We start from the raw sequence: 142,197 nt of genomic DNA on the forward strand, positions 1-142,197 counted from the left end.
AAGGCTCTGCAATTTTTTTTCTTGTGGTACCTTTATTAGCTTCAGAATCACAATTAGGCTGACCTTGTCAAGGTAGCACATGCTTATAATCTTAACCCTTAGGTGGTGGAGGCAGGAGGATGATGAATTTAAAGCCAGTCTGGGCTATATTGTGAGACTGTCTCAGAAACAAAGAAGCCAAAAATGTGTGATATAATCATTCAAAGGTCTTATGATGAAGGAATTAAAAAAAAATCTTTGATTACTATTTTAACTCTGTTTGCTTTCTTCTTTCCTTCCTTTCTCCTCTTTCTTTCTTTCTTTCTTTCTTTCTTTCTTTCTTTCTTTCTTTCTTTCTTTCTTTCTTTCTTTCTTCCTCACACCAGTGTGCTCCAGCGGGAATGCACTGTGTCACCCTCTTGTAATGGAGATTAAGACACTAACAATGCAATGCTTCAGCCTATAGAGAGAAACCAGAAAGGGAGGGCTGGGAATAGTCCTGGCATCTACCATAGTCTAGACCACAGCACGTTGCTTGTGCTTGGTTTTAATTTCACTTGGTTTGGGAGCCAACCAATGAACTTGACTCATTTGCATTTAATATAATTCTTTATTGAATCTTTGGGAAATTCACATCATGCACCCCAATCCCACTCTTCTTCCAGTTCTTCCACCCTCCATCCTTGAAGCCTTCCTTCCCCCAAAAAGGTAAATTTGAAAAGTGAAAGCTAGAAAAGAAAGAAAAAGAAAACACCGTCAACAAAAACCATCTCGTCAACCCCTCTGGGCAAGGAATGACCTGCTCCTCTTCTCTGTTTTCCCTTGTGTGCATCCATGGTTTTCCTCTGCCACCCTAAAAGTTGTGGGTTCTGTGTTTATGCTTCTAGTTGTTTTTCCTAACTTTTTATGAAGGACACTTAGCGATTTCATTGTTAATTGCTTCCCTTAGTACTCACTAGCATCTCTCCATCCCTCCCTTATTGCTCCTGACCCCCTAGCATCATACCCTCCCCGCTTCAGAGGTATGATGTAGAATAGACTCAGGGTAGTTACATACAAACCATTTTTCTTAGTTTATTCAGAATTTTTTATTAAAGAATAGCAAATCTTACTAAATGATTTACAAGTCTTCACTTCCTATGCATCATTGCTTCCTGTTGCTACGATCTGATGTTAATGCAGCCCTTGTGTGTACATGACCTGCTTTTCCTTTTTGAAATTCAGAATTTACTCCGCTGTTTAGCGTTCTGAGGCTTCTCTGTTATGTCTGACTCGAGTGTTTGTTTTGAGTCATTTTGTCCCCTGAACTTATACCCCATAAACTTTTAAAATACAAGATTTGTCCCCCCTTTCTTTGATGCTATGTATGAAATTCTGAGTAATGATTTCCTCTTTCACATATGCTTTTTTTCTACCTGGAGTTCTTATTTATTGAGCTCTCCTAAATGGTAACAGGGATTACCTCACCAGGCAAAGCCACCGTGGAGCTTGTATGAGTGCAAGAAGATCAGCAATACACGGTAATCATATGTCAAGGAGAGAAGTGCCATGGAGGGAAAACAGAGCAGGTGAGGAGGACAGGCTCCCAGGTGAGGCTGAAAGCTAACCAGAAGACGTACCTGAGCAATGGTGCCAAAGAGTCCAGGGGTGAGCTATGGACATCTGCAGGAAAGAGAAGCCAGGTCAAAGGTGGAGACCCCAGAGCATGCCTGGCCTAAGACCAGGGAGGGTAGGGTTTGGGTGCAGGGGACCAGCAGAGGCATAGTTTCAAAGAGGCCAGGTGAGTCCTCATGGTTACAATAAAAATATGGAAAAAGGGAAAACCAGAAAAAGGTTGTGACCAGGGACCCAGCAGATGGCTCATTGGTAAAGTCACCTGCCTTCTAGCCTGCAGACCTGGGTTTGATCACCAAGTTCCATACAATGAAAGGAGATTCTCGAGAGTTGTCCTTTGACTCCACCACCATGCACCATAGCATGTGTGCACACACTGCCTACACGCAAACAACCATTTAATATACAACACACAGAGAGATGCATACATAATGACTTGTGAGGTTCTGAACAGAAGAATGACATAGAGAGCTTTCTTTTCTTTTTAAGAAATCAATTAGTCAGGCTGGAGAGATGGCTCAGCGGTTAAGAGCACTGACTGCTCTTCCAGAGGTCCTGAGTTCAATTCCCAGCAACCACATGGTGGCTTACAACCATCTGTAATGGAATCCAATGCCCTCTTCTGGTGTGTCTGACATGTACTCATATAAACACATCTTTTTTTTTTTTAAGAAATCAATTAATCAAATTCTTATTTATTTATTTATTTATTTATTTATGGTGGGGGGCTGGGGGAGGCAGGTGGAAGATTGGGTTCTAGGGACTGAACTCAGGTCATTGGGCTGGACAGCAATCATCCTTACCTTCAGAACTATCTTTCCAGCCCTGGTTTTCTTTTTAATTTGAAAGCATTAATCTTAGCTATCCCGTGGGTCCTTCAGGGATCAAGAGTAACAACAAAATTAGGAAAACTTTTCAGTAAACAACAGGAAATGGTAGCGGCTAGGCCTGGATGGGGGTGTGGAGGAGGCGGGAGACAGCTAGGACTGAGTCAGGGCTAACTGTGTCCCATGCAACAGAATATTTTGCACTCACGTTTTTCTGTGTTTTGTTTGTGGTGTTGGAGGAAGAAATGGAGGCTTTGTGCAATTTTGACAACACTCTACTACAAACAGCATCATCAGCACTTAAAAGGGAATCTCTGAGGAGCTTCATGGTGGTCAGCAGCAGTCCTCAGGGAGATAAGTTGCTCTCAGTTGTCATTTTTGACAGGATCTAGAATCACCTAGGAGACACACCACTATCCATGCCTGTAAGGGATTATCTAGATTAGATTACTTAAAGTAAGAAGACACACACCCTCAACCTTGGGCAGCATCATTCGCTGGAATGGGGTCTGGGCTGACATAAGAAGGAGAAAACCATAAAAAGGAGTACCTGTCGTTCTCTGCTTTGAGACTGCAGACTCAATGTGTCTCCTGCTCCTGCTACCAGGACTTCACCGACGACACAATGGACTGTACCCTCAGACCAAGAGCCAAAATCAATCATCCTCCCTTAAGTTGCTTTTGTCAGGATATTTTATCACAGCAGCAGGAACAGAGACTAAGACACAGAGCAAGGCCATACAATGTGAAATTGAAGGCAGTGTCAGGCTCCGCTGGAGCAAAGACGTGAACGTTATCATCTTTCTATAAATCTTACTCCCCAGGTGCCTCCTTGTTGCAGCCTTGCCTCAGCCCTTAATGCGGCCATTTAAGTTGAGGTATCATCTTAGAGAGTTTAAAGGGAATGGAACTAAGTATTTAAGTCTAGATGCTATAAGCTCTTAAATTAAAAAAAAAGTTCCTTATAGCCTTTAATGCTAGCAATAAAAACCCATGGAAGCATTTTACAGAGCACATAGTCAAACTTCCTTAGCCGTGAGAGTAATAAAGCCTCATGCTGTTGACTCTGCTGAATGCCTGCTGAGTCAAAGCTCAATGAAAGAAACACTATGCCTGCCACTTCCCGGTTTCAAAGCACCTCATCCTCCCACAGAGCGGGCTGTAAACAAGATTGAGCTCATCTCTCCTTGGCAGAACCACACGCTCACCTTGGTGATGGGTGGAGGTGCAGTTGAAGCTACATTTGTTGTTTTGCTTTGCTTTGTTCTTCCGTTAGTCAGCTTTCCATGACTATAACAAAACGCTCCAGGAAATTGACTTATAAGGAAACGTGTATTTAGGCTCCCTGCTTTAGAGTTTCCAATCTAATGCCAGGCTTTAGTCCCATTGCCTTTAGGTCTCTAGTAGACTAGAAGTGCATCATGGGAGGCACAGGTTGGGGAGCAAAGCTGAGCATCCCAGTTTGGGATGTGAGAGAGAAAAAGGAAGTGCAAAGAGCTAGGACCTCAACATCCTCTGCAGTTACACCACCAATGACCCAGAGACCTCTCGCTCAAGCCCCACTTCTTAAAGGCTAAGCCATCTCTCAGAGTGCCATCAGATGGGGACTGAGCCTTTGAGATATAGGCCTTTGGAGATGTTTAGATCCAAATGATCCAGTCCTGCTCAGCACTAACAAAACATTGAACACACTCTTAATGTGTGTGAATTTGGCAATAAGTAAAATTACGCTGAAGTCTGCAGTACTGCAGATCACTGTGAATCTTACAGCTCATCTTAGATCAGTGGTATTGATGTGCACAAAGAGAAGGATGTGGCAGTCTCAGCATCTAGGCAATGTCAAACTGTGGTCACAGCCACCATCTGAGGGGTGGGAACCTCTATTGAGAAAATAGGCAAGCCTGTTGGGCATTTTCTTAGTGATTGATGGGGAAATGGTTTATCCACTTTAGGTAGAGACACCACTCAGCTGGTGGTCCTGGGTTCTATAAGAAAAGTAAGCTAAGCAAGTCATGAGGAGCAAGCTAGTAAGCAGCACCCCTCCATGGCCTCTGTTTCAGCTCTGCCTCCAGGTTCCTATCCTGTTTGAGATCCTACCCCCAATAGCCTTTGATGATGAACAGTGATGTGGAAGTGTAAGCAAAATCAACCTTTTTCTCCCCAACTTGCTTTTGGTCATATGTTTCATCACAACCATAGCAACCTTATTAAGACATGGCTCGGTGGTAGTATCCTTAGCCTGTATTGAATTTCTGGGTTCCATCCATAGAAACACACACACAGTCAATGGTTAACCAAAGAAAAAGCATTTGAATTTCTGTCTGGGTTTCCAGCTAAAATATCTACTCTTTTCAGAGAACATCACTTTTTACATGAAAAAACAGTGAACTATAGGAAGGAACCAAACTGAAGCCATTTTGAGTAAAGCTTCCATTTTGAATAGGGGTCAAATGAGTTCCTAAGACCTCCCTGGGTAACCAACATTGTCAGGTTGAGACATGGATGCTAGGCACGACACCCAGTAACAGCTGAATAAACCAACCAATGAGAACAGGATATGTGCACCACATAGGAAAATGTTCCTAGGAAAGGCCCCTATCCCTGAACCTGACTGGTGAGAAAATGTAACTTGGCACAGACGCTTGTGGTTTCAAGCTTACAGGCTCTGGAACATTCTAGCTCGGGGTTGCAGCTCAGCATCTCAGTCTGTTCTGTGTCCCTGACTGATCAGTACAGGCTTGATTACAATAAAATTTTGCTTTCAGTTTTGACCTGGTGTCTGAGTTGTGTTGGATATAATTGGAGCCCACAATAGAACCAAAAACTGTTATTACAACTTAGGTATTTAGTAGAAATTTTCTTGAAAATAAAGTGAGCCACCCAGTTTGGGGCTGATCACACCATTAAATCTTTCAAACAAAATCTTGAATTTTAAAACTTATTTCTGGCGTTATGAGCTGTCCTGTTATCTTCCCCATGAAGATTTTTGATGGTGACAGTAACAGATGCTTTCTTTAATGGTTTGTAAAAGATGAGTCAAAACCTAGAAGATGTGTATGCTTACTGAGTGAGTTTTCCAATGGTTCTAAAGAATAGAAGACCCTGGGGCTGGAGAGATGACTCAGCGGTTAAGAGCACTGACTGCTCTTCCAGAGGTCCTGAGTTCAATTCCCAGCAAACACAGGGTGGCTCACAACCATCTGTAATGAGATCTGATTCCCTCTTCTGGTGTGTCTGAAGACAGCTACACTGTACTCATATAAATAAAAATTAATAAAAAAATTAAAAAGAATAGAAGACCCATCCAAAGAATAATGAATATAGATAAATTTTACTGTAGCTCTGAATTACCCGGGATTTAGGAAATTGGGTGGCTATAAATGAATTAAATAAGTTGCTTGTGACTTCAACCAAGACCCTTGGGGCCAGGAGTAAGAAAATGCAGAGTCAATGACACAGACTCCAGGAGGCAGGCAAGTGGCCGACTTGTTTATTGTAGGAACTTGGCAAACCTTTATACCCTCCTCCCAGCAACCCATTGGGTCTCAAGTAGCCAGATGTGGCGCTGTCTCTTTCTCGTTGGCTTGCTCCATCACCTGATCCCGCATCAGGGGTCTCCAGTCACACCGACAGATCAATGTCTGGGTTAGCTCAGGGAGGAAGTATCAGTGGCACATATGCCAGCACTGTGGCTGGGCCTGCGTGGCTAAGTTCCTTTGACAGAAACCAACTATTTTGTATGTTAACTAAAAACATCAATAAGAAGAAAATTTCGTTGCTCTCGTGTTAGGTATCAGATTACAGTTAACCTTTGAGAAACTACTTCTTGGGGCCAGAGAGGTGGTTCCACAGGTTGGGGGCATTAACTCCTCTTCTAGAGGACCCAGGTGCAATTCCCAGTGCCCACATGGCAGCTCACAACTGTGCATAACTCCAAGATCTGACACCCTCACACAGACATGCACAGACATACATGTAGGCAAAACACCAATGCGTATAAAAATAAAAATAAATTATTAAAAAATTAACTACTTCTTGATTTTTTAATGTTATCAAAGAAAAAATATCTGCAGTTATCTAAAATAGCCATTAAAAGGGTTGTCCTCTCCTTTATAATTACATAGCATTACAAATATTTTTGTTAGAAAGCATAGTGATTACTTTGATCTGTGAGATGGCTCATCAGATAAAGGTGCTTGCCAACGTAAGTTGGATCCTCAGAACCCTCGTGGTGGAAGGAGAGAATTGATCCCAGCAAGTTGTCTCCTAACCTCCATTGCCTTACAAAAATAAATACATACATGTCATTTTTTTTAAAAAGTATTCATTGATAAAATGTATTATTTACATTAAAAGGTAAAGTATCTAATGAATAAAAATTTATTCTCAGATTTAGTTTCAGATGTGGTAATTTCAGCCGTAAATTGTTAGCCACTCTGAGCTCCAGGCAGACACTTGCCTCTGCATCCACCCAGGAGCTCTGCATTCACAAATGAAAGACATGCACACGCAACCTTTATACTTAATATGCCTTACTAGCTCAATGGCTGGGCCATTCCTGAACCTCTCCATGGCTAGCACACGCTGCCTTCTGGTATTCTCGAGTTAACACTTTCTAAATCTGTATTTTTTTCTCTGCTATCCAAGACCCAATTGGGGAAGTGGACCCTGAGGCCATTTTCTCTAATTCTTATACATTGGTGAGCTCTTAAGTCTGATCTCTTTGCTTCCCCAAATGGCCCTCTCATGGCAGAGAGGCCTTCTTCTCTCCTCTGTGTTCCTTGCCTGGGAATCCTAAAAGACCTGCCCAGCCATTGGCCACTGGCCCTTTACTGATAAATCAAAAACCAATTGGGGACAGAGACCCTCATCGTCTGGACACTTAGATTCCTGTGTGACGTTTGGGGCCGAATTAAGACAAAGCATTAGAACCAATCCCCAACAGGTAATATCAGTTGATACAGCACATATAGACGACAGCTTTCAGGGAGACTTCAACTTCATTCCAGATAGTCATATTCTTACATCCTAACCAAGCCTGAAGGAGATACATCTCACACAGTGGCATGAAACCGAAATCGTCATGTTTACACAGCACATAAAGGTCCAAGGCCTTTCATTGCATCCATTTATTTTTCCATGATGGGGACCGAGCTGAAGGTGTTGTTTATGCTGAGTAAGTGCTGTGCCACGGAGCTGCCTGCTCAGCCTGGGATATCAAATTTAAGAGCGCCAGATTATCTCACTGCACAGCTTCTGGGTCTGTACCCAAAGGACACTGAACGAACAACAGTGGGTTCACATTTGTATTATCTGTTACCTCATTCACAATAACAAAGGTACAGACAATTCAAGATATATGTCAACAGAGAAATAGCTCGAGAAAATGTGCCATGTGTGCGAGATGGAATTTTATACAGCTATACGGGAGACTTGAAGTCATGGCATTGGCTGGGAAATAGATGAAATGTGAACAGGAAATCACTGTTAGGTGAGACAGGCCACACTGAGACAGGTGCCACCCTGTTTCCCCAGGTGGATCCTACATATAAAATAAAGACCCCAGAACTGAACCTTCAAAGATGATCACGTGCTTTTAAATGTTAATATCTAGCCAGGTGTGGTAGTGCCCACCTTTAATCCTATCACTTGAGAGGCAGAGGCAGGTGGATCTCTGTAAGCCCAAGACCAGCCTTGTCTACAAAATGAGTCGAGGACAGTCAAGGCTATGAAACAGAGAAACCCTGGCTCGAAAAACAAAAAAAAAATATTATCAGCACACAAAAGTATGGTACACACCAAAATTAGCTCAAAAATTAGCTCAAAATAGATGTGAGACATGAAAGTATAAAACTACAGAGGAAATTTTATGGTCCTGAAATGGCAAGGTCCCCTAGATGTGACACCAAAGTGCTGCACCTGTTGCACGTGTGTTCCTAAGGGAGACTACTTACCCCGGTTAGAAACGATTCTCTCCAGGTCTGTCTTGATGAACTAGTGAGTTCACTGTGTGCTTATTTTATTTTGTTTTGCTTTGTTTTACAAAAACAGAGACAATTCAAGGGCAGTCACCACTGGGAAGTCTGGCGCACAATTTATAGGCACATATACTACAAAGAGTCTCTCCCCAACAACTCTGCCACTTATACAACCTCAGGGTATAGAGGGGGCTTCATGAGCCCTGCAAGTCTCTAGCATCCCCCTTCATGAGGTCATGTTAACAGGCAGGTGTCACAGTTGCCCTGATCCAAGATAGTCATGGTCATGTCCAGCCTGGAGAAACAGCTGCAGAGCAACATCAGAAACGAAACAGACGAATTAGACGCTGAACATTTCCATACACCAAAGGTCACAGCCAACCAAGGGAAAGCGCCGTCTCCAGGATGAGAGAAAGCATTTAGCAACCCACGTATCTAATAGTTAAGGGATTAGTATTTAGGGAATATAAAAAGCTCCTGCAACTCAAAGGTAGCCGTGAAAAGAGAAGACCTGAGACTTCTTAAAAAAAAAAAAAAAAAAAAGCAAACCACCCACTAATCCACCAATCACAAGGGAAATAGGGAAATACAAATTCAAACTTTGATGATATTGCCTCACACCCAATTAGGAGAGTCAGTACAGAAATAGCTAGTGTTGGTTGGCCGTGAAGAATCTGGCATCCTTGGGCACTGTTGGTGGGAATGCAGAACGCTGTGGCTGCTCTGAAAAGTGGGGTGACGGCATCTACAGGGCCTTTCCTCTGCTTCCAGACAGACACGTGAAACAACTGCAAACAATACCATAGGATCAGAGAGATGCTTGCAGGCCCACACCTGCCATGACACAGCTCAGAGCAGCCCAACAGTGGAAGCAACTCGTGTCTATTGGTGGATTGATAGAGAAATGAAATATGAAGTATCATACAGTAAAATACAGTTTAGCTTTAATGAGGAAGGGAGTTCTGACAAATGCTACTACATGGATGGAATCTGATTACAGTCTCCACGACAAAAAGAGTCACGAGAGACAAATGCTATAGATTTCTTCTTTCATGAGGTACCTAGAGGAGTTAAATTCCTATTGAGAGACAGTACAGGATGATTTCCAGGGGTTGGAGAAAGAGTAAATAAAGAGCTGCCGTTGTGGGGAGGGGTTGTTTGTTGGTTTTGGTTTTTAAGACAAAATGTCATATATCCCAGGCTAGCCCTGCTGTGTAGTGGAGCATGACCTTGAACTTCTGATCCCCCTGTTCATACCTTCTGCTTGCCATCTGGAAGCCTCCAGGGTTATGCTGGAGAAAGACTGGCAGAGCCTCAGAATCCTTTCAGAACTTCCAAGAAGTAAAGTATACAACTTCCCCCAGACTCATTCACACCTCCCTTGGGCCCCAGGTCCTGGTTTGTAAACTGGGTTGCAGCTTCTGGGGAATCAGGAAGACAATGTTTCCAGAAGCACTGGTCAGGTAGAGGAGCACAGAGAAGAAGGAGCAAACGTTTCTGGTGTGGTGCGAAGGGAGGAGGGACAGGCAATACCTCTAGAAGAAACCCAGACTATAAACAAACAAGGCAAGGTGGACCGAGACCAAGTAATGTCGTCGGTTCGGTGGCCATAAAACATGCTCAAGGAACAGGGCCCTTTCTCTCTATGTCCAGAGACAAAAACTTTCCACTAGGGACAGAGCGTTTGGAGACAGTGTGACATAGCCCCTACCAAGACAACGCCAGAAAATGCAGGACTATGGGGACCATAATCCTCAGGAAGGAATTTCATACTTGGAGAGTTGTAACCGGGCCTTGTGGGGAGGCTGCCCGGACACCCAAACCATAACAACCTCAGGGTCACCCAGGACCACAAAATCTACCCACCCTGCCCACAAGGCTCTGTCAGCCCCCATTTATACCCCACAAAAGAATGCAGTGTCTTCTTGATTCTCTAGCACCATTTCCGGTCTTTGTTCACTCATGGAACCTCAGACTTGAGTGCACTGATGTTGGAGCACATGAATTTAGAGGAGTATCCTCTGTTTGAAAGCAAAGACTCCACTGTTTTTAATCTGGGGCCATCTTCCCCGCAAAGTGTGCCAGTCTGGGAACTTTATTCAGACCCCAAAGTGGGACCTTGGTATTGGAGACATTCTTCACATTCCTCAGTTAGAATCATGGACCCTGAGGCTGGAAAGCTAGCTCCCCCATTAAAAGTAATTGCCACTCTTGCAAAAGATTCGGATGTGATTCCCAGCACCCACCTTGCAGCTCATGACCTAGCCACTGTAACAGTTTCAGAGGATCTGATGCCTTCTTCCCATCTCCCAGGCATGTACATGGTATACATAGATACATGCAGGCAAAACACTCATACACATAAAATAAACATATCTTTAAAAAAATTGCTGTCCTGCAAATCAGAGGTTCTCATATAATAGAGATAAGAGTTAACAGAGGTGTTGAGTTTTTAAAGGGTAGAGCTGAGCAAATAAAACATTTGGGAAAAGAAATATGGAAAGTGTCCTGTCCCTTACAGGCCCACAGCCAGTGGTGCAGGCAGTGATGTGAGCACAAGAGGGGCCCTGCCCCTCTCTGGCCTAGCCAAGGCTCTCAGTTGATGGTTTCCGGCTTCTGATATGGATGTAGGTGGAGAACGACTCATCCTCCCTTGGGGGATTGGCCACTAGGAATTTGACCATGCTCTAGTGAATATATGGATAACACAAAATGAACTTGTTTTTTTTCCTTTTCTTTTTCTTTCCTTTATTCTATTTTGGGGGTTGAGGGGATTCCTGGGGTAGAAGGACAGACATGGGAAAACTAAGAAATGAGCGCAGTCAGGGTGCATGATGTAAGAGATTCCCAAATAATCCATTAAAAAGAGAAAAAAATATAATGACCAATGCCTTAGATTGAGGACATAGTATGTATTTTGCCTAGTATAACCAAGTCTCTGTGTTCAATTCTGTCACACACACACACACACACACACACACACACACACACTCCAATCCAAAGGGATCTAAAATGATCCATTAACAGATGAGTCAATAAACAAACTGTGGTAAATGTATACAATGAAATATTATTTGATCTGTGACAGGTTGAATAAAAAATGGCCCCCATAGGTTCATAGGGAGTGGCACTACTAGAAGGTGTGACCTTGTTGGAGTACATGTATCTTTGTTGGAGAAGATGTGTGTCTATGGGGAAGGCTTTGAGGCCTCAGAGGCTGAAGCCAGGCCAGTGGCTCCGTTTCTTCCAGCTGCCTGCAGATCCAGATGTAGAACTCCCAGTTCCTTCAGCACCAGCTCTGCCTGCGTGCAGCCATGCTTCCCGCCATGATGACAACGGACTGAACCTCTGTAACTGTAAGCCAGCCCCAATGAAATGCTTTCCTTTATAAGAGCTGCGATGGTCATGGTGTCTCTTCACAGCAATAAAACCCTAACTGAGACAGCATCTTAAGAATGAAGGAAAGTGGTATGAGCTACAACATGGGTGACTCTTAATGATAAAAAGTGTGAAAAACACCAATCACAAGAAAAATAGTGCCCGTTTTCACTACCCGAGCCACACAGATCCGTCAGATTCATAGAGACCGGAAGCAGAGCATCAGTTCCCGAAGGCTATAGGAAGGAGAGTTACAGTCTAATTAACATAGGGCTTCACTTTTACAAGTTGAAAAAAAATTCTAGGGATGGATGAAAGGGTCATGTCCACAACAAGTTCAAGTGCTTTTTGCAAACAAGGTACAGTCTTAAAAAGGGTTAAAATGCTATGATGCGTATGAAGTGTATCTTACCGCAAGTTTTAAAATATTTATTTATTTATTTATTTTTTAGAAATATACTTAAGGAAAGCTGAACAAGGCCTATGTGCTGATCACTTCCTGTTTACTCTGTTGGTGAAGGAAGAATCCCCCACCCTTCGTGTCCCCCAAAGAACATGAAACAGTTACCATGACACCCAACCCTGGAGAGATGTGATGAAGTACTTCCTGGGTCTCACAGCTTGGGGGTAAGGGGATACCATGCTACTCAGGGCCAGCCAGGCCCTGACATAACCAGCCAAGTTATGGACAACAGCCACTACATCATAGTAACAAGAGAGTGAGGGGCCTATCGAGGGGACGTCAGTTTGCTTGAATTATGCTGTAGTCTGGCTGCAAATTGGTATTTGATAGAGTGAGGACCTAGTAGATTGAAGGTAACATGAAGCCAGACGAGTGGAGTTTCTCTTTTTGTTTTTATTTGATGAGAAAAAGGGAGCTTGTGCTTAGGACAGCGGGGCCTCATGAAGCTCAGAAATGTCAGGGTGAAATCTGGAGTTGAATTTAAGGTTCTACAGTACAACCGAAGCTCTAGAAACCACAGAACACTAACACTACGAAGACGATGTTACAGAAAACCTAAACAGATGAGAAGCTGTTCCTGATCCACAGGCAGGGATAGTTGGATATTACTCAAATGCCAATCTATCAAATGTTTTCAGCTCAATCGTCATACAAGCAAAGACATTTTTTAAACTGTTGATTCATTTTTCAGATTTATGTGGGGAAATGGACTTGAGTAATACTTTTTAAATGCACTTGGGGTTGAAAAGTTAGCACAGTGGTAAAGCCAAGCCTTTGGGTCACTCCTTGGAGGGAGTAGGAGGGGAGAGAGAGGGGAAGAAGGCCCTTTAATTTCAAATCAAACTGCAAAACTAAGACTTAGGAGCAGACGTTAGTACAGCAGAGCAGAGAGGACAGAAACAGACCCTGCGCTGACGTCAGTCAAAAGTGCTGATTCAGCACAAGGGTAGCAATCCAACCAACGGTACTGAAGATCTGTGGTAGCCGGGGACATAACTCATACTACACACCAGAAGTAGCCCAAAAGGACCCATTATACACATAAAACTGTTTCTTTTAAAACTACAACACATCTCAAAAACAAGCACGCAAGCAAAACAGAAGGTGGACTGTTAAGATGTGTCTGTGGCAATGGTGACGGGAACGAAACAGAGTGATGGTAAAATCAACTTTAGCAAGAGAAGTCGGCTTAAAACAACAGTAAATTATTCTTTTGCAGTTTTGGAGGCCTAGAAACCCAAAACCCAGGTGTCACTAAGGCCATACTGCCCTGACACTGGAGAAAGCTTTTCCCATCTTTTGCCCAAGGCCATGTGAGATTTGGCCTCCAGTAAGGCACGGTGAGGAGGATGGTTACAGTGCTGGCTGTGTAAGCCTGGCAACCCAAGTTCGATTCCTGAGGCTCACTTAAAGTGGAGGTGGAAAGAAAGAACCAACTCCACAAACCAATAAATAAACTTTTAAAAAGAGAGGGTTGTGGTTGCTGTGGTGGTGGTGGTGGTGGTGGTGGTGGTGGTGGTGGTGGTGGTGGTGGTGGTGGTGTTTTGTTTTGTTTTGTTTTGTTTTGTTTTGTTTTGTTTTGTTTTGTCTTGTCTTGTTTTAGACACACTAGGACAGCTCTGCTGTAGAGAGCCAGCATGAGAGGGGATTCCTTTCTTCTGACCACTAGCCTCAGGTTCCATGTACAGCTCTAGTCAGACCTTTGTGATCCCAGGCCTTACATCTTTAACATGACTCCGTAGTCCTCGGCTGGTTTTCTTCTGACTCAGGCTTGTTATGAACTTATACTTTCCATGTAGGCCCTGCCTGCCTTATACTGGTGTCTGAGGTGGGAGGATTTTCTTCTATACCTGGACCCTGACCTCATCTCCATTTGTCACCTCTGGCTCTAGACTCAGTTCTTGAATTTGCAGGAATGGACCCAGGTCAAGACCTCAGGAACTTTCTGGAGCGAGAATGAAGCCATTTCAAGCTTCTCGGACTCTGGTTCCACCTGCACCAAGACCATATATGTGTCTTACAGAAGAGAGAACTCTTGGACTCTTTAGCCTTGGTTTTCTCTATCATCCAGTTAGCTGTCTAGTTTCTCTTCATCACTCCTCATTTGTCAAGTGAGAAAGAGTAGACTCACTGGCCCCAGCACAAGGCACAACCAGAACCTGTGAGCTCTAACTCTACTCACTACCTGCACTTCTGTGTCTGTCTCCATCCCGGGGCAAAGCAGAGCGTTCCATTGGCCAACGTTGCTTCAAAGGGCCTTAACATGCTGTCCTAGTTTCTTTTCTCACTGTCCTGACATCTTAAATAAAAGCCAACAGTTTGAGGAGATACCACCATATCTGCTCCTCGTGGCCTGGGGGGCGTGGCAGTAGGAGCGTGAGGTAGCTGGTCACATGTGTGTGCAGTCAGGAAGCAGAGATGGGTGGATACTGATGCTCTATTCACTTCTTTTTATTTAGTCTGGGACTCCAGCTCATGGAATGGTATCACACATATTCAGATAGGTCTTCTCTCTTCAGTTAAATATCAGGCTGAGAAGACTAACCATGGCACATGGAAGGGACAAGATAGGTCACACCAACCAGCCTTCAGTGATATCTCCAACCTTTGGAGATCCCCCTCTGTGGAGTCCAATTTTGTCTCGGGATCTAATAAAGGAATAAATGCATGGACCAAAGCCAGCTTCCCAGTGCTAAGAGGTGATGTGGAAAGCATGCTGATTCTATCTTATTATCCCAAAGACTTAAACCCAGAACGTAACTTGAATGTAACCACCAGGTTCTGACGGCCTTTCAACCAGGGAGAGGTTGTGCTCTCCTCTGTTCCCTGAAGAATAGGTCCGGATTACAAGACACAACCTAGCAGTGTCAGTATGATATCCCTCATCCACTCTGAGTGACTCCGGTTCGGGTGAGGGTTGGGCCGCTACAGCCAGGAAAGCCCAGGACTGAAACTGAATAGTGGTGAAGAGCTGTGAGGTGTGACTTCAGGCTTGGGGGCGCTAGCTCTTCTGCAAAGATTAACAGAAGACTGACTTCACCTTTTATGGTTTCTCATTGGCCATGGAGAATTTCTGTCTCCGAGGCTTCACAGCTCAGTGAATTCTAGGGGGAATTCAGTTCTCTGACAACATTCTACTTCGTTCCCATTGAGAACACATGACTTCATGGTGTTGTCCTTGCTTAACTCCAACCCCACTCTCTCTACCTTCAGGTTCCAGATCCTCCCCGTCCAGCCATCTTCTTGGCCACCATTTAAGCCACATCTCTGTTTGCCATCCCCAAATGGTGACAGATGCTGGCCAAGGGTACCAACCGTTCCCCATCTACCCTGAGAGTCTCTACAAGTTCCCACTCCTGACCTCACACTTTACAGCATTTTACAATGCCCGAACCTGATCATTTCCATCAAATGGGCAGGAGGGCAAGGGGGAACAAGCACACATTCGTAAACACCTGTGAGCAACTCAGTGCTCTCCTCACTCTGCAGGGTGGGGAGGGGTCAAATACACAGAGAGCCATATTGTCTGCTCCCAAATCTCAGCTCAGCCACTCACTCATTAACTGTGTGATCTTGGGCAAAGTATTTGACCTCTCGATTTCTAAAAGCAAAAACAAAACAAAACAAAACAACAAAACAGAAAACCGGGAATAATTTGTGATATTTACAAGTCATGAAGTTACCATGGTTACTGGATGGGTTTCTAAACATACGGTGTTCAGCACAACCCCTAACACACAGTACTCAATACGTGTGGGCAATTATGATTCACCGTGAGCACTGCCCTTTACCAGACACAAGGGACACAAAACAGACACATCCATCCATTTGCTATTTACTGGAAGATTGCATTTGTCTTACACTCGGACGGGATCCAGACTATGTATTCCTGTTGCCGTGAAGCCCACAGTCTAGTAAGATGGGAGGCAGACGTCGGTGGTAAACTGTGGTTCAAGCAAGGGAAGGAACGAAGAAGATGCCAAGACAGAACAGGGTAGAAGCAGAGGAGAGGAGGTCACAGAAGGCTGCTATTATTTACTGTACAATGACATAGCATGCTCGGCCACATTAAAGCAAGCATTACAGGAGGCCCCTGAGAGGCTGAGTGAGCATGGGAAGAGATGAGGAGAAGGAGAGCTTTGAGTGCGTGTAAACAGAACAGCAACAAGATCACATAAAATAATTTCCAATGGGAGATACTGCTGCTCCCCTTTAATGAGGAGGAAAGTGAGGGTGGAGAGCCAGTCATTGATAGATGATTTTACTGGCTCCCCAGAACAGCTCTTATTAGCCCTCACTCAAATACTTACAGCTCACTGTTTCTCCTTGCCCTCCCCCCACAATGAGATACAACAGCCTGAGCTGCACCTGGCAACCCCTTTGAAGCCCTTCAACTGCCCACAGGGGCACAGAGCCCACGTGACATCACCCTCATCCCTGGCTATCACCATATGCAACCTTGTGCCCGTCGACAGTTTCTTTTCACTGACTGTACAAAGGAGCCCCCGTGCTCCCTGCCCCACTCATTCCGTCCTCCACAACCACTGGGGTGACACCCAAACCAACAGCCACAGGTAAACGGTGTCTCTCCCTGGCATGCAAAGTTAATTACACAATCCCAGAGAAGTGACCCGGGTCCAGAATGGAAGGGACCAAGGTGCCAGGGATGACCAAGCCCTCAAGAATCCCCCTAGAAGCTCCTCCCTGGAGACACCCTTCCCCAGAATAGGCAGAGAGGGCTAGAAACACCCATATAAACAGCGCATCCACAAAACCCCACTGTCCCAAGGCTTTCGTCCCTCAGCCTTTGCTATTTTTATCTGGAGATCGAGAAGGGGGTTGCCAGGCAGGGCCACGCCGCTGTTTATGTCTGAAATTTGAAAAGATGCACAGTGTACTTGGGAGAAGGCGTTGCAGGGAAAGGAATTTCAGAGAATTTCAAACCTGGCAGGGTGAATAGGTGCCTTGTGTTCAGGCTTACGACTCTGGAAAAGCTCTTCAACCCATGGCACGAAGAGGGGCCACGGACGGGTGCAAACGCCCACGTGGGAGATTTGGGATGGATGGAGACTCAGTTCACCTGGCTGAGGGGAATCAACTGATCTCAGACTGGGGGTGCTTTACGAGGAAGTCCTTCTGCCCCCCCCCAATAACACTTCTCTTCATGGCTCCCACTTTGACACTTGAGTATTTTTCCTTTGTTTCTTACCTCACCAGCCCCAGTCAGTTCTTAGCGTTCTCCGCTCTGCTCTGTCACCCGTCTCGCTCCAGTCAGTGGGATGCTTACTTTGTATTGGCTTCCTCGTAGACACACCTTCGGGGGTCTCTCAGTCACTCTATCCATTTTCTGCTTCTTAATTGCACTGTAAGGGTCCCTTACATAATCGTAAAACCTTATAACACACACAAAACTTAGGTGCAGGCTGGGGGCTTCATTCCATAAGTGCTATGCCATGACCATCTGTAGCCTGGGCTGGCCTCAAACTTGTCATGTAAAGGCTGGCCTTGAACTCTTGATCACTGTCTTTAATATCACAGTGCTGGGGCAACAAGTGTGGGCCTGGTTAATGCTCTTCATTCAATCATGGGTAATAGGAAGTGGGGATGGTTGTCAGTAATGGGATCAAACACAGCCCCGCCGAATGAATGCCATGTCTGTTTTCTTCTTTCACTCTTCAGAGGTTAAAGGGGTTTTGGCATGGCTCTGTAGGTCCTAGGTCAGACTGCATGTGTCTTTTGCTAGGTAGAGAGGTTCTCAGGAGTGTAGAGAAGAGTGCTGAGGGAGGCTTTTACCTTGCTGTGACATTTAAAGCACATCGGAGCACAGTCGTATCTTGTTTCCTTGGGTCGGGGCATGGGTTAATGTCGGGGATCTTTAGCTCTATCAGCATCTGTGGCTGCAAACTTCAGCAGCTCAGAAAACACCCCAGCAACAAAAGAAGTCGTCATGGACAGAACACCAGGTCTAACCCAGGTTTGCCCCTTTGTGGGACCTGTATTTCCTTTTGTCCTAGCTAGTTTTACGTCAACTTGAAACAAGCCAGAGTCATCAGAGAGGAAGGAGCCTCAACTGAGAACATGTTTCCATAAGGTTGTGCTGTAGGCACGCTTGTAGAGCATTTTCCTAATCAGTGATTGGTGGGGGAGGGTCTGGCCCATGGTAGGTGGTGCCATCTGTGGGCTGGTGGTCCTGGGTTCTATAAAAAAGCAGGCTGAGTTGGCCATGAGAAGCAAGCCAGTGAGCAGCAACCATCCATGGCCTCTGCATCAGCTCCTGCCTCCAGGTTCCTGCTCTGTTTGAGTCCCTATTCCAACAGTGAAGAGTGATGTGGAAGAGTAAGCCAAATAAACCCCTCCCTCTCCACGTTGCCTTTAGTCATGGTGTTTCATCACGACAACAGATCTAAGATATAGATTAATTTCCTTCAATATCAGAGGGCCCGTGAAGTTTGCTCTTCACATGTTCAAGATTCATATTCTCTCTGTCCCTTCCTCTCTCCCTCTCTCCATCCCTACATTCTGGTCAACCATTTCTCTTTATCTGTCTTTTCTGCCTCTTCCATAGTCTCCCTTCATTACTGTGTTCTATCAGAATGCCTCTCCATATTTGCTGAGTAGAAGAGAAAATAATGTCCTCTGGTCATGTTTCAGGCTGACTGTCTCTCAGGTTCCAAACTCCCACATCTCTGTCCGCTCAAGGTCTTCTACTCACCCTCTGCTTCTGAAACCCACCTAGTCTGCAGTGGAACTCCCTGCCTCTAAGTCACAGTCAGTCACCCCTCCTGGCCACCCTTGTTGCTATTCTGATCCCCCAGCCACCCAGGTTCAGAAGCTCGAAGCTACCCTCCACTCCTGTCTGTTCTGGTCTATTGTCTCTGCCATCACCCCAGTGGTACCTAGATACATGCTGTCATCTTTCAGTGCGCTGACAACACAGTTAAACTTTTGTCTAGTCATCATCTGAGCTTATCTAAAAGGTCCAACCTTTGCCTTCTCACAGAAAGAGAGCCCAGGTAGCTTCTGTTCCTGCAGAAACTGTGTAGTGTGGTGACTGAGCCTGAGGTCCTGAATGGTGGTGGGTTTAGTGAGAGCTGCTTTGTGGTGTCCCCTTTGGGTGGCAGGTTTCACTCTTCTGTTTGCCTCCAGTCTGAGTTAAAGGACTATGGTGATCTCTATACACAGAGCACACAATATTCATCTCAGTATTGGAAAAGAAAAGGAAAGGGGCTGGTACAGTGCCTAGCTTGTTACTTGGCATATAGTAAGTGTTCAGTAAATAGCTACTACTAAAAATGGTACAGCACGAGCTGGGATTTATTCTCAGGATACTGACTAGTTAGTGTCAGTTTGCTTGCGCCTTGCCTTCTCACCGCCCCCTCCTCTCTCTCACACACACATACACACACACACACACACACACACACACACACACACACACACACACACTGGGTTTTGCTATGTAGCCCAGGCTAGCTTTGAACTCATGATCCTCCTGGTTTAGCTTTAAACGAATAAAGGATATTCCTGTTTAACACTGCCATTTTTCCTGTTTTCTCCCTTTATAGGAATACACAGGGAAAAATCCAAACCCAGTTGCAACAATGACTAAAATGTTGAGAAACTGTAAGAGAGATAAATGCCAAGTTCTGTGAGGACAAGAAGTATTCACAGGTCTGCGTGTTAGTGGGTCGTTGGATTTGTTGTTGCTTTTGCTATTAAGACATGGTCTCATGTAGCCTACCCTGGCCTTGAACTCCTGCTCCTCCTGCTCTGGCCTCAAGTGCTGAGATTACAGAGGTGTGCCAACATGCACAATCAGCAGTTTTTAAACTACTGAGCTCCCTATACTTCCCATAGGTGGAAGTGCAGATTTATACCACTTCGTGTTTTTCAGTGTGAATTCCTCATTATAGGTGAAAATCTGTAACAAGCTTTCAGAATAATTTGATGCTCATTGCTGAAAGAAAATAAAAGTGCCCTGCCTGATATGACAAGGACTGGGTGATCAGACCCAAGAGACTGCGAGTACATTCAGGAAATACTGGTGCAGAGCCAGCTTAGGCCTCAGCTGTGGGAGGTAGCCCCTTAGGTTCCAGGGCACAGGGAGCAGGCTCCCAGGAGCCGTGGGGGCTGCCTATGAAGTAACAACTCAAGATTACTGAACCCTAGTCAGCCTCCCATAGACCTGTTTAGGAAATAATGATGATGATGATGGTGGTGGTGGTGATGGTGGTGGTGGTGATGGTGATGGTGGTAATGGTGGTGGTGGTGGTGATGGTGGTGGTGGTGATGGTGGTGGTGGTGGTGATGGTGATGGTGGTGATGGTGGTAATGGTGGTGGTGGTGGTGATGGTGGTGGTGGTGATGGTGGTGGTGAGTGGGGGAAGGTTGATGGTGATGCTACATAAATCAAATCAGCTGCACGACACTCAGCCCCTCCCTCTGTGTGGCTTCTCAATGGAAAATCGAGGACTACAGAACTTCAATCCTCCTGGGAAGTGCTGCTGATGATGTTGGGGGTGGTGGTGGTGATCATAAACCAAGACAGCAGCATCCCACTCAGCCCCTCCCTGTGTGCGGAGTCTCAGTAGTAAATACACGGAGGAGGCATGAGTAAAACGCTGGCTGTGGTTTCCATTTATAAACGCAGGCAGGGTTTTGCTGAGGTACCAACCTAATATAAATTCGGGGAGAAATGCAAACTAGAGCTTCCAAAAACATCAGCCCCCTAACCGTGTCCTTGTAGGTCTGTGTCTTAAGTGACACAACGCTTTCCTGTCCCCATGTGTCATCATGCCACACAGACATATGTGGACCTGTTTCACTAAGTTATCCTGCTTCTTTATTGTTAGACCATTTCCCTCTTCGGCCGTCCCTTGTACAGTGTTAAAACAATAAAATGGCACTTTCCAAACATGCCACCAGGGACCAAGAGGCTCCGTTTTCTGGCACTATTCTGGGTTTTCTTTATTGTCTTTCTATGACCCTTCCCCTCCAGAAAGATGGCAAACCCATCCCCTATTCCTTACCCTACTTCTCATTGCCCAAGGTTTATCATTACTGTTCTCTTATATTTAGCTTCTTTTGCAAATGTGCGCGTGCGCATGCGCGCACGCACGCACACACACACACACACACACACACACACACACACACACGCGCGCGCACGCGCGCCAAAGGCAAAGCACTACTGAGAGAGGTCCATAAGGGGCTAGGAGAGAGAAGGAAATGGACCACTGTGCACCCAGCCCCTTCTCCAGGCCCAGGTGCCCACATTACTTTAATTCTCACAATTCTCTGGGGTGCCTTCTCTTCCAGGGTGAAGACAAAGAGCCAGCATGTTAAGCTTGCTTAACTGAAGTTGAAATTTGCATCCCAGACAGTCAGACACGGGAGGAATTACCCTATCCTTAACTATTTTATAGCTGGAGATGCACAGGCATCAACCTGCCATTCCTGTGAGCCAGCCACCTTGGCTATGGGACCCCAAGCCTCTGGAAAGCTGTCTGCTCACTGCACTTGTACTGACATCCAAGTGTGACCTCATGAGACAAGCCATCCAAGCCAGAAGGACCCAGCTGAGCTTCTCCCAAATTCCTGCCTGTAGAAACCACAAGTGAAGGGGGATGATTACTGCCGTTTTAAGCCACTAAATATGGGGCAGGTTTGATACACCACCATAACAACTAAACTATGGAGCTGTGCCGTCCTGGGAGGGCTGCCTCCGGGGTCCCGATCTAGGTTTTGGCCCTCAGCGCTATCTTGGGTAGAGATGAACCTTGCTGTGGTCTGCTACTGAGAGCAATAGCATCAAGGTTCTCTGGAGAGGTGAGCTGGATGTATGAAGTCTCACCCATTCATCATACCGAGACAAGCTAGAGGAGGCACAGGGTCACAGAGGGATGGTGAAAAGGTGGCACTCAGCCTCGATGAGACTATCAGAAAGATCTAAAGATGTAGCTTACATGAACTAAAGACACAGATTCAGACAAAGGGGATGAGCGCCCCCCCCCCTCCCTGTAGGTGACTTAAACCAGACTGAGTTCAACAGGACTGAATTCCATTTTAAATCACTCTTTCATAGTCAGGGCAGACTTGCTTAGTGAAGATTTCTATGGACCAGTCAAGAGCTGTTGGTTGGAGAAAGAATGGAAAAAAAGCAAGGTTGACCAGATCAAAAGAAGGAACTGGTGAGGGAGAAAACAATAGACTGATTTAAATATGGGGGGTGGAAATGGGCCAATAGAGAGACACGCCATGTACAAGAGGTCCAAAGAATACTGACAGAGGGTGGAAAAGGACCCGCTTTGCTCCTGATTTCACTCTGAGACAGGAGCACAGGCTGCCACACAGCCCGAGGTCTTCCTTAGTACTGGAAATCGTGAGAAAAGGGGGCCTGACCTCTGAAGGTCAAACCCATGGTCAAGTCTGAGCAAAGTGTACTGCCAGCCTGTGGGGGGTGTCATGGAAACAGCGTGCTATCAGAGGGGATGTCTTCTCAGCACTCTGTCAGAGCCCTTCACCACACAGAGCACCTCTTTCTATGGTTCTGTGATTGCACGGAGGTTGAGTGACATCATCACAATACCGCTGCTCCAGCTAGTGCGCGAAATGGCCTGGGGAGCCTTACAAAAGTGAAGATTCTGAGTCAACAGTTCTGGGATGGGCCAGGAAAAGTCTGTGGACCACACATTTCAGAGGGAAGTCAGAACTTATCAGTGACAGCAGGTGGAATCAAGTGACTTGTCAAAGACACCAGGTGACTACAAAGTAGCTTAGAGAACTAGAAAGTATTCCAGCAAAAAACAGATGAGCAGAATCAGAAAGACTGCCAGAGGAATGGCTCTCCGGAACAGTATGAGACAAGTGTCTATGTGTCGGTCACTCAGGGCTCTCTGAAGTTTTGACTTTAGTTCTCAGAATCCAGTCTTCAAAGTGTATGAACTGGGCTGTGTGCATCCTCCAGAAGGCAGTGTGGTGTCATACCAGTCTGTCCCCACAGCCCTTCACTGCCTGGGTGACTTAGAATCTCAAAGTCTTAGTATGTACCTGGGAGTCCATAGTGTCCCAAAGCATCAGGCATACAAAACGGCTGCTGTCTGCTCGTTAAAGCTATTAGATGATCAGTAAACATCCTTCTTTTTTTTTTTTTTTTTTTTTGTTGTTGTTGTTGTTCTTTTTTTCGGAGCTGGGGACCGAACCCAGGGCCTTGCGCTTCCTAGGTAAGCGCTCTACCACTGAGCTAAATCCCCAGCCCCCTGAGCTAAATCCCCAGCCCCAACATCCTTCTTTACAAAGATGAATTGCCTAATGAATATGTCCTTGACCTGAAGTGCTCTTCCTCAACTCGAGAGCCTCCAGAACATATGTCAAATACGATCCCACTTTGTGGAAAAAGACTGTCTGTTGTCACCCAGACTGAGACCTGAGAAATGCTTTGGAATTTAAGAGACTATTGTTTCCTAAGAAAATGTCTTTAAATTTAAATTTTTAAGAAAGAGATTGATGTTTCTAGAAAGTAACTCATCAGATCCCACTCTATTCTAAAAGCAAACACACTAACCTCCTAGCAGTGTTGACTACCATTGAAACTTGCTGTGACCCAGAACAGCCAATGTACAGGTGGGAAAGAAGGCAGGCCACCCAACAGAACACCTGAACCACAGCTCAGCTCTCAGACACTGAGGGAGGGCTGAGTACCACAGCCCACCCTGGACTTCACCCCCTGTACAAGAAAGAAACAGTCGGAGAATACCCTGGGCTAGGGCGGGTCCCAAATACCACTAGCCAGTGAGGAACGCACCTGGGGAAACTGAGACACAACGCTTCTGACCTTTTCATCAAGGAAAAACCTGGTCAGTTCTCTCTGTAGTCTGCCCAGTGAGAGATTCGGGAGATTTCCACTACACTGCCTGAGGCCACTGTGTTTTAATGAGAAGAACACCCGCTTCCTCTCAAGGCCGTTCAGCGCTCTGAATCCCCAGCCCCCAAACATACTGCAGCTTGACCAGCTGCTACTGTGGGCACAGAAGGGTGACCTTGACTTGAAGTTAGCCCCCAACTTGCTAGATAACTCCACCACTTTCTGAGCCCCATGGTATGAATGAGCATCGTTGGGAGGTGAGAGGTAGTGTTGTAATAATTAACTTATTGGACTCGTTAGAGGAATTAAAATCACTGTATGTCGCGACTAACTTATAGAAGGTATCCAAAGACTCTTAGATTTTCTTTTTCTGGAAAACAAATTTATTAAAGAGTGCTGTAGAGGCTGTAGCGAATTCCTGCTTGAGATGCCCTTGGTCTATGTTGCGTTTTGAAGACCACCCCCTTCCCAGTCTTGCGCCTTTGTGGCTGCCTCATCTCCTCTCTCCACCCTTGCGTCTCGGGGTACCCCACCCCCAAAACTTTCCAACACTGTTCTGTAAGGGTTCTTTCAAGTAGCATTCCCAGGGTAGGGGGTCGTCCTGCGCGATCGCATCTTTCTGGGTCTCAGCTGCAAATCGCCTCCAGGTATGGGGGGGGGGGGGAACCACCCCTCCCCGCGGCCAGGGCCTGTCATTCTGACAGCAGGAGTCGGGTGCTTTCGGCACTCTGCGGGCACAGCCCTCCGGGGCCTCCTGGACTGCGGAGCTTACGACCGCAATGCAGACCCGGGTCCTCCAGCGCTACCAGCACAGCTTTCCTCCGCGGCCCCAGGAGCTGCGGGGTCCGCGCTCCTCTCGTGCCCTGCGCGCCCGGCGCCTTCCCCAGTGAGCGCGGGTCCCCAGCCCTGGTCCAGAGCGCTCCGGACGTCTCTGCCTTCCCCTCCCCCTGCGAACTGGCCCCGGGGGTGGGGTTTCCCTGTGCGCTCGCCCCCACCCCTAGTTTGTGCCCTCCCCTCCCCCGCCCGCCCCTATGTATGTGTCACCGCGCACCATTCCCGCCCACCTACCTCCCCGCGGTGCCAGAGGGGCTCACAGAGCTGAGGACGCGTGCAGTACCGCCCAAGGTCCCTCATTCTCCGCGGCTAGCATCTGACGCAGGTGCCGAGGGAACTCGGGGCACCTTTCTGTGTCCCTTCCCTCCATCGACCCTGCTCCGAAACCCAGCCAGCCAGCTACCACTGCGGCCACCGCCCGAGGGGACTTGCGGAGGAGACGCCGGCGGGAGGAGGGCTTCGCAGCCCCCACCCCCACCCCCACTCCCAGCCCAGAGCATCCCTGCTGCAGCGCAGCAAGACCCGGGGCTGCCAGCCCCCAGGAATCCCTAGCTGCTTAGCAGGGATAACGGACTGAAGTTCTTGGAGGAGCGAGTTCAACTCTTCAAGGTAAAGAAAGGGCTCCTTCTCTCCAGAGGAGCTCTGTCCCAGGGCATCTGGGAATGCTGCTGAGGACGCGCGCCTAAGTGCTGGGGGTGGCGTGCCTTGGTGCCCACATTGAGTATGTGTGTTGGGGACTCAGGACATTAGCTGCATGCCCATGGAAGTTGAGCAAACTCAACTGCTGCCCCGACTCAAAGTGAATGGGAACACGTGGAGGGGCTCCTGCTCAGAGTACACAGAATTAAGAAAGACCAGAGCTTTTTCAAGTTTAAAGTACCGGGGCGCTAAACTGAAGTGTAGAGCGAGAAACAGTTTTAAAGCCAAGGAAATGTGTGTTCAAACCCCACTCCCCCCCGCAACCCCTCGTTCCTCTGGGCGCTCCATAAGGCTTTCATATTCTCTTGGGAAGGCCAACTGATCAGAGAATCAGCAAAATTATGTCGACAACTGGTCAGATAGGCAGTGAACACCTGAAAAAGGATGAGAAAACTCGTAGGTCCCATTTGGCAGGGATCTCAGGGCACTCAAGGGGGTGGGAAAGACGAGGGAAGAGATTCGCTGAACCTAGGACAGGGTTACTGCTCCCAGAAGAGATCAGGCGATTGTCAAGGTGCAAAGAGGCGAGGTGGCGGGTGCATGACTGTCCCTAAGTTTTTCCACTTCTGGGCTTCTCTGCAACCCTTCCAATACCAGGGCTGGGTGGGAGGATGACAGCGTGTCAGTAAGCTGTGGGTGTGGAGGGTTGTCTGCTTCAGGAAGAAGGATCCCGCCCAAATTTTTCGAACATGCTGCTGCCCGCAATCCGGAGCTGGACTCTGGAGAGGGCATTCACTAGTTATGGGTTGGGGAAAGATGAGGAGAGGGTAGTATGAGAAAAAATATGGTCAACATGCAGAACGGAGCATGTCAGGTCTCAGAGGTCTGGTGGGCATGTTAATTCCAGCTCTGTGGGGTGGAGAGTGGTAGCATGAGGCAATGCATCCGGAAGATCTTATGTGAGGTAGCTTACCTTGGTGCTTCTGCCTCTGGGTGTTGCAGTGGGCTGGTATCTGCAACCTAGACCCTGAAAAGCACCTAAGGCATTCCCTTTAGGGAAGGGAACCTAAAACATGCAATGGGGTTTTATAGGTCATTGATTTGGGGACAGAGACAGGATTAGGGTCTAGATCTTTGACGCTGAAGTCAGTGCCTCTGCCCATTTAAGGGAAGAGAATTCTCCACTCTAGTCCTCTCTCTTCCTTACTTCTGGTTACCATGACAAGGAGTCATCTAGTTGACTGTTTATCCTGACCAGGCTAGTTGGGGGACTCTGAAGATAGTTGGCCAGCCAGTCACCAAGCCCAAGGAGATTCTACTCACCTAAAGAAAACATTACAAAATGAGCGACTCCTCCCTCCAGCCCCATTTAAAACATTTTAGATGAAGGAGTTACCGAAGGGGATGAAAAAAATCTCTCTTGGAAATGCTGGGATTCCTGAAGTCCTGTTGAATTTAAATATAATTATGTGGTATTTCTAGAGCCAGGACTGGTTTCTTCATTTGTTGTGTACTTTCTCCAGAGTACCACTAAGAGGAGGCCAGACTCTGGGCTCTGTGGTGGCTCAAGAGGCACCCGGTAAATGACTGAGAAGACCCCAGCAAAGGGCCAGTACCCACCCACCACCACCACAAGTACTTGGGGAATAGTTTTAAGTCTTCGTTTTAGGATTAAGTAATTGTGCTTTTTCTTAAATTGTTCCATGAAGAGCATACTTAATCATGTTCACACTGAGCCTCATGTCTGAAAGCTACCATTACCCCTGGATGCTCAGGATACCCTGAATGCCACCCCTTGCATCCCAGCACTACTCTACCCTAGCACATAAAGGTGACCCAGGTCCCAAGCAGCTAAAGGGGTTCCAAGAGGTAACTCCTCACATCCCGAGTTGGTGGGGCAGCAGAGTAGCATCTGAACTCAGACACTTAATGTCACATGAGTTGTTGAGGTCCTGAGCTGCCCTGGGGCTCACTTTCATGTCTCTAAAAAGGATCAGAAGGGGAGACCTGCAGGAGAAGATTTCGTCAAAGAATAAAGGACACACTGTGGGTGCCTTTTCAAATCCTCTACAGACCTTACTTAGTTCTTCTCCTTTACTGGGACTCAAATCATAAATTCTTGATAGTGCCAGCTTTGACCATTCTTAGAGACTGTGTGTCTCGGGTTTTGGTGTGGATTTTTTAATGATACCTTTTAGAACTGGATCCTTCCCAGGCCCTGCTGGTTGGGCATCAGGGGCGCCTTGGCTGAGCCTAGAGAAGCCCACAGACTTTGGCTTGGAGTGTCACTGTGAATCCATGACAGACTGCAAGATTTATCCATCCTCAGACTGTGACAGCAGGTCAGGGAAGCCTTGAATGGAATAGTAGATAATATCACAGAGCCTCCCATGGAGTAAGGACAAGTATTGTTTTTGGAGACTTTTGTTTCTATTGGGCACTTTGCAATGCTCTGTGTGTGTGGGGGTGTTTATTCATAATTATGCATATATGCAAATAGACATACATTTTATATTTGTTTCTAATTGCAAGTTACAGTCCATAAAAACTTGGAAGCTATAAGTTGCAGGCCACTGTGATGGCACACACACATCATTTGGAAATCTAAAGCCTGCCTGGGATACATAGTATGTTCAAGGCAAGCCTGAGCTACATTATGAGAGCCTTTCTCAAAAGTTAAGGGCTACAAATGTAACTCAAAAACAGAAAGAAAAGGGGAGAGCAAAAAGACCCAGGTGGCAGGCACTGGAGTGTCCTTGCTGCAACTGCACCAACACCTGGCCAGACTGGGGGCAGCTGGAGGCAGAACCTGGGGGGGTGGGAGGAGAGGCAAGAACAAGTTCAATGAAGAGAAGACTCTATTCCCTTTACTCCCTTGGTTCCTCTCAAACCAAGACTGGAAGACAGCCTTGTATATGTGAATACAGATAAGTGCTGTCTCGAGAAGTGGGATGCCCTGTAGATGCACATCTTAGATACAGGGCTGTTTCTTTCCTGCTGTCAGGGAGTCACAGAACTAGGGTCCTGTGTCCCAGGAATAAAAAAGGATGGTTGATGTAGAGGTTCCTTTAAGGATGGCGCTCTCCTTCCTGGAGAGCCTGTTAGAACAGTCTGGAGAAAGGTGGGGGAAGCTGGAGAGAGAGTGCAGGCAAGAAGAGGACCGGACCAGAGAGGAAATTTGTAGGGAAACCGGTAAAACGGTTCCTTTTTTTCAAAAAGTTGAATCCAGGGCAAGAACGGAAATGGTTGAGTTTACTTTGAAAAACTCAGAGCCTCCTTGTATGCAGCTGTGTGTGTGTGTGTGTGTGTGTGTGTGTGTGTGTGTGTGTGTGTGTGTTGGAGGGCTGGCCCTGTGGGCTGGCTGGAGTGTGTGAAGGCAGCTCTGCTCCCTCAATGGCCTTACAGTGTACCCTAAAGAAGCTTTTTGTTAAACTCCTGAATAGGTGGATTGGGGGATGTGAGGCTGGACATCTCGAATTGGGTATTTACTTACTACCTTTGAGGCTCCCTGTGTTTCCTTTTAAGACATCCACCCAGAAAAGGAGTCATGTCTCTTGGGGGGGGGGTCCTCTATAGGGAGAGGGGGCTGATGCTTCTGTAATTGATTTGACTTGAGAAGCAAGAAGAGGAAAGAGACAGAGCTAGGCAAGTTCTGCAGTGCCTGGGGAAAACTCCTCTTTAGCCTTCTGGTCTCTCTGGCTATCCATAAACCATGAATGCCCAGGGTCTTCAAGGCCTGTAATAAGCCTCTTTTAAGAGATTGCCAAGAAGACTTATGGGGGGAAAGGACTGAACCTGGGTCACTCCAGCCCACACTTGTGAGGATCTGTATAGGAACCCAGAGCATCAGAATTTTATCTAGAACATTCCACAGCCACTGCCACCATTCATTCATTCACCAGTACTTGCTACATATTGGGCTCTTCCTCACGTCTAATGGGAGCTGGAGCTGTTATCAACTTGACCCTGGCTCCTCATTTCTATAAAAGAAATGATTCTCAACTGGAAGCTATGCTCGCCCTGCCTGAGCATGCCTAAAGACATTTTTCTGTTGTCACTATTTGAAAGGCTACCCACATGCTGTGAAGAAAGGCCAGCAAAATTGCCAAACAGTTTTGAATGTACAGAATGCCCCCCAACACACACACACACACACACACACACACACACACACACACACACACAGAGAGAGAGAGAGAGAGAGAGAGAGAGAGAATCCAAAACGTCATTAGTACCAAACCTGAAAGAGGAAAATGGCTAAATAAATGGACATTTATTTAGTCCCAGCAAGAGATGGGGTCTGGGTAGCGGCCAATAGCAGGCCACAAATAGGGAGTGAGGAGAAGGTGGGGTCTCAGTGGCCCAATGGAAAGAGCATGGCCCATGTGAGAGTTGAAATCTTGTCTGTGTACCTGCAGAAATGTGTTTACCCGTGTGGCCCTGTTTCTGCATCTTTGAAATGGACCTGTGGGTCCAAGATAAAGCAAATAAAAATGCTGACACAAGGTAGACCTTCAGTAAAACCTTAGGCGTTATTAACTTCGAGGCTTTTCAAGGTCCTGCTAGGGAAAGGTACGACATCAGCAGGTGAGAAGGTGAGAACGTGTGATCTCCAAGCCAAAGGAGGTTTCTGTTTGGGACTGGTTGCCATAGCAATGTTTTCTGCTGGGGAAGCGGAGGGTGTGTGTGGGATCAGCACCTCCCTCACACACAGCTCAGTGAACTATGGCTTGAGGAAAAAGCCAGAGGTGTTTAGGGTCAGCAGTAGAAGCATGCCCAGACTTGGAGTCACCAGACACTAACTCTGTGTGACAGAAGTAGCTTCACCTCTTTGAGCCTTGTCTTACTTATCTGTAAAATGGAGACCCCCAAAAGAAGCCACTGTCTATGAAACCCCCGTATAGAGTTGCTGGGAAGCCAAGGCAGGGATTTTTATATGTCTGTGTCTAACTCAATTCAAGGTATACATGATAGTCTAGGTGACTGAATGAATTGAGTGAATGAATGAATGAGCACATGAGCAAACAGACTACTACACTTTAAAATTCCTTCTTGATAAAGAGAAGACCCATAACACCCAGATGGACAACCTTCACTTGCATGGGTTCTTCCTCTCTTGCTCCCCCACCCTCTTACCCCACCTCCCGCCCTCCCAGAAAAAGGCAGCTTTTGATATCCCTTAAGTTCTGTCTCTCTACTTCTCCGGAAGGCAGCGCCCTCTAGAGCTCAGAGAAGATACAGAAGTTGGATCCCTGTGGGGAGTGAGCTGGTCAGGGAGGGAGGCACCAGAACTGAGGCCAGCCCAGCTCTGGAGATGAAAACTGAACAGGAACCAGGAACTCCTTGCAAGCCTATCCAAGCCTCTACTTTGAGGAATAAAACTTAACTGAAAGCTACTAGCCAAAGGGATGGATTTTTCACAGCTCAGCCAGTGTCCCTGGACTTGCATTTTATAGGGTCATAAGACATTAAAGCAGAAAGGTTTTAGTATTGGCCATCTCTCCTTAAGCAAGCTGTCAGAGAGTGTAGGTGGAAGGGCACTTGAAGGAAGGAGAGTTTCTCTCAGCATCACCTCAGCTTAAACAGCTGTCTGAGTCCTCTCATGCCACTCCCTAAGCCACCTGAAAGGCAGTGTCATGGGGGGGGGGGTTATCATTGAAGCACCGTGTCATCCTATCAGAACTCAGCCACAGCTGGGTGTGGTGTCACAGGTCTATAGTCCCAGCTCTCAAAAGTCTAAACCCAAGAGGATCTTGAGTTTGAAGTCAGCCTGGACTAGATAGCAAGATCTTGTCTTTTTAAAAATGATACTAGAGCATGTGCCTGGCATCGTGACGTCCTGGGTTCCACTGAGTACGGCAGTGTACACCCGTAATCCAAACACTCAGCGGGAGGAGGATCTGGTGTTAAAGATCTTCCTCAGCTACACAGCGAATCTGAGAGCAGCTTGGGCTACGTGATTCCCTATCTCAGATAATCAAGGTGTATGGAAAAGAACCTAACAGACAGTCCCGGGCCACCTACCACCCATCACCCACCCTTGGGTCACCTTCTGGCTCTGTCCTCCATATCCTACTTGGCTCCAGGGCCACACTTAGGAGTAAAGCCTTTTGTGAGAGAAGTGTCCAAACAGCATCCCAGGTTCTTACCTGTCCTAGAGAGCATGTCCCAGCCACCACCCTAGTCATATGGAAGATGGTTTTCCCAGAGCCTGAACTGTCGGCCTGTCACTCTTCATCATGTCACCCCACCTCCACCCTGATCTCCCAAGCTAGGGTTGCCTCACTTCCCATCTTCCTACCTCTGCCTCTATTTATAGATGGCCAAGGGGACCAGCTAGGCTTTGGAATGACTTTGAAACTTGCAGGATGTTGTCCAACTTGACCAGACACTGGAAAGGGACTGTTGTAGAGAGGAGGGTAGCCTTCAGACTGGAAATTAGAGCCATCTAAGAAGCTAGTGAACATTGTAGATGGCAAGTCAGCCTCCTCTGTGGGATGAGGGACGGAGACAGGAATCTGATTTTCTGGGGATTCTCCTAGCCTGAGCCTCTCCTTGAGAGGTTAGTGGCTCATGCTGCAGCTCTGCTCTGCAGGGGAAGGGAGGTCAAGAAGGCTCCACACGCCCCCAACCCCCATGCCTGAAACAAGGCCTTGTTTCCAGAACACAGCTGTTCTTGACCTTGGATAAAGTGAGTACTTATGTCCCTGGTGGAAAAACCAAGTTCCCTGCCCTCCCACCAAATAACAGCTTCTAAAAAAACATACCCTCAAGGACAATAGACAGAGTGTTAAAATGGGGTGTCATCTCTTAGGGACACCGAGGAGTTAAGCAGTCCTTTCCAAGGGACTGGATTCTCCTTGAAGTCTCACAAGCAGAATGCATCCAGCTAGGAGCGCTTTCTTCCTACAGAAGACTGAGAGACCCGGTCTAGAGAGATGCTGATCAGGCAGGTCTGCGGAAGGAAAGGCTGCTGCCCTGGAGCCCGGGGACAGACCAGAGAAGAGGCAGGCCCAGCAGGTTGCCTAAAAATCCCATCTCCTGCAGCTGAGAGCATAGCTCCATTGGCACAGTGCTTGTCTAGCATGCACAGAGCCCTGGGTTTAATATCGAGTGCATACTTATAATCCCACCCAATCAGAGGCAGAAGCCCGGAACTTCAGGATGACCCTTGGTCACATAATGAGGTCCTTGGTCACATAATGAGGCTACATAAGACCCTTTCTCAAAAATGGAAACAAATAAAAATTCTCAGCCTTCTCCCATCACCAGCTAGAAGCCCTTTCCACCCTCCTGCAGACTGGGTTCAGTCCCATCTTCCCATCAGCCACCTTCCATTTAAGGGTCTGTGTGACTACACTCTCCCCTTGGCTCTCTTGCCACTGTTGCTCACTGCACCAAAGGGAGGCTGTTTGTTGTTCGTGGGTGGAAGGTGGCGTGGGAGCAGGCCAGTCCTGCTGCAGAACTGAACTCCTTCCAAGCCTCCTAACTGAGGCAGAACCCTGTGTGCTCCAGCTCCCTCTCAGGTGGCACCAGAGGCCACGTGTCTGTAGATGGCACCCAGGGTGTGCCTCCGGAGTCCAGTAAGGAGCTGTCCTGTCAGCACTTGCCTCTACCACCCCATGCATAACGTCACCTTCACCCAGGGCCCACAGGGTCCAGCCAGGAGCTGCCACCACATCTCAAGGTATCTCTATCCTCCCCAGTAGCCTCACCCTGGGATGCTCATTGGTTCCTCCAAACCAACCCACATTGGCTTCTGGACAAGTTTTAATATCTTAGCAGAGGGAGTCCTCTAGGACCTGGCTACTACCAGAACCAAACTAGGAAAATGCTCCTCTGACATCTACATAAGGTTCTAGCAATGTGTGGTGGCTGAAAAGAATAACCAATCACTAAAAGCCCTCTGTGGAACAGTCTACCCTTAGATGTATGCAGCAATCAAATGTCACGACCCCTTCTCAGCACCGCATTGCAGAAGCTCCCAAAAGACCCAAGAGTGGTCCTGTCATACTTTCTGACTTAGTTAAAGTTTTATTGCTGTGAAGAGACACCATGACCAAAGCAACTCTTATGAAGGAAAACATTTAATTGAGGTTGGCTTACAGTTTTCACAGGTTCAGTCCATTATCATCATGGCAGGAACCATGGCAGTGTGCAGGCAGACATAGTGCTGGAGGAGTTGAGAGATCTACATCTTGATCCTCGGGTAGTCAGGAGTAGGCATTCTTCCTCACTGAGCAGAGCTTGATCACTAGGAGACCTCAAGCCCAGCCCCACAGTGACTCACTTCCTCCAAGGCCACACCTACTGCAACAAGGTCACACCTCCTAATAGTGCCACTCCCTATGGCCCAAGCATATTCAAACTACCATGAATGGAGTCAGACCAAATCCTTGTCTGCAGCTCAAGGGCCCTAGGGAGCTGGTGTAAAGACAGGTCTACTAGGTCTATTTCCCCATGGCCTCAGAACCTCTGTTCTCAGGGCTTTGCCCTTCCTGTTATGCAGCCTACAGACTCTGCCCACTTGGTTATTCATGTTCACATGTTGCTTTGATTTTGTCCATCCCATGGAAAGAACACAAATATTCCTGCTCTCATACCTGGCTACTTTTCTGTTGTGACTTTTGTAGCTGATCACTGTCTGCAAGTTTCTCTGATGACTCTGTCCCCTTCCCTACCCCTGTCATATGAAGGACAAATACCCTCAACCCGGTGCCCTTTAAACTGTGCTCCAGGGAGCCTGCTGTCGGGAGAGGCCTATGACTCCCCCACATGAATCACAGAGGTGCATGGAGAGGGATTCAGTTTCCTGTCTTTTGAAACCCACCAATAAGATGTGTTCTAATCTTGTAATAGATAAGAAAACTAGGACCCAGAAAAGATTGTTTCCCCAGACTAGCCACAGGACTCTACACAGTCAACCGGGCTCACTCTGCCATCAGTGGAGGGTAACAATGATCCAAAGAAAGGAGGAATGGCCACCTCCTTACTCCAGCAGTCTTCTTCCCAGATCTCCTTAGCAGATCCTACAGACTCAGCAACATGGGGTCCAGCTGTTCTAAGGGATCATTTCTAGATTGTCACTGCCTTTGGGGCTCAGGCAGCCCACAAGTCCATGGATCATCTTTCCTTTGGTAGTTTTTTTCAGTCTTGTGACTTCAGGGTTCCTGTGCCATGTAGACATGGCAGATAGGAAGCAGGCTGGGTTCTGAGGCTAGGAAGGAGATAGGACATGGCTGCCCAGCCCCTCCAAGTTCAGCATTGATGATTCCATAGATGCCAAAGAGCCTTGCTTTTCATGTCTTTACTGAGGCATGCCCCATGTCCCCCTCCAGCTTCATCCATATCCATCTCCAAGCTCCACCCCGGGGTCTCCTGGAGCCACAGCACCATCTTGTCATCTTTCAGTTTAGATAGACTCTAGTTTTATTGGCAGCTCCCTTCTTGATGAGTTTACAAAAGATGCCTCGAGGTCACTGTCACCCAAACACGAATTGTTAGAGAGGTCCCAAGCCCAACATAGCCTCTGTCAAAGGACTCATTCCACCATACCCAAAGCTCCTTGTCTGTTTCCCTTAGGGCTTTGTTGCTGTGAAGAGATACCATAACTGTAGCAACTCCTAGAAAGAAAAACATTCAATGGGGGCTGGCAGGAAGCAGGGCAGCATGCAGGCAGACATGGTGCTGGAGAGATAGTTGAGAGTTCTCTACTGGATCTGCGGGCAGCAGTAAGTAACATAGACATTGGGCCAGCCTTGAGCTCCTGAGACCTCAAAGCCTGTCCCCAGTTACACACCTCCTCCAACAGAGCCACACCCACTTCAACAAGCCACACTACCTAATAGTGCCACCCTCCATGGGCCCATGAGGACCACTTTTATTCAAACCACCACATTTTCTATGAATCGAGTATAATCCTTTGCCCCCTGAGGTTGGGTAGTAGAGTAAAGTGAGGTGATACAGCTAAGCCATGGTGCTCCACAGAGTAGATGCTCTCCAAGCACCAGCTGCTGTTAACCCTGAAGAGCCCAGCCGCGTGCCTGGCATCTCAGAGCATGGCTGTCTTCAATGGCCCAAGCTGAAACTGCTCTCCTGCCCACTCAGGCTCTTAGGTCTGCTGTTTAGCCATTTTAGAATGAGAGCAGAAGGGCTATTTGCATTATACCAACCCAGAGCTAGCTGGGAACAATGGAGGTGGAAAGACAGTCTCGCTCTGTCACAGGCTAGTAACTACAGCAGGTCTTGTACCCAGGCTCCCTACATTTTGTAGCTCCAGAGGGTTCTGCTGCAGTAGCAGCTGGAATGGTCCAGTGAGCAACTTTTATAGCCTTCCCCCTCAGCCCTGACAATCCTTCACCCCTTCAGCCATTCTCTTAGGAATGTGTTGCAGATGCTGCAAATGATGGGCTATGGAGTACTTCAGTGTAGGTGTTGTCGCTGCCGTGGTCAGCATGGCTGTGCCATCGGGAAGGGAAAAGGGAGTGACAGGGATTGGTGTCATTCTGGAGTTCCCTCCAGCCCCCAGATCATTCCTTGTTTTTCTCCATTCTCTTCTCCAGGGACTGGGTATAAGAGGATTCTGAATCTCCCAGGAGAACAGTTAGTGACTTTTCTTAAGTTGAGGCAGCTGAGCATAGCTTTGCCTCTAACCAACACCATGCCCTATGCAAACCCCAGGGACAGGGGAGACTCTGAACCCAGATAAGACGGAAACCAGAAGGAATCCAGGGCTTCAATTCTAGAGTTTTTCCTATAGGACCCAGGGTATCTTTCTCTCTGTTTCTACAGAGAGTGACAAAGAATTGGGAAGGCTCCATAAAAGCCTGAGGGTTAGGGAGCCCATCTAAGAAAAAGTCTCAAAGATTGGGTTCTAGCAGCAGAACTGACATAAAGTTTCAGAAAGAGCACCAAGAAAACTCCCAAGACCAGAAAGTTTTGTCTTTACTAAGAAAAGAAAGATGATAGAGTAGATAATGTGTATGTATATATATATATATATATACATACATACATACATACATACATACATACATACATACATAACCTCCCAATCTAAGTGATCCTAAACTCAACTGCCGAATGAGAGGGGGCTATCGCCTCATGAAGCAAGGTTTAAATTGGTCCCAGGAGTGTGATCAAAAGTTGTCTCTCCTGTTCGTTCCCTTGAGTTGCATAACAGCATGCCACAAAGTTTGACAATTTAAATGACAAAAATGTTATCTCATAGTTATGAGACCTAGATGGCCTAGGTCAAAGTCAAGAATGGACATACTCCTTCTGAGAGAAAACCCTCCAGTGCTCTTCTGAGCTCAGGGTCCCATGGCAGGCCTTGTATCCCTGCTCAAGGCTCTGGCTCCAGGAGTGTCTTTCCTGGTATCACTCAGTGACTGGATCTCCCCCACTTATAAGAACATCAGCCATATTGCATTGTATCTCAGTAGCCTCGTCTGAACTTAATTGTATCTTCAAAGACCCTGTTTCCTAGCTACCAAGGAAGAGGATTTCAATACGTCTGTTTGAAGGGAAGGCATCAGTCAGTATGTAATACTCTTGATGGGAAACTCTTTGTAGAGGGGTGGATTTCATACTTTAATGCTAAAAGAAGATTGAGCAAGGACAGAAATACCTTCGTATGTCCTGAACTGATGTCCCCATGTGCATATTACCACCCATGAAACAGGGGAACTAGAATTGTAAGTCTAACTGTCCCATTTTACAGATGATGAGTCTGAGGCAGAGATGGTAGGCAAACGGATCGGATGTGAACTCTTGACCGAGTCCTAAAGCTTATGGCTACTCAGCATTCCATTTAAGGGAGAAGATGAATTTCTCAGTCTCAAGCTGGTTCTCATGCAACAGAAAGAAGCAGGAGCTTACCCCCGTCCTGGGTCACATCAGTTGGGGTGTTTGAGGAGCCCTTTTATGTGGCCGAAAACTTCATATCTGGATTCCAGAGGTCAACAATAGGTGTCATTCTTCAGTTGCCAGACAACTTGTTATTTTAGCAGAGTCTCTCATTGGCCTGGAACTCACAGGTTCAGGTATACTGACTAGCCAGTGAGCCCCAGCGGTGGACCTGTACCCCACCCCCCCCCACACACACACCAGCACTGGGATTGGAGGCATGCACCACCACACCTGGCTTTTTTAGGTGGGTTTGGGGCTTGAACTAGATTATCATTCCCATACCTCCAAGGGCAGATTCCCATGAGTTTTAAGCCACAGAGAGCACACTTATTTTTACCCATTAAGACACTCCTTCCCTCCGCCCCCCACTGTCCCCAGCTGGCTGCCACTTGGTCACTGAAAAGTCCATTGGTTTTGATATACAAACTCCAGTTCTCCTAATTGCCCCCAGGGCTAGAATCGATTTCCTCCTGTGATGACATTGGATGCAAATTTTTTCAAAGGATTTAAATCTTTATTTTATATTTAGAAACTCTTCTCCTTGTCAAAAGTAGTAAAGAACCATGTAGAAAGTTTGGGGAAGGTAAACACTAGAGTGAAGAAAAAAATCTGTTCTAAACTTTCTACCCCAAAGATAACAAATGTCACATTTCCATCTGTTTCTTTCCTTCTCATGAATATGCATGAGAATAAAATTGGGTTATAGCCTACATATTATGGTGTGGCTTGCCTCTTGTAGTTAACATACAAGCATGAACATGTCTACATGCCAGTTTCAATACTTGATTATTTTCCTATTCCAAACTTCTTTCTGGTCACAGTAGAGGACACACTGGAGAGGAGTAGGGAGTTTTCCTTGTCCTCAAGGAGCCTGGTGTGGGTGTGAGACTATCCGCAGGGAATTCTCCTAGTCAGCACTGTGCAGGGAGTTCTAGCTCTTTGCCCAAGTCCTGCTGCTGATACTGCACGGCCACTGAATTTTTCCACTGAGAAAAAAAAGATCACAACTGCTCCCACCTAGTTCAAATGAATCTGTGGCGCAGCTGAAGTAGTTTGGTCTCGTTGAGCTCTGCAGGGCTCAACCGCTTCCAATGGATCAGTGATCCTGTAAGCCAGAGACCCTGTCTTGCCGCTTGAAATTGGCTCTGGTTCCCTGATTCTCCTGTGAGCATCCAGTGTGGAATGATAGGTATCTTAAATACCACATGGCCCTTGATAAAGAATCAACAGTCAGACATCGAAATGGAAGAAAGATGAATTGTGATGGACTCACTGGCAGACAGTATGGTGGTGCCCAACACGGCATATGCCTGGGAGATTTCTAAGGGAAAAAATTTTGATCAACCTTCTTTTTGCCTTCTGTGGTGCTTTAGAACCGATGTTGACAAAGAAACAGCCCCTCTGTGAAATGTGTGTGATGTCCCTTACTGCTGGCAGTACAACACCTGACAAGGTCCTGTTTGTGGGGGAGAGGTATCCCCCTTGGATATATAAGGGACTCGGGAAAGACGTGATAGTTGTCCAATTGAGATGGAATGGAGGGGGTCTCCAAACTATTGGGGGAGCTATCCGTGTCCCTCTGCAGGAGGAGAGGTAGGAGCCAAATTCACAGAGACAGAAAGTAAAGGGTGCCAGCCAAGAGCCGGGAGGAGGGAGAAATGTGGGCTGGTTGTTTAATCAATACAGACTTTCAGCTCTGTGAAGAGAAAACCGTCCAGGAGATGGATGGAACCAGTGGGAACTCAACAGGGTGGCTACTTGAGGCTGTCAACGTGGGTCCTTAAAGTGGACACAAAATAACTCATTTTATAATATGTGTATTTTAACACAATTCCGAGGGGGTCATTTTTAAAAAGGAGAGCTAGGGAGGGTAGGGATATAGTTCAGTTGGAGAAGTGCTTGCCCAGCATTCGAAAAACCCCGGGTTCAATCCCCAGCACCACGTGGGCCAGATATGGAGCTTCACACTGGTGTGCCCAGCACTTGGGAGGCAGAAACAAAAGCCATTCTCAGTTACAGATTGAAGCCTAGGACAGCCTGAGTTACCTGAGTTCCTGTTGCAAAATAAAAGGGAAGGAAAAGGGAAGGGAAAGGAAGGGAAGGGAAGGGAAGGGAAGGGAAGGGAAGGGAAGGAAAGGAAAGGAAAGGAAAGGAAAGGAAAGGAAAGGAAAGGAAAGGAAAGGAAAGGAAAGGAAAGGAAAGGAAAGGAAAGGAAAGGAAAGTCAGTGTTGTCTCTGAGCCCAACCTCAGGGATGAAACAGGGTTTGAGAAGAGGCAGCAGCAGCACCAAGGAGAGGAGCAGCGGATCTGACATCCTGCTGACAGGTTCTTGGACACTGTAGTCCTGACAGCCTCTCTGAGGATGGTCATGCGCCTAAGCAGGCCAGCCAGAGGACGAGGCTGAGGCTGTGCTGGGGATAGCTGGGCAGGGGAGATGCAAGGAGGAGACAGCTCGTGAGGGCTCTTTGCTCTCTGCTCCTCTTCAAGCCCTGATTCTCTGAAGGACTCAGGGATAAGCTCCACCCCTTTAAGGGTGCAGGCCTCTATTCTCCATCTGAAGGTGCCTTGGTCCTCCAACTTTAAAACAGACCAGTCTGAAAACACTGTAGCAGGAGCTCAATGTGTGTCTCTTACCCAGTGGTTCCCCCACCCCCAACTCCAAATGGACACAGCTGTTAGAGTATTCTGCCCTTGGGCTGTAGACTCGGCTCTTCAATCCATTATTTTCCTTTTTAAATTATTTTAATTCTATGTGTTTGAGTGTTTTGCCTGCATGTAGGCCTGCCCACCATGTGTGTGCCTGATGCCTGTGGAGGCCAGAAGAGGGCATCAGATCCCCTAAAACTAAAAACTACAGATGGTTGGGAGGCAAAGTATTTTTGCTGGGATTCAAACCTATGTCCTCTGGAGGAACAATCATAGATAGATAGATAGATAGATAGATAGATAGATAGATAGATAGATAGATAGATAGATACATAGATACATAGATACATAGATAGATAGTTAGGTAGGTAGGTGGGTAGGTAGGTAGATAGACAGACAGACAGACAGACAAAGCAATAGATAGATAGATAGCAAATAAACAAAGGGTGACACTTGGTCAGAGGCCCTTTAATGACTCCTATTTCAGCAGTGTTTTCTCCAGTAACCTCCTTGCATATGTGGGAAGCAGTTTAATCTCTCTATGGAATCAGCCATCTGACTTATATTCCAACTCTGCTGCTCCTCGGCTGTGAGATGTCAGATTAATCACCTCTCCACACCTCTCTCTGTCCCCTCGATTCCAAAATAGAACTTATGACAGTGAGCCTCTCTCGAGACTAATTTCTATTCAAGCTCCTTTGTAAAGGGTGCCAGCCAAGAGCCAGGAGGAGGGAGAAATGTGGGCTGGTTGCTTAATCAATACAGACTTTCAGCTCTGTGAGAAGAAAAAGGTCCAGGCGATGGATGGAACCAGTGGGAACTCAACAGGGTGGCTACTTGAGGCTGTTAACGTGGGTCCTTAAAGTGGTTGAAATAGCTCATTTTATAGTATGAGTATTTTAATCGAACATGGGAGGTCCAGCCTCCATCTAAGGACACTCTGAGGGCAGCGCTGGGGCTGTGACTTGGAGGAGAAATGGCCAAGGGTGAGTGAGATCCAGTCCCTCCTCCATGAAGTCTCTTTACTGGGGCAAACAGACCTCTGGGCAGCATATACTCCTGCTGTAACTAAGAACAATGGTGAACCTGATCGTGATAGCAGTCCTTTGGGAACTTCTTACAGCACAAGATGGACTGGCAAAGATGGAATCCTATCTGGCTGTGGTATCCTCCCTGCCCATACCTGGGACAGGGTCATCCCCTAAAACACTGAGTCTTCCCACCACCAACTCCATTAAATGCTCCAGGGAGGCTCTTCAGGGCCAGCCCAGTGTAGTGTCTAACCTTACATCCTCCTACAGACTTACCTGTCTGTGGAGCCCTTACCCCTGTACCAGAAGCTTGTGCATGGTGGATGCCCGGTAAAGGAAGGAGAAAGGGAGGGAGCGAAGAAACCCAAGAAAGGCTTGGCACTTCCTGAATGAAACATGAGGGCCAGAAAGCAGTCTCTCTGCAGGGCTATCATGGGATGTAGGGGCCCTGCCCACTGTCCACCATCAAGCAGTCCTGGATGGGACATGATGTAACTGGTGCACCAGGGAAGAGTCCGGGGTTTTTGTGGGGTTGGTCATGTAGAAGTGACTCACCTCTGTCTCCAGTCCCTCCAGAAGACAAGTTGGTAGCTCACGGCACAAAATCTCCAGCACAAATCTCCACTGTTAATATAGACTTCCCAGCCTGGTCCAAGGCCCCCGGGTAAGCGCTCACCACCTGGGAGCTGGCAGCAAGAAGTAAGCTTTGTCTTGGACAGAGCCAACTCTCTACTGCTCAAAGGAGTCACCCTGCATTACCCTGATTGGCTACTCAAAATCCCATGAGCATAGGCACTATAGAAGTTTGTCCATGACTCCCATCAGCTCTCAAAGGAAGAAGTGACCCAAAAGGAGCTCGGCAGATGCTCTATTTGAAGTCTTTGCCAGTATCTGAAATCAAAAGTGCAAATTAGGGTCCACGGAATGAGGTTTGATTCCACATAACCCCTCCCCCGCCCCCACTGGATCTCTAAACTAAACATGATTCTGCACATCTGTTTCAAAAGCGAAGGAACTGGTTTGATTGGCCCTAATTTTCCTTTAGCTACATCCAAGGCCTGTGGCCTCTGCTTTTCCCAGGGGCTTGGCTGTCACCCGACACATCTGGTAGTGGCTTCTTTCAAGCAGGAATTTCTATCAAGACCCTCAGCTTTAATTAATCTTTATTAAACATTATTTTTGAAGTGTGGGCCCAGCTGCCACTGAGGAAGGCCCTCAAGAGTGTTGTCACTCTGGGTCCCAGCCCCTCCCCCAACACCTCCTAGTCTTGCCAGGTTGGCAATGAGCACTGAGTAGCAGGAATTGAGTTCTTGGCCCAAGATGCCTGCTCCGGGAAAGGAGTGCATTCCCGATGGAAAGCTTAGGCTGAAGGGCGCTCCTTTCCAAAGACCCGAGTCTCGTATTTACACAAAGTCTGAAATTAATGCAGCAAAAACGTCCGAGTTCCCCAGGCTGGAGTGGAAGGCTGAGACAGGAAAAGGCCAGCCCCAGGTACTGTGGTCCTTTCCACAGACAGAACAGGGCAGAGCTGAGTGGCCCTGGGTGGGTAAGCAGCCAGGAGCCAGAGCCGTGCCCAGAGCTCCTCTAATTCAAGAGGAATTTCCGAGGACTCTAAAGGTGAGCACAGGGAGGGTGGGGACAGCGAGGAGAAGCTGATGGGTTGACTCTGTGCCCACTTTCCCCCAGGCATTCACTAGGGAATCAGAAAGGCCTTAAGCAATTCTCTGGTGCCCAGACCTCGTGAAGTCCCTCTACCCAGTGCCTGGACGTGGCCTCTCACTCCTCAGAAAGACAGCCTTACTCAGGATGGAGCCCTGTTCTCAATGCTGCTTTGTGACCCTTGACCCATCCTGCCTGACTCCTAGTCCTCTGAGCAGGGGAGGAGTAAGAGGGATCTTCCCCAGGCCATATATATGTATGTTCCAGGCTTCTCCATAGTCCTGCTTACACCCCTAGAGGCTTTGAAGCTCCCCCAGGGTAAGGGATACAGGTGACACTCAGGAGTAACCACCATCCTTAAGTAGCACTACTTCCATTCCCAGAATGAGTCCAAAAGAGTCATTCAATCATTCATTCATTCATTCAACAAATACTGAATGTTCCTCGTATGCCGAACATGGTTCTAGACGCTAGGAATAGCATAGTCGTCAGAACAGACAGAAGTTCATAAAACATAACCCTAGTAAGAGAAACAGACAATTAAAAAATAAACTAAGAAAAGTCTATGATTTGAAGTGATGGCACCAATGGAGTATGCTTAAGAGTCAAAGAGTTTCTGATCTCAGATTTTTGGGGGGAGTATTTTCATATGCATAATGAGGTATATAGAAAGTGGGTCTTAAATCTAAACTGAACTCATTTGTTTCATTTCTGACTTACACATAGCCTGAAGGTGCTTCTGACACTGGGCATGGAGCACAGTTTCATGGTGAGAAGTTTGGCACCTGGAGAATTCGTGTTGGTACTCAGTTTTGGGTCCGGGAGCTTTTCTGAGTTTTCAGATTAGAAATACCCCGCATGTGATGCAGTAGAGTAGGAGCACTCTACATGTGATGTGTCAGTTTTGGGGTGCTCCACATGTATTGAATGAACACGCTATAACAGGTGGATGTGGTCCAGAAGGAATACGTAAGGAAGGGGACACCTGAACTGAAACTGAGTACTGAAAAGTGGACAGCCATGGAAAGTTCTGGAAGGGCGCACCAGGAAGAAGAAAGAGAGCTATATTCAGTATGCCGAAGGCATGGCTAGCAGGTAGCTGGAGTCAGAGGCACATGGGCTAGAGGTGCCACATGTGGTCCAAGCAGAAGCAGGGGACAGTGTGTGGTGCATGAGAAGATGCTGCACTTCACTCTGGGGATGCTCATCCTTATCCAAGAAGTCTCTAGGCCAAGTTCTCTTGGATGCCATCTGTCCTATGCTCAGCACCTCTCACTCATTTAAGAGACCCATTTGGTGCCATCCCCCTTTCTCCCAATGCCCCGTCCCCTTCCCAGCAGCATCTGATTACGCAGGGGCCCGAGAGACTCAGGTAGTTTAAAAGGATGAAAGGACATCTTAGAGCAGGTTATTACAGGAAGTCATTCCCCTGCCTCCCACCCACGGAAATTCCAGCCAGTAATAAGAAACTTGCCCATGACCACCAAGGTAGCAGGTTTGGAGACGAGGTATAGCCCATGTTATGTTCTGAATGGACCCATCTCCCACCATAAGGCACTGTCTTCTGGGAAATGGAGAAGGGGCTGGTTCAGCAAATTGTATGGATCTGGATTCAGGGTGGACTCCAGAAAGGTGAAGCCCATCCTATGCCTTATCGCAGTGTAGCCAAGTGAAGAGATATTAGAAGTGGGATATGTATCTGTGGGATGGAGGGAGTCAAGAGAAGTCATCGTTGCCTTCTCAAGTATTTAGGGTCCACTCCTCCAGCCTTCCATTGTGCTCCCTCCACAAACAAAGCATCCCTTACAAACACTTTGGGACACCCTGACATCCCCAGTAGGAAAGCAGCAAGGCCTGTCTATATGCAGTCTGGCTAGGAATCTGTTGGTGTGGACGGTGGCCATCTACCTTCTGACTCTTGTACAGTCAGCCTGGTAGATGCTGGCGAGAGCCACCATGTTGGGATGATAGATATGGCCCTATGGTGGATTTGTGACTTGCACTTAAGTGCAGGAAAAGAGAGGACTCAGAGCCCAGCAAGACCCCTCTGTAAGAGCTGATGCTCCCAGAGCGAGCTGGGAATCCGGCTTGCCGGCTGCCATCCACAGACATGGAGCGGCAACAGCAGAAGCAGGCTCCAGTAACCCTGCATCCTCAGCCTGGAGACATACTGGGATTCCATCGGTGTCTCTGTTATGTGAGTTGACTCGGGATATACTCACCTACTTCTCTGGGTTGTGAATCCTTTTGTCCTGATCTTTTCCTGTTTCCTTCTGCTTCCTTGGTGGTTTTCTGAGATCTCCTATTTCTCTCTTTAGAATACAGCGTGTGGTTCCTTATTCCAACTCTCTCCTTCACTGCTCACACAGAGGCAGCCTCCAGGCTGCCATCTTACCTGCCATCCCCTCTCTTTTAACTATGATAGTCCCTTATCTCCTCATTGGTTGAAATCAATTTGCTGACTGAAGAGTGAGTGAGACTGGAAATCTGGGAGGGGACATCTGTAACTGTGGGATCTGTGCTTCAGGCCAAGTCCCATCACTCCCAACTGTGTGGCTCTGAGTGAGTTAATGCACCTCTCTGATCAGATATTAGCTGTTTATAGAGGACAGCAATGCTTACCTTTTGCAAGATGCCTTGTCTGTTTTGGGTTTTGTTTTATTTTCTGAGAGTCTCATGGAGCCCAGGCTGGCCTAGATCTCACTGTGTAGCCAAGGATGACCTTGAACTCATGATCTTCTTACCTCTGTCTCCCAAATGCTGGGGTTTTGGGCATGTTCCACCATACCTGGCTTGGAAGGTGGCCTTAAGGATGAGAAATAGTCTTGGTATAGCTAAGAACACAATGCCTGACATACAGCAGGCTCTTTAAACTGCTCATGAGGCCATCATATAGGTTGATCCTCACTGGGAAATGCTCCCTAGTCCCTGTAGATAGAGACACGATAGCTGTCCTCGGTAACCAAGGAGGTCCTGGAGACAGAGGTGGCAGCAGTTGGCTCCTAATTTATGGCCTACAGTTTTACTTGAAGTCACATCCTATACCCAACCTGAATGAATGAATGAACATCACAAGCCTGAGCCAAGCTCGAAGGGTGTTCCCATTGCCTGCTGTCATTGAGGGTTAAATGGCCAGGCACTTGGAGGCACCTTATAAATGAAAACTGGGCACACACTGGGTGAGAGCTTCCTAGATGCAGAGGCCCAAGGCTCAAGGCCCATGGTACGTGGTCAGTGCAGTGAGGTCAAATGCAGCAATGAGGGGATACACTGCAGGGACTCTGTCAGAGGGAGAATAAGCTTTAAGGAGACACCACACTGGAGGCCACACAGCTTCCCGAATTAGATTCCCTCAGCCGTCCTGCACTAGGCGGTCGATCCTGCCTTGTCAGCCCTATTGAGGTAGGAAGCAGAGCCTCAAGGAGGCTAAATAACTGAGGCCACGCCGTGTGTTCCTGTTCAAGTGTCACGGCTGTGACTTAACAAGATCTGACTGAGTCCAGTGTCACACTCCTATGTATAGTGCAGCCTCCCCCGAACCTCTGCGTCCTCCCTGTGAGCCATTATGGAATAACCCCCCACTCCCCTATGGCCTCATAGACTAGAGCATCTGTGAGAGAGAAGCCACCAGCCAAGATGTGTCCATTCATAAACTGGTTTTCACACAGAAAACGTCCAAGAACAGCCAAGCCTAGTTGTGTAGGCCTATAATCCCAGGAACTCTTGAGACTGAGGCAGGGGATCATAAATTTAAGGTCCGGGTAGACTACCCGGTGAGTTCAAGGCTAGCCCAGGTAACATAGCAAGACTCTATCTCAAGATAAGAAGTGAAAGAGAGCTGAGAATAAAGTTGGATGCAGAACATTTGCACAGACCATAGGAGGCCATAGGTTCCACCGTCAGCACCACAACAAAGACAAGAAAAGGCACGGCCAAGGGAAGACTGCTTCTTATGGAGGTCTTTAGGACATCTTCTTAGGGTGGTATTTGTGCCGGGACTCAAAAAAGAGTCAGAGTAGGTCAGGAAGACTAGATCTAGTCAGAGTAGAGCTGAGGGAAGAATACTGTGCATGGACAGAACTGTGTAGTAGAAAGGAGGTTGGCGAAGGGGCCAGACCAGAGGCCAGCAGAGCACAAAGGGAGACAAGGCCAAGTCCACACTAGCAGAAACCAAAGCTGCAGCCAGCCAGCCAGGAGTCACTTTTCTGTGTCTTGCTCCCCACCCCCAGTGGTACCACCTGAGTCTGTCTCCTGCCCTCATCTTCACTCTGCATTCCGTAGACACAGCAGGACCCTCATGCCCTCACCACCCAACTTTCCTCCTGTCCTTCACTACACTAAATGGTAACCAGAATCATCCCACGTGTGCGAAATTCTCCCAGAGAATGGGCTTTGTCTGTAGTGCTGGCTGTTGAAAACAGAGGAGGCCCCTAACCAAGAAGTCCATGAAAGGGAGTCATGAAACTTACTCTGTCCCTAGATGTCAAAGCCTCTTAGACTGCACGAAGTTAGCATATAGAATCTCAGAGAATTCCAGGGCCGAGAGTCTCCCTTTTCCAAAAATTGAAAATTAGAGGCTCAGGTGGGGATGTAGCTCAGCTGATAGAGAGCTTGCCTAGAACGCACAAAGCCTGGAATTCAGTCTCCAGCACCATATAAACTGAGCATGGTAGTGCAAACCTGTAAATCCAGCACTCAGCTTAGAGACAGGAGCATCAGAAGTTCAAGGTTACACTCAACTATATGATAAATCCAGAGCCAGCCTGTGCTACATGAGATCTTGTCTCAAAGAAGAAAACCAAATTGGATGTTCAAAGTCCATTTTAGTCAGGGTCCAGGTCAGGGCTCAGTACCCCTCTTTCATATGTACTGTCTCTAGGTTCAGGTTTGCCTGACCCATAAGCTATTCTGAGAGAGGAAAGCCCCTCCTTCTCATTTGTTGGCCCCTCTCAGTCCAGAGCTTCTCTAGGGAGACCAAACTGTGGCCTTGACTGGTTCATCTGCAGTAGCCCCCACCCCATGGATGATGCGTTGGAAGAGGCCTCACTTAGTTAACTAGAAAGCAGCATGCATCTGTGGAATTGGACTTAGGGTGTTTCAGTGAGAATGGTGCACATAATAAATTGGGAATGAGAAAATCAAAGAGGAGAGAAGGGAGAGATGGAGGGAAAGGGAGAGAAAGTGAGGGAAGGAGAGAACAAGGACACACAAGAAAAATAACTTTAACAGTGTGTGTGTGTGTGTGTGTGTGTGTGTGTGAGAGAGAGAGAGAGAGAGAGAGAGAGAGAGAGAGAGAGAGTGTACATATGCAAACCCGTGCACACATGAGCATGCACTTGAGGTCTTCAACTTACACATGCAAAGACTGCAAACAGTCCTGTGTGTTCCACAGTGAGTAAAGGCTGAGCTGAGATCTGCTTCCTGTTCCCCCCTTTACCCACCACCCCACCTCATCTGTCTGAGATATGTAGGAAATGAGCAAACTAAAGTTGGGGTCCCTCTTCACAGGGTCCTTCCCCATGCAAGATTAGAAATTCCAGTGTCAATGACACATGCCACCACGGTCATGCACAGATCTCAGGGTAGGTTTCATCCATGGGTGGGTGGCAACTGGAAAGGATCTGTTGGAGATTAGCCTGCGGAGGTGGCTAGAGAGAGGATGGTGGCTGGAGGAACCAGTAAACTTACTCGTTTCTCAAAGACTTACATTAAAGACACTGAACACCTTGGTCCACTGCAAGTCTTCCTGGCTCACTAATCTGCCTAATCCAGCCTCCATTCCTCCACTGAGTGAGGAAATGTAACATACTGTTTTGTGTAGATCCAGGCCCCATGGTAGTTAACCCTTTTCAGCCTCAAGAAAGTCGTGTTCTGTATAATGAGGCAAAGCTAGCACATGTAAAATCGAGGAGAAAATGAAACGCCGAGGGCAGTGTGGTTGCAGGTGTGGCTGAGAGACAGAACCATGGGGCGGGCCCTACTGACTGACAAGGCTCTGGGCAGGAAGTGGAAGCATCCAGGGTCAGCGGAGATGAGGGGCTTGTGTCCAATCACATAGCCAGTCCACCAGCAAGAGGACTCCAGTGGGTGTGCAGAATAAGGTGGTCCAGCCCAAGAGGACTAGAAAATACACAGGACAGAGACGTGAACAGAGAATGAGGCTTCATTAGGTAGAAAGGAGAAGCACCTCTTGTCTTTCTCCCAGTTTCCTTTTATATTTAGCATAGGTTATTTCTGGCATACTGGTAAATCCACTTTCAGAAAAAACGAGAGCTTTCACCTCATGGGTGTTTGCTGATTATCATAGTATAGACACTCCCATATAACACCCAAGCGCAAACTTCAAATGGAGCAGTCGCTGGATGCGGAGTTGAAAAGAGATGCTTTGTACCGACTCTGATGAGCTAGTCTGAGTTGAGCGTAGCACTGCCTTGGTTTCCCTGGGAGTCCTGGGAGGGAAAGGCCCTGGTTTTTACTCCTCTGAGCTGCACCTGGACTGTAACCTTCCTGAAGTCACATGCCATGCTGATGTGCCAGTCTGTATTGCTCTAGTTGAGACCTACAGACATGAAAATGAGGGCGGGAATCTATCTCCTAGGGTTCTGCACACAGGAATGCTGAACCATCGTGAGCCTCCAGTGCCACCCCTAAGACCTTAGGTTGAAGGAGATGACTCCCAAGATGGCCAGAACCCTTTTACACCCTTTCACTCCCCCTTCCCCCTCCCCCTCTCTCTTCCCTCCCTCACCCCTTCCTTCCCCCTCCATCTCCATCTCTCCAACTCTCCATCTCTCTCTCTCTCTTTCTCTCTCTCTCTCTTTCTCTCTCCACACCCCGTGTGTGTGTGTGTGTGTGTGTGTGTGTGTGTGTGTGTGTGTGTGTGTGTGTGTTGGAAGACAGCAAGAAGTAAGCTAGCCATAATCACTACTTTGTGAAGCTCACAAAGGTGGGGAATTAGGAAGAATCAACCCTTGAAATTGGACTCCAGCTATAGGTCCACTTCTTTTTTTTTTTTTTTTTTTCGGAGCTGGGGACCGAACCCAGGGCCTTGCGCTTGCTAGGCAAGCGCTCTACCACTGAGCTAAATCCCCAACCCCTATAGGTCCACTTCTAACCTGCTGTGTGGTCTTCAACAAAATACTGAACTTCTTTGGCCTTGTTTTCTTCAGCTGTAAATTTAATGCATTGAATTTGAGGTTCACAGTGGTCAGTTCCAACTCTGGCCTTCTGTGGCTCCCAGGAGGAAAGAGTTCTGGAACCTACAGTGTGTAGAACTGAGAATGACTGCAATGACAGTCAGTGGGAGCACACAGATCTCTCAAGTTGTGTCCTGAGTTTTATGTAGATTGGGTGGTAGAAGCCATGAAAAGATCACAAAAGTCGGGGTTGGGGATTTAGCTCATTGGTAGAGCGCTTGCCTAGCAAGCGCAAGGCCCTGGGTTCGGTCCCCAGCTCCGGAAAAAAAAAAAAGAGAAAAAAAAAATCACAAAAGTCATTGGCAGTGGAATGGACTGCTGGTTAAAGAAGGGATGCATGGTGGGACTGGGACCTCTGGACCTACCCAGGGACAGGCTAAGATCTCCCTGCCCAAGCTACCTGCACAAGTCTCCTAGAAGGAAGGTCACACTGTAAAACCCCATCATACTCTTTTCTGAAGGAACAAAACTGTCATTTCATCATCTGGCTTCTGTGGAAACAGAAAATAGGTTGCAAAAAGATGGCAATTACAAAAACCATAAAACAAAACAAACAAACAAAAATAAACACTGACTGGATTGGGATGCAGGAGAACTACAATTCTTCCTCCCTCTCCTCCCCCTCTCCTCCCCCCCTCCTCCTCCCCTTCCTCTTCCTCTTCCTCTTCTTCCTCTTCCTCCTCCTCCTCCCCTCCTCCTCCTTCTCCTCCTCCTCTTTCTGTTTCCTGCTTCTCTGGCTTTTGGAAGGGCAGTGGTGTTGCTTTTGAAAGGAAAACAGTTTTGTTCTTTATGGAAAGTCACCTACTCTGATCCTCCTGACAGGTAGGAAGCCTCCCCTCCCCACAACCATTTTCATTGCTTCCAAGCCACGGGTTCTAAGTGAATCACACAGGCTGACAAGTGGGTAGTGGGAGAGAGTGGCACTGGTGGATCCTTGATGATGCTACAGCCTGATGTGTACAGTGCCAAAGGTACAGTGCCCAGCCCAGATGAGAAGAACGAGCTGGCAAGACATCTCACTCCATCTGTGAAACAGCAAAAACAGGTCTTGTGTTAATAGGCAGTAAGTGACCCGGCAGGGCCAGGACCTGAGTCTGAATCTTGACAGGGCTGCTAAAAAAGGAATTCAGAATGAGAGAATGAGCTACACTTTCAATTAGGTGATCTAATGAAGTCCTCGCCTCCAACTATGGACCATAAGCACACACATGCACACAAACACACAGGTACACACATACAGAGACATAGCACAAAGACAGATAGACATGCATCCACATGTGTGCTTGCAGGCACACATACAGAGAGAAAGATAAAAACACAGACAGACAGACAGACAGACAGACAGACAGACAGACACACACACACACACACACACACACACACACACACACACACACACACAACTGAAAAGCAGGAGCCTGCTGCTTTTCCTGGTCAAGCTTCCTACAATTGGTCAATCCCGGGCACACAGGGATCCTCGGGCTTCCTGCTGGGTCATCTTCCATGCCTCTGAGCCCCATTGCTGTCCATCTCAGGCCTCCCTCTTCCTCTCCCCATCCCCAGGGCCCTCCATGTACCATCCCTTCCCACGGCCTCACTTTCCTTCCCACTGAGAAAGGTCTCTCTGTCCACGAGTGAGCGTGGGCTGGCAAAGTCGGTCGCCTCACATAAAAGCCTCACTGAGTCTCTGAGAGGCCTGGAGCCCAGACAGAATGGATTTGCTCCTTATTTTCTTTACACTGAGAAAACACACAGAGACACAAGAGCATATTTATTGCAATAATTCTATCCCGAAGTTTTTAAGAAGAAGAAATAAAATTAGTTTTGCTGCCCACTCCACACCAGACCCCTCCCTTTCATTCCTTCACATTTCCTGGTCTAAGCCAGGGAGAAAAACAGAGCCAGCCCAAGCCCCACAGAGCACCATTGCACCCCAGACAATGTCCAGCTTGTTCAGAGAGCGAGGAAGAAACACAACTCCGAAACATACACAAGACTTCCAAGTGAAGGGTGTTCTGAGGGAGGAACAGGCTAGCTTTGTGTCTGAGTCTTTGGTAAAGCTCCCTCTGCAAACACACCTCAGGCCGATCTTCCCTGACCCTCCAGGAAGCCCTGACTGGTTGACTGAACTTGAACAGGAGCCCCTCTCCAACTCTGTGTCTCCTCAGAGTACCAGACATGGGGCCCCAGAAAATATTTTAAATTAGTATCTAAATCAGAAAAATCCCCAACGAGAAGCAAGGGGCCATTTCTTGGAACTATGGAACTTTCCAGACTTTATACAGCGTGGGGGTGATGTGCCTCTACCCCCTTAGACATACAGACCTTTCATTTCTCAGACATGGATAAAGGACGGATGGTCAAAATGGCCAAGTTCCAGAGATAGGAAAGGGTGACTTTGTCCTGCACCCAGACTGTTCCTCCCCAGGGACTCCAGAATGTCAGTGTCTCCTCTCCCCACAAACTTGTGCTCCTAAGGGTGCTGCTCCCTGAGCTCTGCGCTGGTCTAGCCCAGCCCATGGTGAGTAAGCAGAGAGCGACACCTGCTGGACCATTTGACTCCGAAAGCTGAGGTTGAGGTGTGGAGGCTGGGGTTCTGTCTCCACGAAGGATGCTCTCTGTGGCTGCAGACCCCATCTGTCCCTTACTGTTGCCCCATCCCCAAGGCTTCCTTTCTTCTTCTTGGACCAAAAGTAAATGCTGCTGCCGCTGAGCACAGGGGACAGGGCCACACAGTACAAGTCTCAGAAGGTGTGTGTGAGACATGGTTGTGTAACCCTCCAGGGCAGTGGTACCACGAGGTCCAGACTGTTTCTACATGCAGCTGGCTGGATGCTATTGCTCCAGATGATTACTTGACAAATTCAGTTATGCTTGCTGAATGTTTGGGGAAGAGCTTTAAGTGGTGGTTGCAACAGATCTGTGTACACAAATAGCAACTGACCAGCTGATGACAATCAGGGAAGCTTGACTCTAATTCACGTGGCCATAAGAAGGCCACAGGAGTCCTAGGTGCTCACCTCCTGGTATTTAATTGTTCCTCTCACAGCCTGATCATTGCAGGGAAATGGGGGGGGTGGTTGTAAAGAGAGGTGGATGTGGGGGAATACCCTTACGGGGGAGGGAGAGAGGACAGTGTGATTATGGACAGGAAACCGGGAAAGGGAATAACATTTGAAATGTAAATAAAGAAATATATCCAATTAAAAAAAAAAAAGAAAGAGCTGTCTTCCTGATTCTAGCCAGGACCTTGAATCTTACCTAAAACTTTGACACATGATCCTTGCTAAAATATTCGAGGTTCCTGAATTTGAAGTGGGTATGTCATCCCCAGATTCTGTCAGGGAAGACAGATCGTTTGTCATTTCCGAAGGGTCATGTTAGGGTTCTTTAAAGAAACAATTCTCTCTCCCTTCTTCCCTTTTTCCTCTCACCTCCTTCCCTCTCTCTCCCTCCCTCTCTCTCCTCCCCTCTTCCTCCCCATCTCTTTCTCCACCACTCTTTATTCCTCCTCCTCCCTCCTCCCTTTCTTCTCTCGCTCCCTCTCCTATGTCATTAGTGGGCTTGAGCATATCTTAAGTGGCTCAGTCACTCAGCAGAGCTGTTGCTGCGTGTGCACATGTTCACATGTCCACATGTGCACGTGTGAGTCACTGGGTATCAAGCATGTTAGGAAAACACTCGAGCACTGAACCACACCCTAACCTTCCACGTGGCTTCTTGATGCAATTAAGATGCACCATAAATGCTAAGGGTCTGGGGCTGCTTAGTGAGTCCCTGGTGGACGGTCTCAATCACGTTTCTGATAAGCAGTGATGCACGCTAAGAGTAAAGACACAGAGTAGAGTACAGGAAATACACTGTAACCACCAATTATTGTCACTGCCAAGTCTCCTGTACTGTATACATAATTACGTTCCCCATACTTTCATATGACTGGCACGCAGTAGATTGGCGTGCACCGTCATCTTTGCAGACAGGTGAGAAGTGTGTCGCACTGCGACAGTGCAGTGTCTCCAGGCAATGGTGAGTTTTTCGCCTCCACTAGAATCTTCTTGTTCTCTGGGTGCTCCACCATTGACCAGTCATTTCTTTTCAGCAGAGGACATCCCCTTGCATGGCTCTGTGTGTCTGTGTGTGTGTCACAGGGAGAGGGAGAGAATCAAGACAATACAAGGGGAGGCTGTGGTTCTCCAGAGCTGCAGAGACTCCCAGGAGGCCAAGGCAGCTGGCTGCACATACTCAGTTTGAAGCTCCACATGTTCAAGCCCCAGGAAAAGCTGATGCCTCAGGTCAAGTCCAAAGGGAGGAGAAAGTCAGCGGGAAGGCCATCAGGGAAGAAGTCTCTCTCCCTCCACAGAGGGTCCTTTTTTGTTTAAAGCCTTCATGGGGGTGGCTGTGACCCACCCACACTGAAAAGGGAGGCCATTCTAGGTCTACAGACTCCAGAGTTTATGCAAAACCCCTCACAGATATAGAAGAGAGCATAAACCTGAGCATCTATGGTCCGCCTGTCACATATCACTGGCTACCCCAGGAACTCATTAGGATGAGTCTCCACTGGCTAGGAGATGGGGGAACCAGTACACCAGCCATCTTGGAATTAAGCTAAGAAAGGTCGAAGGTTTCTGAGGAAAGGATTCTTAGTGAAAACACTGTCCAAACCATGACAACCCGCTGTTGTGCAATGTGACTTCAGAGCCTTGGGCATGAATTTTATCACTTTTTTTTCTTCCTTTAACTATCCCGTGCTTTAACTGTCCAAATAACATCCCTGTTGTCTCTTCCAGCTGAACTATGACCACTTTACTCTTGGTCTTTGTGACTCTGCGGGTCATCGCTGCAGTGATCTCAGAAGAAGTTCCAGGTGAGAGCAATTCCTTGCTATGGCTCCTTCATTCAGTAGGGGGTGAGTGCTGGGTTCTGAGTACAGGATACAACTTTGTTTTGGGACACAGCCCTGCTCCCCTTTTCTGGATGTAGTAGGAAGGCACGCACACACACACACACACACACACACACACACACACACACACACACACACACACACTGCTACAAATGTACCTACTCCTGGATGCCCTCAGCAAGGAGAGCTGCTCAGCCTCCTTCACAGAGCCCTCCCCTCAGTGCTGTCATTCAGAACCCCTCACAGTGTGAATGAAGCAGAGAGAAGGCATGGGGAGCCAGAAAAGGAGCATGGGTGGGACCACCAAAGAAGAGAAAAGAACCTGAGGAACAACGTTGAAAAGAGACTGGTTACCCTCTAGAAGTGAGGGAACAGCCCTGGGGTGAGCTCCCCACCCCTGACTCAAGGGACAGGTGAAGAACCTCACACATGGTGTGGGGATCTGAGATTCAAGGACTGAACACATCATGAGACCTCCCTAACAGTGTGTGTGGGCGCAATAGTTGGCTTGCTCATGGGGAGTGGGGGCAAGAGGAGGCTTGAGCTCCCTTCTTCCCACCAACCCACTGTATGCCAAGGCAAAAACTACAGGACTTCAGGGTCACGGAAAAAAACTTCGATGGTCAAATGGAAAGACACACAGTATTTTATTCACTCACAGCTGGCCTGATTCACAGCTTTTGAATATGTAGATGTGTTATCTGGACCTCCAATGGTGCTCAGAGACCCAGGAATATCCAGACCCGCCATCACCCGGGGAGATGTGTCCACAACAGCAAAACAGTCCACTAGGGTTGACTGAGAGCTTTGACAACCACCAAGTTGGACTCAAACGTGGCCTCTGCCTATCCCCTGAGGACCAGTACTACAGAGCCAAGCTGTGGCCAGTGGCGTCAGGGCAGGGCAGCAGATGGAGGTGTTTGTGGAGAGATGGTGGAATCTGTCCAGACATCAAAAGGTCCAGGCTGGACTCCAGACATTCCTGGCTCCCCTCCCCTTACCCTGCTATGTCTCTGCCACCCACAACTACCTTAAACATTTTTATTTCAACCTGTAGCATCCCTTGAAAGGAAGGGTTCTGAAAATTTAAGACCTGCCATGAAAGGTGCTGTGTGGAAAGCTGTTTCTCTCCCATTCCAAAAGAGTTCAGGAAACACTATGTCTTCTCTATTGACACACTACATCATTTTTATGCTGTCTAGTCCTACTCAGTCCCACATTTCTAGGTCTGACTCTACAGGGAAAAAAAAATGTCTGGCCTCCTGTTCTCCTCCCCAACCTTCTTGTCCTTTACTTCAAAAGGTCCCAGTTAAAGCCCAAGCAGACCTCCCGGAATAATATATCTTTGAAGCTCTGTGTCTCAAGTTTAAAGGTTGTGTAGAATTTTGTATACCCCCTAATAGTTGTTACACCCAACATGTAGGGCAGTCACTGCCTCTATGAGAAAATGTCTCAGAAAAACAGCTTGCCTGTGGCAAGGCAGAAATCATGCCTGAAGGTACAGTGGAGGGGAGAAGTTCACCTCATGGTAACCTGGAGACAGACAGAGAGAGAGACAGAGAGACAGAGACAGAGACAGAGACACAGAGACAGAGACACAGAGAGACACAGAGACACAGACACAGAGACACAGACAGACAGAAAGACAGAAAGACACACAGAAAGACACACAGAGAGACAGAGAGGCAAAGAGAGACAGAATGACAGAGACAGAGAGATGGAGACAGGGGGATAGGGAGACTGGGGGAAGGGGCAGGGCTGTGCACAAGCTACTCCTTGCAAAGTCGACCTGCAGTAATTTATCTCCATCTCCCTCCAATGAGGCAGCACCAGTCCCCTCTCATAAGACCACCCAACCTTCCACACATGAACCCTTTTGTGGAGAACTCATCATAGTCAAAATAAGCACTCCAATATATTTTTCTAAAATCTCCGAATCAAGCATATCAGTACTCTAAGAACAGGGGGCCTATTTACCTCAGAGTTGGCATCCCCTTTAGGTGTTTAAGGTTCAAGGTCTCTCTGGCACTTTTTTTTTTTTTTTTTGGCTCTGAATTTTGTCTTAGGGTGGGCAGACCAGAGGTCTTCAGAGATGCAATCTAGAGAGGGTGCCGTGAGGCTCCCTGGGAATTCACGAGGTTCCCACATGGTGGGCTGGATGGGGGCTTCTTGGATGACTGCATTTTCAGGGCTGGGGGAGGGAGGCAGAGACTTGTGGTCTCTATAATTCCTAACACATTTGTCTGTCCCTCCCACCCTTCCCTCACAGACCATGACAACTCACTGAGTGTGAGCATCCCTCAACCATCCCCACTGAAGGCCCTCCTAGGGACTTCCCTCACCATCCCCTGCTACTTCATCGACCCCATGCATCCTGTGACCACTGCTCCCTCCACTGCCCCCCTCACCCCAAGAATCAAGTGGAGCCGTGTTTCCAAGGAAAAGGAGGTGGTACTGTTGGTGGCCACTGAAGGACAGGTTCGAGTGAACAGCATCTACCAAGACAAGGTGTCACTTCCCAACTATCCAGCCATCCCCAGCGATGCCACCTTGGAAATCCAGAACCTTCGCTCCAATGACTCTGGGATCTATCGGTGTGAAGTGATGCATGGCATTGAGGACAGCGAAGCCACCCTGGAGGTCATAGTAAAAGGTGAAGGGCCTCCCATTGGGCCGCCATGCTGCCTGTAGAAAGAACTAGAATGATGTCCCCAGCAGTGTGGGCCTTGGTGACTAGCTCTCCCACTCACTCGCCCCTCTGCATGCTCATTTTCTCTTTATTTTCCCCTAATGTGAGACTGACTGGCAAATGCTGTTCTCTGTGGGATTGGGACTCCAGGAGTGGGACAGGTAAATAATCCTGGTATTGGCAGCTTGTTTGCCAGCAATCACTCACTTGTTGGGTGTATCTGCTTTTCTCATTGCTGTGATTGAATGCCTTACAGGAGTCCACTTGAGGGAGGGAGGCATTACCCTGGCTCACAGTTTGAAGGGATACAGCCAACCGTGGTGGGGCAAGATGGCAGCAGAAGTGTGAGGCAGATAATCACACTGCATCAACAGTCAGAAGGAAGTGCTCACCCAGATTACTTTCTCCTTCTTTCTTTTTTTCACTCTGGGACCCTGAACTGTGTGATGGCACCACCTACCTTCAGGGTAGGCCTTCCCTCTTCAGTTAAACCCTCACAGACATACCCAGAGGTGTGTCTTCTACCTTTTAGCAGGCTTTGTAAGTGTGCCCATTTTGCACCTAAGTAAATGAGTTGCTAGCATGTCTGCTGTGACCCTAGAAATGAGGGAAAGTGGGTTCCTAAAACGTCATTCATCTAGGTATCTCCCCCCTCTCCACCCTTTATTCTCAGCTTTGGAGACCAAAGAAATGACTGATGATTCACTTCCTCATCGCCTTTGTCTCTAAGAGGTCTGGTTAGGATGCCACTGAGCTAGGGCAGGGGAGATTAGAGGGTCCTGGAGTGACCAAAAGAAAATCACAAGGAGACAGTTTTTGCCTTAGTTCCAATAACTTTCTTACTGTCAGGATTATTATAGGTGTTTTAAAATGAACGCCTTGTGGGGGAGTGGTGAGCACCCTGTTAAGGTGGTGGGATGGGGTGGAGAGGAGACAGGGTTCCAGCAAAAGCAAACTTCAGTAGCTGAGGATCTACTGACAGCCGATCATCATGATGGCTTCTGGGGGGAGGAAGTGCCCGTTTTCTTTAAGGGTACAGTCCCTAGGAGGTTGGCCACACTCCAGTAGATGTCCCACACCCAGGAATACACAGGCTGCACAAGTTGGACTCAGTGGGGGGGGGGCAGAGCTGGAAGGGGTTAGGGAGAGAAGTTGAGGTGCATATGATCAAAATACATTTTAAGTATGTATGAAATTCTCATGAATAAGAAAGATTATAATAAAAATTCAAAGCCGAGAACTATGTCAGCCTGGACCAGATAGGATTCTTGTCACCATTTATCAAGGGCTTCAATAACCAGAGTTCACACCTAACCTGCTCTCCCTCTGGTCCATGTGTCCTACAGGCATTGTGTTCCACTACAGAGCTATTTCCACACGCTACACACTGGACTTTGACCGAGCCCAGCGGGCTTGCCTTCAGAACAGCGCCATCATCGCCACCCCTGAGCAACTGCAGGCCGCCTATGAGGATGGCTTCCACCAGTGTGATGCAGGCTGGCTGGCTGATCAGACAGTCAGGTAAGACCCTGACCCCCTGAAGAAAAACTGTCAGAGCTGACAGCCAGGTACCAGAGTCCTAGCAGAATGAAGCAGATGATGGGGTGGGACAATGATCTGCCCTGAGCTGGAATGAACATGATCCTCTGGCCAGTCTAGGGTCCAGCCTTGTCGACATACATACCCAGCGTCCCATCCCAGGTCCCCATTATTCACTCTCCAAGGCAAAGACAATACCAGTGGCCATGTTCTCAACTCCACCACTCTCTTTGCCTGTATTTCCTCTTGATGTTTCTTTGCTTCTGGTTTGACAGTGAGTTTTTTACTAGGAGTTTAATTTACTTTTGCTTATTGCCTTTTTGTTTTATTGCTTATTGCCTTTTTGTTTTATTTATATATAAATTATATATTATAACACATATTATAATAATATATTACATGTTTCATAATTTATACAAATATATTGCATTTATATTGCCTGCTTATTCATATCCTTTTTTGTGAGACAAGACATACATACACCAAGTGTCTAGAAACATCTTTTCTGAGGGAGTCCTAGGAGCCACACGGCAAAGCAGAGCAGACAGAAGCCTGCCTCAAGCATCCCAGTACAGTGCAGCAAGCCTGTGGAGACACTGTCCACCTCATGTGCATCCTAAGGGTAGCCCCAAAGCCGGCCCACAAGACCTCAGGAAGACAGCTGTACAAGCTGGGACAAGCTAGGGGATCTTAGGTCACAGCACTGTTACAGTTTCGTCTCTGCTGTTGAGATTAAACACTGATCAAACACAAGTTGCGGAGGAAATGGTTTTTTCCAGCTCTTCTTCCAGGTCGAGGTCTATCACTGAGTTAAGTGAGGGCAGAAACACTTGGAGGCAGGAACCATGGAAGAATGCTGCTTGCGGCTCACGGTCTGGCTCACCCACAGGCTCATTCTCAATTAGATTTCTCACACAGCCCAGGCCCATCTGTCTAGGGATGGTGTCATCCATTGTAGGCTGAGCTCTCCTATGTTGATCAGAGCTCAAGACCTCACAGACCTGGTCACAAGCTAATGTGAGCAGTCCCTCAATTGAGACCCCTTCGGATGACTCTAGACTATGTTGAGTTAACAGCTGGAGCTAACTGGGACAGGCACTTTCTATAAAAATTAGTAGATAGACCAAAAAAAAAAAATAAGTAAGACAACAGTCAAATATGGCAAGAGTCCACATATTGACCTCAAGAAGAGCTAGACTCTAATCCCAACCCTGGAATTTGGAAGCTGTGCATTTGTCAACAAAAAGGTTAGCATTTCTGGACCTTACTTCAAGTGTAAATAGAGACCAGCCCTTGCATCACTTAGTGGGCATAAGATTCATGTGGTACCAAGTAGGCACCATGGCCAAACCCAACCCAACCCAACCCATTCCTCCTTTCTGTAAATATCATCGTGCTGAAACCTAGCCATGCTCACTCGGTTACATGTTGTCTGCAGCTGCTCTGTGCTGCTGCAGTTCAAATGACACCACAGGGGCCCATGGTTTGCAAAACCCACAAGATTCTGGCCTTTTATATGGAAAGCATCTTCAGGGAGAGAGTGTTTGGTACCAAGAGCGCTTGGTAGGAGAGGCAGCCAGACTTGTGGGCAGCACTGAGACTGGAGGGATGGGACTGGAGGGATGGGACTGGAGGGATGGGACTGGAGGGACGGTTGGCATACACAGCAGACTTGGACAGAAGTAGTTTTATGCCTGTCTCCTCCTATGGAGGCAAAGGCTACAAGAACAGTGACTTTGGGCTTCCCTCTGTTCCTAGTGTCACACTCCCATATTGACTTCCCAACAGATACCCCATCCACACTCCCCGGGAAGGTTGCTATGGTGACAAGGACGAGTTCCCTGGAGTGAGGACCTATGGAATCCGAGACACCAACGAGACCTATGATGTGTACTGCTTCGCTGAAGAGATGGAGGGTGAGAAAGCCGGTTCCCTCCAAGATGTCTTTTCCATCCCCATCATCATGCTCGTACTTAGGATAGCTACACAAGGCCTCCTCTTGGTCACGGCCCTCCCTCAGTCCTCTCTTGCCATGAACAGGAATGGTCTCTTGCTGGAATCTATGCTATTCACTTTGAAAGGGATGTCAGTAGCCATGGGCATCTGCAAACCATCTGGTGCTACCACTGAACCCCAAATTCCAAAGTCCTCTGGGACAGCCTCTTATCCAGGCTCTCAGCATCTCTGGCCAACCCATCCCTGTCTTAAGGTCAATGATGCCATCAAAGCCATGCTCAGGTCTGGGATGTAGCTCAGTGGCAGACCCTGGGCTCCATCCTTATGCCACTCTAGGGCAGACACAACAGACACATGAATATACTTTCTAGCTACCCTCTCTCCACTTCCATTCCTACCCTGGGCCTTTTGTTGGGGTTGTTTGAGGGAGAAACCTGGGGAGCGTCTCTCTTTAATAAGGGTACTAATTTTGAACATAGGGTTACCCTGGCCTGTAGATGACACCCCTTTCCCATCTACCTCTCTGGAAATCCCACACGGTCTGAATAACTCAGCTCCCAAGCTCCTCCCGCTGGGAGAAAAGCTGTGGGTGACATACCCCACCTTTCTTACCACGTAGCCTGCCTTCTCGTTCTCATCTCAGTAGCCAGGGTCTCTACCAACAAGCATTTGTGTCTCCATGTTTGACTGACCAGAGACAAACACAACAGTCCTTTTGTCGGAGCCGCCACTGAGCAAGGACACCTGAAACTGCCCAATAAGTGCTCAGAGATTCCGCCCCCTCCTCAAGCACAACCTTGCCAGGTTGTAGGAGATTTTGTTTAAAAGCTAGAAGACCCCCAAATTATCCTATAATGGCCTCTTTGGGTACTGCTGACCCTGGTTTGGAAGGCAGTACTCTAAGGGATCAAAAGGTGAGGCCTGCTTTTCTCATCAGATTATGAATTTGGGATGCTTTCTTAGGAACAGGCAGTGCCTGTCTTAAAGGAGAGCTCCCCTAGTGGTGGGAGGGTGAACTTCAATCCCCGGGGCTTCTGATTTCAAGATTGCTCCACCCCTTGCTCTTCAGGCAGATTTTTTTGGGGGGTGGGGGCGGGGATCCTTGTTAGGAGATTGGTGCCGTCTTACCCAAAAGTTCTGAAAGGAATGGAAAGTGGGAAGTCACAGACAAGCCGTGAAACACTAACGCAGAACCAAGGATAAAAAGGACAAACCTCCGAGAAAAGACGTGGACCTCGCGGGAACACAGACAGCTTGGGATGTGAGTGAAACCCTCACCTAGTGTGATGTGTCCTTCACAGGTGAGGTCTTTTATGCCACATCCCCGGAGAAATTCACCTTCCAGGAGGCAGCCAACGAGTGCCGGAGGCTGGGGGCACGGTTGGCCACCACAGGCCAGCTCTACCTTGCCTGGCAGGGCGGTATGGACATGTGCAGCGCTGGCTGGCTGGCGGACCGCAGCGTTCGCTACCCCATCTCCAAGGCTCGGCCCAACTGCGGAGGCAACCTCCTGGGTGTAAGGACTGTCTATCTGCACGCCAACCAGACAGGCTACCCTGATCCCTCATCCCGCTACGACGCCATCTGCTACACAGGTGGGGCTGGGGCTGAAGGTGGGAAGGGGGTTCTCGCCACCGAAATCAGATCCCAATAAGGTCTTGAGAAGGGACCACTGAGTTCCTGAACCCCATATTTTTTTATCCTGTCTTCGGTTTTCATTGCTTCTTAACGTATAAAAGATGGAGTCACAATGTATCCAGCCCTGTTTCATCAGCTCCACACAGAACAGCATTTAAAGTATATGCTTCCGAGCCACTGTTTTCTTGGGTTTGAATCCCAGCTTGTCCATACAAGGATGGCTCATTTCCTATATCACTTCTACAGCCCAATCTTACTTGAACAGGGATACCGTCTCTCCCAAACGCCTCTCTTCTCTTTTTGATAATTGACCACTCTTTGGAAGAATATCACCCTCAGGATATTCTCTTTATTAATAACTGCCTTATGTCTGCCAGCCCCTCATTTGTCTAGGACTCTGAGGTAGTCAGTTCTCCAACAATGCCTGCATCCATTACACAAAGCAAGATTCAGGCTTCCCCTTCCTCACCGATTCACACTCTCCCATGGGACACAGAGCAGGCAAAGTAGCAGCTGGTGGGGAGGCAGAAATAGGAACTGATTTTATTTGATAAGCAGAGAGCTAGTTGATCTATATACCAGGAGTGGCTTCTACAAATTCAGCCAACCTCAGACTCTTATTAATAATTTAATTGCATCTGTACTGAATAGGTGCAGGATTTTTCTTGCCATTGTTATGCAAACAATACACTATAACAGCTATGGAAATGGTGCATACACTGTTTGAGGAATTATATGCAACCAAAAAATGACATTAGATTCCAGCAGTGGCCCAGAAGTTACATAAGGGACTCTAGCAGTCACAGAGTTTGGCATCTGCAGAGGTTTGGAACCATCCCAAGGGAAAGGAAGAGCCACAAAACTCAGATACCCGAAGCCCTCATGGTGGGCAGGGCCAGGTGCCTGGCTCCAGCCAAGTAGAAGGAAATGGGGCACATTCAGCTCTTGTCTCCCTCAAAACAGCCCTAAGCTCAGCACTAAAGCCTGTCTTTGCCTCCTTCCCCAGGTGAAGACTTTGTAGACATCCCAGAAAACTTCTTCGGAGTGGGTGGTGAAGAGGACATCACCATCCAGACAGTGACCTGGCCAGATCTGGAGCTGCCCCTGCCCCGTAATATTACGGAGGGAGAAGCCCGGGGCAATGTGATCCTCACTGCAAAGCCCATCTTCGACATGTCCCCCACTGTCTCAGAGCCTGGGGAGGCCCTCACACTTGCCCCTGAAGTGGGGACCACAGTCTTCCCTGAGGCTGGGGAGAGAACTGAAAAGACCACCAGGCCCTGGGGCTTTCCCGAGGAAGCCACACGTGGGCCTGATTCTGCCACTGCCTTCGCCAGTGAGGACCTGGTGGTGCGAGTGACCATCTCTCCAGGTGCAGTTGAGGTCCCTGGTCAGCCCCGCTTGCCAGGGGGTAAGTACACCCTCCTGTACACCCTCCTGCAGGGCAATTATGTCCACTCTTTGGTCACAAATCATTAACCTCAAATGAAGTCACCTGTGGAAAACAGGGTTTATATCAGGCAGATGAAAGTACCACATGGTTCACCACAAAATAGACTTGAAAACCACTGCTCTGGGTGACCCCATGGCCTGGCCTGGCCTTGTCCTCCCAACAGGATAGAAAATCGACCGAGTTTGGTGAGCAGGCTGAGTGCAGCTGGTCTGAGGCAGCGGTGACCTGACAGTGCTTCCACAGTCCTAAAAAACAGAGGGAGGGGAGGAGTTAAAAAGAGAAAGGTATTTGGGGATGTGTGAAAAGTAGGTAATGAAAATATGTTCCAATTTCAGTGCCTACCAATAGAGTTTGATTGGATCAAAGCCACAGCCACTTATTTAAGACTTTTTCTGTGGCTAATGTAGGACTGCTGTGGCTGAGTTAAGCAAAGGAATGGAATCACATTGTCTCACAAAGCCCATTCCAGAGACCAGGTGTGACGCTATACGTCTGCATCCCAGAACGGGAGGGTCAGGCAGGAGAGTTGTGAGTTCAAGGCCAGTCTGGTTTATATAGCAAGACTCTATCTCAAGAAGAAGAAGGAGGAGGAGAAGAAAAAGAAAAGCCTAATATGGTTATCTGGTTCTCTCTGGAAAACACTTGCAGCTCTTAGGCTAGGTGGGTGATGTTCCCTATACTGGGAGAGGGCTATCACTCGGCAGAGCCCAGCTGATCCCCACATGCAAATCTACACTCCGGTATAGGGTCTTGATGATGTCCCCAGCTGGGATGACACTCATCTGCTAGGACGCTCATGATATCACCAAGTAGAACCTCAGGTGGAATTGATCCATCTGCTATGTCTAAGCAAAGGAGCTAAGCTCAGAACGGACTGCAAGAGCATCCGTCTTACCTCTGTTCTTCCCTCTCCACCCAGGAGTTGTATTCCACTACCGCCCGGGCTCTACCAGATACTCTCTGACATTTGAGGAGGCACAGCAGGCCTGCATTCGCACGGGAGCAGCCATAGCTTCTCCTGAGCAACTCCAGGCTGCCTATGAGGCAGGCTATGAGCAGTGTGATGCTGGCTGGCTGCAGGACCAGACTGTCAGGTAAAAGACAAGCCAATCATCCAACCATTCCCAGTCACAACCAAGAAGCTCCCAGCCTGACTCAACACCCAGGACTAGTGATTGCATAGCTCCCTAAGTTACACACACACACACACACACACACACACACACACACACACACACACCCCTAAACCAAGGCATATTCTGAAAGATGGTGACAGGAACTTTGCTATACCAATATCTTAGTAATTTCCCTCCAAGAGACAGAGAAAGCCCTAAACACCCCTTTCAAACACTTCCACCCACTAATGCTTGACAGAGTATACTCTTATGTAAGAGACTCTCTTCTGAAGTCTTCCAAAGGCTCGAGAGACTTGCCACAATGGACATACCACCTGCTTTGAATCATAGCAGATGATCCAAGATATGCCTTTCCTACCCCCAGGACAGCCCCTCACCCCCTTCCCATCCTCTTTCACAGATACCCCATTGTGAGCCCACGGACCCCATGTGTGGGTGACAAGGACAGCAGCCCCGGAGTCAGGACCTATGGCGTGCGCCCATCATCAGAAACCTATGATGTCTACTGCTACGTGGACAAGCTTGAGGGTACAGGCCGTATTATTGCATGCCCATCCCGGGATCAGCAGAGACTAAGGGAGCGTCATAAAAGGGAGGGATAAAATTGTCACCACCCACCCTGGCCTGCTCCCACACAGCTCTCCAGGTGGAGAGCAGGCCCATCCCTCGCCTCTTTCAATTTGAGTGCCTTCTCCCTGCCAAAGGCTCGAATGCTTTCCCCCTTGTGCTGTGGCATGACATTGGTCCCTCAGAAAGCCATGAGTTCAGTAGCTAAGTTGATGGATTTGTTATAAATAAATGTTGGGTGTCCCCTCCCAGTGCCCAGGAACAAGTCAAAGGCTCCGAGAAGCCCCAAAGCTTGGAACCTTTTCAACTCTTTACAACTTAGCATTGCCCAAGCTTATTCAACTACAGACCTGTTCTGCCTCATTCCTTTTAATTGCCATGAACGTCACTAAACTGCCTCTCCACTGAGCCCAGCTTGGAAAATGCAGTGTTCTGGGAGAGTTTAAGCGTGGCCTCTCACTTAACCTCTGTAAGCCTCAGTTTCCCTGTCTGTAAAACATGTCTGCTTAATACTCACATCAGAGGATCTTCTGAGTATTGGTTGAGACACATAAAAAGTGCCTGCCCCAAACAAAGGCAGGGTAATTACCCAGATAGGGCTCTGGGTAATTAATATGTGGGTGCTGAACCCCCAAAGGAATGGGAATCAAGTCCACAGCAGTCACTGAGCTCATGAGAGAGCAGGGAGCTAAGAGCACTTGGGGGACTGGGGTTGCCAGCCAAGCCCCACTGTTAGTCAAGGGAGGGGAGCATAGGTATGAATGGAGAGCCTTAAAAAGGGTGTGAGTGGTAGAAACTAATTTCTCATAGATGGACTAGCTTGACCCAGCTCAACTGTGACACTGTCTTTTTTTAGTAAGGGATGTCCCAAGAAACAGGGAATTCTTACTCAGTACAAAGTAGAGAAGCTGGTCTCTATTGTCCCAAGAGATCTATGGGTGTAGCTTTGGGCTGGAGGAGGGGACTGAGGCTGGGGCCTACAGGGGCATTGCCACATACTCCTATGTGGTAGATATGAACAGCCCTGGTAAGCTGGGTGGGGGTGCCAGGAGCTCTGCCTCAGAGCAGGAGGAACATGGCTATGCACACATGGATCATCACACCGCCATTGCCTCTGTCCCCAGGGGAAGTGTTCTTCGCCACACAAATGGAGCAGTTCACCTTCCAGGAAGCTCAGGCCTTCTGTGCAGCTCAAAATGCTACCCTGGCCTCCACTGGCCAGCTCTACGCTGCCTGGAGCCAGGGCCTGGACAAGTGCTATGCTGGCTGGTTGGCAGATGGCACCCTCCGATACCCCATCGTCAACCCTCGGCCTGCCTGTGGTGGTGACAAGCCGGGCGTGAGAACTGTCTACCTCTACCCCAACCAGACCGGCCTCCCTGATCCACTGTCCAAGCACCATGCCTTCTGCTTCCGAGGTACTGTAGTCCCCCCCACCCCATCTTCCTGGGAGGATCCCTTACAGGTTCCTCTAAATAGTGACAAGTGGCTCCTACTTCAAAGGAAGTCATATATATAATATATATACACATGTATATATATATATTATATATAATATATATACACGTGTATATATATACATATATATATAAATGGAGATAGTGTGTGTGAAACACTCCATATGTGTTTATGTAGAATGTCATATACTGTTTTCCTTATATGTTCTTGTCAGTTTTCTTCTACCTGTAAATATCTTTGTAGTAAGTGCAATCAAACAAGTCTGGTGTCCTTTGTCAAGCACCAGCCAGCCACATGCTTAATTGACCCATATTGTGAGGCACTACCACTGTACTATCAGCTGTCCGTACCAGTAAGGCGGTTGAGATCATCATGCTACGTTCTGATTGCTTCAATTCTCACAGCATCCATATAGAGTAATGGTGCACCCACCAGAATGGAGATTGTAGACTGCTGTGAACCGTGGCTGTGACATGGCACATCAAACTGAGTGTTGGAACAACTTCTTGTGTATCAGGATTAACTTTTTAAGATTTATTTCTACCATGTTTAATTATGTGTGTGGGGGAAGGGGCATATGTGCAGGTGTCTTTGGAAGCCAGAGGCATCAGACACCCAGGGAGGTGGAGTTCAGGCAGTTGTGAGATTCAAACTCAGGTCCTCTGTGAGAGGAGTGCACACTCTTAATTAACCACTGAGCCATCCCACCAGGCCCGAGGATTGCTTTTAACTAAAGGCCTCCAAGGTCCTCTGTCTTGGAGGGACACCTTTTCATTTTACCTATTTATTGTTTGTATTTTGAGCCAAGGATGGCTTCGAACTCCTGATCCTCCTGCCTTCACTTCTAAGTGTTCTGATTATAGGCAAGTGATGTGGCACCATGTCTGGTGGTGGGTGGAGCCTTACTTTTTTCTTGTGTGTAATTTTAACATTTTAATTTTAATTAAAAAATTAAATTGACATACACAGCATTATATTTCACTATGCATTATCTTTTTCTGATTGCCTGCCTTCATTTTTTTATTAAAAATTATTATCATATATTTTGATCATGTTTTTCTCCTCCCAGGTCCTACCCACCTCCCTACCCACCCGACTTTATGTTTGTTCTCTCTCTTTTAAAGAAAAGAATGAATGAAACAATGGGGCTGGAGAGATGGCTCAGTGATTAAGAGCTCTGGCTGCTTGCTCTTCCAGAGGACCAGGGTTCAATTCCCAGTCACCACATGGCAGTTCACAACTGTCTATAACTCCAGTTTCAGGGTATCCAACACCCTCACAAAGATGTACTTGCAGACAAAACACTAATGCACATAAAATAAAATAAAAAATAAATGGACAAACAGTGAAACACTGCTAAAATGAAAAGCAAAGCATAGAAACAAGAGACCAATGAGACCAAAAAATGCCAAAATAAAGCACAACTTCTCTTTATACCTTCACAATTGCCACAGCTTTGAGGGTAGCTTAGGCTGAATAGAAATATACTATCTCAAAAATAATAAATTAATTAAGGTCCAAAAATTCATTTAAGAGGGCCAATCCCCTCCCAGGGGAGTTACTGATGCCCTTGTCTCAGTGGGCATTAGAGATTAAACCAGTACACTTCCTAGTAAATTTCTAACCATAACTTCCACCACCCACCCAAAACCTTCAATGGACTCAAACCTCCTTTTTGTTTGCTTGTCTGTTTGTTTTAAGACAGGGTCTCATTATATAGCCCTGGCTGTCCTAGAACTTGCTATGTAGAACAGGCTGGCTTCTAACTCATGGAGATCTGTCTCCCAAGTGCTGAGATTAAAGGCGTGTTCCGCCATGCCAGGCTTTAAACCTTTTATCACTCCAGAGAGAAAACTGGTTCCTTCCTGACCTTCTCCAGGTTGCCGGCTTCCCTCAAATCAGAAATCACCCCTAGCCTATGAATCCTGCCCAGGGCAAATGCTGTGATAGCTGGTGAACTCTAAAGATGAGCCTCCTGTTTAGGGAACTGACACCCAGAACCTAACTCTGCCTTCAAGGTGGGCAGGATCATGACGGATCTTGACCCGAGAGATTTGCCCTGGAACTTCTAAGTCATTGACCTTGGGCAAGTCACAGAAGCAAGCCACCACTTGTTAGATGCAGTCTCTTCTCAGTTAAGATAAAATCTGCTTATAAGCATAAAGGCTTTTGGTCCAGCATCATACATGATAGACTGTGGGGAAGAGATACCCCAGAGCACGGTGTCCTAAGCTGATGGGGTACAGGGTACATGGTGCCATCATCCAGTACTACAAATGGCAAACAGCTATCTCGCTGACGTAGAGACTGGGGTGGGTTAACAAGGTTCTTGTACAGGACAGTTGTACCTCGGGGTCCCCTTGCTCCTCTGTCCCTGAAGGGCAAGGCAGAACGGACTCTGGTCAAAGGGCAGGACCTCACTTGCCACATCTTCTTCAGGTGTGTCAGTGGCGCCCTCTCCAGGTGGTACACCCACATCGCCCTCTGACATAGAGGACTGGATCGTCACTCGAGTGGAGCCTGGCGTGGATGCTGTCCCCTTGGAGCCGGAGACGACAGAAGTACCATATTTCACCACTGAGCCAGAAAAACAGACTGAATGGGAGCCAGCCTACACCCCAGTGGGCACATCCCCATTGCCAGGTGAGTGTAGCTGGTCTCTGGGCCATGCCTTGAAGCATGTGCACTATCCCCACACTCCTGCCTGCTATGGAATGCCCAGGTGAGGGTGGCGTCTGGGGAGGGTGGGGCTCAAACTCACTATATAGCCCAGGCAAGCCTTGAACTTGGAATCCTCCTGCCTCAGCCTCCTAAGTAGTGACAGATCTGCACCACCAAACCCAGATAAAAGTTGTATTAAAAATACCAACAAAAACAAGGCAAGTGGGGTGCAATCATGTTTGAGACGGTGGGATATTTCGACTTGCTCTACCTTTCGGGTCCTTTGTGACAGGGACCTCAGCATGAGCACTAAGGCATCTTTATGAACAGCACCGCTTGGCCCTGCTGACCTGGAGATGGGTTCTCCCACTCAAACAGCACTGGCATTGTCAGGAGGGCTTATGAGAACAGTCCCTAAGCCAGAACAGCCGGCTTCTCTGTCAGCACTGGGTTCTGTTAGGGGCCTGGAATTGGCTTATGGACCAAGACCCTAGTAGCCCTCATATGAAACCCATGAATTGGATACAAGAGACAAGGAAGCACTTGAACGGAGAACTTGGCTTTTTCAGGGATAGCCCCTACCCACTTCCAGTGAGTAACATAGATGTTAGCCCTTGGAGTCCCACAAAGCACAGGTCATAGAGCCCGTGGCCCTGAGGGTGTAAAGGGAGCTTCCCAAGCCATCCCCACCCCCTTAATTTTCTTCCCTTTCTTCCTCTCTCCTTCATTCCTCTCTCTCTCCTTTCAACCTCCTTTGTCGTAACACTTAAAACATATCCCTTAGCAATCATCTGACATGTTCCCACACTCTTTTTTTTTTTTTCCGGAGCTGGGGACCGAACCCAGGGCCTTGCACTTGCTAGGCAAGCGCTCTACCACTGAGCTAAATCCCCAACCCCGTTCCCACACTCTTAAAAGACATTTTCTGTGGAAGGGAGGAGTTCAGGTCCATGTACGACTTTGAAATGGAGCAGAGTTCACGATCCCACACTTCACCTTGCCTTCCTTCTTTCCTCCAGGGATCCCTCCCACATGGCTTCCCACCGTCCCAGCAGCAGAGGAACACACCGAAAGTCCCTCTGCCTCTCAAGAGCCCTCTGCCTCGCAAGTCCCTTCCACATCAGAAGAGCCATACACACCTTCACTTGCAGTGCCAAGCGGGACTGAGCTGCCCAGCTCAGGGGACACATCAGGGGCACCTGACCTCAGTGGTGACTTCACAGGCAGCACAGACACTTCAGGACGCCTTGACTCCAGTGGGGAGCCATCAGGAGGCAGTGAAAGTGGACTTCCCTCTGGCGACCTTGACTCCAGTGGTCTCGGCCCCACAGTGAGCTCAGGCTTGCCTGTAGAAAGTGGGTCAGCCTCGGGAGATGGAGAAATCCCCTGGTCGAGCACTCCCACAGTTGGCAGACTGCCCTCTGGAGGTGAGAGCCTTGAAGGTTCTGCCTCTGCCTCTGGAACAGGAGACCTTAGTGGGCTGCCTTCAGGAGGGGAAATTACAGAAACTTCTGCTTCTGGGACAGAAGAAATCAGTGGACTTCCTTCTGGAGGAGACGATCTAGAAACTTCTACCTCTGGAATAGATGGAGCCAGTGTGCTTCCTACTGGAAGAGGAGGTCTAGAGACGTCTGCCTCTGGAGTAGAGGACCTCAGTGGACTTCCTTCTGGAGAAGAAGGTTCAGAAACATCTACCTCTGGAATAGAGGACATTAGTGTACTTCCGACTGGAGAAAGTCCAGAAACTTCTGCTTCTGGAGTGGGAGACTTGAGTGGACTTCCCTCAGGAGGAGAAAGTCTAGAAACATCTGCTTCAGGTGTAGAGGATGTCACCCAGCTTCCTACTGAAAGAGGAGGTCTAGAGACTTCTGCCTCTGGAATAGAGGACATCACTGTGCTTCCTACTGGAAGAGAAAATCTAGAAACTTCTGCCTCTGGAGTAGAGGATGTCAGTGGACTTCCTTCTGGAAAAGAAGGTCTAGAGACTTCTGCCTCTGGAATAGAGGACATTAGTGTGTTCCCTACTGAAGCAGAAGGTCTAGAAACTTCTGCCTCCGGGGGATATGTCAGTGGGATTCCTTCTGGAGAAGATGGTACAGAAACCTCTACTTCTGGAGTAGAGGGTGTGAGTGGTCTTCCTTCTGGAGGAGAGGGTCTAGAAACGTCTGCCTCTGGAGTAGAAGATCTTGGTCTTCCTACAAGAGATAGTCTAGAGACTTCTGCCTCAGGAGTAGATGTTACTGGGTATCCTTCTGGAAGAGAGGACACAGAAACCTCTGTTCCTGGGGTAGGTGATGACCTTAGTGGACTTCCTTCTGGACAAGAAGGCCTAGAGACCTCAGCTTCAGGAGCTGAGGACCTTGGTGGCTTGCCTTCTGGAAAAGAAGACTTGGTAGGGTCTGCTTCTGGAGCCCTGGACTTCGGCAAGCTACCTTCTGGAACTCTAGGAAGTGGTCAAACTCCAGAAGCTAGTGGCCTTCCCTCTGGATTTAGTGGTGAATATTCTGGAGTGGACATTGGAAGTGGCCCATCCTCTGGCCTGCCTGACTTTAGTGGACTTCCATCCGGCTTCCCAACAGTCTCCCTTGTGGACAGTACCTTAGTGGAAGTGATCACAGCCACCACTGCCAGTGAACTGGAAGGAAGGGGGACCATCAGCGTCAGTGGTTCAGGAGAAGAGTCAGGGCCGCCCCTCAGTGAGTTGGACAGTAGTGCGGACATTAGTGGTCTCCCTTCAGGAACTGAACTCAGTGGCCAAACATCCGGATCTCTTGATGTCAGTGGAGAAACATCTGGATTTTTTGATGTTAGTGGACAGCCATTTGGGTCTTCTGGCACTGGTGAGGGAACATCTGGGATTCCTGAAGTCAGTGGACAGCCGTCAGGGAGTCCTGACACCACTGAGATATCTGAGCTTAGTGGACTGTCCTCTGGGCAACCAGATGTCAGTGGAGAAGGGTCTGGAATTCTCTTTGGCAGTGGCCAATCCTCTGGCATAACATCTGTGAGTGGAGAAACCTCTGGGATTTCTGATCTCAGTGGGCAACCTTCAGGGTTCCCAGTGCTCAGCGGAACAACACCTGGAACCCCTGACCTGGCTTCTGGCGCCATGAGTGGCAGTGGAGATTCTTCTGGCATTACGTTTGTGGACACCAGTCTTATTGAAGTGACCCCTACCACATTTAGAGAAGAAGAGGGGTTAGGGTCTGTGGAACTCAGTGGCCTCCCTTCTGGGGAGACAGATCTGTCTGGCACATCTGGGATGGTGGATGTCAGTGGACAATCTTCTGGAGCAATCGATTCCAGTGGACTCATATCCCCCACTCCAGAATTCAGTGGCCTCCCAAGCGGAGTAGCTGAGGTCAGTGGAGAGGTCTCTGGAGTTGAGACTGGGAGCAGCTTGTCCTCGGGAGCATTCGATGGCAGTGGACTTGTCTCAGGTTTCCCTACTGTGTCTCTTGTAGACAGAACTTTGGTGGAGTCTATAACCCTGGCTCCTACTGCTCAAGAAGCTGGAGAAGGGCCTTCCAGCATTTTGGAATTCAGTGGTGCCCATTCTGGAACACCAGACATATCTGGGGACCTCTCTGGGTCTTTAGACCAAAGCACATGGCAGCCTGGGTGGACAGAAGCCAGCACAGAGCCACCAAGCTCCCCATATTTTAGTGGGGACTTCTCTAGCACCACTGATGCAAGTGGAGAATCCATAACTGCCCCAACTGGCAGTGGGGAAACCTCGGGGCTTCCGGAAGTCACTTTAATCACTTCAGAGTTAGTGGAGGGCGTGACTGAACCAACTGTTTCCCAGGAACTTGGCCATGGTCCTTCTATGACATATACTCCCCGGCTCTTTGAGGCCAGTGGGGAAGCCTCAGCATCTGGGGACCTTGGTGGACCTGTAACAATCTTTCCCGGGTCTGGGGTAGAAGCTTCAGTCCCAGAAGGCAGCAGTGACCCATCTGCTTACCCTGAGGCTGGAGTGGGAGTGTCTGCTGCCCCTGAGGCCAGCAGTCAATTGTCTGAGTTCCCAGATCTGCATGGAATCACCTCTGCCTCCCGTGAAACAGATCTGGAGATGACAACCCCAGGCACGGAGGTGAGCAGCAACCCATGGACCTTTCAGGAAGGCACCAGGGAGGGATCCGCTGCTCCAGAAGTGAGTGGAGAATCTAGCACTACCTCCGACATAGATGCAGGCACTTCAGGTGTGCCTTTTGCCACGCCCATGACTTCTGGAGACAGGACTGAAATCAGTGGAGAATGGTCTGATCATACCTCAGAGGTGAATGTTACCGTCAGCACCACCGTCCCAGAGTCCAGGTGGGCCCAGTCTACCCAGCACCCTACAGAGACACTTCAAGAAATCGGATCCCCAAATCCCTCATACTCAGGAGAAGAGACCCAAACAGCAGAAACAGCCAAGTCCCTGACAGACACCCCTACCCTTGCTTCTCCAGAAGGGTCAGGAGAAACAGAGTCAACCGCTGCAGGTATGGGGGTTATTTTCTCTTTGCATGCGGTTGGGATATAGGCAAGTGTAGTCCAAAAGGAGGCATGATAGCGTTAAAGTTCAAAGCTCAGCTGGACAGTGTGAGATAATTCTCCAAATCTCTCTGAGCCTTATCCATGAAGTGGGAAGAGTACTGAAAAAGACTAAACAGGATATGGATGTGAACAAAGCAAGCGCTGAGTGTCGTGCCATGTTCACGGCATGACCTTGTGAAGATGACTGACTTCCTTCCACTGGGGTTAGATCCATGAACAGTCTCGAGTGGGTGGCACCATCTGTGCTTGGCACAGGGAGAGAGTACCTACTTAGGTATCGACAGAAATTATGTTTGCAAACCTGTTCCCAAGTAAATGTGAGATGAGAGAGTACATCTGCTGGTGGCATTTATGGCCAAATATTTATTTTGTGTGGGGCTAAAACCTGCACAGTTTAAGGGATTATGAAGTCTCACTTGAGCTCTGTCATGATGCTAGACTCTGTGTTCCCAACCCATCCCAGGCCACCGGGACTTCCCAGTGCTGTTTCAGTGCCTCACCTCTACCCTCTCTGAGCCACCAAGCTCCAGTAACTAGATTTGGGGGACATCTTGATCCTTCTACTATACTGGGACAGTTTTCATAATCAGAGAAAAAGGTACCCCACATATTGGGGACTGAGAGAACAGGAAGGCAGAACTCCCAGGAGTGAGCTGATTCTAAGCCATCCTCAAAGACTTGGAGCATCTCACCACCCAGTCATGGGAGCTCAGAGGCTGTTCTGGTCTCTAGGCAGTTGAGTTCTTGACGCCTACCCTCTAGGTTCTGTATAGAGGAGCCGTGTGGTCCAGGGACATACCTGGAAACATACTTGTGGCCCACTGGCCACAGTGGCCAACACTGTGATGTAGGGAAGCTCTCATTAGCTATGAGTAGGTAGACAGGTGCTAGATAGACTGACTCCTGCAGCCTCCAGAGGGGAAGTCATGCAGAAGCAGCCTCTCTCTACTAAGGCAGGGTTTCTCATAAAGGAGCTTTATTCCTGAGACATATTCGAAAATGGAGAAATGTATCCTAGAAGAAATCCAACTAACAAGATGTACCTGCTGGCCAGGTCCCCAGCCTCAGAGGCCTTTACATAACACACAGAAGACTCTGTATTCTTAGACGTTAATATATAAGCATAATACCTCACCATATAGTACAGCCTCATACTTAGTGAACATGCTTCATACTTAGCACATACACAGTAAATACATGTGTGTACAGACAGTGGAGGCTCTCTACCCACTCTTCCCTTGCTGGGGTCACTCTCTACAGACCAGAACCTAAAGGCATCTAACCCCAAAGACAGAGAAGGTCGACTTTTCTTCCTGCCCAAGAACAGCAGTATTGCCTGCCGGAAGGTTCTGAAGATGGTATGGCCAAATCTCTCTACACCTGGTCACACCATTCTCAGAAACTCTTTCCAACCTGGGAAATTTCCAATCAAGACTTGTGACCTCAGCTGGGCATAGTGGTGCACACCTGTAATCCTAGCTCTTAGGAAGGGGAGGGAGGTGGAGGCCAGCCTCAGCTACAAAATGAGATTCTGACGAGGGGTTGGGGAGAACGGAATGGACCTCGGGAGCCCTAAAATTAGTAAAAATAGCAATAGAATTTATTCTTTATTATTCTTCCCAGGATATAAATAGTCATATCTATAACCCCAGTCCTAGCACTCAGGAGGCTGAGACAGAAGGATTCCCAAGAGTTTCAGGCCAGGCTGGGCTACAGAGTGAGACACTGTCTCAAAATAAAAGAAAAGAGGGATGGAAGTGGGGGAGGAGACATTAGCAATCTGTCATAAGAACAGGCTTCCCGGTTACCTATATCTCCCTCACTCTGCCTCCACTGCTCAGATCACCAAGAGCCACAGGTATCAAGATGCAACATTATTCCTATGAGATTTGAGTATCCAGGGGATCCTTTCCCAGGTAGAGGGGCTGAATTTAAAGGAAAACATTCAGTGGTAACCATCACCTTGCTTCATCAATATTCTGTCCATAAACAAGTTCTTGATAAATCAGGAACCAGTACTTTTGACGACAGGATAAATATCTAAAACTTTGTGTGGTTGATGCATGCCTATGATAGTAGCGCTTAGGAGACTGAGGCAGGAGGATTAGCAGTTCAAGGTTATCCTAGGATAAATTATACCCAATCTCAAAATAGATATAACAATAATAATAATAATAACAACAACAACATTGGCTTCATGAATGTTCATGTTCTTAATCTGGTCCAGTTAAAAATCAGCAGCCTCGGGGCTGGTAAGAGGGCTTAGCAGGTAAAAGCATTTGCTGCTGAACCTGACAGCATGAGTTCAATCCCCAGGACCCACCCCGACAAGGTGTCCTCTGACCTCCACACTCATGCCATAGCGAGCACCTGCCCCCCATGCTAATTAATCAAATGTAATAAAAGCCAGAAGCCTCTCCCCCACCTTGTTACTGGTGGTGCCCACACGAAGTAGGCTTCTGACTGGGACCACCATTTCAATGCAGCTTAGTATCCCCTGAGAAGCTCCCAAGATAGATCTTGCCTGGGCTCCACAGCAAGCTGTTGTGAGGCTTTTGGTCTGGAGAAGAACTGTCACTGGCATCTTCTCAAAAGTCTTTTGAAAAATAAAATTAACTTCTTCAGTGGCTATGAAATGTAGCCATGGTTGAAAAACACTGCTCTAACCAGATTGCACATCGGTTCTCCATGTGCATCCCACTCTGGCCTTGAACTCACGGCAATCCTCCTTGAGTTCAACCCCTTGAGTGTTGAAATCACAGGTGTGGACCCCCACACCCAACAGATAGATACGGTGATTGATAATGTAACAATAGATGTAATAACACATACTTCCATGACCTCATTTCACCAAAACGTCCAGAGGCAGTTACTGACTATTTCAGCTAGCAACTGGCTGAGCTGAAAAGGCAGCATATCGAAGATACATTTAAGGTCAACTTTTAAAATAGAGCAGTCTTGAAATTCGTAAGGAGCAATTCCCTACTTTTAAATGTAAAGATCATTCTTTTAAAATGCAAATTGAGATTGATAAACACATTTTTATAACCTCCCTCTCCCTCTTCCTCTCCCTCTTCCTCTCCCCTTCCCCCCTCCCCCCCCCCTCTCTCTCTCTCTCTCTCTCCTGTGTGAGACACCCAACCAGAAAGTCAGAATCTAAGAATTATTAGGGTCAGAATTTTTTTTCTATGCTTGAAAAAAATTTTTTTTCTATTTCTTTTCTATCTCCCATCCTTGTCTCCAGAAAGTTACGCCCAGGATCATCCAACACAACTGTACAGGGTATGCACTGAGTAACTTGAAAAGTGCTGTGGCTACTGCAGGGGTTTGTTTGCTTGTCGTTTGTTGTGTGGTGAACCATCTAGTTGAGTTATCACTTGAGGAAAAGCACCAGCTGCCATTCTCCCTTCAACATTTTCCATGAGCCATAAAAACCTCTTGTTCCTCAGAGGTCATGAACTCTGATTTTTGCCAAACCTGGATAAGACTACTCAATGTGGTGGCCTAATGTGTCTGGGTTAGGTGCCAAAGTGGTCACTTGCAAGTCTGTCTCCTCCGGGATTTACTAGAAGACCCAAAGTTTTGTCTCTCCAGAGATAGAGAGGCTTGGGGGCCTTGCTCAAGAAGCAAACAGCACCACCCCCATTTCTATATTCAGTGACTATGCATAAGTTCTAGGTGACGAAAGCATAAATGGCAACAAGGTGCCCACAGTCACCTGGGACAGACAGACACTCAGCTTCCTGTTTCGTTTCCTGCCTCTCCTCCATCTCTTCCAAGCTGTCTCCCAAGCTTGCCAATGTGGGCAAGCCTCTTGTTTCCCTGTCTGCCAGTGGCATAATAGTATGTAGTGCCAGTGCCACTACAGTATGAGAATCGTAACTGGAAAGGGGGTCCACAGCATCCAATCTCACCAGATATCAGTCTCCTCATTCCCTCTCTTATTCCACAGAGGCTGCCATTACCCAGAGCCATCCCTCCCCACACCTGCTACCACCTTGTCCAGAGCCCCCTAGAGCAGTGGTTCTCAGCTGCTGAGACCCTTTAATACGGTTCCTCACGTTGTGGTGACTCCCCAAGGGAATCAGTGTAAAGCTCACCTGGCATCTCTAAAGTACCTGGTGATAGATATAGATATAGACATAGACATAGACATAGACATAGACATAGACATAGACATAGACATAGACATAGACATAGACATAGACATAGACATAGACATAGATATAGATATAGATTTCTCAGGACTGTGGCTCTTCCTCATTTTGATATCCAGGCCTGAAACAATTCTCAAACCTCATACCCCGGCCAAACACAAAAGGAAAATAACACAACTTCTCATATCCCTGGCCAGACTAGAGCCCTCTCTAAGCCTCTGGAACAACCAGATGCCACCTGGCCTGGCCTCCACCAGACCTCTTCCTTTCCTGCCCTTTGTGTCAAGGTTGGGCCAAGGGCTCCAGCGTTGGTGTCTGACTTTTCTTCCCTCTGAGGTCACCCCATCCCTGCTCTATACAACTGCTTTAGCGCCTCCATTTGCTTAACCCCTTACCCTAGTGCTTCTGGCCTCCCATAATGAAGCTAATGGACAAAAGAGAACATGATTATCTTTCCTGAAGCTGGAGAGCCGCCCCCAGCTTCCACTTTGCCAACTGACCTGACCTATTGCTGCTACTGCTGCTGCTGGGAATCCTGGTGCATGCTGGGAAACCAAGTGCATGCCGGGATTTCAGTCAGTTCCTCCATGCATTTTTGGGGTTGCTTGGAACTGTGAGTCTCTAATCCGTGGCGCGTGCTTCTTGAAATGAAGCTAAGAACTTCGTGAGAAGAGAAGAGAGGCCAGCGACATGGAGAAGAAGGGCAGCACCGGTTGAGGAAGGTACCTAAGACTCGGGGATGCTCAAGACACAAATTGCATGGACTTGGCCAAGAAGACCCAGAGGAAAGTGTATTGCTCTCTAGCATAGAACTGATATAAATGTCTAGATTGCTGTTATGGTCAGCAAGATCTAAGTCCTAGGATGAATTAAAGTCCTATTCTGAAGCCAACGCTCTGACTGATCCTAAGAAGGCCACCCATGAGCATACCATTGGATCCTGGATCTCAAGTAAACATAATTGCATGCACCAAGAATTAGCCCCCTCCTGGTTGGAGATGCCACTCAGTTGACAGAGTGCTTGTCTAGAGTATGCAAAGCCCTGGGTTTGATTTCCAGCACCACGTAAACCGGGCGTGATAATACACACCTGTAATTTCAGAACTCAGGAAGTAGAGGCAGGAGAATCAGAAGTTCAAGACCGGCTATGCAGCAAGTTCAAGGGCAGACAGCTCTGGAGTTATAAACATGAAGACAACAGAAGCCCTACTCCTCACCCCCAGGGCTCCTGGCTTCCCAGAAAGACAGAAAAGCCTGAGAGATTCAGTTCTCACTGTGGCTATGAATAAACTAAGGCAAAAGCTACTGACTTACTAATTTGAGTCTTGCAAAGAAATTCATCCAAAAAAAAAAAAAAAAAAGAATGCCTTGGAAGCTGAAGAGCAGAAAGGAGGAGGAGCCCACCTCAGACAAAGAGGTCTGGGCACCCAACTGAATCCCAGAGTCTGCATTCACTAACTGAGTGAGGATCTAGCTAGGCTTAGCAGCACTTAGCCAGCTTCGTCAGATGGGTTTCATGCCCATCTAGGAATTAGAACTTATGAAGATAACCTGAGGCGTAAAGCTGGAAGGAGATCATAAGGGAAAATGTTGGGCAAGATTTTGTTCTCCATCCCCCCCCCAAAAAAACCCCAATAAACTCAGGCTTCTTTTTACAAAAAAAAAAATACTCGAATCTTATTTACTGAAAAACAAAGACACTATCTACGATCTGGAAATTCTAATGAGTCTCATGCAAAACTCCCATATGGCCACTTTCTTACGGTTCTATATACCCTCTAGATGGCTCATTCTGGAACATGGTTTGTCCGTTTTTCCCTGTCTCACAACTGTGGAGGAAACCAGGAGAAACAAGACTTCTAACCAAGCTTTAAGAATTTCACTTCCAGTTTCTTTGCCTACTACGGTGGCCATGGCCAATCCAGATGTCCAGCTTCTTGAAATATTCACAAGAGAAAGTATCCTGAAGGAACTCCATTCTCGGACTCATAAAAGCCATTTGGCTTCAGAAGCACCAGATCTCTCCAACCCGAAAAAATGGCTCCAAGATTGCCCACCAAGAATCACACACATCCAAGGGAAACTGTCTGGATCTTTGGTTCAACAGTCCAAGATGGTGGCGCCAGCAGCGGAGGCAGCAGCAGCAGCAGCAGCAGCAGCAGCAGCAGCAGCAACAGTTCTCAGGAAATCCAGCCAGGCCCCTTTCAGCCTCTGGAGAGCAGCAGGGCCGGCCACCTGTAATGCAGCCGTGGTGCTCATGAGTCGCCAGCAGAGGTCCTAATGGTGGCCCTTGGTTTCTTGCAGACATTGATGAGTGCCTCTCAAGCCCTTGTCTGAATGGAGCCACCTGCGTGGATGCCTTGGACACTTTCACATGCTTATGCCTTCCGAGCTACAGAGGGGACCTGTGTGAGATCGGTACGGCCGTCTCGGCTTCAGCTAATGTCACTAACTGCTGCCCTTCTCTTTCCTCACCCCTTCCTCCTTCTAACCACAGGTTCCAGGCCTGGGCTGGGGCCCACAGGTCTGCCTGGAGAGACATTCTGGGGGACACAACTGAGAAGCTTGCCTCCTGATTTTAACTCTTGTTCTTGCTCTTTCCCCCTTGGGGACCTTCCCCTGAAATGTTGGCTGATCTGACAGAGGAGACATGTGTATTTTGTGAAGTGGGGCTCGGGGAGTCTTGCAACCACTAATCTTTCTCCAGGGCTTGCAGACTTGCTGGCGGGACCACAGAGCTCAGTGCATGCGTCCCGCTAGAACAACACAGCACCAGTCCTGGAGGAAATTGTGGGTAGGCTCAATGGGTTCTCACTCTACTGACGGCCACAGATCTTCTTAGCATGATCATGGCACTGTCTTGCTGAATTCTCCATGGGAGTTCCATGTCCTTTCCATGACCCTAGGGAGCCACAATACCACGCTAACCAAGCTGTCCTCCTCTTCTCCTGGCATGAGGCTGTGGTTGGTCAACTGTGACTTACATCACCAGTATGCTCCAATCATGCATGAACAGGGACGGTGCATGCCATCCTCTCTCCATCACACCACAGTGGCTGCCTTCCCAATGCTACACTGGTCCATGCTTTCTTTCTTGCTCCCTTGTACAAAGCAAAAGGCTAGCCTGGCAAAGTAGTTTTGTTGCAAGGTGCAGGGGCTGAGTTTCCTCTGATGGACCTTGTCAACACATCTGCTTCTGCATCTGTGGGCCAGGAGCCCTAGACAGTGACACCCAGCACTCTCACTGATGGTGCTTTCTAAGCTCTGCCAGCTTCCCTGGCCTCAGGCTTTCCCAGTGCAGAAAAGGAGACCTGAGGCATTAGGGTGCTGGTAGCAGTAGCTCCTAGAAAGTTGGAAGTGTTCATGGGCTCAAAACCCTGTTGAACAAACTCTTGTCAGAGAAATTTCCAGAAAGCAGCTGAAAGTCCTGGCAAATCTTCCTTTGAGCCTGAACAGTGTGAGGAGGTAATAAGAATTATACATTCCTTGGGGGCATTGTCAAGGGATGGAAGAACTTAGGGTTTCTGCAGTAATGCCGGGGCACTCATCTTCCCTGCACCTCCTATCTTTTATCTACACTCCAAGAAGTCAGGTGCATGGGGTCTCCGCTAGGCAGGAATCAAAAGTACAAAGATTTCCCCTCCAAGATGCTGTATGGAGAAAGGTCTGAAACATCCACACAGACAACAGCTCTGGAACTCATCTGGGAAAGGAAGCCTCTGCTGCAACAGGAGCTGGGTTCCACAGGGGCCAGACTCTGCTTCCTTATAGACCAGAAAATTGGTTCCAGAGCCACTCACCTGAGCCCTAGGCCTGAGTGCCCAGGGAGGGAAGGCTCTGTCACAACCTGAATGCAATGCCTCATGCGATCTTGTCTCAGGCATCACTGCTTTCTCCAGCCTCTTTGGAAGTCTGTCTTATGTTCACTTCCTCTACTGGCATGGTCCTCCCAACCATGCCCAACTCCTCCCTTCCCTGACCCTACCGACCCATCTCAGCCCTCAGGTTCTGAGGTGGCACAAACCCTGGCTCACAGGTCCGGGGATGGTGTCACTGTCTCAGTGCTGTGAGTCCTCTGAGGCCTCCTTAGCCTCTTTCCAGACGTTTATCTTGACCCTTGAGGAGGGTATCAGAGGGACCCTCCTCCTCCTGGGCTCCACTCTGACTCTTTCTTCTCCAGGAGCCAGCCTTCTACTCCCTTTCTTTCCCTTTCCAGCCTAGCCAAGCACCCATCTCTTAGCCCAAGGGAGACTCCTTCCCCTCAGGGAAACCCCGTCCTTCCTGGAACAGCCAGACTATTGAAACTACCGAATTTGGAAGCTGCCACTCATCCTGAAGTATCTGTGGCAGCTCCCCAGCCCCACAGATGAAGGCTCCAGGCAAAGACGGAAAAGAGATAGATTTAGAGCTCCCTCTGTCCGGTGCTGTACTGGCAGATGTTTAACTATTGGCTCTCACAGAGGAGAGGGAGTCCTAACAGGAGGCCTCTTTCCAGTGCGGAGGTAGCAATCCTCCCACCAGGGCCAACCTACAGTCATCCACATGCTGCCACCAAAGGCAGTTAGCTCACAAACTCCTCTTCTGATCCTGAAGCTGGCTCTAAGATGTCCCCTCCTCTGTCCCTGAAGATCTAATCCAGACTCCTCTGTCCAAGACTCTAATCCAGGCCCTCCTCCAGCACACAGCATCTTTTTCAAATGAGGCCATGGTGGCGCTCCATTAGAGCCAACTCAGAGACCTGGGGCAGAAGCAGTTGCCTAGCATGGCTGAGGCCCCAGATTTCATCCCAGCGCTGACAGAATAATTAGAATTAAACTAATAATATAACAACAGCAACCAGCTCAGACCCGTGACCTAAGCTTGGTCTTCTTTGGACTCCCAAGAGAATTATTCTTGAGAGTCTCTGGCCTCACACAAGATTCTGTGAGGAAGAGGGTACCAGCTCCACCATGCCCATCCTCTTCTCTGACTTCCACCTATTACTACCCACAGCTCCTTTTCCCAGAATCCATCAGAAACTCGGAACTATGTTTTGCCTTAAATTTCAAAACCTCCCATCAGACTGTCCCTTTGTCCCCCAGTCTGCTGCACTCAGCCAGCCCTCTGCTTACCCACGCAGGGCATGAATCCATCCACAGGAGGAAATCTTGGGAGGCAAGGTGCTATATCCGAGAAAGAAAAGACCCTTTCCCAGGTGGCATGCACAAGGAGGTCTCCATAAGGCTTCCTACTTGAGCCTCTCTCTAGCTGAGCCTGTTGTCTCCCTCCGGGGCACAGCATTTAAGGTGGATTAAACATAGAAGTCCATGCCACAAGACTGGCAGGGACCACACTCCCAACCGGCCTTACCCCCTGTTCAAGTCCCTGACCTGTGTTGCAGACCAGGAGCAATGTGAGGAGGGGTGGACCAAGTTCCAGGGCCACTGTTATCGCCACTTTCCCGACCGCGAGACCTGGGTGGATGCAGAGAGACGGTGTCGGGAGCAGCAGTCACATCTGAGCAGCATCGTCACCCCTGAGGAACAGGAGTTCGTCAACAGTGAGTGTGACAGGGGCTAAGGGACACAGCAGTGAGAGCAGAGAGCCTGGCTGTTCTGAAATGAGCAGACTGGAGATCGGGATGATAGCGCACCTTGCATGTACCAGGTCCAGCATTGCAGGAAGGGGGAAGGGAGACGAAGCCAGAGAAAGAGAGTGCAGATTGGGGGCACTGCATGGCACGGAGCTGGAAGGTCAAATGCCCCCACAGTTTCCTCTGAGAAGAAGCCACAGATCCCTGGGACCAGCAGCCCCAGCTGACCGAGGGCAGACCCTGACAGTCAGTGCCATACCAGGTTAACCCTGTAGCTATCACCTGCCTATACCAGCCTGAAGAGGTGTTCCAATATATACCACAAACATGCATGTCCTGAGACCCTTGCAAGGTCCTTAGAAGCCAGTGGCATGCTGCTAGGAGGCACTTACCTCCTTCCTCCCTCTCCATGAGCTCCAGTCCCCAGACAGTGTGGGGTATCCAACATCAAGTGCAAGCCTATCTTCCCATTCCAGAAAATGCTCAAGACTACCAGTGGATCGGTCTGAATGACAGAACCATCGAAGGGGACTTCCGCTGGTCTGATGGACACTCCCTGGTGAGTTCCCAGAGAATAAGTAGTGGGAGAAAGACCCCAAGAACAGCATGCATCGAGTCTGATGCAAACTCACTGAGCAGATGTTATAAGGCAACCACAAGCAGGAACCCTGTAAGGAAGGGATTGTGTCTCTTTCCTCTGTGTCTCTGGAGGCTGGCCTGGGGCTGGGTAGACTTCATGAAGGAAGGCACAAGATGAGAGAAGGAGCCAAAAGGAAATGAAGGTATGACAGCAAACCACCGTGAAAAGTGAGTTTCCTATGTGCAAAGGACTAGTGTCTATGCAAGGCATAGAAGACAGAGATCACATAGACAGTGTGAGCAGTAGCTACAGGTCAGTGAAAAGCTGAACCCCATCAGGGAATGAATCCTTGGGAGTTAAGAGCTCCTGACAAAGGACCAGAAGCAGTTGCCTAGTATGGGATCCATAGCATCATATGACCCTGATCAGATCAGATTCCCAGCAGCCTTTGCAGGTGCCTTACAACCCAGATGTTGGGTGAAAGGGAAAAGGAGGTGGGGGAGCTGATTGGGAAGAAAGAGGGGTGGTCAAGCCAAGCCATACTGCTTCAGCCTTTCTCTTAACTATTTTGCCTCTCCTGTCCACAGCAATTTGAGAAGTGGCGTCCAAACCAACCCGACAATTTCTTTGCCACTGGAGAGGACTGCGTAGTGATGATCTGGCATGAGAGGGGTGAATGGAACGATGTCCCCTGCAATTACCAGCTGCCCTTCACATGTAAAAAGGGCACAGGTAAGAAAGGCTTGGGAGGAGATCCAGGGGGAGGAATAAGACCTCCAACTGCATGGAAGCCTCTCACTATGCGACCTGAGGCGAGTTTCTTGTCTCCTAGCTACTGGGAGCTATGGGAGCATCCTCAAGAGGCACATGGGTGCTGATGTGAGGGCCTCTCGTGGCACAGTGTCATGGGACTAAGAACATGGTGATTCCTGGAGACCTTTCACAGGGAGAGTCCTAGGATCCTCAACACCATGCATATGTCAGTCCCTCAGAGTCAGCAACAGAAAGTCACCCATAATGACCCCTGCGGGGACCACCCTTTCTTTGGGGCTCCAAAATTGCTAGTCACAGAATCAAGCCATCAGGCCTGGGTACTTCAACTTTAAGGCCGTGGGCATCGTAACACTTAGAGAACCTGGCCTAGTGCTCCCATTCAGTCTGTGTCATCAGGCCTCCTTTGGGCCCCACTTTCCCTAGCTTTAGACATTTTCATAAAGATGTCACAGATGTCTTACCACACAGTCCTCTTTCCCTGTCTTCCTTCCTTTTCCTTTTTATCTTCCCCCCATTGTTCAAGGCCACTTTCTTATCCCCTTCCTGCTTCCCAGAGCCACCAAGAAATTGGGATGTTAGAACTGAATAGCTCAGGATTCTCAGCCCTGCATTTTCCCAGCAGTCCAGACTCAGTCCTGGGTAGCACAGGCTAATCCCTTTCTCATCATACCGTGAGCTCTGAGATAACCTTGTCTCTGCCTACATAGACCATCACAGAAACTTTCATGAGGCCCCTTCCTAAAAGGCATTTGTTCCTCAGTGGCCTGTGGAGAACCCCCAGCGGTGGAGCATGCCAGAACCCTTGGGCAGAAGAAAGATCGCTATGAGATCAGCTCCCTGGTGCGGTACCAGTGTACTGAGGGCTTTGTCCAGCGCCATGTGCCCACCATCCGGTGTCAGCCCAGTGGGCACTGGGAAGAGCCTCGAATCACTTGCACAGACCGTGAGTATTGTCCCCCTGGTCCCTCAAATGGTACAGAGTCAGGCTCCACCAAAAGGGCCTTCTTGCTCTCCCCAGAGCATAGTGGTAGCTGGCACTGTTCTGTAGCTACCATACCATGCTAGGGGCTAAGCCACACAGGGATGGCTTAAGGGTCTCTCCATTAAAAAAAAAAAAAAAAAAAAAAAAAAAAAAAAAAAAAAACAACCACCATTGGTCCCTACCACAGGGAATGCTGCTGTTCTCTAAAAGGAGATAAGAAAGCTGGTAGCCTGGGCTCTGACTGTCTCCTGAGCCTAAGGAAGTTTAATGAGAAATCCAGTCCAGAGGAGCAGGTTGGGAGCAGCTTTGGGTTACGTTCTGAGACCCACGATGCACAAGGAGGGGCTCCTGCACACATGGGAAGGCTGCGGGAGCCTAAGCTTGGCCCTGCTTCCTCCCCTCTCACCGTTGCTTCCCACCTCCCTTTTGCTGCAGCCAACACCTACAAGCACAGGCTACAGAAGCGGAGCATGAGACCCACACGGAGGAGCCGCCCCAGCATGGCCCACTGAGAGGAGCTTCCACAATGTGCCCAGGATGCTGAGCCCAGCGGCCAGCCATGCTGACCGTGCATCCCACTCACATGGTGTCTTCTTGTCGCTTTTTGTCATATAAGGAATCCATTAAAGAAGGAAAAAAAAGCCACATTGTGTGTGCCCCACTCCCCATATCACCCAAACTGCATCTAATTTATCCACCACCATCACCGCCCCCCATAAAAAACCGCCAAAGCAAATTCACTGTAACCCATGGACTGAGTTTAGAGACATTTCTTTCATTTCCCACCGTGCCTTTCCAGGGACCAGTGCAGGGACAGGGTGAGAAGAGTTAAATTAAATAAAGAAGATTATTTTTTGTTGTTGCTTCCTGACTTTACCCAAGAACAGCACAATTGTTGGTTACTTCACCTCCAGGGAGAGCTAGGGGCCAGAGGTGGAATTGGAAGGAGACAGGGCCAGGGAGAGAGGAGTAGGGCAGCCACACAGACCAGAGCTTTAAGGACTCAGAAGAGGCAAACTATAGCTTAGTGTGTTGGACAAAAGGGATCGAGGTCTGTGCCATCTATGTGGGAAGGAGCCTGGGGCAGGGGGCAGGCTGGCCAAAGGGAAGTGAAGTTGCCTTTCCTCCAGGGCCCCTCTCCTAGGAACCTTTCTCCTAGGAACCTTTCTTCTGGGTCAACCACCCTAGCAGGTGTCATTTCTCGGCTGGACTGGGTAGGGGCACTTCCTTCCCAGGAGTGCTCCGCCGTCCCCTTCCCTCTCCCCACCCCGGGACGGTGCAGGCACCAGTGTTCCGTGCACCTATTTATATTTTTGAAAACTAAAGATTATGATAATTATAATAATAAAGACATTGGAAGAGATCTATTTCTTTTCTTTTCCTTTTTTTTTTTTTTAATATTCTATTCTATGTCTTATTTAAGCCAAAGGTGACCATGATCTGGGACCTCTACAGAGTCACACTTTGATCACGTGACTCCAAAATGGTGTGTGAGTTCCTGTGCTAGTCGCCTCATTCTTGTCAGAATGACACTACGTTTCATGGACTCTGTACCTGAGTGTGTGAATACAACGTGTTTGTGTGAACACATATGACCTGTTTGTGTGTGTATGCCTGAATGTGCTTGTCCCCCTGCGTTGTTCAGTGGTTTGGAGTGCAGGTTTGCAGGTGAGCACACTGGAAACTTAAGACAAGGCATGGTGTCTCAATGAGCTGAGACAAGTGCAGGCAAAGCTCGGGGCCAGCCTGGGCTACATAGTAGGACCCTGTCTCAAAACAACAAAAGAAGTACTCAACAAAGACTAGATGCACCAGGCTTGGGGGCAGAGCCTGTAATCCCAGCTACCTGAGTGATAAGATAGCCTAAAAACTTAGTGGGCGAGTGCTTGACTAACATATATGTAAGACCTTAGGTTCGATCTCCACTAGCAAAATGGGGTAGCATGTCTCCTGAGGGCTGTGATAACACAAGTTTCTGACTCAGTAAAACTGGAGTGAGGCAGAGAAATTTGAATTTTTAACAAATTTCCAGGTCATGCGTGACAGTGCACACATGCAGGACCAGCATTGGGAAATAAGAGGATTGGAGTCTAAGGCCATCCTCAACTATACAGAAAGCTTAAGACCAGCTCGGGTTATGTGAGACTGTCTCAATCCCTGCTCTCTCCCTTCCCCCATAACGAAGCGGACCCACCCGGGGACTAGAGAGACGGCTAAGGGGTTAAGAGAGCTTTCTGCTCTTGCTGACCACCCATGCCAGGTGGCTCACAGAAACCCATAAATAACTGATTTCCAGGGGATCCAATGACCTTTCTGGCCTCTGCAGGCTTCTGCACACACATGCCCATACACACAAAAACATGCATGCACGCACACACATACATGACATAGATACACACACACATACAGAGAGACACAGACACACAGACATGCACACGCATGCACACTCACGCACATGCACACATAGATTTTAAAAAGAAAAGAAAAGAAAAACTGACTAAACACCTGATTGGTAAGCACCAGGAGCCACCTGGATGAAATACAGGTCTGGTCCCCTGAAGCATTGTTAGGGTGAGGAACAACGACACTCCACTTCAGCCTCTGAGATCTTCTAGAAAAAACAGGAGTCCCTGTTTCATGAAAGGCATTCCCTTTTCTTCTCCTGAGGCCCTCAAAACTGAGCCATCGTGGGAGGTGGAGATGGTGAAGAAGGGGATCAGATCCCTAGTGGTTGGGTCAGCAAACCTGAGGCAGGTATGTTGTAGGTTAGACAGGGTCAAACCAAACCAGCATTCAGGGGCAGCCCGGGGGAAGACAGAGGACAGACGTCATCCCATGCTTACTGGGGACTGGGATCCCTAGTCCCTGAGATTGAAGGAGACAAAGGGTCAGATCCAGGGGTCAGCTGGAAAGGAAGGAAGGAAAGAAGGAGATCACATACTTCTTGTTGGCCAAATAAGGTACACACACTGAGAATCACTCCTAAGCAGGGTATGTGGAATGGACACCTAGACTCTTTGGAACCAGGAGAAAAGAAGTTCTCCCTTGCCTAAGTGCTCATCCACAAGTCTGAGGACCCTGTGCAGAAATTTAAGGAGTTAACGCTCAGCCTTCTGCCACCTATAAGCTGAGGAAACAGAGCTAGTCATAGCCATTGTCCAGGGTGAGCATCTCAACACAGAGTAGACACTCCAAAGATGTCTGATGAATAAATAGCCAATGAAGGCCGTGGAGCATCAGGGCAAAGCACTGAGAATTGTAGGACACATTGGCTCCAGAACTGTTAACACTTCAGACCTCAGGCCAGGTCAGCCAGGCAGAGAAGGGCAGAGGCTTCTGGAAGCTCCATGGGCTCTCCCTCAGGAGAGTACAGTGGACCTCAAATACCCCCAGAGAAGGATGCCAAGAGAATTAAGAGTTGGTCCTGTAATAATAATAATAATAATAATAATAATAATAATAATAATAATAACTTTAAATGTTTAAGTTGGGAAGTATAAAAACAATCCAAGAAGTTCCCCAACCCACAAGGGACAATGGTCCACCTGATAAACACTAAGTCCCGAAAGTTAGGGGCAGGGCAGATATACAGCTTGTCACTCTGCTAGTGCTGGTGGTAACAGTAGACACCGTAGCGGGTGTTGGGGTCTGGGAAGCCAAAGGTTCGTACTCCAGGTTCAGGTGGGCCGCAGTTGGGTCGGGGGTGAATGATGGGGTAGCGGGCACTTCCGTCTGCCAGCCAGCCAGCATCACAACGATCCAGGCCACGGAACTTCCAAGCAGCAAAGAGCTGACCCACCGTAGAGATCTGCGCACCATCTTCCTGACAGGCCTCCCTGGCCTCCAGCAGCGTCAGTTTCTCAGGGTTCTCCAGGTAGTACACTCGCCCTGTGGGAAAGGGGAGCATTTGAGTACTACACAGCATAGGAAGCAGAAGAACCTGCCACAGGCAGTGAGGCACTCACTGCCTTATGAGAATCTGTGTCGGACACTTTGAAGGCCCACCTTTGCAGCCCTCAACCCACCATCACACCTGCCACAGGGCTGGGTTTGCTCTAGTCATTTCTGTACACCCCAATGGCATTCTGAGGGGGCACCCAACCAGACTGAACCAGTCTCTCACTTGCCTTTTTCTAAGCACCTACTACATGGCAGCAGACACTTTTTAAACTAAGTAGCGGAGGAGGACCTTGAACTTGAACTTCTGATCCTCCTGCCTCCTCCTCCTCCCAAGGGCTGAGATTACACAATGCAGCACTGAATAACCTTCTGTTTTCCTTTACCTTGCAGTGAATGACAAGGATGGTGTTTCAGGAAAGATGTGGTTTGTCTGTGCTGACCCACAGCCCAACACAGAGTAGACACTCCAAAGATGTCTGATGAATATATAGCCAATGAAGGCCGTGGAGCATCAGGGCAAAGCACTGAGAACTGTAGGACACGTTGCCTCCAGAACTGTTAACACTTCAGACCTCAGGCCAGGTCAGGCAGGTAGAGAAGGGCAGACGGTTCTAGAAGCTCCATAGGCTCTCCCTCAGGTAACTGTCAAGCAGGGCAGGCCTGTGCCTGGCTGTTCCACTCACCCTTGAGGGCAGCAGCAAAGCAGAACACGTCATAGCGATGCAGGCGGTGATGGCGCTGGCCGTAGCTGCGAACCCCAGGTGCCAGACCCAGGCCTCCACAGGGCTGCCGGGGCAGCACTATAGGGTACTGCACGGAGGCATCCTGTAGCCAGCCTGCATTGCACCAGTCTAGGCCTTCCTCCCACGCTCGGAAAAGCTGCTCAAAAGTGGCTACCACAGCATCCTGCTCCTGGCAGACCTGTTGGGCCTCATGGAAATTGAGCTGGTAGCGCCCTTCTCGGGGCTGGTAGGGAAAAACCACACCTAGAAAGGGAGGAAGGAAGGTCTCAGATGGGTTGACAGGAAGGTCTCAGAGGAGTTGGGAGGAGGGGGCAGGAGATTTTCACCCCACCAAGAGGCATGTGCATCCAAAACACAGACTCTCCTGGCTCAGATAGCTCAGACAAACGCCAAGTTCCTGCCCACTACCTAAGCCCAAAAGGAGCCTTCCCCTGGCTCTCACCTTCCTCCTGAGCCTGAGCAGAGTCCCCAGAAAGTACATACTGCCTTGTAATTAACCCATCAAGTGACATCCCCGACTACAGAACAGGAGAGAGGACAAGACCATCCTATTGTGTGTCAGACTCCAGGGGTGAGGCTTGGCTCCTCTCCCAGTCCTAAAGGTGTCTGCAAGTTTATGAAACACAGCAGTGTCTGCACGCAACATCTGTGCATCATCTAGGATACATTAATTTACCTGTTAACTGCTTACGATCCTGACGCCAAGCCCACAAAACACTTCATCCCCATGGATCTGTGTGGTACTGAGCCTGCAGCGAGCTCAAGACTTAGCCTCTGCATTTGGGGCACAGATACTTGGTTTATGAGTTGGTTCATCTCCCTAATTATATTGTTTGTTTGTTTGTTTACTTGGGCATGTGCATGAAAACCAAGGAACAGCTCGTAGCAATCAGCTATCCCTTTCCATTATATGGGCCCTGGGGACCGAACTCAAATTGTCAGGCTTAGCCACAAGTGCCATAATCTACTGAGCCATCTCCCAGGCCCCTCTCAGGTAGTTTAATTTTCAGACCAGATAGGAAAGACCAGCTTTGTAGGTCATTAGCGAACACGTTGGTTGGTTGTTTGTCTGTCTGTTTGATTGGTTGTTGGTTGGTTAGTTTGGTTTTTGGAGAACTTGTGTCAACTTGACACAAGCTAAACGCATCTGAGAAAAGGGGACCTCAATAAGATCAAGCCTGTGAGGCATTTATTAATTAGCAATTAAGATGGGGTGGGCCCTGCCTACTGTGGGTAGGGCCACCCACCCCTGGGCTGGCCGTCCTGGATTCTATGGGGAAAAAAAAAGCAGGCTGAGAAAGCCATGAGGAGCAAGCCAGTAAGCAGCACCCCTCCATGGCCTCTACGTCAGCTCCTGCCTCCAGGTTCCTACGCTGTTTGAGTTCCTGTCCTGACTTCCTTCAGTGATGAACAGAGCTGTGGAAGTGTAAGCGAAATCAACCCTTTCCCCCCAACTTGCTTTTGGCCAAGGTGTTTCATGGCAGCGATAGGAACTCTAACTAAGACAAGGACAGAGTCTTGCCGTGTAATCCCAGCTGGCCACTAACTCGCAGCCCTCCCGTTTCAGCCTTCCACGTACTGAGACTTGTGCCACCAGCTGGCTTCTTAATGTGGAAATGTCTTAAGAGAATAAAAGAAGCCAGGCAAGGTGGCCCATGCCTAGAATCCCTGCTTTCAGGAGGTGGAGACTGGGGATTACCATGCGTTTAAGATCATCCTGGGATCCCCAGGAGCGGGGAGCATGTTATGGCTGCAGGAAGAAGGATGGGGAACAGCCCTTAGTTAAGAGGCCTAAGGCCAAGGACACCTAGGACAGGGGGCCTCCTTCTTGAGGCCACACACATGTTCCCCTCAAAAATTACTATGCTTGCAGGGCATAGTGCTTTACTTCTGTAGTCCCAAGACTCAGGAGACGGAGGCAGAAGGATTACCATGAGCTCAAGACCACTCTGGCCTGCAGAATGAGATCCTGTCTCAGAAAGCAAAAGCACAGAGCAGGGTGTGGTGTCACAGGCCTTTAATTCCAACGCTCAGGAGGCAGAGGCAAGCAGCTCTGTGAGTTCGAGGCCAGCCTGGTCTACATAGTGAGTTCTAGGACAGCCAGGGATACAGAGAGAAACACTACTCAAAACAAACAAACACACAAACAAAAACAAAACAGGCATGTTATTGTGCACGTTTGAAATCTTACTCTATAAAAAGTTATGTATTCGTTTTTGTTGTTCTGAGCTGGGTTGAACCTAGGATTTCATTCACACTGGCTACCATTCTACCGCTGATGTATATTCCCCAGCCCAATTTAAAATTTGTTAAGTATCATTCAGTCCATATCAAGACAGATGGAGCTAAGTAAGAGTCCAGGAGGAGGCTCTCCTTGGTATGTGCTGTTTATAAGCAGAACCTTGAATAAATGTCACCCGGTGGCCAGGCACCTGGCATAGCCAGGCTGAGAGAGCACTGAAGCCCATGGGCCCTACTGAGTGGGGGTTTGGGAGGTACAGCAGTTTGATTTTCACATAAAAATCCAGAGAGTCCAATGGCTGGTTATATGGCTCACTGATAAACCATTTACCCAGCATGCCTGAGACCCTGAGTTCTTATCCCCCACACCACACACATAAAATTTCATACTTAAATATGAAAATCTAGTAGCAATAGGACTGCATTCATAACTGGTATCACGACCAGCCTCAACTAAGTGGATTTCTTTACATGGGATGGGGTCCAGCAGTGTGCCCCAGGCTCTACCAGTCTCTACCGTCACCCACTGGCCCTGCCTTGTTTATGTCTATGTCTTGCTGACTAACACTACTGGAACCTCCGCTCTGGCTCCTCTGAGCTGAGGGACCAGCTCCTGTTTCTCTCTTTCTAAACAGGACTAAATGAGAGGGAATAGGAGGCAGTGCTTCTGGAAGTTGCTCCCTGTGTTCAAGCCCAAGCTCTGTCGCCTATCAGCTATTATGACCTTAAATAAGTTCCATGGTCTCTCATTTCCTTCTCTGGAACACAAGGGCTGTGGTGCCATAATAACTTCCTTTTAGGGTTGTTTTAAGACTTAGACATGCTTACCTGTGTAAAGTACAAAGGTCTATGCCTTCTCTGGGTCCTTTCCCCCTCCCTCGGGTCCCAGTGGCACCACTCAGGGCCTCACCCCGCAGCTCCAGCTCTACCAGGCCACTCTCATCTTCCAGACCGTCAATGACCTCACAGCGGTAGCGCCCAGAGTCCTCCAGCCGCAGGTCTCGAAGCTCCAGTGAGACCTCCTGCTCCTTGTCCTGCCTCAATTGAACTCGCCCTTGGTAGTCCCCAAAGGAGCGGTGCCTCTGCCCGATGGCCACCAGCACGTCTTGCTCCGGGGTTCCATTCTCTGACAACTTCCACCACTTAATACGCACATGTCTCGGAGATGCCAGGGCTGGCTCATAGTGGTAGTGGCAGGGCAGGGTCACACTGGCTCCTTGGTGACTGAACAACGACTCCTCGGTGGTCTCCACCACTAACTTCACGCCATTGAATAGGCCTGGGGGAAAGGTGGGGGCACAGATGAGACGATAGTCTTAGAAGGACTATCCATACCCTCGTTCCAAGCCCCTCCAGACTCAAGTGCTGTAGGATGCAACAAGAGACACCTTGCCCCATCCCCACAAGCTCCTGCTCCTCCACTACCCAACCACGTGACTTTGCACCTACTTCCACTGAGCTGTGTGCGCCGGCAAACACCGGTAGAAAGGCTGAGACAGAAGGATTAGCATTAGTCTGAGACCAGCATGAACTACGTGCAGTGAAACTCTGTCTCAAAAAATGGATATCAGTTCCTTGGATTTGTACTGGCCTTGCCACTTGCTTGCTGCTTGGATAAAAGATGGAAATGATGGTCCCACTGTGCCTGCCCTGGGCCTTGGTGCCAGGAGCTCTTGTTGACTCCACCTTCTCTGGGGAAGGTGCCAGTCACTAAGAATACAAGCCCAGACTTGCCTGCCTAGAGCACAAGAGATCAGGGGAAGCAGAATGCATCTTCCTCAGCTGACATCATCCTACACCAACCACCTGTGAGCTTCTCCAATAGCAGGTCATTTGCAAGTTCGGAGATGGATAGTTAGGAGACCGAGGGGACCCGAGGAAAGACAGGACCCCCTTGCTCTCCTGCTTCACATAACCAATGAGATGGTCAATGAGGTCAAGGAGCAGAGAATAAAGCTCAGTGCTCAGCCCTCCAATAGCCACCCCTGGCTCAGAGAAATGGTGGGAGCAGGGGTGGAAAGAACACGAGAGTCAGCAGATGGGGAGGAGTTGTGTCTTCTGCACATGGCGTGGCTATAGCTCGCGTGGTCTCACAGTGGGTGTGGTGACCTGCATAAGATCAAGCCAGCCAGAGTTCTGGCATCGATGCAGGAGATGCTCTTCAGGCCCAGTTCCCTACTGATGAACTATTGGCACTTGTTAGCTGCTAAGGGAAGAAGAATCACTTTCTACTGGCCCCGGTAGAATTCTGATGGATAGCCCCACGTAGGTGTACATATGGGTAGCATTAACTGGATTTAGAGGGTTATGAAAAACAAAAGTACTCAGGCATAGTAATATACACCTTTAATCCCAATGTGCAGGGGCGGGGGCGGGGCGGGGGCAGAGGTGGGGGTAGGGGTGGGGACGGGGTGGGGCAGAGGCAGGCCAGTCTCTATGGGTTCAAAGCCAGCCTGATTTGGTAGCATGTTTCAAGCCAGCCAGGGAAACATAGTGAGACAAATATCATGCCCCTACCCTAAAGAAAGACATGTGCTTGAGAGGGCAACATTGAGATTTTAAGAAGTTGCAGAAGTAAAATGAGAGATAGATGAGATCATATTTTATTGTATACCTTTATGAAATTCTCAAGAATAAAGGAAAAAAGAGGGAATCGTTTTCTATAAACAGCTAATAAGTCATGCCTCAACTCCAGCCTCTTTGTGACACTTATGTGAGTAAGGGCCCTCTGATTCATTTTTTATATCCCTACTAGAACTCCCTTCCTCAACTGCAGCTGCTCAGTGTTCTCCTCAAAGAGAGCATTCTGTGGATTAAAGGAAGAGGTAAGCAGATAGACCAGCACATCCCCCCTAATATCTAAGCTTAGCTATAGACTAGGTGGCTTCACAGTCCCCAAATCTCACATCCCAAATCCTGGGACCCTCATGAATGCTCTCCCACAGACAATCTTCGGTTCATCTTCTCCGGCTGCTTAATAAACTCTCGTCTGACCTAAAATTCTTTTTGCTGTACAGTCTGATAATATCTGAGTGAAGACCGCACCCACCCACCCTCCCTCACTGCCACTCCCTTCCCCACCCCCAAGACCCAGAAAGAAACTCAGGATACACATGGAGTTGTATTCCCCAAAGAGAAGCAGTCTGTAGGACCAGAAGAAACAGAGCTCACTCCAAAGTGCTGAGCGGCAGAGCTCAATTAATAGGTGTGCTGATAAGCCGCCATGTTTGGGGGAATTTGTTCTGCACCAAAAGCTAACAGGCAAGCTAAGCATGGTGGTTCCTACCTGCGATCTCAGATCTAGAGAGGTGGAGGTAGGAAAGTCAGGGCCTCAAAGCTATCTTCAGCTACACAGAAACTTCTAGGCTAGCATAGGGAGCTAAGGGTGTATCTCAGTTACGAGAGAGCTTGCATAACACGCACAGGCCCTGGGTTTAGCTCCCAACTGTGCGTCAAAACGGGTGTAAAACTGCACACCTGTAATCCCAGCACTTGGGAGCCAACAAGAACTTCACCAAAGGACAAGGCAGCTCCAGTGAGCGCCCTGCCTTAAGTGTTCCTGAGTCCCCTTCACTCCATAGTGGCCACCAGAAGGCACAGCACACCTCCTTTTCACAGTCTGAGCCAACTCTTGACCAGGACTCCTCCCAAAGATCCAGCTATCCTGGCCAAGGCAGGACACTGTCAGAGCTCAGGGACCAAATGACAGAACCCCCTAAGCAACGGAACTCCTGCGGGAACACAGTGACCGCCATCTCAAAAGGCCCAAAGCCACCCAGCCAAAAAGAGGTGTGCATTCAAATTCACACCTCTGTGACCCCAAGTCCCTTCTGCAGGAGACACCAGGGGTAGCTGCACTCGGGCTAGATCTTAAAGAGCTAGCAGTTTAGGGACTAGGGCCACCCTAGGAGAACTCGGTCTGTGGTACCAGCAAACTCAGAATATCTAAACCATCTCCTTGGGCTGGGGAGGTGGCTCAGTGGTTAAGAGCACTGACTGCTCTTCCAGAGGTCCTGAGTTCAAATCCCAGCAACCACAAGGTGGCTCACAACCATCTGTAATATACATTAGATAAACCATCTCCTCTCATCTTAGAAGCAAAGCTTGTCCACCTCTGGAAGCCTAGACAGGGAAGATTCTGCTGTCTCCACCTCAGCCTGGAACCGGCATTTCACAGCAGAAGCCAAGACACAGGCCTAGGAGCCACCCACCTTCTCCATAGCCATTGCCCAGGGTCCTGCCATGCAGACCGTTGGAATAGTAGAAGCCGTTGTAGAACGGAAGTCCCAAAACACAGGAAAGTGGTGAAAGAAGGACAAGGAACAGCAGGCCCATCCTGGCCGGGATGGTGGCAATGCCAGGGTATCTTGGATGAGGCTGGGCCCTGGGAAAACTGCAGAGAGAAGAAAAACAAGCCAATTACAGAAGCCCCACTCTAGCAGGCTGGGGTTCCTCTGTTCAGCATCCTTCACACACACACACACACACACACACACACACACACACACACACACACACACTCAAAGGCACAGCACAGAGCAGCTCCATGTGCCAGGCACTGTCCTCAGCACAGCATGCAACAAGAACAAGCTAGAAGGAGTCCACCTTGTGGGGAAGAACTGCAGCCATGTTACAATGTAAGCACAGGAGAAGCACACTGAAGCTGTTCAAATTTCAAAGGTTGTGAATAGCAAGCACTTTTAAAGGAAAACAGAAGAGGCTAGAACAGAACATTGCAGAGCTGAGTTTCACATTTAGTAACAATAAGTCTGTACTGGAAACTTTGTTTCAACACCAAAATGTCTGGGTGTGGAGGGCTGTGACAATGTGATGTCTGTTTTAAAGACTAGATCAAGGTCAAAAATCATTTGTGACCCTAAGATAGCTCAGTGGTAAAGATGCTTGCTGCACACATATGACAACCTGAGTTCAATCTCTGGCAGCCACATAAAGGTGGAAAAGAACTATTCCACGATGTTGCCTAACCCTAGCACATACACAGGCACACACACATACACATAAACTCAGATGCACACTTCCACATAAACACATACACATGTACACAGGAACTCAAATACATGCACGCGTGCACACGCACATATACACACACACAAACACACACACAAACACATACACACATATTCTATAAAAACAAACCAAAAAAATAGAAAATACACCAGGGTTTCATATTAGCAGAGGCTTGCCTCAAACTGAGTGTGTAGCAGAGGGTGGTCTTGAACTCTTGATCTTCCTGACTCTACCTCAAAAAGTCTTAGTAATCAAAGAATGATATTTCAAAAAACAAAGTAAACAGCCTACAGCCCATGGGCCAGCTGCCTCTTTTGAGTGCCCACCAACATGAGAATGGCTCCCGAAAGTGCTTTTGTTTCTTTGATTTGTTTTGATTTGTGCACACCTATAATCCCAGCTCTGGGTAGGTAGAAGCAGGAGGATTGAGAGTTCAAGGCCATCCTAGATCACATATGGAGTTTATGGCCAGCTTCAGCTACACAAAGTCATCTAAAGATGGGAGCACCCAAAGGAACATTGAAGCTGGGCAGTTTTTGATGTGAAAGGGAAAGACTGGGCAGGGACAGGCATGAGGGACGCTCTCCGTTTGTTCCCATGCATCTCAAGTCCACTGTCACCGTGCATGTCCCTTGGGTCACTTGCCCTGCCCCACCCCCAACCTCTGACTTCCAGCTGGATTCAGTGAGTAGGAAGCAGTGATAAGATGTGAAAGAAAGAAGACCCCACCCCCACCCTAGCGATGTCTGTCTCTCGGCAGCCTCCAACTTCTCTGTTATCCCTATAGTTGTTCTCTAGAAGTGATCCCTTGATTCAGTTCTTCTTGTTGCAACCATCTGGAGTGAGTTCTGCTTCCTGCCCAGACTCTGACACGGGAGAAAAAGGAGGTGAGTCAGTCAACAGAGACTCTGTCTGAAAGCCTTGGCAGGAGGTGAACCTAGATGCCCAACTCTCTGTCCCAATAATGTAGATGGAAGGCTCCAGGCAGGGTCAGCTATGAAGACATCAGGCTTCAGGCAGGGTCAGACTTACATCTTAGAGCTGCCAGCGGCCTTCTGGAGGCAGGCAGAAGGCAAGCTTACGTGCAAGGCAACCAGAGTGCCCGCAGGCCTGTGCAAATAGAACTGTATGATTATCCTAGAGGAATGTGGGAGGGTGTTCAGGGTGTCATTTGTGACGACAAAGCAAAACGCAATTGCCACACTGATTGCAAACATGTGGCCTTATGAATGTCTGTGTACAAGATGAGAGGAGGCAGGGGCTCCAGAAAGAGAGAGAAAGAAAGAAAGAAAGAGGGGGGGAGGAAGGAAGGAAGAGAAGGAAGGAGAAAGGAGAGAGGAAGAAGAGGGTCAGGCAAAGTAAATATTGACCTGTGAGAGACTCTGGAGGGAACATTCTTGTTCCCAGAACTATTAGTTCCTTCTGGAAAGGAGGACAGAGGGAGCTGACGTTTGAATCCACTCTTCTCTGAATTGTATTTGCAGAAAATCTGAAGTCTAGATTTAGCACCCGAGCCAGACAGAGCCTTGCTAACACCCACAAAGCCTCCTGACCAGGAACTAGAAGATTCCTGTTGAAAACCATCTCCATCCACTCCCACCATCCCTCTGGATCAGTGGACAGTTTGTCCAAGGACACCCTGACATAAAGCAGCATCACACTGGCATGTAGCCCTTACATATTCTCCTGCACACTGAGGGTCTTCTCTAGATCACTGATGTCTAATTCTGGATAGTAACTGTTCTACTGCGTTGTTTAGGGGCTACTGACGAGGAGGGGGAGTCTATACATTTTTTCCATCTGACTACCTCTCTGCGATTGGCTGAGTGTACACATGCAGATATCAGAGGCCCACTGCCCTTCACTGTGTGACTCTGAGCTAAATCTGCAGCCGTGGAGTGAAGATCATAACCCCCGCCTGGCTTACTTCTCCCCAGCAGGTCTCAGTTTCCTCCTTCAGAGATGGGGATCTAGATACGGGCAAAACCACTTAGGAGCAGAAAAACCCTAGGCAACAATATCCAGGCTTGTAGTGAAAACTCTCTTAGGGAGGCCATGTCCTGATGTTCTTTCTCCAACCTGCTAGGACCACAGTAGTCAAACGCAGAGAGATGGGAACCACAGCCTCCCTCCAGCCTGGACACCCTCTACCTAAAATGGCCCAGGAACAAGTAAGTACCCTTGAACTTAAACCACGACATGTTGAGTATCTGTGAACATAGCTCGGGCTCACTGTGCTGAATACCCTTACGCACTTCATAAACCTATGACATGATCTTAGAGGCTTATATGTGTAAATAATTGGTCCCCATTTGATGGTCCCATCTTAGGAGGTTGTAGAGTACGGCCTAAACACAAAAATCATAAAACTAACTGAAAACATTATGAGATTTGGGGGGCTGTTGTGCTATACGTGAGCAGGTGTTCATGGAGGTCAAAGATGGTGTTGAATCCCCTATAGTTGGAGAAACAGGAAGTTGTGAGACACTCAAGGTGGGTGCTGGGGACTGAACTCAGGTCCTCTGGAGGAACAGAAAGTGCTCTTTACTGATGAGCCATCTCTCCAGGCCTGTGACTTTTATGTATGTATGTATGTATGTATGTATGTATGTATGTATTTTTAATTTGATTGCATGGTTCTCACACATAAACCCTGTAGATGACCATGTCGTATTTCAATGTTAAAAGGTTAGAAAAGCAGGGGGCTGGGGATTTAGCTCAGTGGTAGAGCGCTTACCTAGGAAGCGCAAGGCCCTGGGTTCGGTCCCCAGCTCCGAAAAAAAGAACCAAAAAAAAAAAAAAAAAGGTTAGAAAAGCAAAGCAAAAGACCCACAGCATCATAAATTCTTGCAGAACTCTGGGACAGAGGGCGGGTCTTTCTGTCATGGGTCAAGGATTCCTCGGTCTTGATGGAGCTCCCTGAAGTCACTGACATCATTAGAAGCCAGCTCAGTTTTCAGCACCTATATGGTAGCTTACAACTCCAGCTCCAGGGAATCCAGCACCTTCTTCTGACAAATGCGGTACACAGAGATACATGCGAGCAAAACACTCGCACACCTGAAACAAATAGATCTTTAAAAAGAAGAGGAGGAGAGGAGAGGAAGAGACACGCAGGAATTTGTCCAAATGAGAAGTGTGACCAGGGCTGAGTGTTGCTCCATGGTGGACTGTAGGGGGTGGTTCTGATGCTAAGGTACTGTTCCTCAATTGGTTCCTGATCTGTCAGTAAAGAAAACCATGGGCCAATTGCTGGGCAGAAGGTACAGGAGGAGAACAGAGTTCGCCATGCTTTGGAGAGAGAAGAATTAAGAGCCACGTGAGATCTCAAAATAGAGTGGCCATACAGGCTGCTCCTATAGGCAGGTGGCCAGGGGAGTTTAGCAGCTGAAGTTTAGGGCAGGTGAGAGAGATGGAGATAAGAAATTGATAAGGGAACATTTTTTCCAGGCAGGAGATCATAACACCCAGCAGCTGTACCAAGAAGACAAGTTGAAAATGTATGAGTGTGTGTGTGTGTCTGTCTGTGTGTGTGTGTGTCTGTGTGTCTGTGTGTGTGTCTGTGTATATGTCTGTGTGTGTGTGTGCGTGTGTGTGTGTGTGTGTGTGTGTGTGTGTGTGTGTGTGTGTGTGTGTGTGTTGTCCGAGGATTCAAAGGAAGCTGGGAGAGGACTGGTAGCTCAACCACTTCTCAGAGCTGAAGTGGGTAACGTAAAACCACACACAACAGTAGACCACTCGCCTGACACGCAAGATGCCCTAGGCTAGATTCCCCTCTTCTACTTTTTGCTTATAAATTCAGGATTGCCTGGGAATTTCTTCATCTGAGTCCTGATTTTATTAGAAGGCTTCTGGTGCTAAACTCCCTCGAGCCAGTCACATGGGTTATAACCGTCATCCTGCTTGTATCCTTGCGTTGATATGGTGACAGTTGATCTGGGAATTTGGTTTAGCAAGGATTGGGAAACACCCCCATCCGTTTGCTCCCTGGACAGCCACCCACAGGAGTCTGGATGCTGATGCACACCCATGGAGATGCTGAATGAAGCTAGGTGCTTTCTGCCAGCCTTTATCAGAATTCACACAACAAATAGTAAGTTGAGGAGTCAGAAGAGTCAGAAATCTCCAGATGCTCAAGTACTGGGAAAAGCCTCTGCCACATCGATGCGATTCCCCACTGCGCTGACCTGGTACCCCTCATTCAGTCAGTCACAGAGAAGGTAGCCACAGCTCAGAAGAACCTGGAATTCTACAGCAAGCTTTCCCTCCAATGACACAGAGTGTGAGTTCCCAAAGCTGGCCTTTCCAGCCACAGAGACACTGGAAACACTCACAACCTCCAGCCTGGACCCCAGACTAGCTCCCTGGTTTTTTAATGAACTTCATCTAGTTACCCTCCTAAGAGGTCCCAAACCATAACTGTAGCGGAGAATTGAATTCTCTCCATTCACTCCACAAGTAAACAGAGATCTGAATCAACGACCCAAAGACCACACAGTCAGCAAACGACAGAGCAGGATTCCTTTGGCCTGATGTGAATTATGACCGATCTTCTGTCAGCACACCTTCCTGGCTACCGTAACACCAACATCACCTTCATTGTTAGACAAGAGAACTGGGGCTCAGTAGAGCTAAGATGCATGCCTAAGGCTACCCTTAGGAAAGAGCTGGGATTTGACCTAATTTCCTCAACAAACATTGCCCGTGCCTCCACCACATGCTAGGCAGAGTTCTAAGCAGTAGGGGTTCGAGTCAGAGTGCTGCTGGGCCTCAGAGTCACAAAGGTGATGACAGCCACAGGTGGGACTGCAAGTGATGGGGGAAGATGGAGCAGGGAGACGGGTGCTTACTTGTTTATTTACTTTCAAAATAGGGTGTCATGTAGGCCAGGCTGGCCTCAACTCTTCATGCTGCTGAGGGTGGTCTTGAACTTCTGATCCTCCTACCTCTGCCTGGGATCGCAGGTATGGAACCCAGGGCTGTGTGAGTGCTGAGCAAGCACACCACCAACTGAGCCACAATCTGAGCTCTGGGAGCTCCTTGACCGTAAGTCAGGGAGACTTCCAAGAAGATGGGAGCCTTGAGAATCCTGGGAGAAGAGCATTGCAGGGAGAACTCAGAGGCCAAAGAGGCTGGAGCCCCAGTGGCAACAGGAAACAATGCTCATGTGGTGGCCAGACCACATGGATCCCTCTTGGACTTTTTAAAAAGGAAGGACAAGGGATCTTCAGAAGAGGCATGGTGTGAATCTGATTTACGGTCTTCAAGGATGGCTCTGAGCGACTTCTGGCCCCCAATCAAATGTGTGTCATCAAATCCACACCAAACACAAAGAATGGCCTCCCCCACCCTAGCCCTTCTGACCTCAGCTTCCCTGAGCACCCGACTCCACTCCAGTCCGACTTTATTAGCACCATGCAAGTGGAGAGTCCGAGGCTAGCCCTGCAGGTGTGTAGCCTTCCACCAGGGAGGTGTCAGGACAAATAAAAGAAGTTAGCAAGAGATGTGCCCAGTGCCCAATAACAAATGGCAGGGAGGAAGTCATAAAATCCGAAGATTCTGGTTTGCTGGCTTTGAACTGAGACTTTTGAGTAACCCTGGGCAAGTCATCTGGCCTCTTGGAATGCAAGCCCCCTCACCCCACTTCTGAGGCTGAAGACAAGGGAGGCCCCAAAATGCTAAGGTTAACCACAGAGCAAAAGCCTGGGTGGACATCAGAAGCAATGTCTCACCCCCTCTGTCACTGTGTGTCAGCCAACAGCCCCTTCTTACTAGGACACCAAGGAGACCGGCTGCTTGGATTCTGTTCTGGGTGTGTCCACTTACAACCAGTCTGCTCCTGAACAAGTGTCTGAGCCCCGTTCTCTTCATTCATAAACGGGCCCACTCTAGTCAGAAAACACTCTTTGGAAGAAAGGGCAAAGTACTGGCAGACTGCAGAGCACTCTCTGGTGCAGAAAAGCCTCCGCAGCTGTGACTGTTAGCAGTGGGAGATTTCTCTCCCTTCTGAGCAACTAGGAGAGAAGCAGCCACCCCTGAAGCCACTCTTCACAGTGGAGGAAAAGTGATCCGCCAAGGCTTTATTTAACTCTGACTAATATCTGGGACGTAGAGGAGATTCGGGGACCACGATCACCAGTTATCTGCCTTTTCAGGGCACCGCTGGCCAAAAAGTGTCCAAAGAGAACAAAATTAAACTGAATCCTGACAGGGAAGAGAAGATGTCACTTCTACCATAGTCTCACTGTAACTGAGCCACTGGTAAGTATTAGCCCCTTAGACACCGGCAGAGGGCAGGATCCCGCCGCCGCCCCCGCCCCCCCCGCCCCCCCCCCCAAGATACACTAGGCAAGTTCAGGAAGGAATTTGACATCAATGCCCCCTTTCAAATAGGCTTTACCAAGCCTTTGAAGTTCCACCAACATCACCGGCTAGGTTCTGGCAAAGGGAAAAGAGGGGCGTTTTCCACCAGCTTCCTACTTGGATGTGATCAGCTTGCACCTAGTTTGCCCCGGTGCATTCCTGTCCCTAAGGCAAACGCTCCAGGTGCTCGCTAGTGTCCTGCATTTTATCCCCAAGTATTCAAAGTAGACTAAAAGCACACATCTTCCGCTCACCCCAACGCAGGTTGTCTCCAGTCTCCCCACCAGCACCCCCAAGGTCTCTGGTGGCTCCTGCAGCATCCCGTGGATGCCTGGAACAGATCTGGTACGGTTCTACTGAGACAGTACCGACCTACTACAAGCAGAAGGCAGCAGACCTCGGATGTCCCGGAGGTTCGCTGTGGTTTTACTTCTTGGTAGCTCCGAAAAGGGTCGCGCGCAAATCAGCTGCCTGTACGGGTATTGATGACATGGCAGATGAGTCCCTCAGTCCCTAGTTGCCCTCTGTTCCCTGTCTCCTATCCCTATCCTTCTCGGCAACCGCGGGGTTCCCTAGGCGAAAAGGGAGAAACCTGCATGCACAGATCCCCAACAGACAGACAGCCACCACCCCCCCACCACCCCCAGCCACGTGTACCGTCCCCAGCAAGTTCTTCTACGGCTCAACCCGCTTGGGGCCACTGCGACACGCTGAGGCCACAGGCTGTCCAGGTCTGAAGCAGCAGAAGATTTTGGGATCTTGAATGGCCCGAGAGGAAGCTGCTTCCAACAAACACCGCGCTCCCGCTGGACCAGCCCCTTAAAGGTACACAGTCCCTTTCCCTTCAGTCCCAAAGGCCTGGCCCCCGGAGGAGTAGCCGCTGTTAGAGCTGGAGATCCGAAACCCGGAGCTGCTGGCTGGCAAGATGTGAATGAAGACCCAGGAGTCGTAGCCGTCACATCTTGGAGGAGGAGTTGAAAGAGAGGTGGCAGAGAATTGTTTATAGAGGTGGGAGGTCCCATTAAAATACCCAGGCTTCCAAAAAGGGAAGCCCCTTTCAGCACTCTGCGGGTGGGCTATGACTGCCCTAGATAGTTCGAGAAGAGTAAGTTATGTATGCCTGCTTCCCCTGAGAGCTGAGGGATGACAACCTTCTGCCAGAGGCTGAGCACAGAGATAAATGGCTAGCCACACACATAGACCACCCCCAGGAGGTCCTGGGGTGGGGGTAAGTCAGGATAGGAGGGGCACTCCTCTAACAGAGCCCTCTTGCAGGGCTCTGACATCTGTCTCTCAGTCAGCCGCTACTCAGGATGCTTCTGTTTGGAAAGGGTGTTGTTTTCTTTCCTGTCCAAAATGACCAGGTCGTGGCCTGCATGGCCTACTTGTTTCAACAGAGAAAGATAAGGGGGTCCTTCTGCAAGGGCTGAGAGAAAGGCCACAGGGTCAGGAGCCAGGCTTTTCTAAATACACTCTAGATAGCACTGACTCCTTCCCTCCCTCTGTGTGTGTGTGTGTGTGTGTGTGTGTGTGTGTGTGTGTGTGTGTTCTCCCAGCTAGGAACAAAACACAACTTCTGCGGACTAAGTTCCCTCTAAAATGAATACCAGGCACACTGGCAAAGGGAGCAGGTTAGGGAGGGAAACAAACTGGATACAAGTACCAATGAGGAAACTCCCACAAGCCTATGAGGCTGTGACTGGGCCAGGCTTGGCATCTGTGCTCTGTACTCTGTCCTTTAGTCCCAGCAATGTCATGGATTCAGCTTTCCTACTTCCATTTTTTATATAGCAGAAGCCAAATGTCACTCAGAACCAAGATATGAGCAGATTGTCTGAACTGAGGCTTTAGGCTCCAGGCCATTCTACCATATTCAAACTTGGAGCAGGCAGAGGCAGGGGAGGTGGTCTCAGAGCTAACAGCGTCTGGCTTTGGAAGCAGACTTGGGATCAGCCAGAAGGGTCTATTGTCAGCGCAAGTGACAGGGTGGTCGGTAAGCAGAGTCTGGCTGTCTGGACTGTAGACAAGAAAGGGAAAGAAAACCAAAGTCAAAGTGAGAGACTCTTAAGCTAGGATCCCAGAAAGGAAACGTTCTCAAGGTTGTGGCCAACACATACAAGGCTACATAGAAAGAACCAAGAAACAAGCTTGGGCAATACTAGTCTCCCACACCATCCACCCACCTGCCCAGCAGCCCAGATAAAGTCTGGCCCACAGAAATGGCTGTGCAATGTGAGCCAGGCAGGGAGAGGTGTTACTCCCTCTCCTGTGTATTGAGTCCCAGGAAGCAAGGCCATCGCAAGCAGTATATCTAAAAGGATGCTTCTCCTATCGTCTGCTGGTCCCCAGGGAAGGTCAGGATCAGGAGCTGGGGTAGTGCCCCCCAGAAGGGAGGACTGGGGCCAGCAAACCCTAGAAAGACTAGATTCCTGAGTTCCAATCACAGGACTACAGTGATAATGTTCGAGCAAGGCTTCAGGCTGAGAGGCCCTCAGGGTCCGGCAGTCTCCCATCTCTCTTTTATGAGGAGAGTACCACTGAGCTTCTTACTCTGTCCTAAGCACAAGAAGCCCTGACAACAGTGGACAGCTCTTATAAAGAAGCACTTTCAGCTGAGTGTTCCTGAAGTGCTCCCAGACAAACCTCCTTGTTCTCCCTTCAGCAGCCAAGTAGCTGCCCTTCTGCTTCCCAGAGAGCCACAGTGTGGCTCCTGAAGCTCAACTGGGACATAACTCTTGAAAACCAGGGTCAAGACACGGGCCAGCATAGCTCCTACTGGCCACTTCTGCAGAGCAGGGCAGAGCCCCCCTTTCCTCCCACCAGTGGACTCTAGGAAGCATCATGTTCTCACCCACAATCCTATTTGGCAACTCCTCACCCTTTCCTTCCTTTCCACATGCACCCTCCCCCTCCCCTGACCACGCTCAGTCTACCATGGCCCTCTTTCTCTGAAAGCCAGACTTCTAAAAAGAAAATGGAAACTACCAAAGAGAACCTAGTATCCAGGCCTCACCCACCTTCTTAGTGAGGGAAGGGAGCAGTCATAGGAACCACCTCTCTGCCAGGCCTTCTCTGGTCCTTCACCAGGTAGCAACTACAGGCCAGAGCCAGAGAAGTAGAGAAGTAGAGGCGGGAAGGGGGAAGCCATGAGTCAGGCCTAGAGAAGAGGGAAGCCTATCCTAACTGCACCCCACCCCCTGTCTCCCATTCCTACTCCTAAGCTGTCTGCGGTCTGGCAATTGACATAAGAGTGTTGGGCTCAGGAGGACAGGGTGGGGGCAGAGAGCAGCACCAGGCATTCTGACTTGGACAGAGCAATAAGGAAGCACAGAAGGTCCAGTGGAGAGCACAAATGTATTTTGGAATCTGCTTGTTAGCTTGGGTAGCAAGCCAGCAGAGGTCCCATAGCCAGCTCGCCAACCACCCAGAGCCCATCTATCTCTCCAGACCCGACAGTCCTCTTGTCAACCGAGGCTCCAGAGCGAGGGTCAAGAGGGGTCTCAGGAGATAAGAGGCAGGATCTGGTGACCCAAGGGGCAGCAAGCGGACGTGGGCCTCTCCTTCCAGGAATGGAACATGGAGGGATGTGCGGTGTGCAGAGACGGGTGGGCAACCAGAGGTTCCCTTTAGTCTTGAGTCAACCCCTGGAGAAAGTTTAGGACTTGGGGTGGTTGGTACAGCAGCCCACATACCCCAACTTCACTCTTCTTCTCTATTCATCTCAGACCTGTCCAACTCCCCCAGAATGCCTGAGAGAAGGGGCTAGCAGGAGGCCTGTGGGGGCTGCAGGGTGAGGGGAAGGGTGAGGGGCAACTCTGAAACCCCCTTGCCCTTCCTGCCTGTAGTCCCAGTGCAATCAAGAGGGAGGATTGAGAAGGTGTCAGCCACAGAAGGCAGCAGGGCCTGGGAGGCAGGGCCAGGAGGCCCCTCAGCCTCTGGCCGTCCTCGTCACTTGGGCTGGAAGGACTGGGCACTAACAGCCCAGCAGCTCCAGGCGCAGGGTGATACGGTTATGCCAGGACAGTGGAAGGACACGCACATAGCGAGCCATGAAAGGTTTCTCAAAGATGTTCTTCTTGTGGGAGTTGTTGTCCAAGTTGCCCTGGAAGACCTGGAAACAATTGGAGTGTCAGGAGTGCCCCACAGTCTGCCACCTCCTCCACCCATCAGAACCCCACAGCATCCCAGGACTTGCAGCCGGACAGACACCCACCTTGCTGGTTCCTTGTTCCTCATATACGGTCCACTGCACACCATCATCACTGTGGGCTACCTTATAGGATGCCACATACTGGATGTGGCCAAAGTCACGGGCCCCCTGGGTGATAATTCCTGTCACTTTTTTCTGAGTGCCCAGGTCAACCTACAGGAAAAAAAAAAGAAAGAAAGAAAAAAAACAAAAAAAAAAAACATTCATCATTCTAGGTTGGAGCTTCTTCAAGAAGGTGTAAAGGCAGACACACTGGGGATGACCTGTTAGCCTATTTCCTCCTCGCGCTGGCTAGTCTTATGTCAAATTGACACAAGCTAGAGTTATCTGAAAGGAGAAACCTCAAGTGAGGAAAAAAGCTGCCTCCCTAAGGTCTAGCGTAAGGCATTTTCTCAATTTGTGATTGATGGGGGAGGGCCCTGCCCATGGTGAGTGCTTCCACCCACGGGTTGTATAAGAAAGCAGGCTGAGCAAGCTATGTGGAGCAAGCCAGTAAGCAGCACCCCTCCATGGCCTCTGCATTAGCTCCTGCCTCCAGGTTCCTGCCCCATCTGGGTTCCTGCTCTGACGTCCTTCAATGATGAACAGCAATATGGAAGTGTAAGTTGAATAAGCCTTTTCCTCCCCAACTTGCTTTTTGGCCATGATGTCTCATCCCAGCAGTAGAAACCCTAGGACACTCATCCAGAAGATAAAGCCTGTGTGGTGGTGCTCACCTGTAACCCCAGCATTTGGGAGGTTGACAATGGAGTAGAAGGCCAGCCTGACTACATATCAACGACCTGCCTCAAAATACCAAGGACAGGGGATATAGTTCAGTGGCACAGCACTGGTCTAGGATGCTCAAGACCCTGAGTTCTATCTCCAATATGACAAAGATGTGAAGTCAAAATAAACAAAGGCACATAAATGATCCACTTTGACACCCACGAACTCCAGCACAGTAAAGCTTAGTGAAGGGTATTTCACAGGTCCGGGCCTTGGCCAACTCTGCCAGGTCCTGCATCAGATGTATACTGGGGTGTGATGAACAGGCTGAGAGACCACAGCCTATAGGAGTGGGAATTGCTTCTGAAACCTGTCAGGCTGCCTGGAGCCTTACATGGTCCTGAGAGAGTCCAAGAGCGGGTGGCTCCTGATGAACCCGACCCCGACTGAGCACCTCTGGCCTAGGTTTGTCCTTTCCCTGACTATCCTGAAAACTGACCCCTGGACAGGCAGTCCCCAGATGTAGGCTATAAGCCCTGCTCACCCGCAACCAGCAGGTAAGCACCACACAATCTGCCAGGACTCAGTTTCCCCATCTGCATTCTCCATTCTCTACCTCTGGTTTTCCATTCTCTCTGAGATTTCCCAGTTACACTGAGTGGGAGAACACATGTGCTTTGCTGAAGTGGTTTAGTCCTAAAGTGCCCTCTGCCATTCTGCCCTGCTGCCCACAGGCAAGCTTTGTCAACTCTGTGATAGCTGACGAGACGGTGCTACCTCTCTCTCTCTCTCTCTCTCTCTCTCTCTCTCTCTCTCTCTGTGTGTGTGTGTGTGTGTGTGTGTGTACGAGCGCGTGCGTGTGTCAGTATGTGTCACTGTGTGTGTAGGTATATGTATGTGTGTGTCTGTGAGTGTTTATGTATGAGTGGGTGTGTATGAGCAGTGGATGTGTGTGTCCATGTGTTTATGTGTGTAGGTATGTGTGTTTGTGAGTATATTTATGTGTGTGTGAATGGGTGTGTATGTGTGTAGGTATGTCTGTGTGTGTATGTATGTTCATATATGTGTGTATGTGCATGTATGTGTGTGCATGTACATGCACATGTGTGTGACTGCATGTGTGTGACTGTATGTGAGTGCCTGTGTGCATGTGTGTGAGTGCATGTGAGTGCGTGTGTATGTGTATATGTATGTGCATGTATGTGTGTGACTGTGTGTCTATGTGTGTGTGTGTGCATGTGCAAGTGTGAAAGCACAACAAAGCAGGATCAAGAGAAAATGGGTAGCCTGGAAAGAAGAAAGAGAAAAAGAAACAAAGAAAACTAAGGCTTTTCGGGGAATCCCTTGGAGAGCAGCGGTTGGGGCTGGGCAGGGTCACAAATCCCACCCGCTCTCACCTGCAGCCATTCCTTGGCACTGTTGCTCTGAGCTGTCCAGGCATTGATCTTGCCCTGATTGTCCAGCCGCCCCAAGTGGGGGTACCAGCCAAAGGCACGCAGGTTCCACGTCTTGTAGCTGCTGGAGGCTGTTATTTGGCTGTCAGGAATCGTGTTATTCTTCAGGCCCAGGGGCTCAGAGCATCCTGTGGGCAAAAGGGGCTGTCACCAGTATGTGTAGGTTCAAGATGATAAAAAGAGAAAGGGCTGCGGTTCCCAAACGGCTTTTATTTTAGTTTAGGATTTTGTTTGGTTTGGTTTGGTTTGGTTTGGTTTGGTTTGGTTTGAGGCAGTATTTTGTGGAGCCCAGGCTGACTTAAACTCACTATGCAGCCAAGGATGACCTTGAACATCTGATCTTTACCTACACCACCAGAGTAAAGGAACTACAGCCATGCACCCCCACACCTAGGTTATGTGGTGCTGCACGCCGAAACCAAGCTTCTCATGAGCACGCTTCCCAATTAAGTGACCACCAGCCTTTGTTTTCTGAGCTGAGTTCAGTTGTATCACACAGACTGGCCTTTGAACTCCTGGTCTCAAGAGATCTTCCAGTTTCCAGGACAGCCAGGGCTACACAAAGAACGCTGCCTCGAACCACCACCACCACCACCACCACCCCCCAAAAAACCTATTAGAAGACCCTTCATCCTCAGCTTCCTAACATCTGGGACTAGGCCATGATGCCCAACTTAGCATCCTCTTGGACTTCCTACCTGCCTTCCAAGGCCACTGTTGGTTCTCTCTCTCTCTCTCTCTCTCTCTCTCTCTCTCTCTCTTTCTCTCTCTCTCTCTCTCTTTCTCTCTCTCTCTCTTTAAAGTTGTTTTTTTTTTATTTTATGTATATAAGTACACTGTAGCTGTCTTCAGACACACCAGAAGAAGGCATCAGATCCCATTATAGATGGCTGTGAGCCACCATGTGGTTGCTGGGATTTGTACTCAGGACCTCTGGAAGAGCAGTCAGTGCTCTTAACCGGTAAGCCATCTCCCCAGGCCTCAGTTGTTCTCTTATCCTTGCTTGCTCTCCGCTATCTCTTCACTACAGTCAGCTAGACTCAGCTCCAACCCCCATCCCCATCCCAATTTGCACCAAGAAGATCACCAACACCCCCTGACATGGCCAAACTCCCAGCACTCCCTCCCCTTCTCTTAGGACACCTCCCACAGCTGGGTGCTTCCTGACATCACAGGAGTTACGTTAGCCACAGAACACACTGAACAAGTAAGTAGCTATCGGCATGGGAAAACGGAGGCCGGGAGGTGTTGCCCACAACCACAGAGAGGTTGTACCCACATCTCACACACCTGATCCTGACCACCACCCCAAATGTGACATCATCCCCCATGCCAGGACCTGTAAAGTCCTGTATGGAGTCATCCAGTGATGTACAGCAAACACCCCTCCCCTCCAGCGGCTACAGGCTACTGAAGCCCAGGAATTCCTAGAGTTTGGGAGCTGCTTCTGTGTCCTTCCCGAGAACATTTCTCTAAGACCGAGTGGAGGGCCTCGGCTCACCCCAACATGTCTAGCATGCTGGGGTGTGTACCCGGAGAACAGCCTTTGTTTCCTCCCACTGCCTCCAGGCTCACTCTCAGGAATGACCGACAAGTTTGCACTTATACTGCTCCCAGATGAACAGGTCATGCTAAATAGAAAGTAAAACTCCCGGGCTGATAATGGTCCGTCTCTCATGTCCGGCCACATCCCCACCCTGCAACTGTGTCCCGTAAAAGGCGGAAGAATGTGGCAGTGGGGATGAAAAGCCACATTTTCATCTGGAAAGTGTGTCCCCCCAGATGCCTGCCTCCCGAAGGTGCCTGCAGAGTCATTCCATACAAAAGGCAGGCCAGGCAGCCATCACCCTGCTTCCACAGAGACTCCTGCGCTGTGAGCTCGCTCATCCAGGACTGGGACCTTCTGAGGTAGCCACTACCCTGGGACTACTTTTCAGACATTACTCATTCTCCTCATCTCCTAGGGATAGGACCCTGTACAATTATCCCTGGCATGGGCCTCGCAGAGACTGCAAACTATAGACCATGACCTCAGGATATGCATGCACAAGTCCTTGCCTCACTGGGGGTCAGCTTCTCCCTCCTCTGTGAAGTGAGACCCTCTGTGGCTCTCCACAGAGACGGCAGATCTTATAAACAAGCTGGCCAGGCATGGTGTACCTTTTTGTGATCCTAGCAGGTGGAGGCAGAAGAATTGCCAAGATTAGGCCAATCTGGAGTGAGGCCCTGGTGTCCTGGAGGTCATAAATCTCCCCAGACAAGGGTTGTTATTTGTAGCAGACAGTGTCTTTGGTGATTAGGGCTGAATAGCAAAATCCCGCCTCTTAAAAATTAAAGAGACAGACTCTGAACATTTAGCTCAGTGACAGAGTATCTGCCCTGGGTGAAATCACTAGAACTAGGGGACTGGAGAGATGGCTCAATGGTCAAGAGCACTGACTGCTCTTCCAGAGGTCCTGAGTTCAATTTCCAGCAACTACACGGTGGCTCACAACCATCTGTACGGGATCTGATGCCCTCTTCTATCTTGCAGGGGTACATGCAGATAGAGCACTCATACACATAAAATACATAAATAAATATTTTGGTTTTTTTTAAATAAAATCACCAGAACCGGAACGTAAACAATATTAAAAATTCCGCCCCAGTAGGTCCAGAGAAGGGTTGGAAAATGCTAAAACAGTTGGTCTGTGGTGCCCATCTCTCTTCAAGTCTCCCTGCACACTTCAGCCTGCAGCCCCAGCAGCTTTCTTATCCTTCAACAACCCCCAGGACCTTTGGCCTTGCAATTCTCCACCTAGAATACCCCTTCTAAGATCTCCCTGGGACTGGCTCTCCAGCTGTTCCCTGGACTCCATCACTTCCTCCTTCAGACTTCTTGCTGCTAGCTGACTTTTCTTCTTTTCTCTTCTTTCTTTATAATATGTGCCTGAGTATTTATTTGTGTGTGTGTGTGTGTGTGTGTGTGTGTGTGTGTGTGTGTGTGTGTGTGTGTGTGTGCGCGCGCTGTAGAAGCAGTGCACTGAGGCCAGAAGAAAGCACTGGGACCTCTGGAACTGGCCTTCCACATGATTGTGAGCCCCTGATGTGGGTGCTATAAATCAACCCAGGTCCTCTGGAAAAGGAGCAGGTGCTCTTAACTACTCAGCCATCTTGCCCACCCCTGACCTTCCTTTTATTTACTAATCTCACCTCTGACTCCCTGCAAGTTTCATGAGGTCAAAGGTCTCACCTGTTCAGCTCCTTGGATCTAGGTATTTAGGGGAAACTTAGTAACTGTCTAAATTAAACAGTTAACTCACCAAAGACTGTCTGCTAAAAATAACAACCCTGGTCTGGCGAGCCTTGTGGACTCCCAGGACACTCGGGCCTCATTCCACCCACATGTACAGTGCACATGCACACACACACACACACACACACACACACACACACACACACACCCCAACACTCTGGAGCTAACAGACTGGGTTACAGAGAAAGGTGGGCCAGGACGGGAAGGAAGCAGAGGACACAGCTCTGCTCTCCGATGTGAGGCTCAACTTGCCCTACCCCAAGACTTAAATCACTCAGGGCTTCACTAACTATCCTGGAAACCTGGAGAACCAAAGGCCTCAAGCCAGCAGCCCCAGGGAGCAGTGGCCAGACCAGACCTAGCTCTGCCCTTTGCCAGACACTAAGTCACATGATGCAAAAGGCAGTGACCTGTGAGAAGGATAACCTTCCTGCAAAACTCAATAATCTGAAAGATACGTGTGTCTCTCCCGCGACTATCAGACTACTGAAACAATGAGTACCAACAGATGCAAATTTCCCAGGGAATCCCATGCCACCGGGAGAACAGGAATGTGCCTCCCTGAAGATTTTTGTACATTCTAACAACTTGTCAGATCAGGATGAGACAGAAGCCCGGACAATGATGAGTCAGGAGTGGGTGGGGCCACGACCCAGGACTGCTTAGACCTGCCAGTGTGTCCCTGGCCCTCTATTTAAACTTTTAACATAGCTCAGGATCCCAAAGATGGACTTGAGGGAACCACTGGGTCTCTGTCCGCCTTCCCTTACATGGCCACACTGAATACATCTCTTTCTGCTTTTGACCATTAATTTCGCTGTTTCAATTGGCTTCTTGAGCACAGGGGCCGAGTTCAGCTTCTTGTGGTACACACTGTGGCCCATGTTTGGTAACAGAAGCTTACTAGCTTAAATCTATACTTTTAAAGGGGTAGCGGAGTAGGCGTGATGGTGCATGCCTTTAATCCCAGCACTCAGGAGACAGAGGCAAGTGGATCTCCATGAGTTCAGGGACAGCCAGGGCTCTGTAGAGCAACCCTGTTTCAAAACCAAAAACAAAACAAAACAAAACAAAAAACAAAACAAACAAAAAAAAACCAAAAAAAAATAGACCAGGGCTTGGGTGTGGCTCAGTAGTGGCAGGTATGGCTAGTAATCACAAAGCCCTGAGTTGCTAGAACCTAAGTGGAGGGGAGGGGAGAAACCAGTGAGACCCAGATTTCAGCTGTAGGTGGTATCTAAAATGCAGAAACGGGGAAACAGTGCCATTAACAGGGAAAGAAGGCACAGCCAGGTGTTCCGGGCAGGTCTTCAAAGACGGTGAGCAGTCAGCCCTGTAGTTACCCCATATGGCCAGTAGGTGGCACTATGGCTGCAAAGAGAAACAGACCTCAGAAAAGAGACAGTGGGCCTTAACTAGATGGCAGTATTGGTCAGAAGGTCCTCTTCAGAGGGTAATCTCCCTGGTTCAGCAGCAACCTGTCCCTTTCTAAATCCCCTCTAACTCCAAGCTCTATGGTCCTAGAAGCACCCGCATGATGGCACAATGCGGGTGGCAGACGCCTGAAGGGAAAGCACTATGCTTGCACCTCCCAGCTGGGTATCTTGGATGAATAATGCAGCCCTTCCATTCATTCATTCATCCCTCATCAAAGATTTAACTAAGCACCCACGTGTCTGAGGCCCTGGGAATACAGCAACAAAGAGAACAGACAATTCCCCTGCGATGGGGGAATTCACTGCCTGTTCTAGAAGCACCAGGAACCAAAATAAGCAGAAATACTGAGACGTGAAATGGCTATCCAAAATGCCCAGGGCAGTGGACTGGCAGACAGCACATAACTGGAACTCCCAGGCAGGAAGCAGGGGGTCAGTCTCCACAGGAACTCCTGAGCAGATCAGGCAGAGACAGAGGAAGCTTCTTCTCGGCACTCACCATGCAACTCGCAGCCCAGGAGCTCGAAGCGGAGGGTGCAGCCGCGGTGGCACGAGACAGGGTACAGCCTTATGTACTGTGCCTCCAGAGTGGGGTTGAACATGTTAATCTTCAGGCTGTTGTTGTCCTGGTTACCCATAAACTCCTACAAGAGAAGGGGCAGGGTTGGAGGAAGAAGCAGGAGGCCATCGAAGGTTGGAAGAACAGCCTCCTCCACGGAGCCCACATGGACTCAGCCTGCAGCCTTTGCTTTGATTCTCCACCACCATCAGGATACTGTCCTTGTCACTCACCTCTTGGTCATCACAGGGCCCTGGCATAAACCCCTGCTCACACAGGGCTATCTAGAGGGCCTCTGTGTGCATTTATAACAACAGCAACTTTCTGACAGATATATAGACCTGTATGGTATCTGTGCTGTGAACAGTGCCCACTCAGTTAATTACACCTTTACAACTGTACATGGCAGCCCCGAAATGTTCAGAACAAAGGTCAAATCCACCACAACCACTGCCCCTGCCTGGGCATGGCACTACTCTGAGTCTCTGAAGGCTGAGATTGCGTCCTGCGACCACAGAACGTGAATATGATCAAGATCTATCCATTTCTACATATCAAGGGGCGCTTGAAGATTCACCCCAACCCTCAGGCTGCTCCTGCTTCTCCATAAGGGCTAGACTCTTGGGGGTCCTGACGTTAGTGCCCGCTCCTTAGACGCACCTTGTCTCCGGTTCCGCTTTCATCCTGGATGAACTCGAACCTGCGTCCATCGAGGCTGTAAGCCACCTTGAAGGTCTTCAGGTATTCCGCCCTCCCGGCACGGCTGGCACCCTGTGTCATCACACCTGATACCCGCATCTTCCGCAGAAAGTCCACCTGGACCCCGGGTGAGAAAGGTGGTCTCCTTATCATCTAGCGTTTCCATCCAAAGCCAACTGGCTAGCTCACTAGGTTCTTTCTCCAAGGGGCTGGTTTCTCTCCTGAGGTTCTGGAGCCTATGCTGTGAAGAGCCCCTGAGTTCAAAAGACCCCAAGAGGCCCTGTAGGTGCCAACCCCTCCCCCATATCAAAGAAGACCATCTCTTCTCATAATCTGCCCTTTGGCTCCAGGCCCACGGCTGCCCTCCATATACAGACCCTTTCCTCACGGTCACCTCTCCCTGTGTTCCCTATCACCCTGCCCTGTGTCTTTTCCTACCTGGATCCAGGGCTTGCTATCATAGCTGCTGGCTGTCCATGCATTGACAATCCCTGTGCGATACAGGCGAGCCAGCTCCGGGCCCCAGCGCTGCAAGCCCATGAAGCCCATATACACAGACGAGGCAGAAATCTGTGAATCGGCAATGGCGCCCCCTTCCAAGCCCAGCTTTGTGGAACAGCCTGCAGGGAGAGAGCAACCATCAGGGGCCTAATCCAAAGTTCCATAACCCAGCCATGTCCACAGGACAAGAGAAGAAAAAACAACGTGGCCTCTCATGAGGACCTAGAGACAGGGAGAACCTCAGACCCTCACTCAGAGCAGGTAACACCAAGGGACACTGACACCAGTTGGAAGAGAAGACGGCACGGGAGACACAGGAGACAAGGGGCCAGCAGAGTTAACTCACGGGAGGCTAGGTGGTTGGAAAGATCGGGGTTGGGGGCCGGGGTGGGGACGGCTGTGGTGGGGACGGCTGTGGTGGGGACGGCTGTGGTGGGGATGGCTGTGGTGGGGACGGCTGTGGTAGGGACGGCTGGGCTGGACAGGTACTCTCCATCCAGGTAGGAGGTGGTCTCTGGTAGGAGAGAAAAGCAGGATGGCCTCTTCCTCCACATCCCTAGCCCTGGCTCGCCCAGGAGTGGGTTTGGGAGGGGAGTTGCCTTGGACAGTACGGAACAGCAAAGATAACTCCAACAAAGCAGGCTTTTCCTCATCTTCTTAGTGTGAGGCTAGGCAAGGGTTCCGCCACTGAGCTACAACCCCAGGCCTTACTGTTTTGAGAACAGGGTCACTCCCAGTTGCCCATGCTACCCTTGGACCTGTGAATTCTCCTGCCTTGGCTCAGAGGCTTCTGGCATCACACCTACTCCACATGGTACTCACCCCTCAGCAGCTTTCTGAGGAGAGGATGAGAACCATTCTGCTTTCTTCTGTATCCTTTGTACCTTCGACCACCAAGTCCTTACCCGCCCACCCACGTGCTAGCATGTTCCCAGCCATAGCCCCATCACCTCTGCATAACCAGTACCACAACACCAGAAACTCAGGAGAGCGGTCAAGCTGTTGGCAAGAAGACCTCTCCATCCCTCTGGGCACCAATGGTGTGTGCTCAAGCTTCTGCTACCAGCGGCCCTGGGGATAACCTACAGGACTCTAGCCGTGGAGGCTCATCCTGAGCAGGTACTGCCAATCTTACAGAGAGGGTAAGATGCCCAATGGGGCTGGACATCCTAGATCTGATGCCTCACACCCACCATCTCCACACCCCAAGGGACCCAAAGGTGCAGCCTTGGCATTGGCACCAGAAACAGTGTAACAAAGAGTGCGGTCCCTCTGCCCCCCTCACTCCTGCAGCTGGTGTGGCCACCACCTACCCTCTGCTCCAGGTGTTACCATGCAGCCTAGAGACAACTCTAGACCTGGCAGCCCAGAGAAGGCTGCGTGGCTAATTCACACCCAGGTACACCATGGTTAGCCCAGCTCCCACTCGGTAATTAGCAGGCTTGCTTGGCTCCACCCAGCCCTCCATCTGCCTGAGCAATCAGGAGCTTCCCCATTCTCCCCCTCAGAATCTCAAACTCATCTGGCTTTAGTCCAGCCTTCAAAGAATAGGCCTCTGCTCTGTCTCCTCTTAAGTCGGGGGTATGCCATGCGCTCTGCCTATAGCCTGCCATCCTGGGGCCCAGACCCCACATAGCTGGCCCAGTTTTCCCCTCCTTCAGCTAACCTCAGAGCACAACACACACCTGCCTGAAGGAGGACCCTCAGAATATCCACTTCCTAGCCTAGATAGCTGAAAACTGGACACTGCCAAACCCCCACTATAAGAGTGTGCACACACACACACACACACACACACACACACACACCTTCCTTCCTCCCTCCCTTGTCTGAACACAGCCCTTCCTTCCCATGTGACACAGGATAAGAAAAGCCCTGGTATGCGCAGGGCAGAGCTGGGGGCAGGCAGCATGTTGAACTATCACCAGCAGTGCTAGCTGGCACTCACCCAGGCCACTCTGAAGCCCAGGGGATAGCCAAACAGGTCAGACAGGTCAGCTCCTCCCTATATACCAGGCTTCTGGCCTTCCTATAGCACAGAACGACACAGCCTCCCCCCTCCTCCCTGACCTCTATGAGCTGGTCCTGCCTCCAAGTTAAATAGCATGCCTGTTTCTTACTGGTGAACAAGTCCCAAGATTTAACTCTGACACTGTATGTCTCCAGGAAATGGCATTCCCATGACCTCAGTCCTCACACTCTCTCATCCCCCACAACACCAGGCCTGACCTAAAGGCCCAAGAGAGGAAGCTAGGCCTGAAGTCTGGTTCGGGACAATGGGTTCCTCACCGAACTCTGCCCCCTTCCTCAGTCTTCACAGAGGCAACATCACCACAAGTGCCCGTGCCAAGCAACAGGCCCCCAGTGCTCACCGAGTTCACAGTGGATGCCCGAGTAGCCCACAGGGCACTGGCAGATGTACTCAGTGAAGATGTCCCCTCGCTGTGTGTCCTCAGTCACCAGGCATTTGGCATCGTGGAAGCAAGGGTTTGGGGAACACGGTCCTGGAAGCAAGAAGGCAGATCAGATGGAGAGGTGTTCTGAAAAGGACAGAACACAGTAAAAAGCAACACAGGACCCAGCCAAGACCCATCCAAATCAGCCTCTTCCCTACCGCCATCATCCTGGACCCAAGAGGGTCTCTGAAAGGATCAATTTGCCCACATACTAAAATCGCTGGCTTTTCCAAGTGGCTGAGAGTTTCTACTGGAACAAGGGCTACCCACGTGGGAAGAGACAGGGGAGCAGGTCATTGGGCACAGGTACCTTTCTCAGTCTCGTTGCACACAAGGCCTGTGAAGCCTTCAGGGCAGAGGCAGTAGATGTCATTGTCTTGGCCCATCAAGCAGGTCCCACCATTCAGGCACAGGCTGGAGTCACAGAAGTCACCTGCAACAGCAGGCCAAACACAGTCATTTGGTAAGCACTTAAGAGTCCGGCTACCACGTGCACACGCTGGACTCCTAAAGTTAGCTGTCATCCTATGCTTAAGAAGCCGGTGAGACTAGGGATATGGCTCAATGATAGCACTTGTCTGGCGTGAGCAGATGCCTAGGCACCTGTACTCAGATGCACTTGCCTGCACAGAGACATATATACATAATTTGTAAAAAAGTGAAACAAATCTTTAAATCTATAGGTGCAGCTAGAGGAATGGCTCAGAGATTAAGAGCACTTACTGCTCTGACAGAGAAGCCTGGTTTGGTTCTCAGCACCTACATGGTGTTTTACAACCACCTAGAACTTCTGTTTCAGAGGGTCTACGGTCCTCTTCTGACCTCTGAGGGTCCTGCATGCCCGCAGTGCCAATTATAATACACTCGGGCTCATACACATACATAGACAAGAAAGCAAACACTTTTTTTTTTTAAGTCAGAATGAAAAAGATGACAAGGAACAGGAAAATAATAGTCTAGAGAGAAGCAGACACGCTGAGGGCGTGGCAAGTTGGAGAACGGTTCAGATGTGACTGGACTCGGACCGGAAGAAGAGGGACCTTAAGAACGACAAGTTCAGATTTTGCATGCCACAGTCTGTCAACGGCTTTTTAATCTTCCTTAAGTCTCCCCAGCATTGGCTGACAAGTCTCAGACACCCCACCACTCTGTGTGTGTGTGTGTGTCTGTCTGTCTGTCTCCATGTGTATGTGTCTGTCTGTCTGTCTCTGTGTATATGTGTCTGCCTGTCTGTCTGTCTCTCTGTGTCTGTCTCTGTGTGTGTGTCTGTCTGTCTGTCTCCCTCTCCCTTTCTCTCTCCATCTCCCTCTCCCTCTCTGAAGCCAGATTGAAGTTTGAAAGGAGGAAAGCTAAAAACCCCAGGACAAGGCTGACAAGCTAAGAAGTGCAGGTCTGGTGGCAGCAGACCCAGCTCACAGGCTGAATGACACATTAGGACAAAGGGAACATGAGCAGGTGAATTCGAGAGGCTTCGTAGAACAGGAACTGAAGAGGTGGAGGAAAGCTGGAGAGATCCCGGGAGCTTTGGGAGCACCTTGAGTGACGGATGTGCACCGTCAACCAGAACGGAGAACAGAGGAAGAGAGGTGGGGTAAGCTGGGGCTGAGTTCACCTGGCCTGTGAACTGACGGACTATGCAGCTCAGCCAAGCGCTGGCAAACCCCGCCCCATCTCCATGTCCAAACAGGGACTAGAAGACCCTGTCTCAGAAGCTTACCCTACTCCCATCTATCTCTGGTACCCTGACACTGGCACCAATCACTGAACAGCAGCTCCCCTTTGTCCTACTAGACTCCACCCCAAACTCGGCACTGGAATCAAACCTCAGAGATCTCTTCTCCTCCCCACAGCTGCCCACCCAAAGCACAAGGGCCCTCCTCAAAGCTCAAGGCCCCAGGGAGCTCAGACTCCCAAGCTGCAGGCAGGCAACACCATTAATGAGCACCAGCCCACACAGCTCCCTCGGCAAGGGCCTGGGGATCCTAAGGCGCTGTGGCAGAACTATTAGTCACTTGCTTTAAATAGCAGGTTAATCCCCTCTGACCTGGAAGGGCACAGACACAGCCTCACATGGAGACTCTGGATCCGCCAAGGCCTAGGCACCCCATACCAACAAGGGCCCAGCTTCTAGCCTTCCCTACAGCTGCACCTGGAACCAAACCAAGGGTCCAGAGAGGAAATCAGAAAGTGGAAGGTGGCCAGCAGCAGCGTTGGGACTGAGGCTGGCCACCTGCATATGAGACCCGGAGAGGCCAGCTCCTCTATAAATCCTATGGGACTTCAGGGTCCTGCTCTGGGAAGTGTCTCCAAGAACATTTGGCAATGTTGTGGAGAAGGCAAAGATAAGGGGTAAAAAGGATCAGAGGAGACCCCAGGCATCTTTCCAGCTGAGTGAACAGACTAGCAGTTCCCAGTTCGTGAAAGCTTGGAGCACCCAATGCCTTCAGCTCCAATCCCGAGGTCAGATCCTGTGCTAGGCCGACAGAGCTGAGCCTAGCTGTGATCGCTCCTGCCTGTGATCTCGCCAGTCCCATTTCTATGAGAAACGATGTCGAGGCTGCTTGAGCCGCTCACCGGCCCCACGTGGGCACTGCTTTTTCATGATGAACTCTCCACAAGCATCCCGCAAGAGGCCCAGACTTCTACCGGGGACCTCAGAGCGGAGGAGGAGGGCTAGGGGAGATAAAGCAGCCGGCCAAGGCCAGCCGGGGGCAGGAATCCCTTTTCTAAGTTCCAGACCCGCCCCACCTATAGTCAGTCTCTCGCACGGGCCCCTCAGTCCTTTCTTCCCTTATCTGATCAAACACCAACAAGTGGGGCACAGAAGTTCATTGGATTTTCTAGCCAGGTGGGTTCAGAAGAGAGTTTCTGGTTAAGTTAACTGGAGATGTACCCTCACAAGAGTACTATATTCTCCCAAATTGTTAGGATTGGAAAGCAGACACAGTTCGGTGGCCTCATTTTACAGACGCGGTAAAAAGAGGCAGGACGCAGCGGATTCCTTTGTTATGTGTAAGTCACATCCCCGGGGGAGGCTGGGCTGTCACCGGGTGTCCAGGGTCACCGCTCGGTGCAAAAGCTAGGATCACAGCCTCAAGGCCCCAGGGCAGAGCACGCAGAAGCACGTTCGCCTCTCCTACCCGGATGCAGCCCCTGAGCGTCCCCCTCCAGGCTTTGCTCAAGTTTGTCAACAGTAAAGATAGAGGGAGGGCCCCGCTGAGAACTTCCGAGCGGCGGGCAGAAGAGGGGCGAGGCCAGAGGGACTCACCGGACGCAGCGAAGAGGCCGGAGGCGCAGAGCAGCACACCGCACAGCGCGGCCAGCACACGGGAGAACTGCATGCTGCGGGACGCGGGAAATGGTCCACAAGCTCCGATGCTGGGACCGGAGAGTTCCTGCGTCCGCTCCTCTCACAGGGGAATAAATCAGGCGCTCAGCTCCGCCCACTGGCCCCAGGGCTCCGCCCCGGACAGCCCCGGGAGGACTCTGGGCGGAGCTCCGAGACCACAGTGGGAAGAGGGAGGGCTGAAGGGGGGTGGGGGGGTCCAGTGCCTCAGCCTCCCGGTGAGCCACGCCCTTCACCCCCCGCTGCCAGTCCTCAGCCTGAGGCCAAGTCCCGCTTCCTGAATGGACTGGACCGGAGAAAATTGCTCTGGAGGAAATTTTAAAAGGGAGCTCGATGATGGAGTGCTTCCCTAAGCATGCTGGAGACCCTGGATTCGATCCCCAACCCAGCAAAGATAAGTCGATAAAATAAAATAATCCAGGAGCGGTGGTGGCTCATGCTTGTAGTGCCAAGTCTTAGAAAGCTGGATCAGGAGGATTAGACAGCAGTTCCAGATCAGATCCCCAGTGTGTGCTCCATCCATAATGAGTTCCGATTAGTCTGGGCTACAGAATGGGACCCTCTTTCCTAAATGTGTTTGTTTATTGATTATTTGTTGTTTAGTTAATTAAAAATAACTGTTTAGACTTAAAATGCTAATTCTTATTGTAATGAGAGAATAGCAAATTCAGGCTACAATGAGTCCTGTGTTTCCTTTATCAGATTGGCAAGTGTCCGGCTGTTAACAGCAGAGGCTGTGGAGCAACAGGCCGAGGCATGCGGACCTTGGACAGAGTATGAGCCAGCTCAGCCTCTTTCTTGGGAAATAGTTTTCAAAAAGACAAAGACCAACACCTTAAGACCTAGCAGTTGTGCTCAGAGATGCACACTCATTTCATCAGACAGACATTGTGCAAAAAACGACACTACACGATGACATCATAATGCCTTTAGAAACGATGAAAAGACCAAAAAAGAAAAAAAAATTGTCAAACTTGTGTAAAAGTTCCAAATAGGAAATACTTTAGGATTTTGGCCAGCGTGGTGGTTCAAGCCTACAATCCCAGCACTCTGGAGGCAGAGACGAGAAAATTATAGAAAGTCCAAGGCTATCTTGGACAACACAGTGAGTCCTGGGCTATCCTGACCACCAGAGTGAGACTCTACTTCAAACAAACAAACAAACAAACAAATAATAGAAATAAAAATCTGGCTAAGCAGATGGCTCAGTGGGTAGAGCACTTACTGAGCAAGTGTGGTGACCTCAGTTCAATCCCCACAAATCCTTTGGGAAAGCAGAGCCCAAGTCCACAAAGCTGACCTCTGACCACCACACCCCCCCCAGTGTGCCAACACACATACACACTAATGGCGATGATGATGATGAGGAGGAGGAGGAGGAGGAGGAGGAGGAGGATATTATGATAAAGTCATTTAAAAGTTTCTGACCTATAATCCCAACACGTGCAAAGTGGGGGAAATTAGACCAGGAATTCAAGGCCATCCTCTGCTAGACAAGGAATTGGAAATCCAACTTGAGCTATGTAAGGCCCAAAGCCTCAAAATAATAACTACAAGATGATGATGATGGTGATGACGATGGTGGTGGTGGTAATGGTGGTGGTGGTGGTAATGGTGGTGGTGGTGGTGAAACATTTTAGGATTTGTGGGCTATAGATCTTGGCGACAAGTATAAGAAACATACTTGTCCTTAGAAAGCACTTTGACTACAAGAAAATGAGTATTTCAGGGCTGACAAGAGGACAGAAATCAGAGCCTGAAGGTGAGGGCTTTCACCACTGACAGGCAGGCCACGGGTTGTGTTTTAATCCTGTGTATACAACCCGTTCCCACAGGAGTGCTTTAATTACAGTATTTGAGTCGGGGTAGTGGAGTGAGAACAAAGAGCAGCCACCCAGCTCTGTACCAGGAGCACACTGAGAGCCAGGCTGGGACGAGCTCCTTACTGTTAGGAGACCCTGCTTAAACCGTTCTGAAAGAAGCCCGGTGTGAGGGCTCACACCCAAGATCCCAGCACTTGGGAGCTAGGGGGCAGGATGGTCAGGAGGAGTTTTATACCATCCGTGGCTACATAACAAGTCTGAGGTCAGCCTAAGCTACATAAGACTCTGTCTCACAAAGGGGGCAGAGGACCCTTGCTGTTGAACACACCCTGAACTTCAGACACAGGGCTTGAAAGCCCCTGTGCTGGAACTGACCTAATGCCTCCTCCCTGGGGGCTATGAGAAGGCTCCATGCAAGCTTGGAAATCGAGAAGCAAACAACAGTCCTACCCAGCCACAGTGCTCATGAACCAGCATGACATGGGAACCCTAACGGTACAGAGGCACACAGTCCTTAGTGGTGACCACCAGTTCTCTATTTGGACTTGAGACCCACTCAGCAAGAGGGAAACCATGCCTGTTATTGACAACGTAGCCAACTGCTGGGAGCTGGTGGAGTCATGGATCTTGGGGGAGACCTTCTTATCACCACTTCACTAAACAGCCTAGTCTCTAATTGCATTCTAAACCCCTGTCCTTATACCCACAGAGAAGTGTAGCTCTCGCTGTTCATCAGTTAAACTTCTCTTTGCAACAGATAGAGAGCATTACAGGAGCCCATAGCCAATCAGAATGCAGACTTATGGATCCCAGTGGCTATGGCTACAAGTATGAAACACCCCCACACCTAAGGCTCAGGCGACGTTTCAGAAGAGGGGGTGGAAAAAGGCTCAGAGACAAAGGATAGGATAGTTTGCTGTGAGATTGTGTCTCCTAGGAATGTCATAAGATACGCCCATAAATTCTCACCAGTATGACTGCCTAAACTTGAGCTGAACAGGGACCACACCATGACATGCCAAAGCGGACCCAGGAAAATGCATGAGGCCTCAACCGAATACAGAAGAACTCCAGGCCACTAAGAAAAGCTGGAGTGGGAGGAATAGTCACCTCCAGGCAAGAACAGACCAATTGGTCATCCAGTACCGAAAGATCAGTACTGGAAACATACGTGTGAGTAACATCATAGAGACAGAGCAGGTTATAGCTAGGGATACACACATATACATGCACACACACACACACACACACACACACACACACACACACACACACAGCAACAGTTAATGAAAGAAGAGGCTATGAAATGGAAAAAGAACAAGAAGAGGTATAGGGAGGGTTAAGAGGGCGGAAAGGGAATGAGAAAATGTAATTATATTATAATCTCAAAAAAGAAAAACCTAATAGAACTGTATAGCAGAAAAAAGTGCAGTTGGCTGCATGTGAATTTAAAGCAACTTTAAAATAATATGGAAAATGTAAGCGAGAGAGAGAGAGAGAGAGAGAGAGAGAGAGAGAGAGAGAGAGAGAGCAAGAACTCAACATCAGTGCAGGCTGCTTAGGACTGCAAGTCCAGTCCCAGGTCGGGGCTGAGCACAAAAGGTCACAGGGTGTCTATCAAAAAGCCATCAACTAGATGCCTTCCTGGGGACACAAAATAAATGACTCCTCAACTGCCTAAAGAAAAAAGAGGAGGCCTGAAGAGATGGCTCGGCTGTTACTAGCACTGGTTGCTCTTACAGAGAACCAGGGTTCAATTTCTAGCACCCACGTGGTGGCTCACAAGCATCTGTAACTCCAGTTCCAGGGGATCCAACACCATCTTCCGGCCTCTGAGGAAATGCATGCAAGCAAAGCACTGATGCACACAAAATAAAACATGAAGCTAAAAACAAAAGTCCTGCTCCAAGGGAACGGCATCCGTCATCTTCAACAACACTTCACGGCAAAGCACTCCACACTGGGAGTGACGGTTACTTCCTCAAAGGTCCTGGATGCCTATAACAAACATAGCTGATATCACTAAGGGGGTAAGACAGGAACAAAGCAAGGATTTCTGCTCGGCCACTTCCTCTAATATGGTACAAGGAACGGGAACTTGGATATCCAGGTAGAAGAGACAGAAGTAAAATTACCACTATGACAACTCGAAGATCGCATTATCTTATACCTAGAAAAGGTATACGCAATCCATACGCAAAAGCTATGAAAGCTCATGGATGTGGTGAACAAGGCTGCAGGGCACAAGATTACTATGCACGAATCTCTCTTTTTAAATTATTGCAGGGAAGGGACACACCCTCGTGTCACAGCTTACTTGCTGAGGTCTAAGGATAATACTTTCAGGAGTTGGCTCTTTTCTTCCATTAAGTAGGTTCTGGGGATCGAACCCAACTAACCGAACTTGGTGGCAGGCCCCTTTACCCATCTTGTCAGCCCAAACGCTGGCACTTCATTTATTTACTCATTTTTTGTATATATTATTTTGGTAAAGATCAAACCCGGAGCCTTACGTATTCTAAACCAACGCCACCTCTGAGCTTTATGAACTGCACCCCTAGTGGCCTCCCCCTTTAACGCTGGAGTCTTTGGGGGGAGGAGTATAGGAAGAATTTTATTAACAAAACAAGACGTGGTAACAGTCCCAAGCATGGAGCCCAGCTGGTAGAGCGTTTGTCTGACATGCACTAACTTCTGGGCTCCATTCCCAGCACTGACTAAGTTGGCCAAGGTGACCATATCTATGACCCTGCTCCAGAGGAAGAGGCAAGAGGATCAGAAGCTGCAGATCATCTTGAGCCACATGACGCCTTGTCTCAGAAGCGGGGAGAGGGGGAGAGGGGAGAGGGAGAAAGTGTGGGGATCTGAAGGAGCCCTGAATGGATGTAGAACAAGCAGATGAGGTCCTAAGTATATTGCCTGATAGGGGTCCAGCCATGTCAAGGACCCCCTCAATGCTCAGACCCTGGAGCTTGCCAAAGCCTGGGCTGAGGCTAAGAGGGACCAGAAAGCCTCTGGTCTGAGTGCAAACTCTGGCAGTGTGTTCCAAGCCTAGCGAAGGCTGATTCCTCCTCCCAGGTGACTGCAACCTGAGATAGCCTTCCTCCTTCTACCAAGACAAGCCAACCCCCTTCTCTGGTGCTGAACATAATAACCATGCCGAGGTTCCGAGTCACTGAGTGGTCCGTGCTGCTCCACCAGAGTGAGCACAGCCACCCAATCCCAGCTTTCCTGTCTGTGTCTGTGCGTCCATTCTCCATTCCTTTGTCACCCCAACCCGGTCAAATCCAAAACCATACAAGACGGGAGAAGGTAGGGAAGAGGTCACAAATGGCTCGCTGTGGTAGCTTGACTGATTTACCAGCTTTATAATGCCTCTCATAGGCAGCTCCTTGTATAAACTAAACTCCGAAGACGCCGGGGCACTAAAGCAGAAGTGACAGTTACAACCGAGGAGCAGATGCACTGTTTCCTCTCTAGATCAAGTCTGTGTTGAAAAGGTATGAGGCATGTTTGGGTGAAGACTGCTTTCACACGGAAAAGTTTTTAATTCTTCTGCTTCCACCTCCAAAATAGCTCCAGGCTCCGACACAAACAAGGAAATCAAAATAAGGCAGCATTGAGTTCACATGAACCGCAAAGTTACAATCTACCTCATTGTCATTATTGGATTTGTTTTTTATTAATTACATTACATCACTTTTCCTCACTCCTCCCAGTCCTTCCCTCTTTCCTCCCCTCCCCCACATCCGCTCCTCCTCCCTTTCTCAGAAAAAGAGAGGCCTCTACCGCAGGACTTTTTAGAAGCTTAACACCAGGCTAGGAGTGTGCCTCAGTGACAGAGTGTTTTTCTAGCATCAAGAATCGGGGTTGGGGGAAGGGGAGGGAAAAAAAAAAAGAATCGGGGTTGGGGGGCTGGAGAGATGGCTCAGTGGTTAAGAGCACCAACTGCTCTTCCAGAGGTCCCGAGTTCAATTCCCAGCAACCACATGGTGGTTTACAACCATCTGTAAAGAGATCCGATGCCCTCTTCTGGTGTGTCTGAAGACAGCTACAGTGTACTTACATATAATAAATGAATAAATCTTTAGAAAAAAAAAGAATCAGGGTTGGGGACTTAGCTCAGTGGTAGAGCACTTGCCTAGCAACTGCAAGGCCCTAGGTTCGATCCCCAGCTCCGGAAAAAAAAAAAAAAAGAAGAAGAATCGAATGAAGATATCCATTAGCACAACCCAAAAGCAAGCTGGTTCCGGTTTCAGTCTAGAAGGCAGGTTCCTGCCAAAGTCTGGCTTTGTATTGACTATTGGATTCTATGTGGTCCAGCCTGGCCTTGAAATCTCTGCGTAGTCCAGGTTGGCCCAGAACTTGTTGCCCATGTGCCTGCCTCCGGAGTGCTGGGGCCACCAAGACTGACTCCATGTCTGGTCCTAGCTAAGCTCAAATCTCAAACAGGTCTTAGGTCACCTTTCCCAACCTGAATGGCGCATTGTACCAACGCAGTCAAGCAAGATAATCGCCTGATCTTGTCAGTGGGCACATCCACAGTGAGGTTTGCCAGTGCTCACCCGGGTGTCATCAAAGAGTCTGTCAGACAGCTGGGCACAGCTGGGTGGTAGAACCCTTGTCTAGCATCGGAAAGACCTCGGTTTAATCCCCAGCAGTGAAGAAGAAGAAGAGGAAAAAAGAATCCTTCGCATTTTCTAAGCTTTAGACTAGGACGAGCTACTATTTGCCTAATAAACAATGACCAAAGTTCAATGTACATCAGGCAAAAGCAGGTGAACTCACCCACACATCTCCGCTGAGCTCACAGCATCGAACTTAAGTGAAACAAGATGGTATGTACATATCGAAGGCCTGTTTTACAACCAGAGTTCTCTACGACCCATAAACACTGTGCTTAGTGTTCAGCAGACACCAGGGCCAGCTCTAGCACCAAGAGTGTACACACGCTGCACATACACAGCATGTAAATATGCATACATGTAGCTAGGTCCAGCCTGAGCTGAAGAGATATTTTAGGACCAGGATATAACTCAGTGGTAGGGTGTGGGCCTGGCATGCACTGGGTTCTGGTATAATCTCAAGTACTGAAAAATGGGGGGCGGTGGGGATTTAGCTCAGTGGTAGAGCGCTTGCCTAGCAAGCGCAAGGCCCTGGGTTCGGTCCCCAGCTCTGGAAAAAAAAGAAAAGAAAAATGGGGAGATATATATATATATATATATATATATATATATGAAAGAAGGATGGCTCAGCAGTGACGAGCACTGGCTGCTCTTCCAGAAGATCTGGGTTTGATTTCCACATCCAGACAGTGGCTCACAACAGCCTATAACTCCAACTCCAGAGGATCCCATTCCCTCTTCTGTCCAATTTGGGGACAGGGCGTGGAAGTGGTGCACACACAGACAGACAGACAGACAGACAGACAGAGAACACATCCATACACATAATAAATGTGAGTGTAAAATAAAACAAACATGCCATTTCTAAACAATGAAGCGTGCTTGTCATCTTAGCACTTGGAAAGTGGAAGCGGAAGGACCAAGAATTCAAGGTCGTCCTCAGCCAAACAACAAGTTTAAGGCCAGCTTGAATTCCTGAGACTCTACCTCAATACCGATACGTAAACAAAAGTATAGACCTATGCTGTGGAAAACTATTCAACCCTAAAAGGGGCTGAATACTCGCACCTGCTAACACATGGGTGAACCTTGAAACATCCTGGGGGGGTGGGGGGAGAAGCCAGCCACAAAGCCTCAGTGGTACAGACGTGTGATCCCAGCACTCACAGGCTGGGGAAGGAGGACTGCCAAAGACAACAGCCCAGCCCTTAAAAAAAAATACTGTCTTCAACTGAGGTTGGGACTGGTTCTTGTTTTTGCACTATATGTATTTATGTGTATATGTATGTTTGTTCTTGGGATTAAAGTCACTGCCTAGAGTATGCTAAGCATGTTTTTTGTTTGTGCTTGTTTTGTCTTATCGATTTTCCAAGGCAGGGCTTCTCTGTGAAGCCCTGGCTGTCTTGGAACTCACTCTGTAGACCAAGTTGGTCTTGAACTCAGAGATCCTCTGCCTCACAAGTGCTGGAATTAAAGATGTGAGCCACAACTGCCTGGTGTAAGCATTTGCTTTAATACATTTCACAGAGAATGTAGTGTGTAGCTTTTATATGAAATGTCTAGGGCTATCCAAAGAGATGGCTCTGTAATTAAAGCACTTGTGGCTTTTATAGAGGACCAGGTTTAGCTCCCAGTAGCTACATTGTATCCTGTGGGGAGTGGGGGAATGGACCAGCCCCGCCCAGATTCCCTTGGATCCACAGATGAACACACACACACACACACACACACACACACACACACACACACCTGAGTGCCAGTTGACCTTAAAATGCCTTTGCTAAATCAATTACTGGGCACTCAGCTAAACCTTCCCTGCCACCCCAGGCACAGTCGGATAGAGTGGCATTGGCCGCTCCAACCAAAAACTCACATGGATGGTTGGCTTTATCTCCTGCCCCTCCTCCTCCTCCTTCTTTTCCTGTTCTCCCATTCTCCCTGGTCCTCCTGCAAAACTCTAAGTGTCCCGCCCAGCCCTCAGCCATTAGTTGCTGGTATCTTTATTTATTGATCAAGAACCAGTTGGGAAGAGGACCTTAGCATCAGCACAACCCCTTACACCACGTAGTGGGTTGCTTTCCTCCTTTATTCAAGTTCCAGAAGATCTGACTACTTCTGACTTCTACAGACACCAAAGACAAAAATGTGGTGCACATAATATACATACAAGCAAAACATTCACACTCATGAAATTAAATTACAAAAAAAGAAAAGAAAAGAAATGCCCAGATCTGGTAAGTCTATAAAGACAGAAGACAACTTCACAATCATCCAGGGCTGGAATTAAGGGAGAAGAAGGAACACAAGACTTTGGCCCCCCCCCCTTTTTTTTATTTTGAGGAGTAAAAATTTTTAATTCAAAAGTGCTATTAATTTTAATTTACAACCTTGTGAGTATATATGTTGTGCAACAGTTTCCTCCAAAACCAAAACATTCCAGCTTACAGGAAGTTCCTTAAGCAAAAGTAAACAACTTTTGAGTTTTAGTTACATAAATTCAAAACTTTGTAAGGAATAGCTTCAGGAAGTTCCTGAAACAGAGCAGATTCATTAGACCCCTCCCTGCCAGGGTAAGTGATAAAGGTCAAGCGAGAGTCACTCTCAGATGGAAGAAAGCTAAGCTACAAAGAATACTCAAACGCTGGGTCAACATGGCTGTGTAAGGGGAGGTGTGACACAGTTCCTGCCCCTGGAGCATGGCCAGGCCACTGATCCCCATCATCCCCACATGTGTTGATGGTTGCTGTTGCCCCAAAGCTGATCTGATGTCTTTACCACTCTACTTTCAATCTTTCTTTCTGGGGAATATACTTCCCCCATTACTCAGAGCTAATCACGTCACAGTAACCTGAAACAGATATGGTTCTCAAGAATGAGGAATGGAGATGGTCATGAGGTTGTGGAGGATGAGGAACAGTATTTCCACTTGGCATTTAGGATCACAGGAAAGGATCTAGACAACATAACCACAGAGGCCATAAAAGCCTACATGGTCCTTTTGTAGACATAGTTCATTGCCAGACTTGGCCTTGAATTTGGAATCATGAGGAGATACATGTACCCTCCGGTCCAATGACTGCTGCATTAATTAGCCAGGGTGAACTTGGGGACATCAAGGACAGAGGGTTAAAGTGGTCTCAGAAGGAAAATGCACAGAGAGAAACAATAGGAACTTACATATGATTTAGGAATAAACCGTATCAGAAGGAGAGTACAGGAGGCTATGGAATTGCTAGGATGAGGAAACGAAGATTAGAGAATTAAAAGATGATGCAGAAGCACATGAAAAGTTAGTACTCTCTTCTCCTGGCTATTTGAAGAATTGGAAATGATAATGCTTGGAAAGGTATTAGAGAAAGCAGGCCGCTTTATTTACCCAAATTCAAAACTTTGCAAAGATTCATTTTCATTGTAGTGGCCTGTTACTTTTCTGTTCTTACATGAAAACAGTTACTAAAGACAGCTGTCTGCTGTACCAGCAAACCACAAGAGCTACCTACCGGTGAAGAGCAGGCTGCGTAAAGCTATAAGGAAATGTCTTTTTGCTTTGTGTTTTGTTTCTGCTCTAAGGAAATGGGTACTATGGATCTGGGATTTATAGAATTTATGTAAGTCTAAGAATTTTTAGTGATGATTAACAATGCTCAAAGCCTTGATGGTGTAGCTTGAGTAAATAAAAGACAGGGTTCTGGTTATTAAGCTGAAGAATTATTAAACTGAAGAGTAAAGAATACTGAGAACTGTCAGGGAACAGAGAGACCACCTGAACCAGCAGCTTGCGTCTTCTACTGACTCCAAGCCTCTATTGAATCAGCACTGTTCCCATTCCCGCCTTTCTCAGGACCCTCCTCATACTGAGGCAGGACCTTGGCACTCAAAGAGCCGACCAACTGCCTGACAGAAGCAGAAACCAGCCAAGCTGCCTTGGCAGAGGACTAGACCACTTGGAAAGAGCACTCTCCAAATCTTTGAGCTGACTGCGGGCTGTGTAGTGCGCTGCAGGTCCCCACCTTTTGTGAGCTGTCACCTATTCTAAGGTGGATTTTGGTGATGTCTTTGAGTCATTTCTGTGACTGTAACTAACCCCTTACCCATATTCCTATAAGCAAACCCAATAAAACTCATTGATTCACTAAGTTAGACTCTGGTGGTATCTATACTTTGCTCTGTCGTGGGCTTCCTAGCTACGGCGAGTAAATATATGTGTTGTGCCTCCCAGGAAAAGTTGTGTCACACAGCAGTAGATTAGAAGCTTCTAAAGTGTACATTGGAAAGACTAAATACTATATGAGTTACATTTTAATAAAAGCAACTATAATTCTAGTTGGTTCTAGTAGGACAAGCCTATCACTTCTGTGGCTTCAGAGCCTGAGGCAGATTAAAAGTTCAAGACTGAGAAGGAAGAGAAAAAAAGCACTTTACCTCACATGACTCATAGAGAGTCCAAGGTCATGCTCAGCTACATAGCAAGCCCCCTTCTTCCTGCAGAGGAGAGGCTCCCAGTGGCCTCGCCAGCTCTCTGTTACCCACTTGCCACAGTCATACCCAGTTACCTCACCCAGACTTATTCAATCACTGAGTCATTCAGCAAACACTCATTGAGCTTGTGGTCAATGCAGTAATAAGAAGTGGTAACATCCGTACCTAAACCATCCACCACTGGGCTCCTCCCCCAAAGCAATTACATCAAATCCCTGGATATAACCTAAGCACCTGCATTTTTTTTTTAAAGCAACTGAACAACCGCTGTAAGAACTACGAGACAGACACACTGAGAGACCTTGGTGTTGGGATCCAGAGCTGATAGCAAGCAAAGGGAGGGCTGTAGGAGGCTTTTCTTCTGTGATCTGATCTGCAGACAGGCAGTGAGTGGTATTTCCTCAGCCTGAGAACGTCTCGTCCCAAGAATCAGGACATCACAGTGTTACAATCAAGATTTGATTATGTTACCCATGGACCCTATCCCACTAGCCATAGTAAGCAAACCGTCCATAAAACCCTCAAATTGTGTGTGTGTGTGTGTGTGTGTGTGTGTGTGTGTGTGTGTGTGTGTGTGTGAGAGAGAGAGAGAGAGAGAGACAGAGAGAGAGAGACAGAGACAGAGACAGAGACAGAGAGACAGAGACAGAGACAGAGACAGAGACAGACAGAGGGGGGAGGGACAGAGGGAGGGAGGGAGGGAGAGGGAGAGGGAGAGGAGAGAGAGAGAGACAGAGAGACAGAGAGAGAGACAGAGACAGAGACAGAGACGGGAGGGAGGAGGGGAGGGAGGGAGGGGGAGAGGGAGAGAGAGAGGGAGAAGGAGAGGGAGAGGGAGAGGGAGAGTCTCATACAGACAGACCCAGTTGGCCTGGAACTCACTGTATAGACCAGGCTGACTTTGAACTCACGGAGATCTACTGCCTCTGCTTCCTGATATATATACCACCACATCTGGCCCAAACCATCGGATTTTGTTTCTACAAGTGGCAAAGCCAAGTGTACAGTTGTTGTGTGTTTCATTAGTCATGGGTTTACACAGTCAGGGAACCTTTTATCTTTTCTACAGACTTAACATTAGAGATTAAATTGCTAAAAAAGGCTTGGGTCAGTGGGCCATGGGAACAGTGATACATTTATACCTCATTGGTTCAGTACCCTGGATCAGAGTCTAATGATAAGACGCCATCCTAGTTTCCTTTCTGTTGCTGAGATAAATTACCATGACCTAAAGTGACTTGTCTGAAGTTTATTTGGCCTAGGACTCCCACTGCAGCCCATCACTGAGGGAACCCAAGGTAGACCCTCAAGCAGGTCTGAAACCTGAAGGCAGGAGCTGAAGCAGCGGTCATGGAGGAACGTTGATTTGCATGCTTACCCTGGCTTACTCACTCAGCTTCCTTTTATAACCCAGGAGTGACACCACCCACAAAGAGCCACCCTCCACCACATCAATCAGTAATCAAGAAAATGCCCGAATAGTCTTGTTTATAGGTTAATCTCATAGGGGCATTTTCTCAATCAAGGATCCCTCTTCTTAGATGGCAAAATAATGATAAAAATAAAAATAATCAGCCCAAACACCCATAAAATTTGACCTGATATTTACTTTGAGAAAAGCCACTGAAAAGAAATTACTCAAGTTTTTTTTTTTTTTTAAGCAATATACATGTTGGGCACAGTGTACACAATTACATTTTGAAAACTTAGAAAGATGAGGCAGGAAGGATGCTGGGAGTTCAAGGCCAGCCTGAGCTACAAAGTAAGACCCTATCTCAAAATGACAACATAATAGTAATAGAGAAGAGGCACTTAATACCACTGTCTAGGGTTTTGAAGAATTAATAGTCTAAAATGCTGAGAGGGGGGGGGGCAAACTTGCTGTGACAGGCTAGGTGGAGCTGTAAAACGAGCCACAAGTCACAGAAATTTACATGTGAGAACTGCTGTTGTGGAATGGCTGTCCAAATGCTTGAGATTCCAGAGAACACACTTATAAAAATACCTTGTCGTGAGCTGGTGAGATGGCTCGACAAGTGAAAGGCTCAATCCTGGAACCCAGGTAAAGGTGGAAGGAGGGAACTGACTCCACAAAGTTGGTCTCTGACTTCTGCATGTGCACACACATATACAGCAAAATTCAGAAAGCACTTCTATGCGAAAACACAAGTCAAAAGAGAATTAAAAAACCAGGTGTGGTGGTGTATGCCTTTGATCCCAGCACTTGGTAGGTGGAAACTGAGAGATCAGAACTCCTAGACCCCGGAACTGGGGAGAAAGCTCATAGTAAAGCACCTGTTTTATGTGGTGATTGGAATGAAAATGCCCACCCCCACCCCCAGAAGCTCATATAGCTGAATGTTTTGTTGGTGGAACTCTTTGGGAAGGATTAGGAGGTATGGCCTTGTTAGAGAAGGTGTGTCACTGAAGTGGTCTTCGAAGCTTCAAAAGCCCATGCCATTCCAGTTGGGTCTCGCTCAGCCTTGTGGTTGTTCTTTCAACATGTGAGCTCTTGGCTACTGTTCCACCATCAAGCTTGTCTGCCTGCTGCTATGCTCTCTGCTGTGATGGTTATGGATTCGACCTCTGAACTAAAAACCCTCTCCAAGTTGCCTCGGTCATGATGTCTCTTCATAGCTGTAGAAAAGTAGCTAAGACTCCCTACAAACATAAAAACCTGTATTCAGTCTCCAAACCTATAGGGGAATAAAAACCCTGGCTTTACGATACATGCTTGTAATCCCGGCACTGAACAGGTAGGGGCTCTCTGGCCATCCAGCCAGTCTACTTGGTGAGTTCCAGGCTAAGTGACTTAGAGAACAAAGGGTAGGGAGATAACTCTGTGGTTAAGAGCACTTACTGCTCTTACAGAGGACTCGAGATTGGTCCCCAATAGCCATATCAGGTGGCTCACAACCACCTGTAACATCAGTTCCAGAGGATCTTCTGAGACACCTCTGCACACATGATGCACATAAACCCATGCAAGCTCACATCCATCCATATAAAATAAAACTTGAAATGACATAAAAACAAAAGCAAGTGGATGGTGTCCTAAGGAACAGATGCCAAGGTCACCCTCTGGCCTCCATATGCATTCACAAACACATGAGCATACACACTCACACCCGCAACTGCACACACACACACACACACACACACACACACACAGAGAGAGAGAGAGAGAGAGAGAGAGAGAGAGAGAGAGAGAGATCCTTGGCTACATAGCAAGTTCAAAGCCAGCCTGAGCTATATGAGACCCTGTCTCAAAAAAAAAAAAAAAAAAAAAAGGTAGGGGTTGGGAAAGAGCTCAGTAGTTAAGAATGGATGTGTCCTGACGTTTCCCACAGAAGATCTAAGCTCAGTTCCCCGCACCCACACTAGGTAGCTCATAACTACCTGTAACTCAGGGAGACTCAATGCCTCCAGCTTCCGAGGACATTTGCATACACAGATGCATGTAATCATTTTTGGAAAAAAAGGGGAAAGGGGGGGCCAGGCATGGCCGTGCACACCTTTGATGCCAACATTTGGGAGGTGTCTGTGAGTGTGAGGACAGCCACACTAGTGACTTCTAAACCAAGCAGTGCTTGGTATGTGTTGCCCCACCCACCCAAAATTAAAAATTAAAAATTAAAAAAAGGAATGGAGAGAGGAAGAAAAGGAGAAGAAAGAAAGGGGAAGAAACCAGGTGTGAAGGCACAGCTCTGTACCCAGCACTCAGGAAACTGAAAGCAGGAGGATCATAAGTTCAAGGCCAACCTGAGCTACTGAGAAAGTTCCAGGATAACATGGGACTGTATAGTATAAGACCTTGTCAGAGAAAGAGGGAGAGAAAGAGAGGTCTGATTCTTACACACACACACACACACACACACACACACACACACACACACATCATTTACCAGATGTGGTTGTTCACAACTGTTATACCAGTGCTTGGGAGCACTTACTCAGTGGGAGCAGAAGCAGGATGATTACTACAAGCTCAAGGCCAGCCTGGTGTACACAATGACCTATATACTGAGAAAAACAAGGACTGGGGATGTAGCTCGGTTAACAGAGTTCCTGCTCATCATGCATGAAACCCTATGTTAGATCCACTGTACCTTACAAAAACAGTCGCACAGGTATGTTGGTGCATATCTGCAATCCCAGCATTTGGAAGGTTCAGGCAAGAAGATTGAGAGTTCAGGCCATCCTTGGCTACATGGCAAGTTTGAGGCCAGCCTGCAACAGTGAGAATAGTCTGGAAAAACAATCAATCAAACCACATCAGTGCTTGCCAGGACTTGGAGGAGAAGAGCCGTTGTTTGTCAGAGTGTAACATAGAGGGTTTTTTGAGAGAATGCCATTGCTCTGTTATGACACTGGACTCATAGACACTTGACACCATGCAACTTCCTAACCCAGAGGATCTTACAACATAAACTTTAATGTTGTTAAGTTTTTGAAAATCAACCTGAATGTTCTGATTACCAAACTGGGACCATGTCTCAGCTGAGAGACACAACCTTGTAAATGACGGGGTCTGAAGGTACCTGGAAGAGAATGGGGGACAACATGAAGAAGGATGCCAAGACAAGAGTCTGATCAAGGCGACAATTTTATTTTTCCCCAAGGCTGAATTTATACCATAACATAGGTAACAGAGGGAGGGGGGAAATAAGAAACATTTATGCAGGCCAAGGACACAATATTCGTGTGGTCAGGGAGTAGGCTGATGTTGACAGGTTGTCAGAAAAGTCACAGGTTTGTCATATCTATTAGTCAGCAGGATGTTGGTTGTTTCAGAAAGGTTACAGGTCTTCACATTGGGTATCTTTATCAGATGATTATTATTTTGACCACCAGATTTGTATTAGTCTTCTGCAGCTGGTTGGGGGATTTTTCCATGAACCCAGTCATACTTAATTCTAACCATAATAATAACATCAACAATGGAGGACTTCAAGGGCATCGCTCCCAACACAACCTCACTGAAAGTGCTATGGGAGAAAGGAAAGGGCTCAGTAAGCATGAAAAAGCAGTGTCTTGACAGGAAAACCTACAGAAGAAGCAACTGTCCGTCATCATTGGTGTGCAGTCAGACAAGTTATTTCTCATGGAGATACAGGCTAACAATCCAGAAAATTCTCTAGACAGAGGCCTCATTCACTACTGTTTTAATCCAGGACACAAATACCCGACAGCATCCATACAGAATCTACTTAAGGGAGGGACTGTTTGTTTAGGCTCAGGGTTTCAGTCCATCATGGGAGGTGAGGGAAGCAGGACAGAGTACTTCCATTCATGGTGGCAGCAGCACGTGATGAATGTTCTTCACATGATGGTGGGCCAGTGTCATGGCTCTTCCTGGTTGTCATCTTGACTTCCTCTGGAATGAACTACAATCCAGAAATGGAGGGCACACCTGCGATCCAGACCTTAAGGCTGGAAGACACAGGTTTCTGATCTAGATCTTGACATGGAAATCCTGATAGTGGCCATGAAAAGCTTAGCTCCAGGCAAATTAGTACATGCTTTCCATGTTTGCCCAGGCAAGCAGATCTCCGAGTTCAAAACCGGCCTGGGACAAAGCAAGTTCCAGATCCAGGTGCGGTGATCCTCACCTTTAATCTGGGCCACACCTTCTGCTGGAGGTCTACATAAGGACATTGGAAGAAGGAAGGAAGACTCACTCTTCTTGGCCTGCTTGCACTTACTCGCCCCCACATGTGTTGGAACCTACTTCTACAGAAGACCAGCTGAAACTGCTGGCTGCAGCACTCGAGAGAGCAGCCCTGCACCTCGAGTGGGCAGCACAGTAGAGCTGGCCCTGGTGGCATGGGTCCCGATAAGCCAGCCCAAGGGCATAAGAGCAGGAAATATGGCACTTGTATGAACTAACCCCAGCAGTGCTGAAGTGCCTCCTGTGTGTGGGAGCTGGCAGGCTGACCAACTCATCCACCACCCAGGCCCAAATCCAGGGCTTCGAGTTGGCCACCCCAACACCTACCCCAGTCTATGAACTGCTGGAGCTCATGAAGGAGCCGGTCCTGCAGATCCAAAGCTGCAGGGTCTTCATGACACAGGGCCACAACAGGATATCCGAGAGGAGTCGGCGATGATCCAGATTTGATAGTGTAGCAGAAGTCAGAGGCCTTGGACCAGAACAATGACTCACTGCAGTGAACATCTGAAAGTGAAGATGTGTAAACCAAAGGATATACCTGTGACACAGCATGGCACACTTCAGCTTCCGTGGTTAGGGATTTTTCTTTGGAGGCAGGAGGGTGCCAGTGAGGAGGGTGGATAGGAAGGAACAGGGAGATGAGTGGGATTGGGGTGCAACATGTGAAATTCACAAAAAATCAATAAAAGGTTAAAACAATGAAAAGAAAGAAAGAAGGGAGGGAGGGAGGGAGGGAGGGAGGAAGGAAGGAAGGAAGGAAGGAAGGAAGGAAGGAAGGAAGGAAGGAAGGAAATGTTAAGAACCAGAGCAGTGGGAAGAGCACCACCATCTCCTGGGCATGGTGTGGTTGAGGCACACATCACCTCCCGGCCACTGTGGTAGCCTGCACAAGATCAAGTCAGTCAAATTTTCCGAATGGTTGGGGGAGGAGCTCCTGGGGCCACACTCTCTCCCTACGGAGTTAGTGGCAGTGGATGGCCACTTTTCCTTGAGGATGTGGCCTCTGGTTGTTCATTCCTTAGTGAATGTACCCATGCCCATTTGCACATGGTCGGCCAGCACTAGTTAGACCCAGTGGGCTGCTAATAATAACTTTATTTAAAAAAAGCCATAAAGTCAGAAGGAAGACAGGTTAGTGGCTCCTGCTGGGAGTTGGAGAGAGGTAGTATCTAGAAAATAATATTCCAAACAAACACACAAAAAGAATAACGATTGCCTACATGTATGAAAACCTCAAAGAGCAAATTTAAATTTTTTTCCCTAAAGGAAAATCATCTGAAACTGTGAGCCTAAACCAATCTTTCTATCCCTGTAAATTGTCCATTGTGTTTTCTCACAGCAATGGAAAGTTGACTGACACATCTTCCTCAAGGAAGAGTTCCAAGTCATTTCTGTAAGCCTTCCCTCCCTCCAGGGAGAATAGTTTAAGCCCCCTCCCCTCACTTTGAACAGGGGCTGCCTGGGCGATCTGTTCCCAAGGAGTAGTCAGGAGAAGGGAATGGGAAGAGAAATGTTTTCGTGAAACAAAGTTTTAGAAAACATAGCTTATTCCCTTGACAGGCACTAAAGTTAACGTCAGTGATGCCCCGTGGCGTGAGCACTGACAGATTATCATGTGAGCTTTACCTTGGCCATCTTCTCCCAACTACCCACAGCTCCAGTCTTTCTGGGTTAGAAAACGTCAGACAAGCCCAATTGCTGAGACAAAGCCACAGAGCCGGATCACGAACTCCTTGACATCGTCCAAGTCCTAAGAAAGCAAATGAACCTGAGAAAATGCCACAGGCCAGAGGAAAGTGATTTGTGGTGTCCCTGGATGGGACACTGGAGCAGAAGAAAGATGTCAGTGTGGACACCGGTGGCACCATTCCAGGCATCGAGGCACACACCTGCAACGCCAGCCCTGAGGAAGCAAAGACCGAGGAGTGCAAAAGGCAAGGCCAGCCAGGGCTATGCTGGGAGACCCTGTCTCAAACAAAGCAAATCAAACGCTGAGGAGAAGGTGAGTGGTATCTAAACAAAGTGGG

At 48.6% G+C, this 142,197-nt stretch overlaps 3 protein-coding genes, 1 long non-coding RNA gene and 1 pseudogene across 8 annotated transcripts; 1 reads left to right on the top strand and 4 right to left on the bottom strand.

Annotated features, from left to right (window-relative positions):
* Window positions 1-575: 575 nt before the first annotated feature.
* LOC120099864 (uncharacterized) lies at window positions 576-7,465 on the bottom strand. Its single transcript, XR_005499260.2, has 5 exons — window positions 6,582-7,465; window positions 2,971-3,138; window positions 2,629-2,843; window positions 1,599-1,641; window positions 576-707 (listed from the first exon to the last, which is right to left on the bottom strand). It is a non-coding gene; the product is annotated as an uncharacterized LOC120099864 (long non-coding RNA).
* A 17,699-nt stretch (window positions 7,466-25,164) lies between these two features.
* Acan (aggrecan) lies at window positions 25,165-87,993 on the top strand. 2 transcript variants are annotated; one of them, NM_022190.2, is made up of 18 exons: window positions 25,165-25,545; window positions 54,808-54,884; window positions 57,193-57,576; window positions 58,959-59,133; window positions 60,940-61,067; window positions 62,409-62,702; window positions 63,752-64,156; window positions 65,118-65,292; window positions 65,735-65,862; window positions 67,026-67,319; window positions 69,799-70,002; window positions 71,040-74,510; window positions 81,027-81,140; window positions 84,103-84,261; window positions 84,771-84,853; window positions 85,462-85,606; window positions 86,409-86,591; window positions 87,066-87,993. In NM_022190.2, exons 2-18 carry the CDS (start codon window positions 54,815-54,817, stop codon window positions 87,140-87,142), a joined length of 6,489 nt encoding a protein of 2,162 aa, NP_071526.2. In that variant the 5' UTR covers window positions 25,165-25,545; window positions 54,808-54,814; the 3' UTR covers window positions 87,143-87,993. The 2 variants fall into 2 exon arrangements, with proteins under 2 accessions (NP_071526.2, XP_038956963.1); XM_039101035.2 differs by lacking the exon at window positions 81,027-81,140 and having other exon boundaries at window positions 25,187-25,545.
* A 2,048-nt stretch (window positions 87,994-90,041) lies between these two features.
* Hapln3 (hyaluronan and proteoglycan link protein 3) lies at window positions 90,042-108,091 on the bottom strand. 3 transcript variants are annotated; one of them, XM_006229397.5, is made up of 5 exons: window positions 105,563-108,091; window positions 97,726-97,907; window positions 94,425-94,793; window positions 91,214-91,516; window positions 90,085-90,518 (listed from the first exon to the last, which is right to left on the bottom strand). In XM_006229397.5, exons 1-5 carry the CDS (start codon window positions 105,925-105,927, stop codon window positions 90,235-90,237), a joined length of 1,503 nt encoding a protein of 500 aa, XP_006229459.1. In that variant the 5' UTR covers window positions 105,928-108,091; the 3' UTR covers window positions 90,085-90,234. The 3 variants fall into 3 exon arrangements, with proteins under 3 accessions (NP_001008559.1, XP_006229459.1, XP_063118764.1); NM_001008559.2 differs by lacking the exon at window positions 105,563-108,091 and having other exon boundaries at window positions 90,042-90,518; window positions 97,726-97,914; XM_063262694.1 differs by lacking the exon at window positions 90,085-90,518 and having other exon boundaries at window positions 91,327-91,516; window positions 94,343-94,793.
* A 149-nt stretch (window positions 108,092-108,240) lies between these two features.
* On the bottom strand, window positions 108,241-123,645 carry Mfge8 (milk fat globule EGF and factor V/VIII domain containing). 2 transcript variants are annotated; one of them, NM_001040186.2, is made up of 10 exons: window positions 123,492-123,645; window positions 120,534-120,656; window positions 120,140-120,271; window positions 118,114-118,281; window positions 117,705-117,886; window positions 117,228-117,383; window positions 116,508-116,652; window positions 111,221-111,405; window positions 109,119-109,268; window positions 108,241-109,016 (listed from the first exon to the last, which is right to left on the bottom strand). In NM_001040186.2, exons 1-10 carry the CDS (start codon window positions 123,562-123,564, stop codon window positions 108,879-108,881), a joined length of 1,452 nt encoding a protein of 483 aa, NP_001035276.1. In that variant the 5' UTR covers window positions 123,565-123,645; the 3' UTR covers window positions 108,241-108,878. The 2 variants fall into 2 exon arrangements, with proteins under 2 accessions (NP_001035276.1, NP_036943.1); NM_012811.3 differs by lacking the exon at window positions 118,114-118,281.
* A 16,194-nt stretch (window positions 123,646-139,839) lies between these two features.
* Window positions 139,840-142,197, bottom strand: part of Rpl27a-ps3 (ribosomal protein L27a, pseudogene 3) — a 3,607-nt pseudogene continuing 1,249 nt past the window's right edge.

This window comes from Rattus norvegicus, chromosome 1 (genome assembly GCF_036323735.1).
Source record: "Rattus norvegicus strain BN/NHsdMcwi chromosome 1, GRCr8, whole genome shotgun sequence".
NCBI lineage: Eukaryota > Metazoa > Chordata > Mammalia > Rodentia > Muridae > Rattus > Rattus norvegicus.

What these genes read in the sequence shown, in the direction of transcription:
- Mfge8 (NM_001040186.2), bottom strand. Translation starts at nt 123,564, where the DNA reads ATGCAGTTCTCCCGTGTGCTGGCCGCGCTGTGCGGTGTGCTGCTCTGC. An exon ending in CGGCCTCTTCGCTGCGTCCG is followed by an intron (nt 120,657 to 123,491) that starts GTGAGTCCCTCT and finishes CTGCTGTTGCAG; the next exon opens with GTGACTTCTGTGACTCCAGC. An exon ending in ATAGCAAGCCCTGGATCCAG is followed by an intron (nt 117,384 to 117,704) that starts GTAGGAAAAGAC and finishes CCCGGGGTCCAG; the next exon opens with GTGGACTTTCTGCGGAAGAT.
- Hapln3 (XM_006229397.5), bottom strand. Translation starts at nt 105,927, where the DNA reads ATGGGACCTCCCACCTCTATAAACAATTCTCTGCCACCTCTCTTTCAA. An exon ending in GGTAGAGCTGGAGCTGCGGG is followed by an intron (nt 91,517 to 94,424) that starts GTGAGGCCCTGA and finishes CTCCCTTTCTAG; the next exon opens with GTGTGGTTTTTCCCTACCAG. An exon ending in CTTTGCTGCTGCCCTCAAGG is followed by an intron (nt 90,519 to 91,213) that starts GTGAGTGGAACA and finishes CCTTTCCCACAG; the next exon opens with GGCGAGTGTACTACCTGGAG.
- Acan (NM_022190.2), top strand. Translation starts at nt 54,815, where the DNA reads ATGACCACTTTACTCTTGGTCTTTGTGACTCTGCGGGTCATCGCTGCA. An exon ending in CGACGCCATCTGCTACACAG is followed by an intron (nt 62,703 to 63,751) that starts GTGGGGCTGGGG and finishes CTCCTTCCCCAG; the next exon opens with GTGAAGACTTTGTAGACATC. An exon ending in TCGAATCACTTGCACAGACC is followed by an intron (nt 86,592 to 87,065) that starts GTGAGTATTGTC and finishes CTTTTGCTGCAG; the next exon opens with CCAACACCTACAAGCACAGG.